Below are 105,908 nucleotides of genomic sequence, written 5' to 3' on the forward strand. Positions count from 1 at the left end.
CTTACGGCTTGTTTCCCTCTCTCCTTTTGTTCTTTCCCCTCTTCCCATATGTTCATTTCTTTTCTCTCTTAAATATCTAATATGTCACTTTAAAGAAAATCCTAGTTCTGGGGTCTGTTTCTGGGAAATTCAAACTAAGATGTTTCTATTTAGCAGTCAGGGGAAATTGAGAGGTAAATTATCCAAGCTCTAAATAAATAACTAAATAGATGAGAGATAAATAGGTAGGTAGGTAGATAGATAGATACATAGATAGAAAGAAAGAAAATAGATAAAATATAAATAAAGTGGTTGACACTAAGATCTAAACCTGGCTTTCTTCTGATTCTCCAGTCTGCACACCTGGCTATAATGTTCAATACTGCTTCATGAAACAAGGTCATCGATTAACATGTAAGTATGTCTGGAGAAGGGCCACTCTGGAAACAACATGGCTAGGCAGGGCCAGCTACACCGAGCCAGCCACCTCTATATCCCAATGCCGGGGTTCTTTAAAGTTAGTTCTCTGAGGGCAGACTGTGCTGTATTGAGCTTTGTTTTCCCCCTCCCAGTGGTCCTAGCCAACTTACCAGTCTCCAAGCATCAGGGACTGATACCCAGCTATGATAAACTTTGCACTACGCCGCAGTGAAAAGGGGAAAAAAAATGTCAGTATGGTAAATTTTGCATGGCACCAAATGTATTCAGTTTAAAGGAGTCTTCTTTATTCTGAGCGATTATGTCCTTTCTACATTTTTAATGTTTAAATATCCTTTTTTATATAAGATAATAATAGTAAAAGTAGATAGCAGTTGATTTTTCAAGAAATGGTCCAATGTGACAAAATTAAAGTTGGCAACCTTGTCATTACAGATTTTTGAAGGCAGGGTGGGATTCCGGGGCAGTTTGTTCATCTTAAAATTCAATAGTCTATAATTGAGTGTTCTGGGAAGAGAGGGTGGTATAGGACCAGCAGGTGTCAGACAACCTTCTTATTTGAGCAGAACCCATCCTTAATCATGACCACCAGTGTTACTCAGGATTGTTTTGACAGCAAGTGACAGAAACCCAGTGATTTTAGACAAAAGGGATTTTGCAAGAATCCCATTACTTCGAGAAGGTGCTGGTAGGCCCCACAGACAATGGAACTAAGTGCTCAGAAACCACTGTGACTCTCCATCTTCCCAAGTATACCAGTTATATGTTGCTATATAACAAACCATCCCAAACCTTAGAAGTTTGAACCAATGACAGTCATTTATTATGATCATGAATCTGCAGTTTGGACAGGGTTTGACGTGGATGGGAAGGCTCATTTCTGCCTCCTGCGGTATCGGCTGGAGGCCTCAGCTAAGGGGTGGGGGATCTGCTTCTAATAGAGTTCAGTCAGGCTGGCAAGTTAGTGCTGTCACCTGGGAGGGCACTAACCGGGGGCAAGGGCTCCAGACATCTCTCTATGTGGGTCTATCCATGTGGCTACTCGGAGCATGGGAGCTAGATGCCAAGGACAGGCCTCCGAGAGAGAGCCAGGAGGAAGCTGTGTTGCCTCTGTGAGCTGGCCTCAGAGTCCAATAGTATCTCCCTACCTTTCTCTAGCAGTGGTGGCAGTCACAGGGGCCCACTGGTCTCATAGGATGGGGTCAGTCATAGGCAGTAGCCAGGTTCTAGAAAAGCATGTGGGATGAGAAATATTTCTGTGGCCATTTTTTCTGTAAACACAATCTGCCATATTGTCTTCATTCCCTGGGGTGGGTTTCTGCCAGGTAGGGACAACATGGCCATTCATGATTCTCAGGCCCCAGTCTTTAGCCCCTCTTGCCTTTGGCCCAGTTTGAGGTGGATCTTTGTGGCAATTATGGTAGTAAGAGATTGAATAATGTAGTTTGGCTTATTCTGAGTCAGGGGCCCTACCACTCTACCAATCACTATGGCCCTAAGGGGCGAGCACGGGATTAGGGATAAGACAGAGCCTGAAGAGGGGACGAGTGCTATCATGAGCTGACAGATTTATAGCTGGGCGCCACAGACAAGAAGTCCTGACCCTAAGGTTTGCTCTCTTGGAGGACTTGCTATAAAACCTTGCTCTTCCAGAGTGAGAAGGCATGCGGCCAGGGCCCCCGATAAATGGGTTCCCTGGTTACAACCCTAAGAGAAGACTCGTAGGACTTTATAGACCCAATTCTGAGACTATAACTACAGCTTTGGGTGGAAGTTGTAAAGATTTATGTTTAAAGAAACAAACCCAGCCAGCTTAGCAATAAATGGGATTAATTTCTTTCTGGAAGTTTCTGCCCTGAGAAAGGATGAAGTTTCAAGCTATATAATCCTTGATGGCTGCAAGCAACCCACATATGTTTCTCAAAACAACTTCTTTGGTTGAACACTTCAGCTTTTGAATGCCAACTTTGGCCCTAAAAAACAAGAAGCCACTTAAGACCATCTGAATAGAATCTAGATATTTGGGGGCCAGATATTCAAGACCTTCTACAATCTGGCTCCGGTTAAAAAGGACCACCATTTCCACTACCACCTGAAGCTGTAAAGGTAGAATTTAAAATAACGTTTTAAATGCCTTTCAATCATTTTCTTTTTCACCTTTGGTAGTTTCCAAAGGGAGGTGACTTATGGGCCATTTTTATGTTCTTCTTCATGTTTTCCTGTATTTCAGGAAACCTAATAAGCACCATTTTGGGGAAATAAAATTCTTCCCTCAACAGAGGGATCCTCTCAAACCTGTCAAGCGCTGCTGGAACTCTTCAATGGGAAAGAACATCCTGTCGGGCAAGGCTGTCCATCTTCTGTCGCCAGACAGTTATGACCCTGACAAGGTTATTACATTAAGCCTGAACCTGCCTCTCTCTCACCCAGGAGTGCACTTCTGGGCTCTGGACCACGGCGCACAATCCTATTGTTTCCCCTAACTGCCTTCTGGATATTTTAAGATCCCCATCAAGTTCATCCCACACGATCCATCCTGGCTCTTTGTCACCAGTTAATCCTACCCAGGATTCACCATCCTGCTTTTCCTCAGGATGGGCCTAATTTTCAACATTCCCTCTGACAGTGGAATGCCTGTGTTTGGTTCAGTATGTCTTCATTCCTTCATCAAGTATGCACTGGGCACCTATTACCAGCCAGGCTCTGGGATCCAATTAAGGGCAAGGAGGACCCGATCCCTACCTCACCAAGCTTACAGTTTGTCTCAAAGAAGACAAGGGACTGTGAGAGTATCAGGGGCTGCTATTCTCAGGATCATGACTCCTTTTTCTCATAAAAGTTTTCTCCTAAAACTGTGTCATCTTATTTGGTTTCTTTTGCACATGGATGGGGACGACCCAGGAGCCTGGTGTCCCCATACCTGTGTGGGCTTATGTAGTTTACACTTACATACAGCTGCAGTTTCCATTTTATCTTGCGGGTTTCAGCTCAGCATTCTGATGTGTTGAAATCATTTAAATATGCATCGTGCCATTTTTAAATTTGCCCTTTCTCCCAGTTTGGGGTCATCGGCAAAGTTGCTGAGTGTGACTTTTAGATTTGTGTTTTTAAATCAAAAGTTGATTTTACAAAATGTGGACAAAGCGATAAACAGTACCCCATGAAATACCACATCAATTCAAAGACCCTTATATATACTTGAATGAATGATTATGTACTTTTCTCTGACATTTGATAAAATTTCCTTTTCTAAAGTCTCTTTGCTTTCTATTTTCCCAATCAACTGTTTTTTCTAGAGAGTCCGGCAGTTCAGTGTAGCTAGACTGGTTGTGGCATCTCAAACATAATTCATGACAGAACTGAATTACAAAGAACTATAATATCGGTACATCAACACTAGTATCGTTGTCTGGAGGATTGCCCAAATTATCACAGCTCCTCACTACCCCCTTCCCCTCTTACTCCCTTTAGAAAGGAAAATTGGGTCATTTGATATAAAGCCCAATTTAACTTCATTTGTAGTATCAAAAAGGGATAGCTTGAAAGAATAGCTAAGGTCAACAAAGGCATCTGCTAAAGAATTTTGTGGGTAATTTTAAAGGCACGGACTCGTCATGAGTTTCTATTTTTAAATGCTTATTGTTGAGAACATCAGGTATCAACAGGAAAGCAAATCCTACTGAGTGAGATCAGATAATTGAGACAATGGGTTGTCCACTCACTGGTCCCAAGCTTCTGACTGAGCCTGCCGAGAGTTCCGGGTCTCTTCTCAACCCTGGAGCAACTTCTGGTCCCATGGGCTTCACAGAGCCTCGATCAGAGGCAGATCCTGGATGATCTGTCATTCTCTGGTTTATGTGGGGAGCTCACATTAAGGGAAGACAGGGAAATAAAAACAGTCTCTGCTTGTGCCGCGCAGTTCGTGCCTCAGGGCTGGGCGCAGGCACGTGGGTGTGTGTATGAGTGTGCATGTGTGTGTGTGTGCGTGCGCGTGCGTGCGCACATTCCTGCAGGTGGACTCCTTGTTGGCATAGACCCATCTCTGCCCAGTGGTTTTGGAGCATGCAGTGTGCCGATCAGGTAAAATTCCGAAACCAAATATTGCTTCTCATCTTGCTGTTTACAGGGACTGACAGATTTCTTTTATTATTGAAATTACACTTTATGCCTTCCGAGAAGTTTATGGACTCTTCACATGTGGGAGTGGGTCCAGTTTGATCATCTTGGAAAGCAACAGTCTGGAAGTGCTTAGAGAAATTAGGTGTACAAATATGTACTGCTGGTCCAATATTCCCCACTCCTGGGTATAAGCCTCAGAGAAACTCATTCCCACTTCCACAAGGACACGTGAGAACATTCATTGCAGCACCCTATGTGTGAGAGAGGGTGATGGTGTCCATCACTAGGAGTGTGGAAAAGTAAGCTGTTGAAGAGAGGCAGACCATGGAATTCTTGCATCAGCTAGAATGAATGAATTGAAGACATACACAATAATATGGACAGATCTTGAGAATAAAAGGTTGAATGATTAAACTTTAAAAATAGAGGGAGATTTAAACTAGTGCTATTCCAAGTATGGCCCATGGCCCGGCAGCCTCAGCATCCTCAGGGAACCTGTTATGAATGTAGGCTCTCCAGCCCCACACAGATCTGCAGAATCATGGTCTGGGGTGGGGCCAGGAATCTTTGTCTTTCTTTTTTTTTTTTTAAAGATTTTATTTATTTATTCGAGAGAGAGAGAATGAGAGAGAGAGAGCATGAGAGGGAAGAGGGTCAGAGGGAGAAGCAGACTCCCCGCTGAACAGGGAGCCCAATGTGGACTCGATCCCGGGACTCCAGGATCATGACCTGAGCCAAAGGCAGTCGCTTAACCAACTGAACCCCCCAGGCCGCCCAGGAATCTTTGTCTTTCTCCAGGTAATTCTGATGAAGCCAAAGTCAGGTTACCATTTACATGCATTTCGAATGCATACACACATTACACAATTCTCTGGACTTTTTCTAAGGCAGGGTCATGACCAAGGAAATACTACAACATTGCACTATATGCTCATAGAGAGAATCAATAAAATAAAAATGAATACAAGAGGGGGGGGCATGCCTCAGAGAGAAGATGATAGTGAGTGATAAGCTAATACGAGTAACGTATATTTTGTAATTGAGGTTAAAAATATTGGATTCAGAAAAGCCCAGCAAACAACTGGAGAAAAGAGGGACATCAGACAACAGAGGGAACCTCTTTTGCCCCAAGTTTTGACTCTGCTGACTCCTGTGGCTAGCAGAGGGATACGCATTGAGTTGAGCTGTTTGGGTCTGTGTATGGACAGAAAATCAGTTCTTCCCACTCCCGTAAGCAAATATTTAAAAAGCGTCACTTTAAGGGGATGCCAAATTATGAGCCTGCCCAAATGTCCACTTATTTTATTCTGGCCCCTGAGTGGGTTACCTTGTTTTAAGACACCCATAAAGCAGGTAAGAGGCCAATGCACGTTCTCCAGGAACCATTTAGCCGGCAGATCACGTAGAACCTGGCCAGAAAACTGGGTCTCAGGAGCCCTTGGCCCACCACAGAGAAGCTGAAATGACCATAGAATGGCCAGGCTCTCCTGTTTTGTTTTGTTTGTTTTTTTCTCTTTTGTTTGAGAATCTTATTTTTGACTGTTGGGAAAAGTAGAGTGGTGGTTTCCTTGGCTGAGTCCTCAAGTATTAGGTAAGGAGGTGCCAAAGGATCAGAGGCACCTCAGAGGTGTGGTGGTGAATGGCCCTGGCACTACCCCGATGAGGGGCGCCAGGAGTTGATGGCAAGAGGTCTGCAGGCTGGGGAGTGCACACGGCTGGGAGTTCCCACTGGATTCTGAGAGCAAGAATCATATATGGATATCGAGGGACTCAGAATAACCAAAACAATCAAAAAGGAAGAACTATGCTAGAGGACTTACACTTCTCTATTTCTAAACATACTCTAAAGCTACAGTAATCAGGACAATGTTGGTATGAGCATAAGGATAGACATGGGTCAATGACATAGAATTGAGAGTCTAGGGGGTGCCTAGCTGGTTCAGTCGGTATGGCAATGCGATTTTTTGACCTCAGGGTCATAAGTTGAAGCCCATGGGTGTGGAGCCTACTCAAAAATTTTTTTAATTAAAAACAGAAGAAAGGAAGGAAAGAAAAGAAAGGAAAAGAAAAGAAAAGAGAAAAGAAAAAAGAATTGAGAGTCTGGAAAGAACCCATTTATCTGTGGTCAGTTTGTTTTTGACAAATGTGCCAACACCATTCAATGGGACAAGAAGTCTCTTTAATTAATTGTGCCCCTGTCTTTCTCCAGGTAATTCTGATGAAGCTAAAGTCAGGTTACCATTTATATGCATTTCAAATGCATCACACATTGCACAATTCTCTGGACTTTTTCTAAGGCAGGGTCGTGACCAAGGAAATACTACACTTGCACTATGTGCTCATAGAGAGAATCTATGGACATGCAAATAACCACATGCAAAAAAATGAAGTAGGCCCTTACCTCATGCCATATACAAAACTGAGCTCAAAATGGATTAAAAACCTAAATGTAAAAGCTAAAACTACAAAACTCTTGGAAGAACACATAGGTTTAAATCTTTCATGACTCTGGATTAGGCAATAGTTTGTTAGGTATGACACCAAAAGCACAAGCGAGAAGAGAGAAAGTAGGTAAATAGGGCCTTAGTCAAAATGTAAAATTTACGTGCTGCAAGGACGCAATCAAGGAAAATGAAAAGAAAAAAAGAAAATGAAAAGAAAATCCACTGGATAGCAGAAAATATTGGCAAACCATGTGTTTGACAAGGGACTTGTAACTAGACTATATAAGGAACTCTTACAACTCAGTTTAAAAACACAATCAACTTAAAAATGAGGTGAAGTAGGGGCTGCCTGGGTGGCTCAGCAGGTTAAACATCTGACTCTTGATTTCAGCTCAGACCATAATCAGGGTTGTGGGATCAAGCCCCGTATTGGGCTGGATCCATGCTGGGCATGGAGCCTGCTTAAGATTCTTTCTCTCCCTCTCCCTCTGGCCCCCATCTCTCTAAAAAATTAAAAAACGAGAACGAAGGATCTGAATACACATATCCCTAAGAAGACATACAAATGGCTAATAAGTACATGAAGAGATGTTTACCATCATTAGTCATCAGGAAAATGCAAATCAAAACCTTAATGAGATGCCACTCATATCCACTAGGGTGGCTATAATTTAAAAGACAGATAATAACAGGTGTAGGTAAGTATGTGGAAAGCTTGGAACATTTGTGCACTGTTGGTGGGATTGCAAAATAGCATAGCCACTGTGGAAAACAATATGGCAGTTCCTCAAAATGCTAAATATGAAGTCCATATGACCCAGCAATTCCAGTCCTTGGAGTATACCCAAGAGAACTGAAAACACATGTCCACACAAAAACCTGTACATGTATGTTCATAGCAGCATTTTTCATAATAGCTAAAAAGTGGAAATGACCCACATGTCCATGAACTGATGAATGTGGTATAGCCATGCCAAGGAATATTATTCAGCCATAAAAAGAAATGAGGTACTGATCCATGCTACATGAATGATCCTTAAAAAGATTATGCTGAGTGAAATAAGCCAGACACAACAGACCACATATTGTAGGATGTACGTATATGAGATGTTTAAACAGGCATTTCCATACAGACAGAAAGTAGATATAAGTGGCCTCCAGCAGTTGAGGGCAGGGGACAATGGGCAGTGACTGCCAATGGGGATAGAGTTTCCATATAGGGTGACCAACCTTCTCGGTTTGCCCGGGACTGGGAGATTTCCCAGGGGACGTGGGAGAACTTTTCGTATTAAAGCTGGGACAGTCCCAGGCAGACCAGGGTAAACTGGTCAGCCTATTCCATATCTGTAAATGTATGTGTCATATTCGGTTGTCTGAGTTGCTTTCTAGCTCACAGATTCTTTGAGATTTTATTTGTGAAAAACAAACAAACAAACACAACACATACTCAAAGACAAAAAACAAGAAAAGCCTGTTTTTCTTTCCCTGTATGGTAGACGATACTCCCTGGGCAAACTGTAGTCATACCTTAGTCATTCCCAGAGTATCACAGCCTGCAGCAGCGTCCCCTGGTTGTGGGAGAAGCCTGGGTACCATGTATCTAAAAAATACCCGTGCTCAGTCTCTGACCCCAAACTAATTAAATCAGAACATCTAGGGATGGGACGCAAGCCATGAGTATCTTTTTAAAGATTTTATTTATTTATTTATTTGAGAGAGAGTGAGAATGAGAGAGATCACAGAGAGAGGAAGAGGGAGAAGCAGACTCCCGACTGAGCGAGAGCCTGATGCGGGGCTCGATGCCAGGACCCAGGCTCCCCCATGAGTATTTTTTTTTTTTTTTTTGAAAGCTGCCCAGGTGATTCAAGTGTGCAGCCCCGTGTGAGAACCAATGGCAATGTGATCTGACAGCTGCCCAGCCCCCTTTCCCTTTACTTCCACCTGGCACCAGCCTCTCCCATGATTGGATCACCGGGGGCTGAGGAATATGAGCTGAGCCGATCAGAGTCGCTCTCAGGAATTTGAATGAGGACATTCTGGGGGAAGCTTGAGAAAGGCTGGAGAGGCCCTGGTAGGTCACAGGTGGAGGACTGGGGAGGGTTGAGGGAAGAGCAGGGGCCAAAGGAAATTGAGGAAGACGGAGGAAAAGACAGTGAGCCAGACAGGGACCCAACCAGATATGCAGAAGGTTTGCAGACCAGCTGTGCTAGTCCTGCCCTGCTTCCATGCCAGGGTTTTCCTAATTCTAGTCCATTGTGTTTTTATAACAGTAGGCTATATTGTGTTGTCTGTGGACAGCTACAACAAGATCTCCATCCCACAGTCTCTCCTCAATGTGACCTCACCACTCCCCCACTGGGAGATGGCTTGTGACTCCTCTCTCTCCTTGACCTTATGCTGGAGCCAACAGAATGCAGCGCAAGTGGGGCGCCTGGGTGACTCAGTCGGGTTAAGCAGCTGACTCTTCATTTCAACTCAGGTCATGATCTCCGGGTCCTGGGATGGAGCCCCATGTGGGTTTCCGGGCTCAGTGGGGAGTCTGCCTGAGGATCCTCTCTCTCCCTTTCCTGCTGCCCCCCCAAATAAATAAATAAATCTTAAAAAAAAAAAAAAAGAAAAGAAAAGAATCCAGTGCAAGTAACACTATGTGACTTTCAGGGCTAGGTCAGAAAAGCCATACAGCTTCCAACCTGTTCTCTTGGGATCTTGACTCAGGGAGGTCTGAGCTGCCATGTAAGAAATCTGACAACACTGAGACCCAATGTGACTAGGGCACGTGTGGGCTGTCCAGTCGACAGTCCCAGCTGAAACTAGCCATCCAATCATCCCCCACCAAGGCACCATATTGGATCCAGACAAAGCCATCCACTGGCTGAGTACCACTGAGTGACCTCAGTCAACGCCCCAAGAACTGCTCAGCCTGAGCCCTGCCTACATTGCTGACTCACAGAATCCATGAGATAAAAAAATGGTTGTTGCTTAATCAACAAAGTTTGGTGTACTTTGTCACACAGCAACAGTTCCTGGAACAAGTACCCTAAGAAAATCTGTATTCCTTGTTATCAAAAGAGCATGACAAACCCACCCATCTCTATCTCTCAGGGTCTGGACCCATTCCTAACTCACCTTAATTTAGTTCTCACCAGGCCCCCAGCCCCCAGCCACCGACCTCCCGCTACCAACAGATGAACTTGAATTGTGGATAGGAATTGCTGATGATTTTCAGTCAGAATCATTCCTAAAAACCCACAGCACAATTATAAACCCACGGCACTATTAAAAGTAATATGAGAAAATAGAAGCAATGTGTTTTTTTTTAAAGAGCGAGAAAGCACATGGAAGGGGGTTGGCAAAGGGAGAGGGAGACAGAGAATCCCAAGCACAGAGCCGGACACAGGGCTCAATCTCACAACCCTGAGATCATGACCTGAGCTGAAACTGAGTCAGACCAACTGAGTCACCCAGGTGCCCCGCGATGTATTTTTTAAATTGTGGTAAAATACACACAACATGAAACTTACCATTTTAACCATTTTTAAGCGTACATTTCAGTGCTATTACGTGCATTCCTGTTGTTGTACAATCACCACCATCATCCGTCTCCAGAACTTTTTCATCCTATAACCCTGAAACCCCACATCCATTAAACAACTCTCCATTTCTCCCCCTCAGCCCCTGGCAACCACCATTCTCCTTTTTGTCTCTGACTTTGACTACTCTAGGTACCTCATGTAAGTGAAAACATACAGCATTTGCTCTTTTATGTGTGGCTTATTTCACACAGCACAATGTCTTCAAGGTTCATCCATGTTATGGATGTGTCATAATTTCCTTACTTTTTAAGGCTGAATAGTATTCCGTTGTATGTATATAGCACGTTTTGTTTATCCATTCATCCATTGATGGACACGTGGGTTGCTTCCATCTTTTGGCTGTTGTGAATCATGCTGCTATGTTGTGAATCATGCTATGAGGAACAAGGAGAGAGAATCCCAAGCAGACTCCGCACTGAGTGCAGAATTCCACATGGGGCATGATCTCACGACCCTGAGATCATGACCTGAGCTGAAACCAAGAATTCGATGCTTAACCGACTGAGGCACCCAGGCACCCCCTGCTTTCAATTGTTTAGGAAATGGAATTGTTGGATCCTGTGGTAATTCTGTTTTTACCAAGGAATCACTGTATTTTTTTCAAAAGCAGTTGCACCATTTTACATTCTCAGTAGCCATGCACAAACCCTCCAATTTCTGCATATCATCACGAACATGTGTTGTCCTTCCTTCCTTCCTTTCTTTTCTTTCTTTTTTCTTTTCTTCTTTCTTTCTTTCTTTCTTTCTTTCTTTTTTCTTTTTTTTCTTTTCTTTCTTTCTTTCTTTTCTTTCTTTCTTCTTTTTTTTCTTTTTCTTTCTTTCTTTCTTTCTTTCTTTCTTTTTCTTTCTTTTCTTTCTTTCTTTCTTTTTCTTTCAGCCATCCTAATGGATAGAAGGTGGTATTATGATTTTGATTGCATTTCCCTAATGATCAGTGATGTTGAGCATCTTTTCATGGGCTTATTGACCATTTGTATATTTTCTTTGGAGAAATGTCTATTCAAGTCCTTTGGCCACTTTTTGATCAGGTTGATTTTTTTTTTGTTATTGAGTTGTAGGAGGTCTTTATAAATTCTGAATATTAGCCCTTATCAGATACATGGTTTGTAAATATTTTCTCTGATTCTGTGGGTTGTCTATGAGCAATATTAAAAGAGTTGGGGAAGACCCTCTAAGCATGATACCAAAACAGAAGGTATAAAGGAAGTAATTAATGGATTTGACTACACAAAAATATAAGTGTTGGCTACGATAAAAATACCATAAACCAAATCAAAAGTCAAATGACGCAGGAAATTTTTTGGCAATATCCAGCAATGGATTTTTAATATACTGCAAGTGAAACCCAACCAGCAAAAAATGAACTTCAATAAAGTTAAATAAGGCAAAAGACAGAAATATACGAAAGAACACATGATTTTTTCTGCACATCGTTTATACACTTATTGCCTCCATTAAGTCCCTTGGTTAAGGGACAATAAATACTTTTGACCTGTCTAATTTCAACCTGCCCACAAATAAATGAACATGCCTGAGCATTTCCTGTAAGTTGTTGACTGTTTAATGCAAACAACTTTATCCCTGACTTTTGCAATGCTGCTATCTGAAGACTGGCCACAAGTTTTGCAGAAATGATAGCCCTGTAAGAAAATTGCTGGGTTTTGGTCATGAACATACCAACCATGAATTCAATCCTAATGGTAATTTTGTGGTGTTTGGCTTTAATGACCCGTTGTGTTTTTTATTTGATGAGCAAGTCCTTCTGAGTGTCTCATATTTTTTGCAAGTAAACTTCCTTCCTTTTCTAAATGCCATTATCTCTGAGTCTTGACTTCACTGGTAATCAATGAAATGCAAATTAAAATATCAAGATACCGTTCTCACTTATTAAATGGACAAAGTTGTCTTTTTTCAAGATATTGCTGAATGCCAGCTAGATGGGCCCACCTGCAGACTGCATGACAAATATATTTATTGAGAGCTTTTAAAATACACCCTTGAAACCCTGTAATTCTAGTACTAGCAATTCAACCAATGGATATAATTAAGTTGTATATCCTAAAATTAAAAAACAAACACTAAAATGCCATCAACTTACAAATAGTTAAACACATTTTCTAAGAATACTTAATGGCCTGGGAAAATGCTCTTGATTTAATGTAAAATGAGAAAAGTGGGGTCATATAGGGTGATGGAAATTTTGATAATAAAACCGTATATATGGCATTAAAATTTTTGAGGAAAAAAGGAAACATTTTAGTTACCACCCCTTCCCCTTCTTTAATGGAAAAGAAGAAATTATTCTATTTTCCCGCCATTTAATAACAGGACACTAAAACTTATTAAGTTCAATTAATTTGGAATTATATGTAATGTTCTGCATTAAGGTCAGTTAAGGTGGGTGGGACTGGATGTGGTAGTTAGAAATGAAGGAAAGAAGCAGGAGGGAGAAAGAGAGAGAGCATCATGTAGGGGAGGCAGGGAGAGAGAAAGACCTAGAAATTTAGGGAGAATGAACAAACGAAATCATGGGACACTGTTTCATGTTCTCTCTGTATCTCTGTATCTCTGTCTCTATCTCTGTCTCTCTCTCTCTCACACACACACAGACCACACTGTTCAGGCTGTTGTTTGAAAAGGCTCTAGGTTCTATAACAGAAACCAACTTCTTTAAGTCAGCCCCCTGAACTGACAAGAACACAGACTCTTCTGCAGATACAAGCACCAAAGTGAAAAAAAAAAGAGTGTTCACTTCAAATCCTTGTCAGTAGAACGCACACAGGCTGGAGTGTGCAAAGGACATCAGAGACTTCTCAGAAGTTGTGGTAGGTTGTTATGAAGGAAAAACAAATCTTGTTGCAAATTGCTTAACACCCTTCTGTGGAAATCACCAGTAAATATCATGCACGTGCTCCCACCTCCAGGAAGCAGGAACATCAGGTTCAGGTTACTGAATTATTTACTCGCATTCTAATTTAAAAGAATGAAACCAGTTTTTTTGTTTTTCTTTTTAAATGAGAAGGGCAGGATGGGGGAGTAGGTAGGAACTGGCAGAAAGAAAAGCACAGGCTGCTATTTATAAAGGATGCACACACATGCGCGCACGTGCACACACACACACACACACACGGGTGCAGACCCGTAATGTAATCAGAGAGGCAGTGTACCAGCAAATGAAGCAAAAGTCTTAGCAAAGATCAAAACATGAATAATTGCCGTCGGCAGGCCCCAGGTCTCACACCACTGGCAGCTTTTGCTGGCTTCTGTGGATCCAGACTGGCCCCGTGGAGAGAGCTTTGAAATGCTGGGTCAGACAAGGTCTGTCCTCTAGGAGACTGAGACGCACACCTTCAATGGCCCAGGTTCGAGAACTCTCTACTGGATTAAAAACCAAACCATGAGAGACAATGGACTCTGAGAAACAAACTGAGGGTTCTAGAGGGGAGGGGGGTGGGGGGATGGGTTAGCCTGGTGATGGGTATAAAGAGGGCATGTTCTGCACGGAGCACTGGGTGTTTATACGCAAACAATGAATTAGGGAACACTACATCAAAAATAAAATAAAATAAAATAGAACCTCCAAGGAGTTTGCTGCAATAATAGGGCAATGTTCTGGAGTTGGAATTAGGAAAAGTATCACAAACACAGGAGAGGCAACACTTGGTGTCTGGAAAATAAAGCAGGGTTCCTTGGCCCGGTATGAGAGAATGGATGAAGTGAACGGCTTAGCAGTTCAGCTACCCGTGTAGAGAACCCGAGAAGCTATTTGACACCTGTAGGCGCCCTGCTTGGTGTGGATTTCAGGAACCTCAGGGCCTTTGATTCCTGCAGTCACTCCTTTCAGTAAGTGAAGCTGGCGTAGTGCTGAGGTGGCTGAAAAGAGTGCAGACAGAAAATTCAGAGGACCTTGCACATGTGTCTGGGACTTGGATAATGGCAGGATGTACAGGACAAACATACCTTCCTTCCCCTCCCTCCTGTTTCCTTTAACTGGGAAAAGTGGCCTCGGCCACAGGGCTGGGACATTGCTATGACGTTAGGTGACCGAGGTAGGACAGAATTATAAATGGCCGGGAGGTGTAGACAAACCCCCAGCGAGGCGGTGAAACCTTTCATGGAAGTGCAAGGTGGAGGCTGTATCTCTCACTCTGCCGGTGAGAGGCACACCGTGGCTATCGCCATGAGACCCCCTGACATGGCAGGGACAGAGACACACATTAGGCAGCAGTGCGTGGGGGCAAATCCCCAGGGAGAGGAGCGGGGGAGGTGGGGGGGTCTGCTTGTTGCCTGTGGCTGCCGAGCTTCCTTAGCAAAGATAAAATCAGGACTGTGGGTTTATTTAAAAGAGAAATCCGGGTGTCTACCCAAGATGTTTGTTCTTCCTGGATTTCATCTGTTGGCAGGAGCAAGGGAGGCGCCATTACTGGGTAAACGCTGCTTAAAGAGTCGCCGTTCCTTGCAGAGCAAGTTTGTAACTGGATACTGAAAACGAACCAAGAAATACTAGCGCATCCTTGGCAGCATGCCCTTCACAGGGGCTTCAGCTGTGTTTTCTTCGAAACACAGACCATCTTTGTCAACAGAGCTCTGCACACCCACTCAGAGAGGGAGGTCAGAGGACAGAAGGTGGAGCTGGCTGTCACACCCCAATTCCTTAGAAGAGGGACATGGGGACCCTTCCCGGAGAGCCATCCGGTCAGTTTTGCTCAACAGAATTGCCCAGGTGCCTGGGTGGCTCAGGCTAAGCGTCTGTCTTCAGCTCAGGTCATGAACCCAGGGTCCTGGGCTAGAGCCCCTCATCAGGCTCCCTGCTCGGTGGGGAGTCAGCTTCTCCCTCTGCCTCTGTCCCTCCCCACTGTTCATGCTTTCTCTTGCTCTCTCTCAAATAAATAAATAAAATCTTTAAAAAAAAATAAACAGAATTGCCATCTTGATGGCTTAAAGCACATAGCATGAATATTCCTAAATTCAAGTGATCTGCATAAAAAAGTTGGGATTACTCCTAAAAGGTATGTGTAGTCAGGGCTTCTCAGGCCTGGCTGCTCAGTGGAATCATCCCGGGAGTCGGGATCCACTCTACACCAGTGAAATCTGAACCTCTGAAAAGTGTGCAGGTCCCTGGCATTGGTCTAAAAGCCTCCTAGGTGGTTTCAACATGGACGCAGGGGAAGACATGGTGGTATAGAGCAGCTCTTCTCAAACTTGAGTGGGCAAATGAGTCACCTGGGGAATCTCCTTAAACTTCAGTTTCATTCAGGCAGGTCTGGGAAGGGCTGGATTCCTACTAAGCTTCAAGCGAGCAATGCTGTCATCCAGGGTCCACACTTAGGATAACTAGGGTCTCTAGAACTTCTCTCGATGGGGACTGGACCAAGGATTCTCACCAGTAAAACGCAATTCAGAGTCAGTGATAATTTTTTTCATCGTTTTGGTCAAAAAAAACCCTTTTCCTTTAAGGAGGGCACATGATGTGATGAGCACTGGGTGTTACACACAACTAATGAATCATTGAACATTATATCAGAAGCTAATGATGCACTGTATGTTGGCTAATCGAATTTAAATAATAAAAAACCCAAAAAACCACTTTTCTTGTAATGTGTGGGAGGAGGATGGGGGTAAGCAATCAGATCAGATATGCAGAAATCAGAAGAACAACTTTCATATTCACTTACATTTTTCAGTAGACATTACTTCAACTGATGAATCAGTAAACAAACGTGTTTTGGAATATTATTTGGCCATAAAAAGGAATGAAGTTCTGATACATTCTACAACACGGATCTTGAAAATATTATGCTAACTGAAAGAAGCCGGTTATAAAAGGCCACGTATTATATATATTCTATTTCTAGGAAATGTCCAGAATTGACATTTTTCCAGAGACAGAAAGTAGATTAGTGGTGGCTTAGGGCTGAAGAGATGGGAAAATAAGGGCACAGGGTTCTTTCTGAGGTCACGAAAATGTTCCAAAACTGGCTACTGAAAAAGCATTGAATTATACAATTTAGATGCGTGAATTGTATGATATGTGAACTATCCCTCAGTCAAGTTCTTAAGTAATTACTGAGATAAGATATTTGCAGTTCATATAAGCAATGAAACATATAAAGACTATGTGATATTCTTTATATATTATATATACAATATCATTATATTCTTGATATACTATCTTAATGTTATATAGTTATATATTATGTATAGAATATATAACATATAAAGATTACATAAAAACTTGTAGGAGCAGGGGCGCCTGGGTGGCTCAGTCGTTAAGCGTCTGCCTTCAGCTCAGGTCCTGATCCCAGGGTCCTGGGATCGAGCCCCGCATCGGGCTCCCTGTTCCACGGGAAGCCTGCTTCTCCCTCTCCCACTCCCCCTGCTTGTGTTCCCTCTCTCGCTGTGTCTCTCTCTGTCAAAGAAATAAAATCTTAAAAAAAAACAAACTTGTAGGAGCAAGTCTATTAAAAAAAAAAAAAGGCAAACAACCCAACAGGAAAATAGAGGATATGTACAGATCATTCACAAAAGAGGAAACCGGAAGGGCTAATATACACACGGAAAGAGGCTCCATCTCTTCGGAAATCAGGGAAACACACATTAAAATATTAACCAGATACCATTTCAGACCCATCAGATTGGCAAAGAAACTACAAACATTAGTATGACAACGCTGATGCTAAATGCGGAGCTGTGAGCATTCTCGTGGATTGCCGGCCAGAGAATAGATTGGTTCAAAATATTTGGAAACCAATTTAACCACATTTCAGCAAATTTGAAGTGTGTAAACCCCATGACTTACGAGCATATGCATTTGAGAAGGTCACACCGATGTGTAGGAGGCATGCATAGGAACATTTTCTCATTATTTTCTGTATTAGGAAAAAACTCCAAATGACCCACCTGCCATTGTTAGGGAAATGGATAACTCTAGTGGGGTTTTATTCATATAACAGAAAATTAGACTGCAGTTAAAAATAAGTGAATTTGAGCTATTTTGTGTAATAAAAATATTTAAAATATGATTCATATTATCTCCCAGAAATGAGACTAAAGAGAGCCAAGGTCCAGGAGAAAGTCAATTTTACAAGTGAGTATATCGCTTGGACCTGGCACACTTCTGCCGCATTGCATTGGTAAAGCAAGTCACAAGGCCAAGCGCGGATTCAAGCGAAGGGGGAATAGACGCCATCTGTAAAGCCTCGTGGCTAAGGGCAGGGATTCAGGGAGGCGTGCAGGACTGGGGCCATGATGGCAGTCTATATGTCACCATGATCTTGTGCTATGCTGTCAACATTATTGTCAGACAGAAACCAACGGGAACGGAGTGCCCCCTAGACATCAGCTCTGGGCTGGATACCGCGTGCACATGAAGTATCCACAGAACCTTCTGGCTCAGGGAGATATTGATTGCCTAATTGAAAAGACAGAAAACATACACAAAAAGATCAGTAACATTCCACCTAAGGAGGGAGTTGACCTATGCATTGAGGGAAGAGTAGGACTCAGGGGCCAGTGGAGTAGGGGATGCTCTGGGAAGGAGAGGAGGCTGGAGGAAATGTTGGTGGTAGCCCTGCCTCTTGCCCTTTGTAAAGCAGATTAAATGCCACATGCCCTGAAATGAAATAAGTTATGAGAAAGTGCCTGGCACATAGTAGCTTCTGAATAAATGTTAACAGAGTCTAGAAATTTAGCTCCAGCCCTGATCTCCCTCCATGGTGTACTCACTCTCTCAGCTCCTACCATACGATCTGTTTGTCCCTTACTCACTCGGCCCTCTGCCCTCACAGGGCCTTGGCACATGCTGTTCCCTTTACTTAGAACACTTCTCCCTCCCCTCTTCAATTCTACTGCATCCTGACCTATGGTTTAAGGGTCACCTCCTCAGGAAAGCCTTCCCTGACTTCCCAGGGTCAGCCAATGCCCTACCAACAAGCTCTCTTACGGCAGGCATTATGTGCCCTCAATAAGGGTGTGTTGATTGTACTGCCCTCAAGTGAATCCTCTGGGCATTGGCAACAATTCATTTTAAATGGACTCCCAACGGCTTTCACACTTTATTTGGCTGCAGAATCAAATGCGAATAGGACCCAAGGCGTGCATGAAAAGGTGCTCCATGTGCCTAATCATTGGGGAAATGCAGATCAAAACCAGAATGAGATAGCACCTCTCACGTCCTAGTGCGGCTATTATAAAAGAGAAAAGAAGTGTTGGCAAGGTTGCGAAGGAAAGGGAACCCTTGTGCCCTGTTGCTGCGAAGGTAGAGCTGCTATGGGAGACAGCATGGAGGGTCCTCAAAAAATTAAAAATAGAACTGCTGTAGGATCCAGCAATCCCACTTGGTATATACTGAAGGAAATGTAATCTGTATCCTGAAGAGACACCTGCACCCCCATGTTCATTGCAGCATTATCCACAATAGCGAAGATAGGAAACAAGCTAAATGTCTATTAGTAGATGAATGGATAAGAAGATGTGATATATATACACACACACACAACTGAATATTACTCAGCCATGAAAAGAAGGAAATCTTGCCATTTGCAACAACATGGTTGAACCTGGAGGACATTACGCTGAGTGAAATCAGCCAAACAGAAAGGCAAATACTACATGATCTCACTTGTACGCGGAACCTGGAAAAGTCCCAATTCATAGAAGCAGACCGTAGCGTGGTGGTTGTCAGGGACTGGGGGCAGGGGGAAATGGAGATATGTTGGTCAAAGGGTACAAACGTTCAGTAATAAGATGATTAAGTTCTGGGGACTGTAGTTAACAATACTGTATTGTATGGCTGAAATTTGCTATGAGAGTAGATTTTACGTTTTTTCATCACCACTACTGCAGTAAAAAGGTAACTATATGAAGTAATGAATAAGTTAACTAGCTTGATTGTGGTAATCATTTCACAATGTATATGTAAATAAAATCATCACGTTTGCACCCTAAATATATACAGTCATTGTCAATTATACCACAATAAAGCTAGAAAGAAAACAAGAATGGGTCCCTGAATGAGTAAATCCTGAGGAACAGGGTATGAGATTTATAAATTCCTTAAAGAAATGAAATGTGAACTTCTGTCCAGGCCTTCCCCTGGACACTTTAGTTTTATCTTATTTAAAATAGCTGCTGGGGCACCTGGGTGGCTCAGTTGGTTAAGTGTCTGCCTACGGCTGGGGTCATGATCCCAAGGTCCTGCGATCCAGCCCCGTGTTGGGCTCCCTGCTCAGTGGGGAGCCTGCTTCTCCCTCTCCCACTCCCCCTGCTTGTGCTCATTCTCTCTCTCTCTCTCTCTGTCAAATAAATAAATAAATAAAATATTTTTTAAAAATTTAAAAAAATAAAATAGCTGCTTCTGGGCGCTGGATTTCCCCTTCCCTCCATACCTCACAGATACCTCCTCCTTCAGTCCACTCTGACTTTGTAAGAGCCTCACCCAGACAACACCTCTGCTCCTCATTCCCTTTTGATCTGTAGTCCAGAGTGTTCTCTCGCCCCCAGACATCTCCCTCCAGAAGGCCCTAAGCAATTCAAAACAAATATGGATTTGTCTTTTTCTCCCCAGATTCTTTCCCTCTTGAAGTTCCTCAATGGGTTCAGGGAACTGTGAAAAGCAAAATACATATTTTCTGACTTCTCAAAAAACCTGAAAACTGAAGCCCAGGAAGGTGAAGTAACTTGCCCAAAGTCACACAAGTGCAGAAATTGAATTCCCAGCTGACTCCAAAGTCTTGAAACTAGATGTAGACTCATTTTATGGGGCCTGCGGCTCTCACAACTTGGGGGCAGGAGGTGATCTCTCTTTAAGAAAAAGAACACAAATTTAAGAAAACCAAGGTACAGGGCCATAGAAGGGACTTGCACAAGGAAGGGTCCTTGAAGCTTGAATTTCACTAGCTTCCTGAAGAAATGGTCTCTAACTGAAAATTATACCATCTCCAGAGAAAACGGACAGGCAAACCAGAGGGAAGCTCAGGAGGCAGAGATTTTTTCTTTCATTATATACCACCCTCCTTGCAGAAACTTCTTTAAAGGATGGAAGATCCGTTCTTTAGAAGTGTTTCCCCCAGTATGTTCCTGGGGTCTTTCCTGAAAACAAAAAGCAGGAAGCAGATATTTTTGCTTTTGTAGGAATGTCAGTGTCAGAACACGAGGGAGAAGAAGACAGGGGTTATGAAAAGACAGATACAAGTGCGTGTCCAACATCGTGGAAGGGAAAGAGATCCAGAAGCAAAAATAAAAAAAAAAATACAATTGCACGGACGTGTGAGTGGATACAGGCTAGGGTGTAAGTAAAACAGCCGTGCATCAAAATTTGTGGTCGGTTTTGGGTTAAAAAGTCAAGATTAAACATAGGCACTGGACACTGCCTAACACAGACTCAGCTGAGTTCATAGGAAATGCATGGCCTTCTAAACACTTGACCAAAAATCACAGGAACCAGGAGGATGCCATTTTTTTGCATGCTGCCAATAGCCTAGGGCAAAGGCCTTCTCAAAGAGTGACCTCTAGTGGACAGGAGTGTCATAGTTCACTGGAACCCAGAATTTTCTCAAAGGAGCATCTTAACTACCCTTTCAGCTGTTTTGTTTTGTTTTATTTTGTTTTTTACAAGAGCCTTCTGGGGTTTGGCTTAAACAGTGAATGTGTGGTGTTTAAAAATTTTATTAATGTTTCTTGTTTCAACCTTCCTTGTAAATGGCTAACTGAATGACCCATTCTGTGCCTATATAAACCCTTGGCATCACCAGCTATTACAACTAACTACAACTGTTAGTTAAGACGGCTCCTTGAACAGAATTGTTGTTTGGAACAAGAAAATTTTACTTTTTCCTGTGAAACAGGGAGGAGAGACTCTAAGTTCTTGATGAATACAAAATTGCACATTTTTTTGGATGTATTGGTTCACTTCAGGTCTTTATTGTAAAGGAATCCCTAATAGAGGTTATAGTAGTAATTAGGAAAGAAAGCGAGGTCAGAGGCATGAATTGAAGTCATCCTTTTGAAGGTTAATTTGGCAGCGTCTGTTAAAATATCAAACACACGTACCTCTGAGCCAACAGTTCCGCTTCCAGGACGTTACCCTTTAGATTTACTCATATAAGTGAGCAGAGAACCATGTGAAAGGCTATTTGCTGCAGCAATTATTGTAATAAGAGAAATGGAGAAAACAACTTAAATATTCATCTGTAATAAATTATGGAATAGTCATAAATAAAACATGATGCAGATATTTAAAGGATATGGGAGATTCATATTCTTCAATATTAAGACTATAAAAGAAAGATTTTTTTAAGATTATTTATTTATTTGACAGAGATAGAGAGAGACAGCGAGAGAGGGAGCACAGCAGGGGGAGTGGGGGAGGCAGAAGCAGGCTTCCCTGCGGAGCAGGGAGCCCAGTGCAGGGCTCGATCCCAGGACCCTGGGATCATGACCTGAGCCGAAGGCAGATGCTTAACGACTGAGCCACTCAGGCGCCCCTATAAAAGAAAGTTTTAGGGGCGTCTGGCTGGCTCAGTGGGCAGAGCCTGTGTCTCCTGATCTCAGAGTTGTAGTTCGAGCCCCATATTAGGTGAAGAGATTACTTAAAAATAAAGTCTTTAAAAAAAAAAGAAAAAATTTTAGAACAGTATTTTAAAATCTTATACATGCGTGAACATAGGACACGTTTGCAAATTGGCAGAAAGAGTTGTTTGATTTTGCTTAACTCCGAACAGCCATTCTTCCAAGGAGGCAGTGTAGCCCATGAGTTAGGAACACAAACTCTTAAGTCAGAGTTCAAATCCTGCCTTTATCAATGATGACCTCTGTGATTTTGCCAGGTTCTTTGGCCTCTTTGTATCTCAGTGTCCTCCTCCGTATCAGGGGACGATAAATCTTGAGGTTTAAATAAATTCATATATACAAATATAGGTTCACTCTTGTGAATCTATAATTATTTCAAAAGAGAAAGTTTTTTAAAATGCAGTTTAAAACAAGCAACCTGTAAGAAAGACTGTCAAGGGGCGCCTGGGTGGCTCAGTCGGTTCAGCATCTGCCTTCAGCTCAGGTCATGATCCCAGGGTCCCGGGATCGAGCCCCTTGTGGGGCTCCCTGCTCAGTGGGGAGTCTGCTTCTCCCTCTCCCTCCGCCCCGCTCCCCCACTCCTGCTCTCTCTTGCTGTCTCTCTCAAATAAATAAAATCTTTTTTTTTTCTTCCTGGATATTCCTACTTTATTTTTGGCTACATCATCACAGAGAAAGGCAGTGGGTGGTTCTGCATGCACTGGAGGGCATGTGTGTATTCTAGGCAGGGAGGTGGTTACATCAAATAAATAAAATCTTAAAAAGATTGTCAAGACAGAATGTTATGTGAAAAAAAGCAAGATGCAGAACAATGTCTCTAGTAAGTGCTATTTTGTGTAGAAAAATGGAAAAGGGAATAGTGAGATTTTATTTTTGTACCTATTACGATACAGTGTGGACCACGGGTGGGGGGATATTCTCCACATAGTCATGTAGGGATCCAGTATCAAAGAGGCTGTACTCTGTTCAACAGATGGCTTCCAAGTCATCCTGGAAATTGAAATCCAATCAGCATACCCAAGAACAAAGAATCAAACAAATGGCATTTTTTCTTTCCTATGCCATTGGCCAGAACTCAATCACCTAACTGTTGGGTTGCTGAGAAATGTAATTTAACTGTGTATCTCACAAAAAATTAATTTGGTGAACATGTAATTGTCTCTGTCACAAGCAGCTATTAATATGATCATGTGGATTTTCTCCTTTAATGTTAGTAAGATTTCCTGCTTTTCACTGACCTTTACAAGTAATCCTGTGAGCTAGACTGCATGATAGCATTCCCACTTGCCCCATTACTGTACCTCCCATCCAAAGCAAAGGGGGAGCAGCAGTGGGAGAGGGAGAAGCAGACTCCCCACTGAGCAGGGAGCCTGATGTGGGACTCAATCCCAGGACCCTGGGATCATGACCTGAGCTGAAGGCAGACACTTAACTGACTGAGCCACCCAGGCGTCCCTGGAGTAATTAATTTGAAATCCACAAGGTAACAGGGCTTGCTTCAGTAACTTAAGTCACTTATTTTTTAAAAAGATTTATTTATTTATTTATTTGAGAGAGAGGGAGCATGAGCTGGGGAAGGGGCAGAGAGAGGGAGACAAGCAGACTCTCCAGGAGCTCAAGATCATGACCTGAGCCAAAATCAAGAGTCAGCCACTCAACAGGCTGAGCCACCCAGGCACCCAAGGGTGCATTTATCTTTTCAGATTAGTGTTTTCATTTTGGGGTAAATACCCAGTAGGGGAATTACTGGAATATATGGTAACTCTAATTTTAGTATTTTGAGCAAACTCCATAGCCCTTAAAAGCCATTCAGTGACTATACCAATTTACGTTCCCACCAACAGTGCATGAGGATTCCCTTTTTCTCAGCACCCTGGCCAACCCTTGTTATTCTGTAATTATTTTCTAGTTTTTAAAGGGCATGTTCAGTGGGACCTTGTTTATGGGAGGACTGTGCAGCTTGGATCCAGAGTGGATTTCTGCAGTGATTTTGTGTTTGCTTCTGCCTCTTCTTTACTGGCATTACTAGCCTATGTTCCCTTTTTTTTTTTTTCCCCACTTTTTGCTTGTGATCTGGATATCAAAATTCAAACCCAAAACCTGTTTGTGGTGTTGGACTCATGATTACAAGTTTTCAGCAGAGACCTTTATCTCCACCTGGAACCCCTTCCTTGGTTGTGCCTATCCATGGGTTTTCTTAGCCCATTTCTTCCCGACAGTGTAGCCCTTGGAAGGCTCTAGTTCTAGTGTTAAGCTTTACAACCCAAACCCTCAGACAATGGAGAGTACTTCCACTCCCTCTCTTGGAAGCAATAGAGCCACCCCATGGCTTTACTGCTCTGGCTGTCAGTCCCTAATTATTTCAGCCTCTGGGATTTCCCTCACATTCTTGTGAGATCAGCCCCACATATAAAAGGGACTCTGGTTTTATCTTCCTAGCTTTTCTAGGTATTTGAGGTGGTGGTGGTGTGGATTTCAAACTCATTACTCCAGGGGCGCCTGGGTGGCTCAGTCAGTTAAGCGTCTGCCTTCGGCTCAGGTCATGATCCCAGGGTCCTGGGGGATGGAGCCCTGCATCAGGCTCCCTGCTCAGTGGGGAGTCTGCTCCTCCCCCTCCCACCTGCTGCTCCCCCTGCTTGTGCTCTCTCTCAGTCTCTCTCCGGCAAATAAATAAAACCTTTAAAAATTAATTAATTAAAATTTATTACTGCACTGTGTGGCTGGAAGTGGAAGGCCTCCATCCTACAATTATGATTATGTAAAAATATCACCAAGCCATGGGAAGGAACGCAAATGGAAATAGATGTGTCTGAGGAGTGGGATTAGAGAGGAAACTCTTCTTTTAAAAATTACCTTTCTATTATTGTTAATGCAACACAATTCAGGGAAAAAAGAGCTGACCTCGATAAATAAAACTCTTAACTAAGCTGATTATTGAAAAAAGGCCAGTAGCGAAGGTTTGGGGCATTAAATGTTTATTAAACCAAGCTTTTAAATTATATCCACCTATAGTCTGTAAACAGATACAGTATACATGTTAAGTAAAAGGCTCTTAGATTATAAGTGGTGGAAAAATGAAAGATCCCTTCGTACACGGGCACCTCATCACTCCGTGGGCCGATGCCATGGGGCCAGGTTTTAGTTAAGAGTTAAATGAAAAACCAGAAGGAGTTTAGCTCGACTCCACCCGCTAGGATGGATTTCAAGACAGGTATTTGTTCCACATTATAGTAGGCTAGATTATAGCAAGGCAACAGTGAAGTTTTTACATTCACATATTGGCTGAACTAGTACAAATTAAGCTTTTCCTCTAGATGTCTCCCTCCCTATTACCATAATTAGTAAGGAATGAGAATTAAACGATGGACCACAGGTGGTTACAAAAATAGATAACTTGTAGAGTAATAAACATCTACAGTCAGCAGACACAAACTTACAAAATTTGCCTTTTTCCATTAATGTGCAGGATATCAGAAGTTCTGTTCAAGAGGTACAGTTAGTGGACTTCAGATTGGCAAGAGAACACTCATAAAGAAAAAACAAGTACAAAACCCAGAGTAGGAAGCTGAATGCAGATGAGAATATACATAAAACAAAATCCTAATTCCTCACATCTAATTATCCTACTTAATAGACACCACAATTAGCTTACAGCCCTTTATTATCTTAAAAAGTAACACTTTGTTATCTATATACAAATTTTTAAAAAGATTAATCATGAGACAAGCAAAAATTGATTAACTTAACAGTGGCACGAAAAATCAATGAAACTTGTAGATTTTGTGTGCTTTCATAGACTTCTGTGTACGAGGATTTAAAATGCACCCCCTCCAGAATGTTTTGGATTGAGTTTTTAAAAATCCCCCCCCCAAATCTATTCTACAATCGTTTCAGATATAGAAGGAAAAAAAGTCCCAAACTGGAAAATTAAAAAACAAACAAAAGTCAAAAATCTCACAAAGTGACTGAAAATCCATGAATATATAAGTGACATTCAGACCTTCCTTTAACACTTACCAAGTGCTATAATGCTATCCTGAAACCAATCTCATTTAAGAAGATACAGTAATCCCCATTCTAATTCTAGAATTAAAAGCACTTATTCGACATACTGTGCGTTTCAGCGAGGTTGACATCTACTTGGTTGTACTTGACAGTGTCACCTTAAAGCTTCATCGAAGATTCATTGCAGGCCTGAACTGTAAAAGTTCAGAGCTAACAATACCACAGGTAGGTAGTTATTCATCCTAACTCCGGCAGGGAGTAAAGGGTATACTTGAGCTGTCCTCAGGTCACCGTAGCCTAGAACAGTGATCCCTTGAAAATTCGGCAAGATCCTCTGCCAAAAAAATCTTCATAGTCTAAGCTGTTTGGAACTTGCTGGGTTAGGTAAGTTCTACTGACATACTAACATACATTCTTTGCCTTCAAGAGAGGTGCGCAGAGGCAGCTTCTCCCAAACGCACTTGACCTTGCCAGAGAACTCCCCAAACAACCATGGGATCCCAGGACACTCCTGTCCTATGAAACATGGTTTGAGAAATGCCAATCTGAGTAGAATTTCTAAAGTAGTGGTTCTCAAATTGTAGTGAGCATCAGAAACACATGGAAGGCATATTAAAGTATAGAGATACCTTACCCCACTTCAGAGGTCTGGGGTGGGACCTGGAAGCCTGCATTTCTGAGAGACTCTAAGTGGAGCTGCTGGAGTGAGGACTGCACTCTGAGTGGCATCCACCTAGACAGGACCCACACAAATCTCAGCTGCAGGAAGCCCTGTTAGAGTTTCAGGAAAGGCTGTGCATGGCATCTGTCACAACCAACTATCACTGGATCAGCCCAGTGATGCCTGAGGTCTGGGCACTTGGTGGGGTGGAGGAAGACTGGACTTGACTCCCAGCTCTGCCCCTATTCGCCAGGTGACCAGGCACTGTGACTGCAACTCAAAAGAGGAGTAATAGGAGTCCCATCTCAGTGGATCTGTGAGACTTAGAGGAAATGTTTGCACAAAAGGACTACCCAACAAGAAGCATCATACAAGTGTCATTAATCAGTAGAACATGTCAGTCACAGCAGGAAAATCCCAGATGCATTTTCTGTCTTCCACCACTGCTGAACATTTATGAAAGCACACTCTGGCAGCTAATGAAGAGAAAAGAGGCTAAAAATGCAGAAAACTGCAAAGAGGAAGATACATAAGTGGATCACCTAATTAAAAATCTCTAATTGTTAAAAAAAAGATCAACCCACAATCAAAGTAGTTAATTATGCTGGCTTTGAGATAGAGTTTAAGTTACAGTATGTTGATCTTTGAACACACTCACTCGTCCGTTCTACCATGTTAATGCTGGTTCAGTTTTAACATCAAGAGAATGAGGGGGGAAAAAAAAAATCCCTTCACTCAAATGCATATAGATTCGATGTAAAAAATTTAGCTGAGATCATTCCCATCTTCTAAGCTACCACCGTGGGAAAATTTCAAAGTAATTTTTAAAAAGGACCTTTAATTTTGGTTCATAGAAACATCCACAGCATGAGAAATGAACAGACTCACACATTCACACATGTGTCTATTTGTTGCCCACCACATCTTAGCCAGTGAATTGTGTCTCGCAATTCAGAAATGAACTGGTAAAAATGCATCCGCACCCATGACAGGATTATGGTCAAGCGAACATAGTGTTGCCCAGTCCCAGTTTCCATTTGAACGAAAAAGACTGATCAGAAAGGCAGCACGTTCCCCGACATGCTGCACCATCCACTTTATACGTGCTCTGGGTGGCTCTGGAGACAAGACAACATCTCTTGAACGGGTTTGCCTTCATAGCAGATCTGATACACTGCCGTAAACAACGGGAACCTGGTTGGGAGGAAATGTGGAAAAAGACAAGTTGAGCCATCTGGTTTACCTCACAGAACAAATGAGTCTTCCTCTCCTGCCTAACAGATTGCAGATGGGTGTGCTACTTTGGACAACAACAAAGGGACTGCCTTCTATATTCCTCTATTATTTGGTGGGCAGAGAGCCACTGCACTGTGGCTGTAAGATGCTGGTATGACCTAGACCATCCTCTGCCTACTTGTTTGTGGTGCATGGTCTACCAACAAGTCCCGTGGTAATCCTTGCAGGGCCGTCTGTGGTTATTTACATGAAGAGCTGTAGCTCAGGCTCTTGGGCAAGTCTGGAATGAGTCCAAGTTTCTGTCAATAATTTAAAAGACTGGAGAATAAATTTTAAATTGCAAGGAGGTATTGCTCTCTCTCCTCCAAAAGGGATCATCCAAGGATAAAGATGAGGCGGCCCACACATCACCATAAATAGTTTGGGTCTGGAACATTCCTGCAAGAATCAACGTGGGCACCCACAATTAGCAAAGCAGATCTCAAGTGGGAAGCTGGGCTTATTTTGCCTTTTTTTCCAAGATGTGAACACAGATATAAGTGAAAGTTTGAAATGGCTGAGGGTACAAAGGTGTGAGCTAATAATCCACCGTGAGAAAGGACAGCATTATCCCAGGGTCCAGCTGGCTCAGCAAGTATTTTAAATAGTAGGTATTACTAAGGAAATAACAGTTAATTTCAACTGGGCTTCTGAAAACACACACACACACACACACACACACACACACACACACACAGCCCAAAGTAAGCTTGATAGGATCAATAAAGTCTTAAAGGCCATTTTAAAAATTATCTAGTTGGAATCCTATAATGACAACTTAATTTAAGAATGGCAAACAGCCCTGATAGGTCATATGTCTTATCACAGTGGGTTTTTTAAGGTACAGAATGTTTTATTTTTTTGGAGTCAGGGAGGCAGTCAAATCTGACCCTGCAATCTATCCACTCTGGGCGTTTCATAACCGCTCTGTAAAATGGGCCAGGACCTGTTGTGTTAAGGCCTATTGTATGAAGTGACTTACATGTAACCTGCAGAGTGTAACATTTGGCACATGGTGGGTGTGCAGTGACAGTTTATACACACCGCCACAAGATGGCCACTAGGTCCTAGCAAGCTCTTGTAGGACAAGGCCCCAGATGTTTTATTCACCTCTGCATCTTTGGGGCCTGGCATAGTGCATAGATGAGGGAAGGTGCTCAGCGAATATTTGTTGAAATTGAACTACTGGGAATGGGAGTTAGAGCCTGCAGATTTTAGCCCCTTCGTCTTTCCACGGCTTAGATGTCCTGATCCCATGATAAGAACTTGTGTGTCCCCAAAGCAGGGTGGCAGGTGATGAACGGCCACCCAAAGCCATTCCCAAATCCCTTCACTCTTTACCAACGTTGCAAATAGCCTAATGCTCAGTTTCCCAGCCTTACTTTCTCCTAGAATTAGCCAAGGAAGCAAATTCTAGAGAACAAGACACGACAATTCTGCTGAGGGCTTCTGGGGAAGACACTCTCTCCTTGAGAGGCACTGGAGGAAAACTCTGCTCCCCCAGATTGCACCTGCTCCATGTCAGTAAGTGCAGCTGTGTATGTGATGCATGGAGCTGCTGCAGCCATCTTGAGGTTTTGAGGGAAGACCAACAGGATCACTGAGATTCTAAGCTAGAAGCACTGTGCCAACAGTAATAATGTCCACCTCCAGAATCCCTGTTCCATGAGGAAAATAACCCTATTGTTTGAGGCATTTTAAACTGGGCATTGCTCTTGCAGCCAGAAGCGCTCCCGACTTTCACAATCAGCACTTCCAAATTGTGTAGATGGGATGCTAACAAGAGATTTGGAGTATGGGTGGGGAGGGGGAGGGAATTGTTTATGGACAATTAACTTGTTTAATCCTCACAACCACCCTATGAGGTGGGTAATAACATTATCCCCATTCCATAGATAAGGAAACTGAGGCACAGTTTCTGACTCTGGAGCCAAGATTCAACCACTAGGCTAGACTGCCCATCTAAATTTTATTTTATATAACATAAGATGCTATAAGTCCAATTAGATCAGTTTGGGGAGCTCTCTAAATGAGGTTAGAGATGAAAGGAGGACAAAAGACAATTATTTCATTGAAAAATACTGGCATAAGCCAAATCAATCAGCCATCCCACTAATGGACACTGAGGACTTAAGATGTGTCAATCTTCAACCATGCGCAGGATGTGGAGTATTATCAATAAGGCCCTATTGGTGCCAATGTGGCACGATCTTCAAATCATCCTCAAGTGAAGAAAAGCAGGGCAGAACGTGGAGCGCAGCATCCATTCTGTAAATGGAAGGATATACTAAAAACTCAGAAAGCTTCCTGTGTTGAAGGTGGGGATCACTTTTCACTGGGTGCCTTTTTCTAGGATTCGAATTTTTTTTTTTTTTAAACCAGGAGCATGTTGGCCACCCCCTCAAAAAATCTAGAAGAATGAAAGTAAAACTGTGTGTTTATGTAAGACGTCCACAGCACATGAGCAGCGGGACTGTCTAAACCTGGGGTCAGCAAGCCACAGCCTGAGAAGCAAACCTGACCTGGGGTCTGTTTTGTACTATCTGCAAGCTAAGGACGATTCTTACATGTTTCAAGGGCCATAAAAGGAAAAAATATATATACACAACAGAGAGCTATATGTGGGCTGCAAAGACTAAATATTTATTATGTGGTTCTTTACAGAAAAAGTTTGCCAATCGCTGGTGTAAATAGCATGTTCAAAGCGGGGAAAGTTGTTTGCATCTGGAGGAGGTGGATGAAGGCTGCTCTGAGGACAGACCCGGGCCGCCTCAAGGGTGGTCGGGGCTGACACACACATCAAGGAGGGCTGTCCAGGCAGGCCAAACAGCAGGAGGACAGAGGCGCACAGAAGTCTCTGAGAAAGGGGTCTCGGGGCAAAGGGAGGTCTGCTTCAACTGAAGACGGGGTTGTACGGCGTCACAGGACATGGTGTTAGAAAGTTCCGTGGGTACAGAACTGAGTGGCGCTGCCCCAAATGCCAACCTAAGGACTCATTCTGGATGAGCAGGAGGCTTGCGAATTAGAATACTCGAGGTAGAAGGCACCATGGCAATCATCAGGCGCACCAGTTTGATTTGGTGGGTAGAGAAAACTGGGGCACAGATAAAAATATGACCTGCCCAAGACCACGCGGCTAGTAAGCCACCAGGTGGCTGGAAATGCTGCCCTCCCACTCACCGCTCTTTCTAGAACCATAGAGAAGAGAAGGGGGGAAGAAGGAAAGAGAGGAAGACCCGAGTAGAGTAGCGATGGCTGGGATGACAAAGGGAAAAAAAATCAAGGGAGAATGGAAGCGTGGTATCCCCTCCAACCTGGCAGTGGCCTCATTAAGCACAGGCGCAGCCTGTTCCGTTTCTAATCAGGAGAAGGAAAACAGGACATGATGGAGGAGGGGGAATCTGCTCAGAGCCAAGTTTCACCTGCTTGATTACACTTGCTTTTTTAAAAAAAGGGCGCAGGTACTGATCCCAGAACGCCAGTTCCAATCCGTAGCCTCCCCAAGTTCCACGATGAACACAGACTCATCCATTCATAGGATCCTGTCAAATACGCCCCATGGTAGCGGACAGATGGCACTTTAAAACCGTGATTAGGAGATCATCAGCATCCACAAACACAAGTATTTTCTTAAGACTTTAAAAAACTCCTGATAATGGTCCTTAAAGTAGCCCCACCACACACAAACACATCGCTGTTTGCCCTTAAGTATGTAAGGAAAACCATGCCCACTGGAGGTGTTTTCCTTTTAGCCACGATTTAAAGGTAATTCTCCTCTGGAGGCCTGTTTATGACTTCCATCTCTGCCTGGCTGGTTCTGAAAGCCATTTCAGAAAACTAAAATGCAAATTAAAGAAGGAAGACTAATGTCCTGTCCTCCCTCCTTTTCAACTTTCCATAGGGAACTCTATGGCTGATCAGTGTGTACTGGTCCAGAGAGGAGGAGAGCTGGGTGTAGGGGAGGTAAAGGTGGGTGGTCGGGACCAGCAGACATCTGGATTGAGCCGAAGAGGAGGAAGGAGACACACCAGAGCACCATCAAACACGTCTATAACCATCACCGGCTCAGGGAGAAGTGTGTGCTCCGGACTGGCCACACCTGGCAGTGTCCCCACAGCTGCCCGGCCCCCTCCTCTTCCAGGCAAGCAAACCTCCCCCCTCCCTCCCGAAGAGTGAAGGATACACAGAATATGCTGTGTACGCAGTTATTAGATGGTGTCATTGGCCTCATGGTTATAGAAGAAGGCTCAGCAAATGAGCGAAATGGCCACCGGGCAACTGCAGAGAGGTTGGCAGCTTTGTGGTGCTATGGGGTTTATTCCCTCGATCAGGTGGCAAATCAGGCTGTCCCAAGCCCACCTTTAGCAGCTGACCATCCCGGAAGGGCAGTGGAGGCTAGAGGCACCTGTCCATCCACAGGACACACAGACTGTAAAGTTGCTCAGCAAACCTTAAAGCAGGTCATTGCTAGTGGTAGAATTCCGGGGTAACTTGTACCTTCTTCCTTTCCAAACTCTCTGACCTTTTATTAACAAGACTGTATCTTTTTATAACAAATAACAAGGTAATCTTTTTTTTAATTCAAAACTTATGACATGTAGCTCTTACCAGACACCCTACAGGATAAACCAGGACCTCAAACTTCATGTTTTGTAACATGCTTTAGAGAATTGAGTTCTTGGGGCCCCTGGGAGGCTCAGTTGGTTAAGCATCCGACTCTTGGTTTCGGCTCAGGTCATGATCTCAGGGTCGTGGGACTGAGCCCTGTGTCAGGCTCTGCACTGGGCATGGAGCCCGCTTAAGATTCTCTCTCTCTCTCTGCCCTGCCTGCCTACTCCCCCCCACACACCTCCCTGCTTGCTCTTTCTCTCTCTCTCAAAAAAAAAAAAAAAAAAGGAGAATTGAGTTCTTCCCCCTGAAGCTGAGCTTGGTTTTGTGTCAACACTCATTTTCAGGGCAGGAAGAGGTTTCCTGCCACAAATGTTCACATCACATGAGGGCGGAACTATTTCAGTGGAGTTCTGCACACAGCTCTGCCCATGTGCACTGACTGGGCTGGTGGTCATGAGGGAAGCAGGGGGTGGCCCTCTGGTCGCAGGGACAGTGTGGGGGACTTACTTGTCGACCAGCCCCTTCTGTTTCAGGATCCGGTACACTTCAGCGGAGGTCTGAGGTCCTTGGAGCTTCTGTCCATTCAGCATCTCCTTCTCCAATTCTTCGATGGTCTTAAAAACAAGGATGAAAACACTATTGTAAAGACTAGAGAGTGGGGACGCCTGGCTGGTGCAGGGAGTTAAGTGTCTGACTCTTGGTTTCGGCTCAGGTCGTGGGAATCTCAGGCTCATGAGATGGAGCCCCAGGTTGGGCTCCGTGCTGAGAGCAGAGTCTGCTTGACCTTCTCTCTCCCTCTGCTCCTCCCCCTCCTGTACTGGGCGCGAGTGCGCGCGCGAGCGCATGTGCTCTCTCTCAAATCAATCTTTGGGAAAAGAAAAGACCAGAGAATCACTTATTTGGAGAGGAGAGTGGCGGAGGGGGGCTGCCATCCTCAGCTGTAAACCACGGAAAGAGAGACCTACAGGCTAAAGCGCTTGGGCATGGATACTCCTAAGCGAAAATAGACGGGTGTCAGTGGGATACGCCCAGCAAGTGCTCGCCCCAGTCCAGGGCAGTCAATGAGGACGGGCGGGCGGGGGCGCGGGCGGCGCGCGGGGCTGGGGTGGGGGCCGTTAGGACAGGCCAGGGGCTACCTTCCCGGTTCTGGCAAACGCTTCGGCCACCCTACGGTTCCGGCCTCCGTAGCAGGTGGTGATGAGGTCTGCCACGCCGCAGCTCTCCAGGAAGGTGGCCGTGGACACCTGGCCCTTGCAGAAGATCTTGGCGAAGGCGATCATTTCCATGAGCCCCAGGCGGATGACAGCAGCTTTGGTGTTGTCCCCGCTGTGGAGGCCGTCGCAGAACCCGGCTCCCACCGCTACAATGTTCTGTGAAGGAGACAAGGAAGCCCAGGGATGCCCGTCACATGCCCGCCGCAGACAAGGCTGCTGGAAGGCTGGGGGCGGGGGGGGGGGGGGGTGGAGCGGGTAAGGCCCCTGGCCCACGCTTAGAGCGCTCCACTGGCCCCCGCACCGCTCCAGCTTCTGCTCTTGCACCCTGACCGCCGGAGGTAAAAGAAGGCGCCAGGCTTCTACGCTCCCGTTTAGAGGAACCCAAGAGCCCAGGTCCCGGGTCAGAAGGAAGCCGCCGTTGGGGAGCATCAGCCAGAGAATTAGAGTGGCTGACTCTGGTCAGATACTGTTTGGACAAACTGCCTCTTTTTTTTTTTTTTTTTTTTTTTATCAAATGCCTGATTGAATGAAACATTCACGTGGAAAGGTATGCAGGTCATAAGTATACGGCTTAGTGATATTCTCACAAACTGAACACACCCTGGGAACCAGCACCCTGACGGAAAAACAGAACATAACCAGCGCCCCAGAAAGCCACCCTCACACCCCCTCCTAGTCACCACCCCCACACAAAGGTAACCACTCTTCTAACAACATAGATTTGCTTCACCTGTCTTTAAATTTTATATGAATAGAATCGAATGCAATCATTGGGGTGTCTGTCTCAATTCGACATCATGTTTGTGAGTTTTAGCTGTATTTTTACATATGGCACATTTATTTTCATTGCTGCATTGCATTCTTTATTTTATTTGGAGGGACACCTGGGTGGCTCAGTCAGTGAAGCATCTGCCTTCAGCTCGGGTCATGATCCCAGGGTCCTGGGATCGAGCCCCCGCATTGGGCTCCCTGCTCAGTGGGGAGCCTGCTTCTCCCTCTTGTGTGCCGCTCCCCCTGCTTGTGTGTTCTCGCTCTCTCTCTCTGACAAATAGATAAAAATCTTTTTAAAAATAAATAAATAAATGAATAAATGAATAAAGGGAATTAACTTACATGTAGTATTAGTTTCAGAGAGGTAGAGTTCAGGGATTCATCAGTTGCATAGAACACCCGGTGCTCCTTGCATTCTACTGTGTGAATACAGTACCATGTTTTTTTCCAGCCATTCTCTTGCCAAACTGGGTAGTTCCCAGTTTGGGGCCACTACAAATGGTGCTGCTGTGGCCAGGATGGGTGGCCCTGGGTGACCACACACAGGCATTTCTGTTGGGTGTGTGCCTGGGAGTGGCGTTGCTGGGTATGTCTGCAAATGTGCTGTTCAAGTTTCAGCCTTTTGTTTCACTTAATTACCCCATACAAGCATTCATGCCCCCCCCCCCCCCCCCCCCATGGCCCTTTGCTATACCCAAAGCAGATAAGACCGAGAGCTGCCTCTTCAGAAGCTGATAATCTGGTTCCGGGATCAGCACACTAAGGGCCAACTGCCTGTTTTTGTAAATGTCCTGGAGGCCAGGGCCCCCTGCTTGTTTGCGCACCATCTGTGGTTACCTTGGTGCTGTTAACAGCAGATCTGAGTACTTGCCACATAGACCCTATAGGCCACAAAGCCCACAGCGTTTCCTATGTGGCCCTTACAGAAAAAGTTTGCCAACCGCTGGCCTAATAGGAAAATAAAAGGGTGCCCATAATTATAACCTGGGCAGAAAAATGATATCCCGCAAGAGGGACTGAGAATCTGATTTTCATTTCAACCAGTGTGTACTAAGCATGCCCTGTGTGGGAAGCTCTACACAGGGCCCAGAGGGTGGTGCCGGGGCACATGGGGGCTGAGGGTGCCCCCAGGGAGGAGCTACCAAGACAGAACGAGACACAGAGCTTATCCCTGAAGAGTTGACAATACAGTTGGCCTAATAGACCACAAAGCGCATCAAGGACGAGAGCGAGCGGAGGGGTGACAGGGGCCACAAGCTTCATTTCAGAGCAGGGAAGCCTGCACCAAGGAGGGGGCGTCTGAGCTAGGCCTCAAATCCCGTGGAAAACCAAACAACTATATATGACAAGTAATATCTGCATGTGCCCACTCATTTGGGACTTCGGGCAAGTCCCTGGGCTCCTAGCCCCGCCCACGTGACCGCCTCCTGCACCGAGAATGCTTGATGCCAGGGAAAATGCAGGTATTTTGCCTTTGTCTAACTCCACTAGCATTTTTCCATACTACCCGGTGGCTACTGATGAATTTGTGCCTGGAGAGACCTTAAAATATGAAGCTAATTGGTAACGAATAGGAGATGAAATAAGCACATCTTTTCCTCCAAAAAAAAAAAAAGAAAAAGTGTTTTTTTATTAATGAAAGAATTCTCTCTCAAAACATCAGGCCTATAGAATTTGACGGACGAGGTTAAAAACAGAACAAACCGGGGAGGAAAAATGTCTTCTCTGGTTGATAGGCAGTTTCTAATAAAATACATCAAACGCAGCACTGATGTGGCCAGGCTCACCCTGAGAAACAGAGCTGGCCATTTAAACACAGCCATCGCTCACCGGGAGACCGAAGACACAAAGCCATTGCAGATGAAAAAGAAAAAAAAAAAAACCCAAAAACCACTGAGCCCAGCTGAAGCTTTTGTCTACTTCCAATACACCAATAAAACAGCACCCTCTCTTCCAAGCTTCAAGGGCGGAATGAAGAGGCCTAGAAGAGGGGATGGGAGTGAAGGGGCCCCGAAATCTTATTCTCTTCCTCGGGAATAATCCCAGGGCTTACTCTGGTTGCTGGCTATTCTTCTTGTGGCTACTGACACGGAAAGGGAAGAGTAAAACAATTCTCTAAAAAATGATCAGAAAGCTGGCATGAGCACGTGCAGATTTTAGACGAATTCGCTCTCTTTCTGTGCTCTAGAGGGTCTCCCAGTGAGGTTATGGGCTGTTCTAACAGACCAACAAAGTAGCTTCCAGGTGGATCACTCTCCCCCTTACAAAGGCCGGACTCCATGTAGAGCCCGCTGCCCACAGTTGCATGTAGAGCTGACGGGGAAATCGGGTCTTCTGCATTCATGGCCTGAGCAGAGAGCCTGTGTTTTCCTACGGTATTAACTTCTGTATGTACCTGCAGAAGCCTCCCAACTCCTTCCTACCCACGCAGGCAATGGAAGCTCTGGGTTTGATCAGCCCTCGACAGCACCCATCCTTCCCCAGGCACCTGCTGCGCATGCTCACCGACGCAGGAAGCGGGCAACTCCTGGCTTGGCACACTCTTAGGCTCTGGCAGCCTCGTGTGAAGAGGAGAGGGGAGAGGCGGTGGGGAAGGAGCCCCGAGATGCTGAGGGGTGAAACAACCCCCTAAGCTTTTAGGTGGGGCACCATGCAACGATGAACCGGGGATGGTACGAACACCCAAGGGCTGAGTCCAAACAGACCCAAACACCCCTCCTGGCAGAGCAGCCGGACGAAGGAAGCCGGGGGAGGCACGGGAAGCACATGCACTGATAGCTGGATGGCCTCCCACCTGTGGTTCTCTCTCTGCCTCATTGCTCTGCGACCTTGGGACAATGACTCCACCTCTCTGAGCATTCTGGGCCTCAGGGGTAAAATTCAGGGCTTGGATAAAATCTTCCAAGGCCCTTCTGGTGGTGACATTCTTCCAGGAAAGCTGGTGCAGCTGTGGCCAGCCCCAAGGCTGCAGATAAGTGGGGGCAGTCCTGTGGCAACAAAGAGACACCTGGGGCATGCAGGGGGACTGAGCACAGAGGCCATGAGGCCAACTGTTGGGTGAGCCTGCTGAACGATTGTATTGAAGTTACCATGGCAACATGCCAAGGCCTAGGATCCAAACAGTGACTGTTGAAATGGCTATCTGCCGCCGCCTGGACCGTCTCCAGTGGCCCCTTCACTGCAACGTGACCCATTCTGGAGGTTACTTGACGAACCAACCTCAGTACATGTCTACAGACTGACTGAGAGATACAATGACTTCCTTCCAACAAGGGGCTCCTAGACACAGAGGAGGAGAGAGGGATTATTTATGAAGGGCCTACAGTGCGCCCACTGCACACACGGTCTCCTCTGAATTCTCGTGACAACCCTGGCATGCGTGTCCCTTGCCTCCTGGCTGGCTCACGGAGGTTCAGCGGCTTACCGAGAACACCTCTCGCTGGTGAGGGATGCCGTCCGTCCCAGGGCCTGGCTTCCCAGGCCCACTCTGTTCCCTGCGCCTTGCCTCTTCCCTGGTATGGCAAATTTGGCCTGGCCATCCTCCCCCCTCCCCCCCCCCGCCCCCTGCCTTGGGTCGGAGACCTTCCTGAACCCTCTGCAATCAGATGTCAAAGGGGAGGGCCTCTCTGGCCTGCATGTGTGCTTGGGAGGTAAAAAGGGTAGGCTTAGGAGAACAGATTTTGGGGGGAAATAATGAAAATAACAGCTAACCTTCTTGAACTGCTCTAAGTGCTTCCAGTACTATTAACTGGTTTAATCTTCACAACACTCCTACAAGGCGGACCCCATGATTATGCTCAGGGAGAGGTGAGGAAACTCCCACACACACGGGTGGGTAGCTGGCCCAAGGTCACATGGTGGGTACCTGCAGGACCAGGTTGCCTGGGCCCAGAGTTCTCTCCAGGGGGGTAGATCACACTGTGCCGCTCTAGGTCAATGAATCAAAGGCACAGAGGGGCCACCTCAGATCTGAGCTGACCTCACCCAACCCAAAGGACTTGGAGGTGAAGGAGTGAGCTCTCAGTCACTGGAAGCATCCAAGCCGGAGCTGTGTGGATGAGCCCTGAGCTCCAGAGCAATGCTTCTGACCTTTCGTGTCACTGCTCTCAGAGAAAAGACTCATGAGGGTGCCCATGGCCTGGGACTGCAGCCACTCTCTTGGCCCTTCTGTGACCCCTTCACCACAGGGCACACAGGGCACACAGATGAGGACTACCTCAGTTTCCCCTAGATGGCTGACGGGGCCGGGGGGGGGGGGGGAGGTAGAGAGGAGCAAGAGCCACTGCAGGGTAAACTCCTCCCTTCCAAGGGGACCCTGGGCACCGATCCAGTTTAATTGCCTTATGATGGATCTTGAAACTCTCATTCTCTCCCTCTACCACTTATCACTGTCAAAAGAAAAATAAACACACTGAGCCAGTCAGGTCATGTTTGAATAGCATCCAAGCAGATGTCCTCCGAGATCGCTCAGCTGTGAAAGTTACCATTATCCACTGTGCATTTAAATCTGCTTTAAACTATTCTGGAGCTAAAAATACCATGATTTTCAGAAGACAGACGGGCTTAAGCCCTTCCCCATTTCCGGGGTTATGGCAATACTCAGAGGCAATCATTCGCCCTGAAGCGCGTCTTTGCAATTCTGAACCGGGGCGGGTTGGATGGGACTCCATTCCTTCCACTCCTAGCCTCCCCAAGGGAAGAATGCAAAAGTTGAGAAGCTGCCCGGCCCAGACTACCTGCGGGTTATGCAAACACTCTCACCACCCAGGACACAGGGCTCCAGTTGAAACCCAGGCGGCAGTCACTGTTTCCTGTAGGGGCAGCACTCCTCTGCCTGAGGCCAGCTCCTAGGGCTCTGGGCCTAAGGGAAAACTCTTGATTGCAGAGTGTAGGCTGACCCTGGACAAGGCACCGTGTTACCGCTTGCAGGTCATGCTCTGCAGAAGGCAGCCCCGCTGAGGTTCAAGGAGGGCTGAGGGTCAAGCCTACAGTGAGCCCACCAGGCAGGGCACCCTAGAGCAGTGATGTCCAGTAGAAGCTTCTGCAATGATGTAAATGTTTTCTGTCTGCTCATGCAACAGAGGAGTCGCTAGCCACTGAGACTCCCTGAAGACTCATGTAGCTACGGAGTCTTTGAAATGGGGCTACTGTGACTCAGAAATGGAACTCTTCATTTTTTTTTTTAAGTTTTAATTAATTCAAACATAAATGCAAAGAAACACATATGGCTAGTTGGATCCCGGAAGCGGCCCTGGCTAGACACTAGGCCTGAGGCTATGCTTCACAGCGTGGCTTATCTCAGGAAAAGCCCTGGGAAGAAACTTATATGCCCAGACATCAGGGGTGCTTAACCTCACTACAGAACAGCCCTGCAAGGGAATGTCATGTGGCTGTGACACAGGGTCTGGGGTTATGCCCCAATCTACTTTCCCCTTCCAGAGTCGTAAGAGTCCCTGACTTTCACGCAAGTATATGGCTGACCAAGAGGGGGAAAAAAAAAACATTTCCCAATGTCTCTTGCAGCTAGGTATAGTCACACAATTAAGTACTGCCCATTGAGATGAAGCCAAATTATTACATTGTGGCTCCCCAGAACCTGCCTTAAAGGACAGCTGTCACGTGCCCTTTATCCTTTCTTTTTTCCCACCCTAATGCCTGGGAGGAAGACGTGACCGTTGGAACTCTGGTCACCATTTTAGAACAGTAGGACAAGGGCCTACCCTTGTGAGCAGGAAGGAGCCTGGGTCCCTGAGAATTCTGTAGAATGGAGCTATCACATGGATTCAGGATTTTTTACATAAGAAAGAAATTAACTTCTACTGTGTTCAGCCACTATCATCTTGGGTCTCTGTTAATGAAACCTAATCCTGATAAAGCATCTGTTAAAAATGGTAAGTTGAACTTTACAGTTACGATTTTTGTGCTTTTCTGTAAGGTGTGCCACTTAAAATTTACATTAAAACAAACAAAAATACACCCTCAGTGAAAGAAGCCACATGTAGAACAGTAGATACTGTACAACTCCATTATGAAAGTTCTAGAAAATGCAAACTGTAGTGTACAAAGGCAGATCAGTGGCTGCCTGGCTGGGGTAGGGACTGAAAAGGGACACAAAGAATCGCTTGGGGATGATGGAAATGTTCTGTATTATGGTGGTGATTTTCAGGGTATATGCACACAACTGTTAAAACCCACTGTATTGGGCGCCTGGGTGGCTCAGATGGTTAAGCGTCTGCCTTCAGCTCAGGTCATCATCCCAGGGTCCTGGGATCGAGTCCCACATCCGGCTCCTTGCTCAGCAGGGAGTCTGCTTCTCCCTCTCCCTCTGCCTCTCCCTCTGCTTGTTCTCTCTCTCTCTCACAAATGAATAAATAAAATCTTTAAAAAAAAAACAACCCACTGTATTAGGTACTTTACATAGATACAGTTTAATGTACATGAATTAGGCTTAAATAAAGTGGATATTTAAAAAAGATATTCCCTTACTGGAGATTAATACAGGTCAGGGGTAAAGGACATTCTGAAGGCAGCAAAATGCACTGTTACAAAATGATTTTGCATAAAACCTTTACAGTTTCTTTTTGGTTTTATCCTTGTAGTGAGCTGTTACCTTTTCTTTTTTTGGTAACTCAAGTGCCCTCATGTTTTTGAGCATCAAAAAAGAGTGTACATTTCTTTGATTGCTAGAATGGAGATTACTGAAGACTATTAATTTAATGTGAAAGAGTAAAACATGTCAAACTATTTGAACAGTACGATCCAGTTTTTGTTTTTAAAAGGGGCCACATATATATGTGCACTCACTAAAAAGACTGGAAGGGTATAGAAAAAACATCAACAGTGGTGATCTGAGGATGTAGGGATTATCGGTCATTTTCACTTTCTTTACATCCTTCTGCTGTGTGAAGCATAATGAATGTGCACTACTTTTATAATCAGAAAAAACAACAAACTATTAGTTATGTAATAAAAGAAACGATGTCCAATTGTCCTTGCCTTGGCAGCCTCTGACAAGGGAGGGCTTCATTTTATTCAACTGGACACAAACCAAAAAAGTCAGGCTGTACATAGTAACCAAAGAACACAAGACTAAGATTCTTGGAACCTGCATTCACACTCCAACTGTGTCCGTATTTGCTACATTTGAGCGATTTAATCTCTCTGGATCTCTGTCTCCTTATCTCTATGACCAAACGGTTAGACTCAGTTACAGCCAAAAATGCCCATTTCTCAGTTTCCAAAAATCCCAGCTCTGATGCAAGCCAACAGGAATGACGGTAACTGACACTGTTTCAAAGGATAGCCAGAGGAAGGAAGATAAATGGTCCTCCACCCCCATCTGTCTCTGCCCCCCACGAACCATGCTCTGTCCCGGTAGCAGGCACAGATCCATTACAGGTTTCCTGCCAACAAAAATGAAAAGCCAGTCTAAGTTCAGACACAAAACCAGCATGAGGTCCCATTAGCTGAATCTTTTCCAGAACCCTCCATCTAGAATCTTTCTTCTCCCCCAAGCCCTCTGTTCTGGGCAGGATCTCACAGCTTCTCCATCCACCACCAAAAATATCCAGTCACTTAAAAACTGTTTTGGAGCAACACAGGCTGGTGCTGAGCAATTAGGCGTTCATGATGCCCCTGCTGTCAAGTGGTCATTAGTTTAATGAAGGACTATTAAAAGCACATAAAAATCTCAACCCAAAAAACACACAAGGCAGCCAAAGCCCGTGCCTTAACTGTGTAAGAGGGCCTGCCCGTAACGTGAAGAATGCCCCCCCACACTCAAAAATGGGGTCGTGTGCTGCCCCTGGGGGAGCCCGAGCTTTTCACTGGCTTTCCTTCTTAAAATCCTCATTTACAGGGACACGTGACCACACAAACACATGCGATATGAATTCTACAAAGTGGTTTTAAACTCTGATGAGAAAAAAGGACGTATGTACAATCGAGACAAAGAACGGGAAGGCATTCTTTGGATTCTCGTCTTTGCAGCATACTTTCTATCTGCAATTTTTACCTGACAAAGCCTAAGCCCAAGCCCGATTGCCTGACTTCCTTCCTGAGGTGCTCAAATTCCTGAAAAGCGGCTTTTGCTACAAAAGAAAAGACTCAAAAGTGCCTCAAAGGGGGGCATTCATTCACATCGAGGCTTTTTTTTTTTTTTTTTAAGAAGGCAGCTGATTCCAGTTGGGGGCGGGGGGAAGGATCAGAGAGTGTAGCCCAGCTTCCCACTGGCTGTTTCCCAGCATCAGGCTAGAGAGCCCCCCTCCCCCCCACCAAGAAGACTTCCACAGGCAGAGTGGAACAGGTCAGGAGCCCATGTGGAAACTTCCCTCTACCCTCCCAAGCCACCGGCTAACAGAAGCTGCTTCTTTCACTGACCATTTCCCTTTACGGATAAAGATAAAACTATTCCTAGAAAAGCCTTTGTCAGCAGCAGACTGTTTTCCCTTTAAAAAGAACAACCAGCCAAGCCATCAAACCAAAGGAGTAGCATAATTCAGAGGGAGTAAGTCCCTTCCCCACTCAAGACAATGTGTAAGAGAAATATATGAATTCATAGTGGGGGAGAAAAAAAGAATGCTTTGGTCCCCTGTGAAACTCTACAATCAAGGTACCCTCCATGCTTTTTAAATATCAATGCTGCCAATTTCCCAAACAACAAAACACCACATGTCCCAACCCCGCCGCCCCCAATTTACAAATGAAAGCAAAGCGGCCTGGAAGAGGAAGTCCAACCACCCAGCACAGGCTGAGGCAAAGCAGGAAGTGATACACAAGGCTCTCAATTCAGTATTCTTCTCTCAAGTACAAGCACAGAACACAGAGCCCACTCTTCAGGATTGGATTTGATAATTCGGACAGTGACCCGGGCATGATTAGCTCCTCTCCTTGAGCAGAAGTAACAAGGCCGACTTTACCTTAAGAGCACCACAAAGTTCGACAGTGTCTGCGTCGTCAACCACAGTAATTCGAAAATTTGGAGTCTGCAGAAGCTCTTTGAAGAGAAGGCCGTTCTCCATTATTTTGGTGCCTATTGACAGGTTAGAAAGAATTAATAAGAATGCTTAATCTTAACTTCCACATCTAACAGTTTCGAATGTTTTTCTTATTGGAATAAGTAATGTATATTCACCACAGAAAGTGCAGAAAATTCAGGAGTAGAAATAGAAAATAAAAGTATTCCATAATTCTCCCACAGACGATCATTAGCAATTTGGCACGCATCTTTAACCTACTGAAATATGAATATACATAGTTCCTCTCAGAATTGGCAACATAACATTTCATAATCTGCTTTCCCCCATTTTGTGGCATGAATAATTTTCAATGACATATTTGCTACATCATTTTAAATAGCTGCTTTGTGTTTTACTGTGTATATGTGCTCTTTTTTATCTAAGTATCTTTCTATGTTTAATCCCTAAAACTGTTGCAACTTTCTGCTACCATAAACACTTACGAAGGCAACTTCCAGGTTTTCATTTGTAACAGATTCCCGTTCAAAACCACCCACCCTGTCCTTTCCACTGGAAAAGAGTGCATTCCCTTCCACTCATGTTAGGCTTGACCATGTGACGTGCTTGGACTCAAAGCAAATGGGGCATATTTCCCTACCCCTTAACTTTGGGCTCAGTCATGTGATTTGCTTTGGTCAACAGGACATGAGCAGACATGACCCAGGGGATACTTCCAGCCCACTTGTGCAGAAGTAGGGCTGGTTTCCTTGTACCTCTGCCTTCAGTGAGAGAACATTCCCTGGCTAGCCCACTGGGCCCTTAAGGAAGAGCCACCCAGCCCAGCAGCTCCAGCCCAGAGCAGCCCACCCACAGGGGACCCACAGATGTTAGCTGTGCTTACTTTGTATGCCACTGAGATTCTGTGATCGATACTTAGCACCACTATGGCGATACAGAACTGATACAAACATCAACAACTTTTTTCATTGACTGACCAGGCGAAGATGGAAATGCATTCAAAGAATACTGGTTTTTGCTACTGCTACATCCTGTCCCCTGAGACAGGCCCTGGAATGGGATGGAGCCTCTGTAGTTTTTACTTTCCCTTCTTTTGTTTTGTCTAGGGACTTGGGATGAAAACTAAGACAAACACAAACGAAACTTTCCGCATAATGCCTGGTGTGAAATCTGCTCTGATCAGTGAGGGTGTGGGGTGGGGCTCGGCTCTGGGAGGCCCTGAAAACCAGATGATAAACCTTCCCAGCCACGTCCTGGCTCCCATGCCAATGTCGGCACACAATGATGGCAGAAAGCTTCGCTCAGGACTACAGTACTGGGGCTTTGCCCGCCTCTAGGTTCCCAAGCGTGTTCCCACACGTGTCTCTGCACCTTACAGTCACCTGGGGATCTTTAATGATACCAATGCCCGGCCACATCCCTGGCCGATTAAATCAGTCTCCGTGGTGGAGCAGGCCTCAGTTAACTTTTGAAGCTCCCCAGATGACTCCCGCAGACAAGTCTGCAAACCTCTGATTTCACCTACTTCAGGTTCAGCTTCCTCATGAGTAAAATACTATGGCCCCCTCAGGATTATTGTGGGGTTAAATAAGAAGCAGATGTGAAAACAGCCTATTAGTGCACACAGAGGTCCTATAGAGTAACGATGGGGACGGCCGACACACACTTAGGACTGTATTTGCCCATTTACAGACAGGAGGCCCAGAGAGGTTTACCAGCTTGCCCAGGGTCACACGGCAGAAGGCGGAGCCCAATTCTAACCCAGGTACTATGGCTCCAAGGCCCACGCTCTGACTCTATGCTATGCTTCCTTGCGGGGGGGGGGGGGGGGGTTGGCGAGATAAATCAGCAAAACCCAAATAAACATCACAGAGCTGTATTCTTCCAGTGAAGAAAAAAAGATGACTGTCAACAATTATGATTACACGCATAAGTTATACAATGTCAAAATAATCCAGGGGAGAGTGGAAGATGGATGATGGATACATGGGGCTCATGACACTGTTCTGCCTCTCCTTTTAAGACACTGTCCATAATAAAATGTTTAAAATCTCTACACCCAACACTTAGAAACACATTTTCTATTCTACAAGCATTGCTGTTATCTATTATTTAGTTGAGTTCTCCAAATATTAGAACTGTGTCCCGTTTGAGCAAACTCTCCTCTTCCCTTTTCAAACAGTCCACCAGACCATGTGGGTGATTCTGTGCAACACTATTTCATCACCTGGGTTGAGTAAACTAGCCCCCAGCCTCCACATGACATCATCACTGTCTTTCTCCTGTGTCCCTCACCATGGGCCACTGCTCAGTGCTCCAACACAAAGGACGATCATGAGCACCACAGACAAGCCCCTCACTCAGGTCACTAATCCAGCTGTCTAGAGCTCGAAGCGAGATGCTGCTGTGAGCAATCTGACAGACAAAACAGGCAGGGAGAAGGGCACTCTCCACGGCCACTGATACAGGTGGGGTCTGTCGGGTCCTCTGCGGCTGCAAATTATACAGTGTCCCTCAGAGAGGTGGGCTTGATTTACTGCGATCTCACTTTTTCTCAGGTGTACTTTTAAAAAAATTATTATTTTAAGTCACAGCTAGGAAAGCACTAACTGTATTATTACCAATCATAAGTAGTGATGAGGGAAGCAGGGACCCAGACCATCTGGTCCAGAACGAGTAATGTCCAACAGCCATGGGGAAGGGCGGCCCCAAACTCAATATGAACCAAAGACAGGGACACCTCCCTTCTGTTTCATGCCAAGTTTTAGAGATAATCAACCTATGTAATAGGACACCTTCAAACCCTCTTTATTTGTGTGTGTGCTTGGAAGCTCCCAAGGAGCTTATGTACCCTCGACATCTAGCAGATGCGGGATACATAATAGGCTTTGAAAAATATTTGTGAGGTGACAGGGGACAAAGTCTCCAGTTCTTGAAGTCAGTCCCGAGAATGAAGGGAACTCTCACCGCAAGGGGGCACCACAGTTCACCATGTCAGTATCTTTACAAGCTACTGAAAAACAAGGCTGTTTTTTCTTCTTCCTCCACAGAAGATTCCAGGGGGCTAAAACTCCTGAATCTACCTTAATTAAGAATGAGTTGGTTGCTAATGTCATCAAGAAAGGAGATCTGGATTAACCACAGTAAAATTATCAAATGCAGGAAACTTAATGTTGGAAAATTATCTAATATACAACTCACATTCCAATCTCGCCTATTAGTGCAGTGCTGTCTTTCATGGCAACCTTCCCTCCCCCAAGCCAGGATCCTACTGCATTTGGCAGGCACGTCTCTCTCGAATCTTCTTTAATCCAGGACACTCTTTAATCTTTCGTTGTCTTTCATGACATGGACATTTTTGAAGAGTGCAAGCCAGTTGTTTTGTAACATGTCTTTTACTTTGGGCTTGTCTGTTATTTCCTCATGGTTAAGTTCAGGTTATTTAAGACAACTTAGAAAATATCACCTTTGGGTTTTATCTCCTTTTCAATGTTTTACTTAATTTAATTCAGGTCACTGTTGCCAACCGCAATCCAATCCACAGAGAAGGCAGTGGACACATTGGATAACAGAAGCCAGAGGGCAAGAGACATAACTTCTGTGCATTTGTCTGTCTTTACAAAAGAGCCTAATGTGCCCAACTAGAAGCTTTCCTACAATGAACATGGCTTAGAGGTACATAAAAATTCTAGCCAAAACTCTATAGGTAGACACTGGTTTCAATCAAGGATTGGAGATGGTATCTCAGCCTTACAGAATGATTAGGGCAACCAGCCATTTCCAACCAACTGATTGCTAAAACTGATTGCCAATTTAATAAAAGTAATTATATAATTTCACAGGCTACATTAAAATCACAGGTGGATAAAAGAATTAACTGTGAAAGAATAAAACCTATATATAGGCTAGTATATGACAATTTTTTTTCCTGGAAGGATACTTAGAAACTGCTAACAGGGATTCCCTTCGGGAAGAGGGAGGGAAATTACAATTTTTTTTTTTTTTTTTTTTTTTTTTTTTAAGGATGCTATTGCTATTATGGAGGAACACCATGTTTTCAGTCTGGAGAATGGATGTGGAAATTTTTGATATGTTTTTCCTTTTTCATGTAACAATTTCTGTGACAAGAACAGATTACATTTTCCCTTATTTCTTACTGCTCAAAATGCTGGCATAGAAAATAAGTTATATAAGAAATTTAATGCTTCTTGTGATAAATGTGAGACGCTGGCCATTTGGTAATTGAGCCTGGAGGATGTTTGCACAACAGACCTATCCTTGGCTATTTCATACTGTATTTGATTAAAATTGACTAATCTCATGATTTTATATAAATGGCTCAAATCTGCTAAACAATTTGATGAATAAACGAGATCCACCAGCAAAGTTCACAATTTCTTCCTAAGGCAGTGTTAGGTAGAGAGCAGATTCAAGACTATTTCCCTCTGCCTGTGTGATCTTGTATAAGTAACTCATTCATCTGTAAAGCAGAGGATGGTCTGGATGACACGAGGTTCCTTCCTGCTCTACTGGCCTGTGATTTTCTGGAAACCCCATGGATCTCTATGTGAACAGAACCAGGCCCCTTTCCATGCAGAAGAGCTCAAGAGGTGGGCACAGAAATTGGTAAGCCCTTGTACCTTCACAGGAATGATCCCAAGTCACCGGTGAGTTAGGAACCAACTAAAAAAGGACACCATTATATGGCGTCTTTAGATGAGCTTGAAGTCAGACAATCCTGATCCAAATCTTGATTCCACCAATGACTAGCTGTATAATCTTGGGTAAGTCACTATAACTCCCTGAATCTCGATTTTCTTAGTAGATACCTTAAGATTTGCTGTGGATTTTTGTTTTTAACTTTTTAAAAAGTTTTTATTTTAATTCTAGTTAACATAGTTGTATATTTAGTTTTAGGTGTATGATATAGTGATTCAACACTTCCATACATCACCTGGTGCTCATCACAAGTGCCCTCCTTAATCTCTATCATCCATTTACCCATTTCCCCCACTACTGCTCCTCTGGTAACTATCAGTTTGTTCTCTATAATTAAGGGTCTGATTCTTGATTTGTCTCTCTTATTTTTTCCCTTTGCTTGTTTTTTGTTTGTTTCATAAATTCCACATGAGGGAAATCATATGGCATTTATCTTCTGCTAACTGACTTATTTTACTTAGCATAATACTTTCTAGCTCCATCCATCCATGTTGTTGCAAATGGCAAGAGTTCATTCTTTATGGCTGAGTAATATTCCACTGTGGGGTGTGTGTGTGTGTGTGTGTGTGTGTGTGTGCCACATCTTTGTCCATTCATCAATCTGTGGACACTTGAGCTGGTTCCATAACTTGCCTATTATAAATAATGCTGCTATAAACATAGGGGTGCATGTATACCTTTGAATTAATGTTCTTATATTTTTAGGGTAAATACCCAGGAGTGATTGTTGGATTGTAGAGTAGTTCTATTTTTAACTTTTTTTTTTTTTAAGATTTTATTTATTTTGGGGGAGGGGGTAGAGCGGGAAAGAATCTCAAGCAGATCCCGCCAGCTCAGCGTGGAGCTAGATGCAGGGCTCAATCTCACGACCCTGAGATCATAACCTGAGCCAAAACACAAAGTCAGACGTTTAACCAACTGAGCCACCCAGGCTCCCCATATTTTGAACTTTTTGAGGAACCTCCATACTGTTTTCCACAGTGGTTGCACCAGTTTGCATTCCCACTAATGGTGCAAGATGGTTCCCCTTTCTCCACATCCTTGCCAACACTGTTGTTTCTTGTGTTGTTGATTTTAGCCATTCTGACAGGTGTGAGGTGATATCCCATTGTAGTTTTGATTTCCCTGATGATAAGTGATATTGAGCATCTTTTCATGTGTCTGTTGGCCATCTGGATGTCTTCTTTGAAGAAGTATCTGTTCAAGTCTTCTGCTCATTTTTTCAATTGGATTATTTGGTTTTTGGGTGTTGAGTGCTGTTAAGTTCTTTATATATTTTGGATACTAACCCTTTACCTGATCTGTCATTTGTAAATATCTTCTCCCATTCTGTAGGTTGCCTTTTTGCTTAGTTGATTGTTTCCTTCACTGTGTAGAAGCTTTTTATTTTGATGCAGTCCCAATAGTTTATTTTTCCTTTTGTTTCCCTTGCCTCAGGAGACATATCCAGAGAAAAGTTGCTATGGCCGATGTCAAAGAAGTTACTGCCTCTGCTCTCTTCTAGGATTTTTATGGTTTCAGGTCTCACATTTAGAGGTCTTTAATTCATTTGAATTGATTTTTGTGTATGATGTAAGAAAGTGGTCCACTTTCATTCTTTTGCATGTTGCTCTCAAGTTTTCCCAAAACTGTTTGTTGAAGAGACTATCTTTTTCCCATTGGATATTCTTTCCTGCTTTGTCAAAGATTAATTGGCCATGTAATTGTGGGTTTATTTCGGGGTTTTCTATTCTGTTCCATTGATCTTTGTCTATTTTTGTACTAATACCATACTGATTTGATTATTACTGCTTTGTAATATAACTTGAAGTCCAGGATTGTGATTCCTCCAGTTTTGCTTTACTTTTTCAAGATTATTTTGGCTATTCGGGGTCTTTTGTGGTTCCATATGAATTTTAAGATTGTTTATTCTAGTTCTGTGAAAAATGTTGTTGGTATCTTGATAGGGATTCCACTGAATATGTAGATTGCTTTGAGTAGTATAGACATCTTAACAATATTTGCCCTTCCAATCTATGAGCATGGAATGTTTTCCATTTCTTTATGTCATCTTCAATTCCTTTCATCAGTGTCATATAGTTTTCAGAATACAGGTTTTTCACCTCTGGTTAGGTTTGTTCCTAGGTATCTTATTATTTGTAGTGCAATTATAAATGGGATTGCTTTCTTAATTTCTCTTTCTACTGCTTCATTATTGGTGTACAGAAATACAACAGATTTCTGTACACTGATTTTGTATCCTGCAATTTTACTGAAGTCATTTATCAGTTCTACCAGTTTTTTGGTGGTCTTTCAGGTTTTCTATATACAGTAGCATGTCATCTGCAAATCATCAAAGTTTGATTTGGATTCCTATTATTTCTTTTTCTTGTCTGCTTGCTGTGGCTAGGACTTCCAGTACTATGTTGCATAAAAGTGGTAAAAGTGAACACTCTTGTCTTGTTCCTCATCTTAGAGGAAAAGCTCTCAATTTTTCCCCATTGAGGATGATGTTAGCTGTGGGTTTTTCATATATGGCCTTTATTATGTTGAGGCATGTTCCCTCTAAACCTGCTGTGTGAGGGTTTTTATCATGAATAGATGCTGTGCTTTGTTGAATGCTTTTTTTGGCATCTATTGAAATGATCATATGGTTCTTATCCTTTGTCTTATTAATATGATTACACTGATTGATTTGCAAATAATGAACCAACTCTGCAACCCAATAAATCTCAACTTGATTGTGGTGAATAATTTGTTTAATGTACTGTTGAATTTGGTTTGCTAGTATTTTGTTGAGAATTTTTGCATCCATGTTCATCAGGGATATTGGCCTGTAGTTCTCTTTTTTAGTGGTATCTTTGTTTGGTTTTGGTATCAGGGTAATACTGGCCTCACAGAATGAACCTGGAAGTTTTCCTTCCTCTTCTATTTTTTTTTTTGAATAGGTTAAGAAGAATATGCATCAACTCTTCTTTAAATGTTTGGTAGAATTCACCTGTGAAGCCATCTGGTCCTAGACATTTATTTGTTGTGAGTTTTTTTTACTTGTTTCAATTTCTTTGCTGGTTATTGGTCTGTCCCAAGTTTTCTCCTTATTCCTGTTTCAGTTTTGATAGTTTGTTTCTAGGAATTTATCCATTTCTTCCAGGTTGTTGGCATATAGTTTTTCATAATATTCTCTTCTAATTGTTTGTTATTTCTGTGTTGTTGTGGTTGTTATTTCTCCTCTCTCATTTGTGATTTTATTTGTGTCATTTCTTTTTTTCTTTATAAGTCTGGCTAGAGGTTTATCAATTTCATTTTTTTTTTTTTCAAAGAGCCAGCTTCTGGTTTCATTGATCTGTTCTATTTTTTTCTTTTTCTTTTTTTTTAGTTTCTACATCATTTATTTTTGCTGTAATCTTTATTATTTCCTTCCTTCTGCTGGTTTTAGGTTTTGTTGGTTGTTCTTTTTCTAGATCATTTAGGTCTAAGTTTATATTGTTTATTTGAGATTTTTCTTGCTTCTTGAGCTGGGCCTGTATTGCTATTTACTTCCCTCTTAGGACCGCTTTTGCTGAATCCCAAAGGTTTTGGACTATTTTGTTTTCATTTTCATTTGTATCATCTTTTTATTTCTTCGATTTCCTGGTGGACCCATTCATTATTTAGTAGCATGTTATTTAACCTCCATGTATTTGTGGTCTTTCCATATTTTTTCTTGTGGTTGAGTTCTAGTTTCATAGTGTTGTGGTCAGAAAAGGTACATAGTATGACTTAAAATCCTCTTCTATTTGTTGAGGCCTGCTTTGTGGGCTAATATGTGATCTATTCTAGAGAATGCTCCATGTGTACTTGAAAGGAATGTGTATTTTGATGTCTTAGGATGGGATGTTCTGAATATATCTGTTAAATTCATCTGTTCCAGTGTGTCATTCAACGCCATTGTTTCCTTGTTGATTTTGTTTAGATGAACTGTCCACTGATGTAAGTGGGGGTGTTAAAGTCCCCTACTATTACTGTATTATTATTATTTCCTTTGATTGTTATTAACTGTTTTTATGTATTTGGGTGCTCCTATGTTGGGTGCATAATTACAATTGCTATATCTTCTTGTTGGATTGTCCCTTTTAAGATTGTAGTGTCCTTCTTTGTCTCTTGTTACAATCTTTGTTTTTTAAAGTCTATTTTGTCTGATATAAGTATTGCTACTCCAGCTTTCTTTTGACATCCATTTGCAGGATACATGATTCTCCACCCCCTCACTTTCAATCTGCAGGTGTCTTTAAGTCTAAAATGAGTCTTTTGTAGGCAGCATATAGATGGGTCTTTTTGTTTTTAATCCATTCTGATACCTTATGACTTTTGATTGGAGCATTTAGTCCATTTACATTCAAAGTAATAACAGATATGTATTTATTGCTATTTTATTACTTGTTTTGTGGTTGTTTCTGAAGATTTTCTCTGATCCTTTACTGTCTTTCTCTCTTTCATGTTTTGCTGATTTTCCTCAGTGATATGTCTGGATTTCTTTCTCTTTATTCTTTGCATATTTATTAGTGGTTTTTGATATATGGTTACCAGCAGGTTTGTATATAGCCTCTTCTGCATATAGCAGTCTATATTATGTTGATAGTTGTTTAAATTTGAACATATTCTTTTCTCCTCTTCTCCCTATGTTTTAGGTATATGTTACTATATTTTATATCCTTTTTTTTCTTGAGTTCTTTGATTTTTTACAGAAATATTCATTTTTCCTGCTTTTGTGTTTCCTCCCTTTATACTGTCACTTTCGGTCTCTCTTTTCCACTCAAAGGGTCCCCTTTAATATTTCTTGCAAGGCTGGTTTAGTGGTCACAAACTCCTTTAGTTTTAGTTTTGTTTGTCTGGGAAACTGTTTATCTCTCCTTCTAGTCTGAGTGGCAGCCTTGCTGGCTAGAGTATTCTTGGCTGCAGATTTTTCCCATTCAGCACTTTGAATATATCATGCCACTCCCTTCTGGCCTGCCAAATTTCTGTTGAAAATTTTCTGTTAGCCTTATGGGTTTTCCCTTGTAAGTTACTGACTTCTTTTATCTTGCCGCTTTTAAGATTTTTTTATAACTTTCTTTTGCAAATTTAATCACAATATGTTTTGGTGTGGATTTGCTTTTGTTGATTTTTTTAAAAAGATTATTTGTTTGAGAGAGAGAGAGGACAGTGAGCGAGCAGGGGGAGGGGCAGAGGGAGAAGGAGAGAGAGAATCTCAAGCAGACTCTGCACTGAGTGCAGAGCCAGATGCACGGCTCGATCTCATGACACTGAGGTCATAGCCTGAGCCAAAACCAAGAGTCAGACACTTAACTGACTGCCCCCCAGGCACCTCTGCTTTTGTTGATTTTGATGGGGGTTCTCAGTGCCTTCTGGATTTGGATATCTGTTTCCTTCCCCCAGATTAGGGAAATTTTTAGCCATTATTTCTTCAAATAAAATTTCTGCCCCCTTTTCTCTCTCTTCTTCTTCTGAGACTCCTATAATACGAATGTTACTATATTTAATGGAGTCGCTGAGTTCTCTAAGTCTATTCTCCTTTTGCATAATTCTTTTCTCTCTCTTTTGTTCAGCTCGAATACTTTCCATTTCCAGGTCACTAATTCGTTCCTCTGTTTCTTCCATCCTGCTGCTGCTCATTCCATCAGGCATGTTTCCCATTTCATTTATTGAGCCCTTTATCTCTGCTATGTTATTCCTTATCACTGCATTAAGCATTTCATTCATGTCTTCCACTTTTCTCAAGTTCAGTGAGGATCCTTATGATCACTGCTTTAAATTCTCTATCAGGCAATTTACTTGTACTATTTTGCTTAGATCTCTGGCCGTGGCCTTGTCCTCTTCTTTCATTTCATTTTTCCGTCTCCTCAGTTTGTCTGCCTCTCTCTGTCTGTGTGTGTGAAGAAAGTCAGCTGTGTCTTCTCTCTTGCATGCAGTGACTTTATGCAGAGGAGTCCCTGCAGTGCGTATCTCCTGTTCACCAGAACCTGGCACTCCAGGAGAGCATCCTGTGTGTGTTGCTCATGTCCTGCTGTCATGTCTGAGTCACTTTTCCTTTCAGTGCAGTTGTCGGCACTGATTCTCTGCCTTTGTGGGCTGCGCTTGCTCTCTCTGGTGTTAGTGGGACCCAGTCAGGCCAGCTCTGAGGGGACATACCCACTGGGGAACTTGGGAGTGGGATGGTGGTGTTAGCAAAATTTGTGTTGCGTCTCTAGTCCTATGCCGGATCCCCCGAAGTGCCACTGTGGCTGGGAGCTGCCCACAGGGGTGGCTGGGGGCGTGAGGCTGGGCAAAGCATGTGATGATGGTTGGGTGTAGTTGGGCCCAGTGTGTAATGGTGGCTGGGGGCACATGGCATGATGTGTGATGGTAGCTGGGGGCATGCAGCTGAGCATGATGTGGTGGCTGGGGGCTACACGAGGAGACAGCTGTGCACCCGGTGGCTGGGCAGGGCACACACTTTAATTTGCACTGAGCCCTGGGGCAGAGGCTCCAAGTATCTGTGCAGCCCTGCCTTTCACCTGTGGCTCTGTGTTTATGCTGGGGGTGGAAGCAAAAAATGGCACCTGTCAGAGCCCTCATTTTCAGAGAAGTCCCCCAACATGCTCCAAAATCAGTATGATCAGATCTGTCTCCTGTTTGCCCCCAGCATTGTGTAAACTGCTATTTTTACATTGCCTCTCTGCTCAGGCTGCTGTCTCTTTAAGGGTAGCAACCCAGCTATCACTCACCCTCCAGGCTCGCCCAGTGCTGAGTCAGCTGACCTCCAAAGTTCCAGATTCAATTCTCACTTGTTTTTACAAACTCATGGAATTCAGCCCCTCTGGTTCTTAAAGCCAGATGTTATGGGGATTAGTGTTTCCATGTGAGCTCCCTGATATGACGGCTCATTTTCTCTGCCCTCTTCACGCACACAGCTCCTTCCCTCCTGTGGGCAGCCTCCCTCCACCTTTCTGACCTTCCTAATCTGTCAGATGCAGCTTCTTCTATTTCGCTGTGAAGTTTGTTCTGCCCATCTTTGGATCCCTCTCAAGTTTATTGACTTGGATGTGGATGGTATCTGGTTGTACATGTGGGACGGGATGAGCTCAGGGTCCTCCTGCTCCACCATCTTCCCAAGCTCGAGAAATCACAATCTTAATTCTAATTTCACACTTTCTCATACTGTTTGAATTTTCTTCCCTGTGTCTCTATATATCATTTTTATAAATATCAACCTGGGTTGACTACAGTCCATTTTGTTTTCTTCATTATATTATTTGTGATACCTCTGTTCTCCACAGATAGTATTTCTCAAAACAAAACAAAAAAAGTTTTAAGTGCCCAGATATATGGGATTGTTGCTGGAATACTATCCAGCTATGAAGATTAATGTTGACAGACTTTGAAAGTTGTTACATATTAAGTAAATAAAGCAATTATAAAACAGTACGTAACTTATATAAACGTAAATAGTTTGCACACACACAAAAAAATGGAAATGAAATGTAAGAAATGGTTTTCTTCTGATCATCCCTATTTTCCACAGTATCTATGCAATTAAAAGTGAAAGAGAAATAAGCAAAAGAAGTAAAAATGTCCTAACTTGCAGGCGTGTATGAAAGGAGCTACCTTTTCCCACGCATTCTATCTTCCTGAAAAGAGCCTGACTTCTCTTAGAGCTTCCTTTTACAAAGCTGCAAGGAGAAATCATGCACATTGTTGCTATGTTTGACAAGGGAAGTAAGTTCTGGAGTGGTAAATAAACTCAAACTTTTGCAAAGCATGTGCAAATATAGCAATATTACTTTTCTATCAGTATTTCAATACGGTACATGAGCACATGAGAATTTTTAAAAGCAGCAGAAATCTTCACAATACCAATGTTGTGTAAGAAAGAGTAGAAAGAGCTTTCTAATTTAGGAAACAAGATGGACAAGTTCATGCCTGAGTTCTAAATTGGCTATGTGACCTTGGGGCAGGTAACTTATTCATTGAGTTTTGGATTATTCACCTGAAAACAGGGGTCATTCCCACCAATTTTTATCATTCCAATTTTTAGTATATGTGCTGCCAAAGCAAGCACGTTCCTACCAATTTTTAGATAGCACTGGAATCCAGTGAGGATCCAGATACTGCCATTTGTGAGTAAAAAGAAAAAAAAAATCTGGGTTTTCTAAGGCCAGGGCAGCCCCTCCACGGATGTCATCGCCTGCTTCTCAGTATAAGCCACTTTGCATTTTTTGTGTTTAACCTTGATAATTCATTATCAGCTCATGGGAGGTCCAAACGGTCTCCTTGCCTTTACTTTGATTTTGGAGGCTGTTGAAACGCTTTAGTCCCACAGGATGACCTCCTTACATTAAATCCCCACCCCACTGAATATCTACCTGAGGAAGGGTCCACTACAGAAGATACCAGAAATGGCAAATGTACTTTTAAAACACTGAATGTCTGGGCTCCCAAGGCTCCCCACCCAGCCAACCTCACCGATGGTGGTCTCACAAAACTTCTCTGCAGCCACTTCACTGGCAATGTTGGCTCCCATGAGCACGCTGACGTCAATGCCCATCTTCTCCCGGATGATGTCGGAAATGAGCTTCAACCCCTCAGGACCCTCATCTATGCCCTGTAAGGATGTCAACAGTTAGGGGAAATCAAACCGCCAAGTGAAAGAGGCATGCCACAGTCGCTTTGTTACTTGAAAAAGAGCTCTTACAAGAGTAACATACATACCATGTCTTCACTGTTGAAAGCGTTAACAATAAAACGGAAGAGACTGAAGTCCACCCAGAACATGACCTATACCACTGAAGCCCCGTATGTCCCTCCCCAAGTCCATCCTCCTTCTCACTACTGGTCCGCACCCCAACCAGGGTGAACCACTATCCTGTAGGCTGTACGCACCGCTCCCTTCTGTTCTTGACCATTTTGCCACATAAAGCTATTCCTAAACAAGATGTTATGCCATTATGCCTGCTTTTGAAAGCCTGTCAGTGAAATTGTACCATTCACTCATGAGGTACTGTTTGGTGCTACCCTATCATTTTATTTTTTATTATGTTATGATAATCCCCATACATTACATCATTAGTTTTTGATGTAGTGTTCCATGATTCATTGTTTGCGTATAACACCCAGTGCTCCATTCAGTACGTGCCCTCTTTAATACCCATCACCAGGCTAACCCATCCCCCACCCCCCTCCCCTCTAGAACCCTCAGTTTGTTTTTCAGAGTCCATCGTCTCTCATGGTTCGTCTCCCCTTCTGATTTCCCCCCCTTATTCTTCCCCTCCTATCTTTTTTTTTTAACATATAATGTATTATTTGTTTCAGAAGTACAGATCTGTGATTCAACAGTCTTGCACACTTCACAGCGCTCACCATAGCACATACCCTCCCCAATGTCTATCACCCAGCCACCCCATCCCTCCCACCCCCCTCCATACCCTATCATTTTAGAGACTCACCCATGTGGCTGCATGAATGTTCTGGTGTGTTTCTATTTACCACTGTGTTGTATTCAAAAATGAAAGGCTACTATTCATTTATCCATTGTACTTATAACTGACAAGTAAGTTGTTCAAGTTTGCTTTCATAAACATTCATCTATGAACCACTCGAGAGAACAAAGTCTCTCGAAGGGGTTCTTAACCTTTTTTATGATGTGGTCCTCACACAGGGCAGTCTGGTGAAGTTTTATGGACTCATTCTCAGAATTTCATACGCATAAAGCAAAATGCATGAGATTACCCAGGAAGCTGATTACATTGAAACAGTTATCAAAATGTTTTAAAAAAAACCACACAAATTTATGACAAAGTAAAATACGTGCTGTTTTATTAATGCAATTAAAAAAAGATGATTTGACAGGTTTAACAATTACCATAATTTCAAGGTCGTGATCAGCATAAATGATAACCTTCAGATAACTTGGAGCCGTTACAAAGTGGCATGAAAATACCTGGTATTTCTATTGATAACAGGGCCACAGGTCCTGCTATCCCTACTGTTATGGCAAGTCTGGCCTGTGGCTGGCATTCATACATGAGAGCAATGCTCATTTCAGTTAGAAGTTAAAATGAATAAAAATGTAATTTTTCTCCCCACATTTAGGTCCAGAAACGTCCTGAATTCTGTCTAGGGACCTGTGGGGGTGGTTTGTGGACTTCTGGTTAAAAACTCCCTTTAGGGAGTATACCCAGGAGTGGAAACTAACAAGGATGCAATTCCCAGCAACACAAACCACCGGTGATTTCCAGAACGCAGGCTGAGACCCATGTCCTGGACGGTTCTTTCTGACAGCAAGGCTCATCAGGAGGAGCCCATCCTCACATCACGGCCACTGCTCAAAGCCGCTGTGATAGAACGCAGCCCTTGCCTGAAGTGGGGCTCAGCTGAGCTCCTGAGCTCCTGTGATGTGTGTTACTGTGATTACCTTCCAGCCATCTTTAAAAAAAAACAGAAAACAAAAAAACTGCCATAACCTCCCTTTCCGCTCCTATTTCTAACAGATGGAAGTGAGAGGAAATAAATCTCCCCCATAACTGACGTCCAGCGCAGTGATGCTTTTTCTGCCTGGGGTCACCGGCCAGTTACCTTGATGAGGGTGATTCCCAGCGCTTCCTTGGGCACTCTCCCGGTGATCTCATCGCAGATTCTGTTAATGAACTGGTGGGGAATGACAAACACCAGCAGGTCTGCATCCTGCACGGCCTCGCTGAGGTTTGGGACAGCAACCTGCAATGACAGGAGGAGGAAACACTTACGCCTACACCAAAATATGCCTCTCCCCATGATTTCATTCACTGACCATTTATCAGACGCCTACTGTGTGCAGAGTGCTGTGCAGACAGACAGGAAAGGCAAATGTGCTGTGGGCTCGGCCTTCCCCTTCAGGGCACATCCAAAGCTAGCAGAATCCTGCCTCTGTTGCTTACTAGCTGGACAAGTGACTTAGCTTCTCTATGCCTCAGTTTCCCTACCTGAAAAAAGGAGTCCTAATACTGTGCAGGTTGTTCTCTGCTGCTCTCCCAATCTCTCAATCCATTTTCTGCCCTTCTTTGCCTTGCTGTGTTCCCCAAGGAGCTGCTTTCTGTGGACCATTTTCCCTGGGGCCCTTGCTCTCTGCCTTCCAGTTGGACTCAGCCAAAGTGGGATGCTATTAGGAGACCCAAGGTGGGAGGAGAGACAGGTCAGGTATGTGTCAGCCTCCTGGGGCCATTCTGGCCCAGGCTCACAGGGATGCTGGCTTGGCTTCATTCTACAGTTCTACCTCCTGACAGGCAGTCTCTTTTCTATGTCTCAAAGCTCTAGTCAGGCTGGTTTGGTGACACTAGTCTGTCCCCTTGCCCTTTCAGGCATGGTTATGATTTCCTGCCGTTGCTAAACTCTGGGTACTCCAGGAAGCCCTTTTGGTTCTCTCTACTCTGCCCACACCTCTGTAAATAGTCCCATGCTGAACTCTCCTGGGTAAAGCACTTGAAGAGCACTTTCGTGAAGAGAAAGTAATATAGATCACGTTTCACACCTGGTATGCACTCAGTACATGTCAGCTCTTATGGTGATTTCTTTCCTTCAGATCAATATGAAGATGGGTTTTAGAATTTAACATGGGCAGGGGCGCCTGGGTGGCTCAGTCATTAAGTGTCTGTCTTTAGCTCAGGTCATGATGCCAGGGTCCTGGGATCAAGCCCCGCTTCGGGTTCCCTGCTCAGTGGGGAGTCTGCTTCTCCCTCTCCCTCTCCCCCTGCTTGTGTTCCCTCACTCACTGTGTCTCTGTCAACTAAATAAACAAAATCTTAAAAAAAAAAAAAAAGAATTTAACATGGGCAGAGAAACACAAACACACACACACACACACACACACACACACACACACACACACACTCTCTCTCTCTCTCTCTCTCTCTCTCAGAGGAAGAGGTGAGGGCAACTAGTGAGGACATGGGGGCACGTGGTCTCTCGCAGACTGCTTACTGTTGCTCAGTGTCCATTCTCCCCTTCCTCCTCAGCATGAGAAGCCCCCGGTTTGGTGCTAGTCTCATAAATGCCCAGAAGGAAGGCTATGTTCCTCAGCCTCCCTCGCAGCTAGGTGCCCCATGTGATTCAGTTCTGACCGGTGGGGCGTCCACAGAAGTGCTATGTGTGACTTCTGGGAAATACCCTTGGAGGCCTCTCCTCCTCCTTTTGCCAGAGGGAATGTGAAGAGATGGCTGGAGTTCAGACAGTCCTCTTGGACTATGAGGAAGAAACCAAATGCTGAGATGGCGGAACAGTGGGATAAAGAGAGTCCCTGACACCGTTAACGCATCATTAATACCATAAGTGTCTTTTACAGGAGAGAAGAAAATAGGTCACTGCTGTGATAGGTTTTCCGTCATATATACCTGAACCGAACTCTAACTGAGATAGCTCCCTTTAAGCATTTGCGGTTCCCAAAATGAAGGGACTAGAGGAAGATTCTTCTCTGAGGAAGGGCTACTATATGCCACAGGAACATCATTCGGGACGGCTAAGCCTCCTGCGAAAGCTAGTTTGGGCACTGTGGTGGCAACTGCCAATTCCTCACCAAAATTCCTTCTCACCTTTTTCCATAAGCACAGAGTGGAAGCCAGTCACTAGTCGCCTCGCTAGGGACCACATTTCCCGGCAGCCCCTTCAGTTACACAGGCCGTGGACCAAGTTCTCATCAACAGAGTGTGAGAGGGAGCAGTGCATACCACTTATGGACCAGAACCCCTAAAACAGCAGGCTGCTTCCTCCACACTTTCTTTCCCCACTTTCTGTTGTTGAAACCCAAGGCAACCCAGACCTAAGAGATGGCACAGGACATGAGGAAGAAAGATGGGACCAAGCATAACAGTGTGAAGCAAAGCCGCTAGACCACTATGATGTGAGAGGGAAATAAATCCTTTTGTTCTCTGAGTCATATGATTATTATGCCTCTTCTTTTATCTTAGCCTATTCTCTTAACTAATACATGTGCTAAGAGTTACTCCTTCCCTCAAAGAATCCCCCAAGGAAATCTATCTGGAATTATTTCATCCCCTTATCCCTTTGGTTGGTATGGAAGACTTCTGTGGTTTCCCACCCAGCCTGGATTCTCCTTCTTTCTGGCCAAAGTGCCCCTAAATTTCCTTCCAAAAGCTACTGCGTCCCCATTTTAACTATGCCATTTAGGTGCAGTTGGCCGCCCCCCTGCTCCACAGATGGGTCTTTTTGTCCAAGCCAGTGGGCACATAAAACAATGAGAGCCAAGAAGATGTTTGCTGGGGCTTCTTTGTGACAGTTGCTTCCTCACGCTTCTCCAGTAGCAATTGGGTCTTTCCTTGAACAGTGTGGGATGATGGTGTGAGGTCTGGAACAGCTGCAACCATTTTACAAATGTGAGGGGGAGAACCCAGTCCTGCCAAGGGCTCCCTCGTGAATGAAGCCAACTTTGTGGAAGGCAGAGCAGAGAAACTGAGGAAAACACAGGGCCTTGTGAACCTCATTTAAGCCATTGGTTCAGGCTATGCCTGAAACCAGCCCTACCTGGATTTTTTGTCCTATGAAACAAATCATCCCCTATCTTAGCGTAAGTTGGTTTGAATGGCAGCACAGTCATTCCCCATACAGCAGATCATAACCCAAACTTTACTGGCACTTCTCCTCTTATTCACACTCCCCAGAGCAGGGGAGAAGCTGTTTTCCTCTTCAGAGGGGCTTGTCTGGATTAGTAATCCAGGCTGAATAGCCACAGGTGGCAAGGATGCATCACCCAAAATCTACCTGCCTATTAGTTCCCTCAAATTTGCAGATTCTACCTCCTCCAAAAGAGCAATTTCTTATTCTATTCCATTAGCCTCCTGATGCCAATCCCCAGCTGCTCTGTCCTTTACTGGCAAAGCTTTCTGCTCTTATGTATTTGCCTGTGGTCCCACCCAATCCCCTCCCAGCCTTTGTAAAAACTCTGACCTCTTACTCAACCATGGGTAACTTACTAGCATTACTTAGGAGGGGATTTCTGCTCTGTACACTCTCATGCGGAGCCTGACAGCCTGAATTTTAGATAATATCTTTTTTCTTCTCTAGACTTCGTTTCTCCTCTTCCCCATCCATCCCACACACACGTACGTGCACACACACACATGCACGCATGCATGCACACACACGTGCACCCGCATTTCTGCCCCTTTCAAGGCATTTCCAACATGGTGAAATGGAAAAGACACCAGAACCAAAGAGAAACTATGGAAAAAATGTACGTTTGAGTCCCATATCTGCAAATCATCCGCTGTGTGACCTTGGATAAGTGACATATCCTCACTGACCTCACTCACCCCATGTACAAAGGGGTATAAAAATCACTTTGCCTACCTAGCCACTTCACAGGGCACTTCCAGATTAAGTAGTATAAATGAGAGTGCTTCAAAATGATACGAAACAAATGAAAGAGATTACGCATCAGAAAAATCTACCTGCTTCCTACAAATTCTTACCTTTTAAGGAGTCTGCCCATCCCTGTGTCCCATTTTAAAAAACATGCAAGGAAGCTGCCAACTGGTCTGGATTTCTTCCTGTCCCTTCCATTTCCTTCTTCAGTAAATTAAAGAAGAGCCTGTAATTGGTCGGGAACATGATGGCTCTCCAGGACAATATGACTGGGGGCTCACTGTACATACAGATGTCCTTCCACCCTCCTTGGTGGAGCGCTTAGGGTTTAACCCACAGAAGCAATGTGTAACATGAGCTGCATTTCGATGGCGTGCATGGCCCATTCACAGAACATTATTCCTCTTACACGGGACCAAACGAGCTCTCCTCAACTAACCCAGTAACCGGAATACCCTATTTCAGAATAAAACCTTTAGCTAAGTCTTTGCCTATCTTTTACCCTGAACAAAATCAAGATACTGCTTTAGAAATGCTGACCTATTTCACATGCTTCCTGTCAAAATCCTTCTGAGGGTGTCCACCATGAAAGAACCTGAAATACATTGGGAAAGACAAGTCAGAACAAAAGGGCTTGCCTTTCATAGGCAAGGAGGATAAATAGTCAAGTCAGAACCAAGGCACCATGGTTGGCCCACTTGATATTCAGACTTCCAGGAATCTGGGGCTCTTGGTCCACGTTTTTATATATATATACACACACATATAAATTCATTTATTAAAACAAAGCTGATAAATGTATGTGGAGAAGCCTAAAGGTTCTTTTGCATCCCCCTGGCTTAGTTATCACTGTACAGTATATGGACACGTTGGCCTAGCTCTAGCACCAGTTAGCTAACTGGACACCCAAAGGCAACTCACCTACATTCTCAAGGGAATGAGCATTTAGATTAAACACAACAGCATATGAGGAACACACAAAGCAAAGTAGAGGTTCAAAAATATTATGGTGCCCTCCTGTTCTTCTAATCTCAATTTCGGCCAAAAGCATAGGTGAATTTACGTCCTTGCTCTATATTCAGAAAAATGATCCTCAGATACAGACAGACAACCTTATCTGACGAGTCTTATGTAAATATGCCACCAGTGAGGCTGCTTCGAGAGAAACACAGATATCTGTTAACCGCCTGGACTCCTCAAGATTACACCAGTAATATAGACTGATGAGGTAGACCAGTGGTGCCCAAAGTGTGGTTCCTGAAGCAACCGCAACACCATCACCTGGGAACTTGTTAAAAATGCAAATGTATGGGCCTCATCTGAGACCCAGTGAATCAGAAACCCTCGGGTGGACCCGGCAATCCCTGTTAAAAGCTCTCCAAGCGATTCTGAGGAGCATTTAAATTCAAGAAGCAGCAGTGACAAAGACTCCTCTAACAAAAACCAGAAAGCTAAACCCAGGGAGGCTTCTACTGACCTGATATTCTAATTTTGAGAAGGCTTGCAGCCAAAATTAATAGTTATTATCGCAACTCTATTACCCAAAAGTAAGGGGCCTTTTTTTTTTTTAACTGTCTCGGCCTAACCTTGCATCACATAGGATGCCACTTAAAGCACTGAAACAAAACTCTTCACCCTGCTTTGTTCTTCCTCACCACATCCACTGGCCCTGGCACTCCTTCAGACCCCAAAAAATCCAGTCACTATTCTAGGTGCGGAGGAAACATCAGCCAATGCAGGCCTATGCAAGAAACAACCAAAGAGTTAGTAAGGAAAGAAAATATATAAATTTGATTTCAAACTTAGAAGCTTTCATGCTTCAAAGGATAGCATCAATTAAGTGAAAACTTGGAAGAAAAGGAGAAAATACTTCTGAACTATATATCAGAAAATGGACTTGTATCTAATTTATATTAAGAATGCTAGGGGCACCTGGCTGGCTCAGTAGGAATAGCATGTGACTCTTGATCTCGGGGTCGTGAGTTCGAGCCCTACATCGGGTGTAGAGATTACTTAAAAATAAAATCTTTAAAAAAAGAAAAAAAGAATTCTCACTACTCATTAATAAAAAGACAACCCAATTTTTTAAATGGACAAAGATTGTGAATACACATTTCTCCGAGGGAGATATACAAGTGTCCAATGAGCACATGGAAAGACGCTCACCATTGTTAGACTTTAGACAAGTGAAAATCAAAATCACAATAAAATATCACCTTATACCCACCAGGATGGGTAGGATCAAAAAAGTAGATAATGACGAAGGTGTTTGTAAGGATGTGGAGCATCTGGAACCCCCACACACGGCTGGTGGGAGTGTACAACGGTGCAGTGACTTTGGAAAACAGCCCGGCAGTTCCTCAAAGAGTTCAATGTTACCATATGATCCAGCAAATGCACTCCTAGGTACCCACTCAAAAGAACTGAAAACACGTTCACACAAAACACAGTATACAAGTGTTCATCGCCATATTATGCACAAGAGCTGAAAAGTGCAAACCACCCAAATGTCCATCAACAGACAAGTGGATAAATAACAATACGGTACATCCATAAAATAGAACCTTACTCAGCCATAAAAAGGAATGGAGTACTGACACATGCTACAACACAGATAAACCTTGAAACACGATGCTAAATCAAAGAAGCCAGTCACAGAAAACTATATATTGTATGGTGCCATTTATATGAAATGTGTGGAACAGGCAAGTCTATAGAGACAGAAAGATTAGCAGTTGCTTAGGGCTGGGGCAGGGGACAGGAGGAAATAGGAAGTGACTCCTACATGGTGTGGGGTTTCTTTTTGGGGTGATGAAAATATTTTAAAATCGATGGTGGTAATGTTTGCACAACTCTGAATATACTCAAAACCACTGACTTGTACACTTGAATGGGTGAATTGTGTGATCTGTGAATCGGACCTCAGTCAAGTTGTTCTAAAAAAGAGTTAGTAAAGGCTTAGAAAGCAAGATGAGAAGCAATGACAACGGTATTTCACAGAAGATGCTGTGATCGTACATCCTGGCGCCATGCTGAGGCTGGTTACACCTGCAGCGAGAAGGCAAAGGAGCTCTCTACCTGGCTGAGACCCTAGACAGACAGCTATAAAACAGACCAATGATTTACATCCAACAGTGGCAAGAAATGGGAAGCGTTCTTTCCACTCAGGTTTCAGAGAAAACTGCAAACCCAGATCGTCCCAGCTTTTAGCCAACAGGTGATGACATGGTGATATCACTGTTACAAGAGGTTGGGGGTGGGGGGTCACCTGACAGATGGGCATGAAGGAGGTCAGTGGGAAACAGCGTGGGGGCCCCGAGCAAGACTCTCAGTCTCACATCAGCACACCAAGTGACAGACATCACAAATCGCAATCCTATGTGGATGGAAATGCAACATGCCTCTCATGACGATTAAGGGTCTTATCTAACACTAGTTGATTTTTTAAAGGACCAAATGAGATAGCTGAAAAACTGAAATAAAAATATAAAACTAAAAAAAAAAACAAATCCCCAGCTCTTAAAAAAAATACTTCACAGGAAACTAAATATATATATGGATCACCTCATCTACTCCTCAAAACACGCCTAAGGGTAATAAAGCACTAGGAAAAGCTGTCCCTCTGACCATGCTCACTCAGTGAGCACCAAGCCCTGACTCCCAGGGAGTCCCTCCACCACTACACTTCACCATCGGCTTTATTATGCAACATTTTCTGAGTGCAGTTCAAAATTATACAAAATATACAGAAAAAAAAACACCAGTGTACCTTCCACCAGCTTAAGAAATAAAACTTTTCTAGCACCCCAGGTATCCTCCGCCAAGCACGGGTAAGCATGTGGAACAACGTGAACCCTCAGACGTGCTGGGGAAGTATAGACTGGTACAGGCGCTCTGGAAACGAGTGGTGTGACATGGTGACATTACGGCTGTGCGTTCCCAGTGACCCTGCTATTCTGCCCCCTGGGAACACAGTCCATGACAACAAACAGCTGGAAACCACGCAAAGGTCCATTCCAGAGAATGGATACGTTCACTTTCATGAACCTACAAGGCTTCAGACATCAACAGGGTCCTGGGAGTGGACAGTTCCTCCTTTCTCTCCTCCCTCTGTCCACACCCGGGGACATGGGGCAGGTGGTGGAATCAGTGTGGGCACTGGGCTCTGAGTGGCAATGGCTGTTGGCTCTTCTGTCAATTCTTTCCCTGCCTCCTTCCCTCCTGGCTCCCCTGCTCCCGGCACAAGCTTCAGCTTCATAGAACCAGCTGGCAGGTTCCCCTCTCCCGCCCCCCTCCCCCATGCCTTGGGTACTGCGCCAGGAACCACGGAAGACCAAAAAACCAGAAAGTCAGGTTCACACACTCGAGGCAAGTGGGGCTGAACACATAGGTACATAAGGGACTGGCACAAAGCAGAGTGGAAGGAACATATTTAACAAAGCATTGAGTTCAAGAAGAATGAGAAGTGAAACGCACAAATTTCCTACTCCAAGCAGGGGTCAGAGATGACTTCAGAAGCCTCCCACTGCAGTGGGAATAGCCGCTCCCTTTGTTCTTCCCCTCGGATATTTGGACAGCTTAACTTCTAAGCTCAGAACCATAGGGATCCTTTCTCTCCCCACCAACAATGCCAAGAATGACTGCAGAAATGCTGCCTGACCCCCAGTACAGTGACACAGAGGGGAAAGTGATCATTTGTCCAGAAGACAATGGATTCAACAGGATGAGTCCACCAGGAATCAAATTCAAACCCCAGCCTCTAGCTATGGGACCCGGGGCAAGTTCATTGACTTCTCTGGGCCTTGGTATCCTTCCCTACAAAATCAGAATCATCCTCGTAATAGGAAAACTAGTAGTATCAACCTAAGAGGGTTATTGAGAGCATTACACGAGACAAGATATATGAGCTACTTAGCACAGTGCTTGACACTAATGAACACCATAACCAAAAGCCAAACAGCAATCTCCAGCGAGCAAGGTCTTTGCAAATCCGGACTTCCTGCATTTATCAGTTTACAAATCCGTCTCCCCTGCTGGACTCCTTGAAGGAAGCAACATCATTTTACCCCTCTTCCTGTCTCCAGCAACCAACACTGTGCTTTGCATGCACTGTACATGCTCATAAAGGCCTATGAGTGAATATATGCAGAGATGAATATTTCATGAACAAAGAAGATGAGTTTGTCCGGTTAACCAGGGAACCAGACCACAATGGTCCGGTCTTCAAACAGACTATTACAGAAAGCCACCAAGGGGTGAATCTGGCAACAGAAGTTCAAATTCCACTCACACAAGCAGCACGGTACACTCTTTTTATTCTCCTTGCTCATTTCTCCCCCCCCACCCGCCACCTCCCGCAAGTCACTGGAATGAGGCCAAGCAATTACCTGTATTTTTCCCTCTCAGACCTAATAAGCTTAAATTTTAAACTGTCAGTCTTACAATCTTCTATTTTCTCCAGTCTCCTTCTGTAATTTAGGCCTTGACCCCGATTTTAATTACAGACCAGTACATTAGCTGTCCTCGTGTGTAGAAACGGAGTATCAGGACTGGGGGTCACAAGCAGCCGAAGGCAAGGCTGTGAGTTCCAGCTTTGATGGGACCAGCACCTTGAATGCCAAGAAAGTAGCCTGTTGTGGGCTGAATTGTGTGCTGTGCCCCCACCCCAAATTCACAAGTTGATATCCCTTTTTTTTTTTAAAGATTTTATTTATTTATCTGACAGACAGAGACGCAACGAGAGAGGGAACACAAGCAGGGGGAGTGGCAGAGGGAGAAGCAGGCTTCCCGCTGAGCAGGGAGCCCGATGTGGGGCTCGATCCCAGGACCCTGGGATCATGACCTGAGCCGAATGCAGACGCTTAACCGACTGAGCCACCCAGGCGTCCCATAAGTTGATATCCTAACCCTAGTACCTTGGAATAAGACTGTATTTGGAAACAGGGTCTTTACAGAGGTAATTACATTAAAATGAGGAAATTAGGGTGGGCCCTAATTCAACATGACTCATATCCTTATGAGAGATCAGGGCACCTGCATGGCTCAGTCAGTTAAGCATCTGCATTCAGCTCAGGTCATGATTTCGGGGTCCTAGGATCAAGCCCGCATGCGGCTCCCTGCTCAGCGGGGAGCCTGCTTCTCCCTCTCCCTCTGCCCCTCCCCTCCAGCTCCTACGTGCGCGCTCTCTCTCAAAAGAATAAATCTACAGCAAAAAAAAAAAAAAAAAAAAAAAAGACGACGACTAGATTAGGACACGGACACACAGAACGAAGACGGTATGAAGACACAGGAAGACGACCATCTACAAGTCAAAGAGAGAGCCTCAGAAACCAAACTTGCCAACACCCTTATCTGGGACTTGAAGCTTCCAGAACTGTGAGAAAATAAATCTGTTGTCTAAGCCATCTGTTCTATTGTACTTTGTTATGGCAGCCCTAGCAAACTAATACAAAGCCCATCTTCAGAATGGAGAACCAGGAAAACCAAAACTGACCAAACAAATTAGTTGGTAGTAGAAAGGGACAAATGAGGAGGGAGGTAGCTTTTCCATTTCCCCAAGCCCCAAGTGCTAACTCAGACAAGCGTTACTTTCAGAATTAACCGAAAGTACTTTCTGTCCCAAAGTCTTACCACATTTTCTGGCAGCTTGTGTCCAGGGAGATATTTTACATTTTCATGGTCATTATTTATGATGTCTGTCAGTTTTCTCCCATTAACCGTTTCTTCAAAGACCCACATCTTAACTGTGGAAGCAAACTTCTTAAGTTTCTTGACATTATTTCCAATTATTTTTGCAACAGCTGAACCCCTACGAAACAGTGGAGAAGAAAAAAAAATTAAACTCATTGGGGCAGAAGAGAAAAAGCATTTGATTGTAATTCAGATGAAATACGTGCTGATTCAAGCACTGGGCTTTTAACTTCAGATGGGAAGTCCCATTAGCCACAAGCTCTTTGAAGCTTAGTTGTTTTCACCTGGAAAGAACACCAGCACCCACCCCCCCGCATCTCTGTGATCAGGAAATCCCCAGAATTTGGTACAAGGTCAAAAACACCACCCCTTGAAACTAGTAAGCATCAACCTATCTTGGAAGAGAGTATCACAGGCAGAAAAGAAACCCACCTAAGAGATGACACAAAACATAAAAATACTTGGTGGGTACTCTAAGCCTCGGAGGCAACGAGGCTATATTTCAAATCCATCACAGAGATTAAAATGTAGCTACCATAGAATAAACTGTGTTCTGGTGAACTGCAACAGAGTTGCAGTCATAATGGGAAGACAAGAACCTGAGCGAATTCCAGGAAAGGAGCAGAGCGAGGGCAGGCACCGCGGCTTGGCGGCCTGGGTATTTGGTGCCCCCCGCAGACGTTCACCCAGCTGGCCTCTAGCCCCCCACAAGCTCCCTTTTTCTTCTGCATCTCTGTTCACCAAACACATTCTGGTAACTAATCAGTGTCCCAGAGGATTTGCTACAGGGGAAGAGAAGGCATTCCAACTAGTTAAACGCCCGTCCCCCGGACAAGGGCTGTAGGCCTGCGGCCGGCAGCCACCAGAGCAGAGGTGTTCCTGGTCAGCCCCAGCACCTGTGCCCGTCTCACACATGCGCAGAGTGCACAGTGGGCCATGGCCCGCTGATTGGACCTGGGTGACTCTGAATGGAGAAAGTTTGTTTCGGGGCGCCTGGGTGGCTCAGTCGTTAGGCATCTGCCTTCAGCTCAGGTCATGATCACAGGCTCCTGATGACCTCACATGTAATGTAATGTAGTTTCTCCCCCTTATTTTTGTCATGTCATGTTCAGCACCAATGAATCGCAAAGGATACACAGCATGGTCTGGTGGGCTTAATGTTTAACACTTCCAATATTCATTTAAATTTTCTGAACTAAAAAAAATAATAAAATAAACTAAGTAAATTTTCTGAACTAACTCATTGCAGCAGATGCTACAGGTTTGCCTTTGGTTGCAGATGCTTGGCTTCCCCGAGAGGGGCTTGTAAAGGGAGAAGCAAATATGTTCTGGTAAGATCACCAGGAGGGATCTGGTGGTTCTGGCTTATTTTCCCACTTGATTTACTAGATTGGGATTCCTTAGTGCCTAGTAGTCCCCCCTCACTTTGCTCACTTCCCCAGAATCACACTTGCTCTCTGTGACCTTGTGTGAGTTACTCAATGCCAAGGAACACTGTGAGCCTGAGCTGTTACTTCCCCGGGAGTCCATGAGCAGCTGTTTCTCAGATTACAATTAAGGTGATAGGGATCGTGGGGAGAATCTTGGCCTCTCCTCTTTTTTTTTTTAAGATTTTATTTATTTATTTGAGAGAAAGAGCACAAGCTGGGGGCGGGGGAGAGGATGGGGGGACGAGCAGAAGGAGAGAGAGCAGCAGACTCCTAGCCAAGCAGGGAGCCCGACATGGGGCTCGATCCCAGGACCCTGAGATCATGACCTGAGCAGAAGGCAGACACTTAACCTACCGAGCCACCCAGGTGCCCCTCTTGGCTTCTCTTCTACAAAGTGTCAGGAGGAGAACTGGATGAATAGGTGTTTAGCTAACAAACTGTGTTGTCAGCATAGAGTAAGAATTTCACAGGTAACTCCACAGAGCTTTGATATGTGCAACAGTTTATGCTATTCTTACTTGTGAGAAAGGTTAGCGTCGAAGTTCTGCATCGTTGTTTGGAGCAGCTGTTCTCAATACTGCCTGCACGTCAGTCCCTGCGGAGCTTTAGAAACTACCCATGCCTGACCTTACTCTGGAGGCACAGATTTCATTGGTCTGGGGGGTGGCCTGGGACTCAGGATTTTTAAAGTTCCCAAGTAATCTAATTTACAGCCAAAGTTGAGAACCACTAGCTTAGTTTATCCATTTATAAGGTGATAAGGGAAGGTGATCGGGATTGAGGGAAGAAGGACGGAATTTAATTTTTTTTAAAGATTTTATTTATTCATGAGAGAGAGAGAGAGAGAAGCAGAGGGAGAAGCAGGCTCCCCGCTGAGCAGGGAGCCCAAGGGACCTGGGGCTTGCTCCTAAGACCCTGGGATCACAGCCTGAGACAAAGGCAGATGCTTAACCAACTGAGCCACTCAGGCACCCCGAGAAGCATGGAATTTAATTCAAGGACAAATCTAGCAAGGACAACAAAAAGATTCTAGGGCCTACAGGGCTTGTCTTGCTCTTTCTAAGTAACTTACACAGAAATCTGTTTTCATTTTGGGGGATGAGGACTTAAAACACTATGTTTTATTGTTTTAAACTCTTTGACAATCTCGTAAAATCTTCACGTCGAACCAAACATTTTGGTTATTTGGTACAATCTCCATGTTGAACAAAACATTTTCTTTGCTACCCACCTTTTTTCTGGGTTGTTCATAAAAGCTCTAAAAGTATAATCCACCTCAACATAATAAAGGCCGTAAATGACAAGTTCACAGCTGACATGACACTAGGTGTTCGGGAAGGGGGGGTCAGGCAGAAACTTTTTATTTTAGGAAATAAATGTTTATTTTCTTGTTTTTATTTATTATTAATTTTTTTATTTTTATTTTTGTCCAAGATTTTTATTACCTTGGTTTGTAGTGGTTTCACGGGTATATTCGTATCTCCAAACCCACCAAGTTATATACATTAAATACGTTCAGTGGTTTTTGTTACGTCAGTTATGCTTCAAAAAGGTGTTGTTTTGTTTTGTTTTCAAAGTATATAATCCACACCCCAAACTCCTTTTTGGCTCTGAAATGGTACTTGCTGTGCTCACTACACGTTTGTGACTACTTCTGACCAACATGAAGGAACAGGATCAGACAGCGCAAACCAAGTGTTCTGGTGGAGCCCGAGTGTTCTGAAGGGACTGGAGGCTATTGTAAGTGAGATACCCTGTTCTTAAAAAAAAAAAAAAAGAAAGAAAGAAAGAAAAAAAAGTGCCTGGCCTGCTGAGAGCAAGTCCAAAAAACACTCCCAGATATTAGAATTGGGCTTAGTATGAAAGTCCTGGCTACCGTCCACGCAGGCAGTTTCTAAGTGGCCTGGTCGGGGTTGGGGCTGGGGGTCCCCGGCCACACTGCTGGAGCTCTCCACGTTTCAGGGGTTTTTCCTGCCATGGCACAAGCAGACCCAGGCATGGCTCTTTCACTGTCAGGGTCAAGGGCGTGGGCAGCCGTTTACACACCGGCCCAACTCATTCATCTACTAAATGACAGGTGGGGCAGTGATCTTTAAGGTCCCTTCCAGGTCTCAGATCCAGTCCATTGTTTTCCAAAGTGAGGAATGGGTGCCAGGGGCACCCCCAATGGCCAAGGGCTACCCACACACACAGCACCAAAGGACACTGATGCACTCACGTGCTCTCAACACCCATGGCCTTCTGAGAGAGTGCAGAATGTCTCATTTGAGCGCTACTGTGTTGTTACCATCTCTCCAGCATGTGCAAAATTTCCCTTCTTCATGAAGTCTCTAAGTGTCTCAGACACCGGGCCTGGGCAGGTTGCAGGATCTGGCAAGAATTCTATTAGCACTGTTTGCTTTCCATTCTCCTGGTTGTTGTTACCTCCAACATAGGATATTGACAGTAGCGATAGGAAGTTTTCTTTTAACACAAAGTCTAATAAGCAAATAATAACACAAGTATGAAGCAGAGCCAAAATCTGTAAGGGCGGATCCTGCAAGATGGAGGTTTAATCCTGTCCAAACTTTTGACCTTGCAGATTGACACTGAGGATCAGAGTCACTCTGACCTTGTGTCACACAACCAGGTAGTGGCCGAACTGGGCGAGGGACTCAGGGCTGTTCATGGCCAGTCCTGAGTCTTCACATAGATGTATAAAATCACATTTCCCATGAAATCATGAAGACTGACTTCGCAACGTCTACACGGATATGCAAATTAAGTTCAGCATGGACATGGATGGGAAGTCATGTTCCAGTGCCAGCTATGTACTGGGACTAGATTTAAGATCGCCTTTAATCTTGACGGCGGCCCCAAGAGAGGTGCTCATTATCCCCTCTAACTTTACAGATGAAGAAGTTGCGGCTCAGAGAGTGTCACCCAAAAGTCACGCTACTCACCTAGACCCAGCAGTTCTGACCCAGATCTGTTTCCGAAGCCCACTCTTCCTGCTCTTTTATATCTGCCCTCACACAGAGTAGAATCATTTGTTGAAAACGCATGCTGAACACCTATCAAGCATAGACACTGCTGGGCACGGGGCATACAGGGAATAAAGCACACAAGTCCGCACCCTCACGGAGCCTGGAGATTGGGAAATGGGGACTGAGGGTGCTCCAGCAAGCTCACAAAGAAAAGCAACTATGCCGTGGTGACCGAAGTGGCTAAGCAGGTGACACAGTGACACTGAGGTCAGGGAGAGCCGGGAGGAAGGGCAACTAGGGCTGGACTCTGAACTCCAAAGGCTGAGAGGCCCTCACCTGGGGGAGGGGGTGGGGAGACTTCAAGGCCCTGGAGCAAAGGTGCAGGAACAGGTGGGGCCGGGGGATTAACCTCTGCTTTTACCTGGAGCCAACACTTGAGGGGCAGGAGGGGAGCAGGAAGGAGGAGGGCATGGGAGGCGGGAGGGGAGAGGTCAGGGAAGGAAAGGGAGTGACGGGGAGGACAAAGGGAGGACAGGAGGGAGGTGGGTGGAGGAAGGGAGCAAGAGGGTGGGGCTGCACAGGACGGAAGGGAAAGTGAAGAGGGGAGGGGTGGGGGCCGGGCCAGAAAGGGGTAGGCCTGCCGGCTGTCAGGCCCTGGTTTTTGTTGCTGTTTTTATCGAAATATAACTGACATAAAACATTGTGTAAGTTTAAGACGCACAACTTGTTGATTTGATACATTTATATACTGCACTATGATTACCACCATAGCACTGCTTTCAATATCTTACCCACATTATCTGTTTCATGCCTCCACAACCCTTTGAGGCAGGGTTTATTATTATTATCATTATCATTATTTACATATATTATATAACATATATTACATATAGTATCCATCTATTATCCCCATTTTTTTTTTTAAGAGGGAGAGAAAGAGAGAGGAGAGGGGGCAAAGAGAGAGGGAGAGAAAGAATCTTAAAGCAGACTCCATGCCCAGCATGGAGCCCAATGCAGGGCTCAAGCTCACAGCCCTGAGCTGCAATTAAGAGTCAAACATTTAATCAACTCACGCAGGTACGTCTATTATACCCATTTTTTACGTGAAGAAACTGCAGCCCAGAGAGCACATAGGTGGTTAGTGGAAGACCAGAGAGTCACACCCTAGGCCCTGTCTTCAACTCTCTGCTCTCCCTCCCTGGGTCCCAGCTGGGTGGACACCCACCTGCTGGAAGTCCTAACCTCCAGCATGGCATACCTCAACCCCAGCTCCCCTGGCATTCACTCTCTTGCCTTCTTGCCCTTTCCTCTCTAAAAAGGTGTAGTATTTTCATCAGGCTGGGGATGAGCTGCATCAGCCAAGGAATGGCCACCTAGCAAGCCAGCAGCAAACTCGAAAGAATTCTGGTGGCCCATGTTCCTCCTCCACAGAATGCAAAATCTTTCTGGGCCAGAAAGGACCCTACAATACCTCCTTCCTTTTACGGAGGAAACTAAGGCCCAGTGAGGGGAATTAGCAAGGATTCGGCCAGATTTTCCACATCTCATGCCCCAGTCTCTTCCAGAGCTGATCAGACTATGGAACCAAGGGAAGAGGGTGGTCAGTTTTGTTTTAAATAACATCTACTTTTTTTACTCATAAAACCCAATACATGAACGATGAGAAGGCAATTATGAATAATCTCACCACCCAGGGAGAACCACTGTTAACATTTTGTATAATTCTTTGCATTAAAGGGTCTTTAAAATACAAATACCAGAGTATTAGATGCAAATGTGAGAAATGAAGTATTTTAAATACAGATCCACTCGGTGAATGTTTATTTGATCTCTGCATCGGGAAGCTTCCTCAGCTTAAAATCAAAGGAAGACACCACAGAGGGAAAAAAGATAAATGTGCACAACTTCACGAGAGCGGGAGAAGATGAAAAAAAGCCTTTCTATCTATCAAAATTCAAAGGGCAGAAGAAAAAGCTTACAATTGAATGTTACATTTAACAAAAAACAGGATGCAAAATTGTACATGCCCTATGACATGCAATTAACAAGATATACCACCTCGCACCCATTAGGATTGGTTACTACAGGGGAAAAAAAAACAAAAATCCAAACAAACAAAACCGGAAAATAATGAGTGTTAGTGAGGGTGTGCAGAAATCGGACCTCTTGGGCACTGCTGGAGGGCCCGTAACGTGGTGCAGCTGTCATGGGAAGCAATACAGTGGTTGGTCAAAAAAAAACTAAAAATAGAATTACCGTATGATCTGACGATTCCACTTCAGGGTATCGACCCCGAAGAACGGAAAGCAGGGACTCAGCTGTGTGTACACCCACAGTCATAGCAGCATGACAGAGGCCCCCCCCATCTGCCCTGTTTGCCGTGCTTTCACTTACCACCACCACCCCTCCCCCCGCCAAATGCCAGGTCCCAATCCCTGTGCCATTCACCTCACTTCACCTCATGTCGGCAGCTCATCAGCTCATCTCACATCATCACAAGAAAGGGGAGTACAGAACAATTAGGTATTTTGAGAGTGATGAAACCACATTCACGTAACTTTTAATATAGTATATTGTTGTAACTGTCCTATTAGTTATTGTTGTTGATCTCTTACTGTGCTATAGATCAAACTTTATCATAGGTACGTATGCACAGGAAAAAAATACAGTCTTTATAAGGTTCGGTACGATCCACAGTTCCAGGCATCCCCTGGGGGGTTTTGGAACGTATCCCTCGCGGGCAAGGGGGGACCGCTGTATTCACAACAGCCAAAAGGTGGGAGAAACCCAACTGTCCACTGAAGGATGAATGAATAAACAAAATGTACTATATAAACACAATTAAATATTATTCAGCCTTAAAAGGGAAGGATATTCTGACACATGCTACGTCACAGATGAACCTTGAGGACATTATGCTAAGTGAGTCAGCTGCAAGAAAGATAAATACTGCATGATTCCACTTATATGAGGTACTTATATGTGCTCTCTCTTGCTATTGTTGGAATCCAGCCACCAAATGGAGAAGTCCAAACTAGCTGCTGACAAATGAGAGATAGACAGTCCGGTCACTCCTCTCGGCCTGGCAGAACCTGCCCACTGCCAGACACACAAAGGATGTCATCTAGGACCAAGAGTCCCAGCCAGCCCATCACCGGACCTCAGCCTTATGAGTGAGCCTAGGCTAGACCAGCAGAAGACCCTCCCAGCTTAGTTCAGATTGTTGATCCCCAGAATCGTGGGCTAATAAATGACTACTGTTTGAGGCCATTAAGTTTTGGGGGATATGGTTAGGGAGCAACAGAAAACTGATTCAGTTCTCAGCTCCCAAATGTGGAAGGGACTGAGCCCCAGAGGAGAATGAGGCAAAATGCCACTGTATAACCTTAAGAGAACCGAGAAGACTTTGGGCAGGCTGAGCTTAGTTTGTGACATCACCAAGCATGGAGGTGAGGGATGAAGGGAAGAGAGACAAGGGAGACCTGGCTGGTGTGGACCCCCAAAACAACTTCCCACCAGCAACCACTGAGAGACCTAGAGACACTACCTGGCTTGCTGCAGAGAAGACGAGCAGACATGAGACTTCTCTATCCAATGGGATGTCTTAGAAGAGAGTGGGTTCACCCAGACAGTGCTCGAAGATTAAGGAGCGGAAGTTAGAATGACAGATTTTTCACTCAGATATAAAGTTTTTCTAACAATTACTCTGCTAGATTAATTTTAGGAAGATCAGCTGCCTTAAAAATAGTAAACTATGATCATCTGGCATGTGTACAAGAGGAGGGATGCCTGTTCCAGAGGGGAACAGGAACTATTTTCAAGACCACATTTCAATTTGGTCTTCCTTCCTTCCTTCCTCCCTCCTTCCTTCCTTTCCTTTTCTTTCTTTCCTTCTTTTCCTTTCTTTCTTTCTCTCTCTCCCTCTTCCTTTTTTTTTTAAAGATTTTAAAGTAATCTCTACACCCAACATAGGGCTCAAACTCACAACCCCAAGATCAAGAGTCGCATGCTCCACCGACTGAGACAGCCAGGCACCCCTCAATTTGATTTTTCTTAAGTGGAATATTGTTATACTAGACTTTTGTTGGGAGGGTAAGATATAAGATATTTAATATTCCTGTGACGATGAGATTTGTCCTCAGGTAAAGTATGCTTCTCACTGAAAGTGACAAGAATATATAGAAACAGGGCCCTTAGATGTAGAAGGATCTGGGCTCAAACTCCACCTTATTAACCACCGACCTCGTAATGTTTTCTCTCCATCTCTGTTTTGTCATCTAAAATTGGGAGAATAGTACTGCTTGGGCTTGTTATGAGGTTTAAATGAAGTAACATACATATCTGACACTCGGAATTGGAAATCCACCTCCCAGGGAGGGAGAAAGAGAATGATAATGACAGTGGTGAAAGGCTCAGGGAGAACTGCGAGCTCCTGACTCACCCCTACAAAAGCAGCCATGGTTTATATACAGATCTTCCTCAGCTTACAATGCGGTTATGTCCCAACAGACCCATCGTTAAGTTTCAAATATCCTAAAATGTATTTAGTACCCCTCACCTCCCGAACACCATAGCTTAGCCTAGCTGAACTGCAACATGCCCAGAACACTTACATTAGCCTACGGTTGGGCAAAATGAATGGACACAAAGCCTATTTCGCAGTGACGTGTTGACTAGCTCGGGTAATTGATTGAATACTGCTGTCCGTGTACCACTCGTTCACCCTCGTGATCGGTGGCTGACCGGGTGCTGCAGCGGGTGCCCGGCATCATGATGGAGGATCCACTGCATAGCCCCAGCCTGGGAGAAGATCCAGATTCACGATTCAGAATATGGTTTCTACTGAATACACATCACTTTCGCACCATCATAAAGTTGGAAAAGTGTAGCGGAACCATCGTTAAGTTGGGGACCTTCTGTACTGAACAGGGGACAGAAGTGATGGAAATAGTTAAGCATCAGGGCTTTTTCTGGGTTTTAGTTGTACAAACTCTCACTCTGGCTCACAAGGGAACTCTGGATCTTTTCCCAGTTCAGCTCCCACCCATCCTATCATTCAACTATCCCTCTGGCTCCCAAAGCAGAGGTATGTCAGTGGCACCTATGGACAGGGAAGGGATTACTTCTGCCCTCAGGGGAGCTCATTTACATCAGCTCAGACTGCTTCCATGTGGGCATGTAGCAAGAATCACCACAGAAACTGAGTAGCACAGACAAAAGGGTGACAGAGCTGGGCTAAGAGCTGCAATGCTGCACTCAGATGGTTCCAGCAGACCAAAAAAAGATAAGTCACCCACATCCAGCTCTGGTCATCAGTGCAAAGTAGGCCAAAGCTCCCCCTGCCCTTCAGTCCAGCTGTGGGGTGATGGTGAAAACAGAGCAAGATACAAACTACTCCCCCAACTCTGCCAGCTGCATATCAGTTACACTCTTTGTCTTTCACCTTCTGTCTCTTCTCTGCCTCTGCTTCTTGGTCAGACTCCAACTGGATCCATTTGGTGACCTGATAGTGCTGGTTAAGGTTGATCAAATAAACGCAATAGCAGTAGCTGATGTCTACTGAGTGCTGGTCACTTTGTACTCTCCCCGGCTCATGTCATTTCATCCTAACCAAAATCCTAGACAGCAGGTACCAATATCACAATCAGTGATTCTTGAAGAAGCAGTTTGCTCAAGGCCTTATGATTGCCAAATAGGGGACCAGGATTGAAACCCAAGGAGTGGGAATCCCCAGCCCCTCCTGCATTTCCCTGCCTCCACAAGGGTTTGGGGGATTGGACATATGCTCTGTACTACCGCAGAGGTTTGGCTGTAACTACAGCCCTGAGGTTTCAGTGCTAGAATGAGATCTTGCCCTGTGTCTGGGTCATTTTCCTTAAGTTCTGGTAAGGAAACTTTGTTTCATCTTTGGAAGAACTTACGAAGATTTACATTTGTTTTTTCTTCGTTTGTTTTTTTCTTTTTGTTGTTTTCTGAATTCCCAGGGCCATAAAAAGCCAGGCAGGTCAGGAAACACCTCCCTGCACCCCAGGTGGTGGGCAGCTTCTTGGGGCTCAACTGGATGCACGAGAGCCCTCTCTGGCCTCCTCTCTGACCTGTCTATAGGAAAGGAGGTGCCAAAGGACATGACAAGGGTGTGTTACACAACCCCTTGACATTACCCCCATGTCATTCCGGGCTGAAGTACTGGCCAAGTCAGCTAGATTCATTATCTGTATTGCAATTAATGATCATTTACATGGGGGGGGGCACTCAAATGTGAGCACTATAGCCACCTTTTAGCTATGGGTTTAGATGTGACAACACCTTTATTTACACAGCCACGCTCAGCTACTTCAAAGTCCCAAGTTTAAACACTGCTTTAAGCAACTTCACATTCTTGAATTAAGAACCAAATCTGCAAGGGCAGGTCCATCTCTAGATAATATTTCAAAATTAGCAGAAGGCCAAAGTCCGGTAACGAAAAATCTGTCCCACCCTCAGGGCAGATGAGTCAGCAAGCGTAGCCTCAGTGGTCATTCTGACGCAGGTGGTCTTCAGATCACACTTTAAGCAACACTATTTTAAAATGTAACGTCTAACTAACCTTGTGAGATATTTCATTCCACTTTCCATTTCTTCTGAATTTATCTTCCAATTTATCTCAGCCCGGAAGGTAAATTCCTTATAGGCAGGGATTCTGTACCATTGTGCCTGAGTCACTGGAAATGCCTGCTGACCAGAGCTGAATACCCCCCAGGCCCTAGGAAGCCTCTCCATGCTGTTTTCAGTTCCCAAATTTCTGAAATCTCTCTGGGGAGGTCATGATCCTCTCTCTAGGACTGGAGTGCAAGCAACAATGTTCCTGTCTGCTCCCATAATTAATGGAGCTGGGCACCCAGCCCAAACTATGAGGATGGCACATTCTCAATTGCTGCGCTCTAAGGTCACTAGCCAAGTTCTACTCCATTTCCTTGGGCTGGAGTGGGCCAAGAAAAGAGTCAAGTACATCAGAGTGAAGCCGTGGGAAGGCAGCCAAATCCCACTGGAAGGGGGCAGGAGTTTACTTCACTACTTCCACTCCAGGCCCAAATCCAGCATGGCACGCCATGCTCCTTCTGCACCTTGCAAATTAGGAAAAGGCTCTGTCATCTGTGGTTCTGTGTCCTCTTGCAGAAGAGGAAACTAATGTTAAAAGAACACATGCTAAAGGAGAACTTTTCCAGTCCCACGGCCAACAGGTCACTGTAATCTCTTTCAAAGTCACCTTGGGATCAAAACTGGCAAAGCCAACCTGGAAGTCCAAATGGAGCTTTGCAGAGGATAGGTACCAACTCCACTAAGTGTGTAGAAGATTCTGTTGCTGGCCAAAAAAAAAGAAGTTTACAGTAAAGTACATAATATCCTAGTATTTGCAGGGCAGAGAGGGAAAGGAATATACGTAAGCATTTGCTGGCATCTGATGGAATATCCTTCAGAAAGGCCAGAAGAAACTGATTAATTACTGGTTTTCTTCCAGGAGATATCCTGGGGGGCAAGTGTGAGTGTCAGATATTTCATTGGTTTTTTGTACCTTCTGGTTTTTGAATGTGAATGTTATTACCTTATCAAATATAATTACATTTTTTAAATTAGTTTTCAAACATTCATTTAATTTTTATTTAGCATATGCCAAGCACTAGGGTAGATGGCTGTTCTCAAGAACTGGATAGGGAGGAGTGGAAACAGATAATGAAATAAATCATTACCCTGCCTGATGGGGGCAGGGGTATGGCACAGGGAGAGGCCAGTGGCCTCACTGGGATGGAAAAGTGGAGAACCAGATAAGATTTCCTCCAGGAACTTTCTGGGCCAAGTCAAAGAGTAAGACAAAGACAAGTAATGAGACCACTCCTAATGCTGTAGCTCTCCTAGAAGCCTGAACTGTGATGAGTGTCGCGCCACAGAGAAACACAAGCACTGAAAGGACCCAACTCTTAACTATTCTATACCAGTCCCTCTGATGTGCGACAAAAAGGGCACAACAATGGAAAAATGACTGCAAATATCAGAGGCTATTATTATATTTTGCTTCCTCCCACCCACCTGGCCTCACTTTCCTCTACATTCACCCAACACACCAGAGTAGCAAAGTTTGATAAAGGGAACTAAAAGAGTTGACGTTTACAAAGTGCTCAGAAGAGAGCCTGTCACAAAGTGCTTGTATAAATGTTAAAAGTCAAATAAAGCCTAGCGGAGATGCGAAGCTTCGCAAATAACCCTCCAGAGAATTCCCAACGCCCCTGGACGACTCCGGGAGCCGGGCCTGTTGGAACTTGTATTTTCTTATCTGCATAACCTTCCTAAGATACTGGACGTATCAGAAGCGGTGGGCGAGACCCGCACTTGGAAAGGCAGAGCCGGTCCCGTCCACCACCTGGGTGGCAAGAGCCCTTTAGCCCCTCTCTGCTTCAGTTTCCTCAATACTACGGCCAAAATGCTCGAGTCTACACCGATTCCTCGACCCAGGCGATCCACCCAGGAGACTGGAGAACGGTCTTAGAATGGTGCGCAAAACACCCGGGCGTGGCGAGCAGGTGGCCTCCGTGCGCCCGCCGCGCGGTGACGAGAGCGCAGACAGGTGCCCGCGGACGCGCAGTACCCTCTCGCCGTGCTGCCCTCCGCGGGCACGCGGGCCCAGGGCCTCCCGGGCCAGTGTCTCGGCGCGGCCTCCCCGGGTGCGCGGTGCCCAGCCCGGCCGCGAGGCCGCCCGCCCCGCCTCCCTGCGCGCGGTGCCCGGTGCCCACGCTGCGGCGGGGACGCGCGGCCCTAGCCCGCCCGGGAGAGGGGCTTCCTGGAGGCGGAGCCCGCGCGGCCGGCCCGCCGCCGCTCACCAGTTCCCCGAGCCCACGATGCACACTTTCAGGGGCGCCGCTGCCATGGCCAGGATGCAACGCAGCAGCCCGACCCGTGCCTCCCCAGCCGGCCGCCTGCCTGCCTCCGCTCGCACGGCTTTGCCCACAGCGGCTCGCGGGGGCCCCGCCCCTCCCGCCTCTCCGCCAATGGCCGCGACCACCGCCGCCCGGGCGCCCCGGGCCGCAGCTGACAGCCTGGGAGGACCCGCCCCGCCACTCCCGAGAACCACTGCGCACGCCTGAGCCTGGCTGGCCTCCGGGCCCGGCTCCGGCGCCGACCCGCCCCTACCCGAGGCATGCCGGGACTTGTAGTCCGCGCCCCCCGCCACCCCCGCCGCTGCGCGCCCCTGGACTGCGGCTGCAGCCGCACCACGTGCAACCGCGGGTGGTTGCGCAGCTGCTCTCTCGCAGCGCCCGGGGCTGCCCTGCTGTCCCCGCAGAACAGGCCTACCCCGGCTCGTCGTGGTGCCCACCACCAATCGCGCCCTTCTCCGCACGCGGGAAGAGCTGCCACACCAGAGTTTGGAACCGAGAGAGGATCCCGGGTTGACTCTAGAGTCGACTCGACTGGGGCCGAAGTTCAAAGTATCCACACCTGCCTTTTCAGCCTCTGCCTCGTTTGTGGAAACAGGAACAGTCTGGCACCCCTTGAACTTCTTAATGAATTTCTGAGGCCTTCTGGACGTAGCTGGACGGCACCTGAGCTTCAGGATGGACACTTTCTAGTTAGTGCCTCCTCATTGTCTTTGCCCAGGGTGCCTAGAGAGCTTGTGGTTCGGACACTAGAGACTATGCTTCTCCTTCCTGACAAATAGAACATTATTTATTCATTCTGAGTGTCACTTTCCAGCAGGCACCGTGCTAGACACTGTGGGAGGAGGACAAAGTGGCTTACGACACGCTCTCAAACTCTGCTGCATATAAGAGTCTTTGGAGCTTTTTAAAAAATCCCCAGGCCCCGGCAGCACCCTGGATCATCAGAATCTCCCGAGACACAAACATCAGAATTTTTTAAAGTTCAAAAGATGATTGCCAAAGGCAGTAAAGATGAGCACCAAAAAGCTAAAACACCAGTGGTGACTGACCGGAGAAACAAATGCTCTAATCCCTGGAGAAATACTATTAGTCTGATGTTCAGAGGATTAACAACTATTTTTGTTTTCATCTTTGCATTGTGGGAAAGATTTTTCAATATTACTTATGCTAATGCTTAAAGGAGTGGGTGAGACGGATTTTCTCCATTCCTTCACTGATGGTTTGCTCTCACTTCTTTGCACTAATGAAAGACATCTAGGCAGGGATGATGATGGACTTTTCAAGCTTTATTAGTTTTTTTCTTGCTAGAAATTTTTAAAAAAATTTTTTTAAAAATTTTATTTATTTATTTGTCTATTTATTTGAAAGAGAGAGAAAGCATGAGAATGGGGTGAGGGGTAGAGGGAGAAGCAGACTCCCCGTTGAGCCAGGAGCCCAATGCGGGGCTCGATCCCAGGACCCTAGGATCATGACCTGAGCTGAAGGCAGACGCTTAACGACTGAGCCACCCAGGCACCAAGAAAATTGTTTTTCTTAGAAAATGAAGTTGTCAAATTAAATAATGAATTTATTATTTTGGGGGAGTATCCAGGCATTGCAAAGATTTATACCAAGTGATCCAGTTTTTGCCTTTGCCTGAAAATTTTATACCTCATCTGGAAATTCCTGTTCACCAGTGTGGCAAGGACACCTGCATGATAATGAGCTGCTGGCTATTCTGTGGACATACCCTACAAAGCATTATCACACAGTGTTTTTTGATCACCCGATATGCACAACACATTGTGCCAGAACATAGTAAGTTATCAATTATTTTATAGGTTGGTTACAGAGATTAAGACAAAAACTAAGTAGGTGAAACCCATGAACATAATGTTGAGAGAATAAAGCAAGGCAGAAGAGATGGCATGCTTTATGATTCTATGTCTGTTACTACAGAAACAAGCAAAATTAAATATACCAGTAGGGATACACACACGTGTAGTAAAACTGTAAAGGAAAACAAGGGAAAGATAAACAAATTTCAGGATTGTGGTTATGGTGGAGGGGAGTGTTGGTTATTCTTTGTAACGTTTGCATATATTATAAACATGTTTTACTATGTATGTAATGAAAATCATGGGAGCAAGGAGAAGTGACAGTACGGAAGAGTGAGGAAAGCCGATTTTGAGGGAGCTGGTCTTCTGACCCGCTTCTGGTCATCTAAGATGGCAATGTTGACACTGTTGGCCTTCCGTGTGTCACCTTCCCCGAGAGGGGGGAGCAGCCTGGAGGACAAGTTAGCCAGTCTCACTGTGCCAGGGCTGACCCTTCGAGGACCTGGAGAAGCCATAGGGTGTATGTGACTTGGTGCCTGGGCACAGTGTCTCTGATGACATGACTACACGTGTATCGTGGTAAAAACTGGCTGCGCAGCTAGAAGAAGCCAGGCAGCACTTTGGAGACTCAGCTCAGAAAACTCCTTAGCTAGGTCACTGAGTTCATGAAGTATACTTTCTATTTTCTGCATTACAGGAGGCAATGGCAACAGAGATGCCAAACTTCTCTATGTAACTAGACTCTCCGTTCCTCTAGCTCCCGATAACATTTTTCCCAGCCCCGTTAAGCCCTCCCCACCAACCTCCTACCCACCCCCCCCCCCACCACCCTGGAGGCCTTTCTGACTTCCGCCAGCTGCCAGGTCCCAAAGCCAAAGCGAATACTGCACGCTATGTGGCAGGAACCTCCCACTTACAGGGAGCAGAATCTGTTCTGGTTATCACTTGTTGCATAGGAAACCACCCCCGAACTTAGATCATAAAACAACCACATTCAATTATTTAGCCCCAGAATCTGCTGCTTAGGCCAGGCTCAGAGAGGAAGGATCTCCCCAGCATGGGGATGGACGTTCAAACAGGGCTGGAAGATTCACTTCCAAGATGGCTCATTCATGGGGCTGGCTAGTTGGTGATGATTGCTGGCTGGGAGCTCAGCCTCAGCTGTGGGCTGCAGTCCTGCAGGCCTGAATCTTCTCCATGTGGGCCTCTCCACAAGCAGCTTTCCCATGGCAAAGTGTCTGGGTTCCACCAGCAAGCATCCCGAGAGAAACAAAATAGAAGTCACTGGTTTCTTAAGACCTGAACCCCCCAAATTATCACAGCATCACTTCTGTCATGATCTTTTGGTCAAGAAATCACAGAGCCCAAATTCTAGGGGAAGGGATATATAATGAATTCTTACAATTAAAGGAAGCCAGATTAAAAAATGTTATTAAGGGGTGCCTGGGTAGCTCAGTCCTTAAGCGTCTGCCTTTGGCTCCAGTCATGATCCCAGGGTCCTGGGATCGAGCCCCGCATCGGGCTCCCTGCTCTGTGGGAAGTCTGCTTCTCCCTCTCCCACTCCCCCTGCTTGTGTTCCCTCTCTTGCTGTGTATCTCTCTGTCAAATAAATAAATAAAATCTTTAAAAAATGTTATTAAAATCATAAGAGAAAATATCATTTACAGTATTGTATGTATATTTATTGAAAAAAATCCATGTCTAAGTGGAACTGCTCTGTTCAAACCCATGAATTTTTTTCAGTACAGTAAAGTACTATAAATGTATTTTTCTCTTCCTTATGACTTTTTTTTAAAGATTTTATTTATTTGACAGAGAGAGACACAGCGAGAGAGGGAACACAAGCAAGGGGAGTGGGAGAGGGAGAAGCAGGCTCGCCGCGGAGCAGGGAGCCCAATGCGGGGCTTGACCCAAGGATCCTGGGATCATGACCTGAACCGAAGGCAGAGTCTTAACGACTGAGTCACCCAGGCGCCCCCCTTATGACTTTCTTAATAACATTTTCCTTTTCTTTGTTCTAAGAATACACTATATAATACATTTAATACAAAATATGTGTTAATTGACTGTTTATGTTATCAGTAAGCCTTCCAGTCAACCGTAGGCTATTAGTAGTTCAGTTTGGGGGGAGTCAAAAGTTATATAAGGATTTTCAATTATGGGGGGTGGTCAGTACCCATAACACCTGCCTTGTTCAAGGATCAACTGTATATTTTCACATTACAAGTGAGGAAATTGAGGTACAGACTCAAAAAAGACTTTCTAAACTTCCCATGGGGATTCAGGGCCAGGCTTTTCAGATTCCATATCTTATACTCATCCAATTATGCGTTCATTCAACACATATTTCCTGAGCACCTGCTATGTGCCAGTCACTGTGCTGGGTCCCAGGGATTAAATATTAGACAAGAAAGGTAGGGTCCCCTCCCTCTTTATTTTTTTAAAAGATTTTATTTATTTGCGAGAGACAGAGTGAGCATTAGCAAGGAGGAGGGGCAGAAGGAGATTATGACCCTGAGATCATGACCTAAGCTGAAGGCCGACTCTTAACCAACTGAGCCACCTAGGCGCCCTTGGGTCCCTCCCCTCTTAGATACTTAAACTTAAAAGCAGATAGAGGCCAAGTAACAGATAATTACCCAATGGTATGGTAAATGCTACTGGTTTACTCTGGCAGCCCAGAAAAAAGAAAAAACAACAACAACAACAACAAAAACAAACAAACAAAAAAAACACACACACACACAAAAACCTGTCCCAGATTCAGTTTCTGGGAAGGCTTCCCAGGTAAAGTAAGATCTCTATTAAAGCCTGAAGGGAAAGGTGGTGTCAGCAAGGTGAGGAGACAGGAGTGGACAAGTGAGCTCTTCTAGGCAGAGGGAACAGCATGGCAAAGATTCAGAGACTGGAGAGAGAGTGACATCTGCAGAACCTAAAAGGAATTCAGTATGGACGGGGGAAGAATGAATCACCAGCCTGTGTCATAGGAAGAGTGCTCCAGATGAATTCAGTCACAGGAGGAGGGCGAGGAGGCAGAGACCAAGGAAGAGCCGGCTGCAGTATTCTATATGAGAAGCCATGGTAGGTTAGACAAGGATGGAGACCAGTGTGGTGGTGACGGCCATGGTGGGGAAGTGGGCCAAACCGAGACATACCTAGGAAACAGAAAAATTTGAGACTTACTACTTTATTGAGTGGAGAGAGGAAGGTGTCTAGGATGACTCTAGCTTTCAGACTTGGGCGAATGAATGAATATAATTTGCTGAAACAGGGAAAGAGGAATAGATCTGGAAAGGATGATGAGCTCTGGGCAAGTTAAGCTTAAGGAGGGGTGCCTGGCTGGCTCAGTCATTGCAGCGTGCAACTCTTAATCTCGGGGTTGTGAGTTCAAGCCCCACGTTGGGTGCAGAGATTAGTTAAAAATAAAATCTTTAAAACAAAAAATTTTGAGGAATCCATTTGGTATTCAAGTTCAGATTTCAGGGAAGCATTTGGATATGTTGGTCTGAGATAGATGGGTTTACAATTCATCAGTACATATATGGGCAGTCTAGGGGTCAGTGCCTAGAACAATGCCAGGCACAGAGTGGACACTCAGTAAATGTTTGTTGAATAAAAGTGATTGAGATCACTCAGATGGGTCAAGTAACAAAGGAAGACAAACCCGGACAGGACTCTGAAATGTACTTAATAGTCAAGAGTAGGTCCAAAGAAGGGGAGCCTGAGAAGATAAGAAAGGAGCAGTAAGAAGGTAAAACATGGTATTGCAGTTGCCAAAGGAAGATAGCATTTCGAGAAGGGAAGATGATCTTGGGGGTGGAGGGGTTGAGAGTGGTCAAGTAAGATAAAGCTGGAGAAAGGAGGCTGTTGGCAGAGCCCTTGAGTATGGTTGTGCAGGTAGTGCACTGCATAATGTTAGTGGGAACAATGTACTGTGGACATTGCAGATGGAAGCAAGTGCCTTGAAGGAGGGGTACCTTTTTCCAGGTCACACAAAGGTATTTTGTGGGCTAACCACCACCCTGGTCATCGGTGACCCTGGTGAGAATAGTTTAACTTCAGTTTTTGCACAAAGTATGAACCCAGCTTGCAGTGGGTGGAAGTATAAGTGGAAGGCAAAGAAGTGGAGCTTCATAATATGTAGACAATGTTTTCTAGAAGTTTGGCTAACAACAAGATAAGGGATAGGGACACATGGGAAGAGAAAGGCAAAACTAAAGAGAAATGGGAAGAATACATAAGGTTTGGGGGTTCTGTTGTTGTTTGTTTTGTTTTATGTGTCAAGGCTAGAACAGTGTATGTGGAAGAGGCTAGAACATGTTGAATACTCCTCTGAAGGAGCCAGTAGAGAAGGAGAGATTGAAAATATAGGACAGAGAATGAGAGGAAGAATAAGAAAGTAAGAAAGGAACTAGCTTTAAGTTAGATGAGACTCTCTGAGGAGGGGACCCTGAATGAATCAAAGGAGCCAGTCATGGGAAGATGGATAGAAAAGCATTGCAGAAAGAAGGAATAGCCAGTGCAAAGGCCCTGAGGCACTAAACAGCCTGTGTTTTGGGGGAACAGAAAACTATATAACACAGTGAACAAATGTGAGAGGAGAGAATTTCAGTCACGAGAATGCAGTCAGGCCAGGTTAAATTGTCCACAGTTTAAAAAAAAAAAAGGATTTTCCACTAACCAAATCTGGGTCAACACAAGCATCAAAAAATAAATAATAATAATAATAATAACAGTAATAGACTTAAACACTTTGAATAAAATAAAATAAAAATTCATGAGTCTAGGATAATTTAAAGAAATAAGCAAACAAATAAATAAGGCAGAAAGAAAAGCTCTTGCTTACAATAGAATGCCAACTGATATATATAGAAGAAATGACAGTGCTACACAATCATCAGTGAATGCTAAAAATAGGAGTGAAAGTTTGATGACAGACAGGATATTAGACTCAAAGTCTCCACACAAATTACGTACGAAGGATAAAAGAATGACCTTATGGTAGGGATGCCTGGGTGGCTCAATCAGTTAAGCGTCTGCCTTCAGCTCAGGTCATGATCTCACGGTCCTGGGATCGAGCCCCGCATCGGGCTCCTTGCTCAGCGGGGAGCCTGCTTCTCCCTCTGCCTGTTGCTTCCCCTGCTTGTGCGCTCTCTCTCTCTGACAAATAAATAAAATCTTTTTATTTATATTTTTTAAAGATTTTATTTATTTATTTGACAGAAAGAGACACAGCGAGAGAGGAAACACAAGCAGGGGGAGTGGGAGAGGGAGAAGCAGGCTTCCCGCTGAGCAGGGAGCCCGATGCGGGGCTCAATCCCAGAACCCTGGGACCATGACCTGAGCCGAAGGCAGACGCTTAATGACTGAGCCACCCAGGCGCACCCCCAAATAAATAAAATCTTTTAAAAAAAAGAATAACTTTATGGTAGAGAAAATTAGCTGACAATAGCTTAACCCAGTGACCAGAGTCAACATCACCAGTGCTGGGTCAAACCGACACACATGTCTTCTTTAGCTAGAATGAGAAAGCATTCATCTAAGATGGGCTTGTTGAAAAAAAATATTTAGAAATAGTTCCCAGACTTTAGAATTTCATGGATTAAAAAATTTTTACTTGTTTTGAAGTCTGACAGAGAATTACCAATTTTTAAATTTTTCCAAATAAGCACGTAAACTGTTGCCGTGTTCTAGTCCCACTTCATTTCATATTTGTTTTAACTACCTTATTCCTATCATTTTAACTTAATCAGTATATTTTTTGAAAAATTAATGAATTCACATGGTTCAAAATCCGGCAGAATTGGAAGAGTATATAGTGAAATTCTCTCCCTGCCTTTTCCAGCAGTGCCCCACCTCCCTCCCTTGAGAAAACCCTTATAACCAGTGACTTGCATATATTTCCAAGAATCTTCCACAAATAGACAAACATATTTTTCTTTCCCACTTTTTAATATTTTATACATTGTCCTGTTACTTACTTTTCTACTTAACATTAGCTCATATTAACAACATCTGTCAAATTCAAACAATTGGGTGTATGTAAGGAAAACCTAAAATGAAAAATGGAAAGAATAAATTTAGCTTTTTAGAAAACTCTCTGAAGTCTGCTCTTCTCATTACTTTGCGGCACTGAAAACTTTTGCACAAGTATTGATTAAATTCATTCCTCCAATTCCAGGGCAGATTTCTGCTTGGGCCACCCCAGAGAAACATTTTATCTGCTCTGTCCTCCCTGTGGGTATGTCACCATTTTGCTTCCTAATTAACACGATGTACAATCCCCAGTGGTGACATTTGTTCTTGGTACAGCTGGCTTCAAATGGAATTGCCCATCTTCAATATTACTACTGAAAGTCTAATGAGGAATTACAGATTTTTGGCTGAAAGAAACAATGCCTCATTCTGGAAACTTATATGGGCTTTTATCTCACTTACCTGGGGAATAGAGACATAATGGATGAAAGGCAGATTTGGCTGCTTGCAAGAACCAGATAGAGCCCCAGACACTGAGCAGTAGTAGCAGGTGTCAATTGTAATCTGTTCATATCAAGGTTTATTTAATTATCCAAGGGATCTGGGCACTAGGTTTTGTCTACCAACTGCATCTTTTCTCGAGTCCCTTAGATTGGGAGAGTGTAAGGATCTGTTGCTTCTTTTAAAAATCACACTGCTCTAACCTACCCTTAGTTTAGGAGCCAGTTCTTAGGCAAGCACTGAGTATTATTACTGATTATATCTGGGGTACCAGCTAGCTTGGATCACTTGGAGAACTTGGGAGTTTTAAAGATGAAATTACTAGACTTAGTATTATGCCCTACCAGAGAAATGCAGAGATATTTATTCCGTTTCTACTTGGTTGAGAATCAAATATCAACCTTCCCTTGTTTCTAGATTTGAGTCTTGTTCGTTTGCTTATTCAACAGATATTTCCTGAACTACTCCCATGTGCCAGAGCTGAGGATACAATGTCAAATAAAAGAAACAAAGTTTAAAGTCCAGAAGGGAGGTCAGATAAAGAAACAAGTATCTTCTATGGAGTCCAGCCCATTGGTCTGATAAGAGACAGGGAACTCTGGGAACAGATGGGAAGGAACCATGCCAGCCTGAGCCCAGGGTGCCAGGTAAAACTTCCTGGAAGAAGGATGATTGAGTACAAATTAAATAGGGGAGTGCTTGAGGCAGACAAAACAGCATACATAGAGGCTGGGAAGCAAAAGAGAAACGGTCATTGGTTCCTTTGAGGATCAAAATTCAGTAAACAGAGGACAGACCAACAGGTAAAGACAGATGAGGCCAGCAAGTGGACGGGGGCCAGATAATGGAGGGTTCTGTTACAGGGGTTTGGATTTTATTTTGGAGGCAATGGGAGAATATTGAAGTGTTTAGGTTAAGTGATGTGGTTGTATTTGTCTTCTAAATGATCACTCTGGGGGCTTGGGTGGCTCAGTCGGTTAAGCATCCAGTTCTTGATTTTGGCTCAGGCCATGATCTCAGGGTCCTAAGACTGAGTCGTGTGTCTGGCTCTGCACTCAGCAGGGGGTCTGCTTGAGATTTTTTCTCTCCCTCTGTCCCTCGCCCCCCCCACCCCTGCTCTCTCTCTAAAATAAATAAATAAATCTTTAAAATAAAATAAAATAAAATATCACTCTGTAGCAAAGAGAATGTCCTTGAAGGTGCAAAACTGGAAAACAAGAACAGTGAGCCCACAAGCTATTAGTTGCAGGCAGCAAAGATGGAGAAAAGTGGTCCAGGTAAAGATAGGACCTACAGACCTGGCATTTGAAGAAATGCAGGGTCAGGGAGAGGGAAGAGTTAAGGGGACTTCCAGATTTCTGACTCAGACAACTGGGTAGGTGGTGGTGGACAGGAAGTGTTCAGAGGAAGAGGTTGCCTTTCTTGGCAAAAGCAAAAATACCTCTGGTTTTTCTGGACTATGAAATCAGATATCAATCTTTGTGTTACATTTTATGCCAAATAGTATTCAAGATAGGTTGGAGTTTTCCATAAGCAACCCGCAAGTATTAAAGATGTGATTCAGTTTGTAAAGATCGGCACTTTGGAACAATTTTTAAATTTCCACTCATGTATCACTTTCCAATGCAAGACTGAGGTGGATAAAACTTAGCCCTCATAATACCACTTCATAAGATGCTTAACATGGTCTCTCTGCATGGTTTTTTCTCTTATTTTTAAAAAATCAAAGTAATACATAGTCATAGTTTTAAAATGGTATGGTATTAAATGGTGCTAAGTGGAAAGCGATCATCTTCCTCCCCAGGTTCTACTCCCTAGAAATTTCACCCATTTACTTCCATATTTCTAAATAATGTACTTATACTACTATTTCTTGTTTAATTAAAGTGTTTGAATAAGGGGTGCCTGGGTGGCTCAGTCGGTTAAATGTCTACCTTCGACTCAGGTCATGATCCCAGGGTCATGATCCCAGGGTCATGAGCCCCGCATCAGGCTCCTGCTCAGTGGGGAGCCTGCTTCTTCCTCTCCCTCTGCCCCCCCTGCTCCTCCTCTCTCTCTCACTCTCTATCTCAAATAAATAAATAAAATCTTTTTTGTTTTTTTATTTTTTATTGTTATGTTAATCACCATACATTACATCATTAGTTTTTGATGTAGTGTTCCATGATTCATTGTCTGCGTATAACACCCAGTGCTCCACGCAGAACGTGCCCTCTTTAATATCCATCACCAGGCTAACCCATCCCCCACCCCCCTCCCGTCTAGAACCCTCGGTTTGTTTTTCAGAGTCCATCATCTAATAAATAAAATCTTAAAAAAAAGTGTTTGAATAAGTAGTGCATTCATACGGTTTGAGAATAAAACACAAAAAGATACATAGTAAAGAGCACCTCTCCTGCCCCTTTCTCCCATCCTTCTAGTTCCTACTTAACTCTGCTTTTCCTCAGGTGACCACCGTCATTAGTTCTCTGGGCATACTGATATACAAGAAAAGAACAAGATATATTTACTTTCTCTGCTTTTTTTTCATACAAAAAGTGGTACAGTATCTTGTATCAGTCATGATAAAGTAGGACATGTTGCAGTAATAAACAATCCAGATGTCCAAGAGGCTTCTTTCTCATTCATGTTCCACGGCCATCGTAGGTTATTTCACCTTGTCCTCACCCGGAGCTGCAAACCAACAGAGACTCTCATCTGGAGCATCATGCTTAGGATGTCAAGGGGGGGAAGATGACAAATTGCTCACTGGCCCCTAAAGCCTTCCTCCCAGAGGTGACACATATCATTTCTGCTCCCGTTCATTGACCAAAGCATGTCATGTGGACCTGGCAGTTTAAAGGGGTCAGGGAAGTGCACACTTACCACCACCCAGGAGTCAGACACACTGGTGAACAGCCCGAGTGATTTCCTCTTACACGTACCGTTCTGCATGCTACCTTTTTCAGCTAAGAAATATTTCATGAATCATGCCGCTTAAGTAAACAGAGCATCTTTACTTTTTTTTTCTTAAGCAGATGGACATTTGCATTATTTCCAATATTTCCCTTACAAAAAAATGCCACCGTGAATATTCAGATGTTATTTTGCACACATGTAAATGTATCTCTAGGATAAATTCCCATAAGTGGCATCGCTGGTTCAAAGAGTGTACACCTTTGGGGGAGCCTGGGTGGCTCAGACGGTTAAACATCTGACTCTTGATTTCAGCTCAGGTCGTGATTCCCATGTTGAGCCCTGCTTCGGACTCTCCCTCTCCCTCCCCTCCCCCACTTTGCGCTCATTTTTTTTTCTCAACCTCTCAAATAAATAAATAAAATCTTAAAGAGTATACACCTTTGTAATTTTGATAGGCATGGCCAAATTGTCTTCCAGAGAGGACGGGCCAGTTTACAGTCTTCCCGGCAATGTATGCCAGTGCCTACCTCCCCACAACCTTGCCAAGGATGTGCATTACCGCACTTTTGGGATGTCACCAGTCTGATAGGTGAAAATATTCTCATTTATTTTTATATTGCATTTCTCCTTTTATTAATAAGGTTTTCTGCTACCTCTTGATTTTTATAATTCAGATGTCTCATAATAATAAATGAGGATTTACTTCATTAATACTATCCCCGCACCCCCCAGCCATGCATGGCTTCCTCCCCTACCTCTTCTCTGTTCCATAGTTACATCATGGTTTGGGGTCCATTTGGTAATCAGTTTGCCTTATTATGACATGTCAACATAATTAGCTATAGCTTCAAGAAGCATATTATAATCAGATTTCTTCTCATGTACTCTCCCCCCCACCCCCCACCCCCTGCCACCCCTGGACTTAATAATTGCTTTGTTTTTGTTGTTTTTAACTCACATATTTTTTCCTACTAATTCTTAAAAAGTTTTTCTCATTTGCTTCATTGGATCAAGTATGTTCCTATCGTTAGTTTTTCCCAAGTATCAAACATAATAGATAATTTATTGATTCCTTTTTCTCCTGGAGATTCCTTTCCCAAAGCCATGTGTCTTTTATACCATCCTGCCCGTTCTTGGATTCCATGTCCTCCTTTTTCTTGGATTACTTCTTATTTAAGTAGAACACATCATTCAGTAACTCCCAGAAAATTCTGTTTTTCTCTCTTTAATGCCTTTGTTCTAACCTCACTTTTGATATTGAACTAATGTGACTTCTTTTTAGATTTTTAAAAAGAATTTTAAGGAATTTCTACACCCAACATGGGGCTCAAACTCACAACCCTGAGATCAAGAGCAGCATGCTCCACTGACTGAACCAGCCAGGCACCCCTAGTGTGACGTTCTTGAGTAAAGATCATTTTCCTTCCAAATTATGGAGTCATTCCTCTATTGGGTATTAGTATCCAGTGATGTTGTGAACTATGATTCAGTTCTGAATCTGGTGAAGGGGCTTCTGTTAGTCCTCCAGTACCCACTCTCCCTTTTTCCTTTAGTTCATTCGTGTCTAACTTTCAGCCTGGGGATTACACTTCCTAGCCTTCCTCGTAGTGCTTTCTGGACAGGGGACCAGGTTCTGGCCAGTGGAGTGTGAGTTGAAACTGTTTTCTATTTCAGGTTGTGACTTAGGAAGCATCAGCCCACTTTCACTTTTCCCTCTTCCCTGTGGTGGGGTGTAGACATGATGGAGTGAGGTGGGTGTAGACATGATAGAGGGAGGTAAACAAACTTTAACCTGAACTCAGAATTGGAAGCTGGATGTTGGGAATTCCTGAGCTGGCCCTCCAGCCCTCAACTCTCCCTCTGAGCTCCAACGTGAGTTAGCGATTCATTTCTACTTTGAGTATGCCACTCCATTTTTTATCTCTCTGTGTTAAACTGCCTTAGATTCTCCAATACGTTGTTCCTTTCTATATGACCTGTTTTTCTCCCACCACCTTGAAAGTTTTGGGATTCCCTTTTTATCCCCAGTGTCCTGAAATTTCCTGATTATAACCCTGTCATGGGCCTTTCTAAATTCACTGGTGCAGTTTCAATCAGAATTATTGTGTTTCTCAGTTCTATGACATTTTTTGTCTCATTTCTTCAAGCAGTAGTTCTTTCCCATCTTATCTGTAGTTTCTTTCCGAAGCTTCTCTCACGTAGCACTTGTCATGCCTCATTTCTGTTGGCCTGCTCCACCCCCACTCTCTGGATTTTTATCTTCAACTCTTCTTGGTGTTTTGTTTTGTTTCTGTGCTGTTTTCAACTTCTAAGAATTCTTTCTCATTATTCTTAACTCTTTGAAGGTATTAAGTGTAGGGTGTTTTCCTTCAATTTTTTGTTGCTGTTTTTACTTTATGTCACTTGTGTTGTCTCTCATGTTGGAGGCTTTTTCAAAAGTTTGGTGATGTGTGCTGTGGTTCATATGTAAGAGTGAGACAGCTCTAGGAGAACTGGCAGGGCTTGACAGCAGAGGGTGACTATGTGGCAAACAGGTTTTTTGGGGAGGGGGAGGCACTCCCAAATGTCAGTTTCCTGTTAACTTTTCTTCGGAGCATATTAATTTTTCAAGAGGAAATTTCTATAGTTTCCTGGTGGGGGTGGTGGGGCAGGTGGCGGGGGGACATATACCTTACCCTCAAAGTTGGGGAAAGGAGGGAAATCATACCTACACTCCAAACTAGCTTTCGTTTGTAAAGGTATTATTCATCCACTTTAGTGAGTTAAGGATTATAGCATATGCATGTTCTAACAAATGTGTGTTTGTTTATTCATTTAACTAATATTTATAAAGAGTCCTCCACTCTGTGTGTGTGTGTGTGTGTGTGTGTGTGTGTGTGTGTAAGATAGAGAGAGAGAGATTGGGGGGAGAAAAAGAAAGAGATACTGGGAAGACAAAATTGAGAAAAACCACATTACTGCTTTGGCTTGCAGTAGATGTGATCACAACATATGTCCAGGTAATGACTACTGTAATGAGGATGGCACAGGGGCACCGCTAGGCAGGGAGTTCATCTTTATTTCATGGGGAAGGGGAAGGAGTCGGGTGGGGATGGACTCTATTCCTTTCTGCTCATTTCACAGATAGAGTTTCCCTTCCTGCTTGCCCCCGCCCCCACACAGATTTACCAATGATATATTATAGACCAATATGCTTTGATAAAACCTTTGACATGCCAGTATGCTGAGAAAACAGGAGACTATCAATCATTCGTATCTTGGTATTAATTACTTTACCCAGGTAATCGCTTACACTGAACTAAGCTATGGAATATCAAATGGTAAGAAACAAAGATCTCTAGATGATAATCGAAGGGAAAGCTGAATGTATCTGCTTACCCAGAAAGAGTCATGTCATCTAGGTCTGAGTTCAGTGGGTCTCAGAGCAAAAATCGAAAGGGCTGGATCGAGTTGCCTCTGAGTGGCTCAGTCAGTTAAGCCTTGGACTCTTGATCTCAGCACAGGTCTTGATCTCAGGGTCTTGAGTTCAAGCCCCACGTTGGGGTCCACGCTGGGTGTGGAGCCTACTTAAAAAAATAGAAAGGCTAGATAGAGAGCAGAAAAGGAGCAAGCAACAATCAAGGCAGTCTTCTGAGCTCAAGTCTGTGGGTGGTGCACAAGGAGGATAGTAAAGTCCTATCTAAGGAAAATGAAGGGTCACCGAGGCTGGGAAGCTTGGATTCAAACAGGTTCAGGAGGGCTTCTGTATGACTGTAGAGGGTCCAGAACAGAATTCAGCAGGCAGGATTGTTTGAAGATGATTGAAACTCAGCAGGGTCTTGTTGTTGGTTTGTTTTGTTTTTAAACAGGGACCAAGTGTTTATAGAAGTGTGGAGTGGTCAAGGTAATTTTACAGGCAGGTGGAGGTTTTCCAGATGAGACATCCCCGAGTTAGATAGAGCATTAAGGGGCTCTGGAATAAAGTAGGCGGCCTCTGACAGCATGAGAGGGAGGTAGGAAAGGGAAGCATGTCTGTTTGGAAGAGGAACTTAATAAACCTTTGCTGCTTTATCTAGATTTTTAGGGACCCCCCCCACACCCACTTCTAAAAATCATCATTGGGTGGTCTTGGCTCCCCTCCATGGAGTAAAGAGTAAGTTAAAAAGTTGAGGGGCGCCTGGGTGGCTCAGTCAGTTAAGCGTCTGCCTTCGACTCAGGTCATGATCTCAGGGTCCTGGGGTCGAGCCCCATGTAGGGCTCCCTGCTCAGCAGAGAGCCTGCTTCTCCCTCTGCCTCTGCCCCTTCTGCCTGCTTGTGCATGTGCGCTCTCTCTTTCAAATAAATAAATAAATAAAATCTTTAAAAAAAAGTTGATTACCATTTAGATGAATCAAAAGGAACTCACCCAGGCCTTTTGGACAGGCTTATCCATTCAGACACCCTCTTTCTCTCTATATGGTCTCTTTCCGTTGGCTTTCTCCACATTGGGTCTTTGTTCCATCTTCCTTTTCCACATTCTCTCTCCCTACTTATTCCCAGGTTTTAATTCCCCCATGCCACCCAGGATCCACTTCTGTGGACATTTCCTGAGCTGTATCTTTCCTCTATTACTATAGGGCCCAGATCCTTCACCTCTATCACCTTTGAACTTCAGGAAATTGTACAAAATGTGGAACAGAGCAGTGATGAATATCTTCATATATAAAGATCTCTGATAACTTAGTAGAGAAAACTGAATATCCTAGCAGAAACATGAGCACAGGGTATGAAAAGACACACAGAAACACAAATGACCAATAAACATGAAGAAATGTTTAGGATCAGAGGTAGTTCAAACATTACAAGAAGTTCGATTTCTTGAGTATTTGGCAGAGATGTTAAATGTATATAGTACGCTAATACCCAACATTCATGAAGATGGGGGAAGGGGCCCTGTCATACTCTACAGATAGGAATATAGAAGCGGCAAAATTTCCTAAGTCAATAAATTGACTTTATTCCACTTCTATCGAAACATCTTAAAGGTGGGCAAAGAGAGATAATAGTATATTACACATATGTTTAATTATGTACATAAATAATAAATTAATAACAGTATGTAGTATTTAAAAACTAGTAACAACCAAAGTGTCCAGCAATAGCTGGACATAACAAAATTATGTAGTTTTATACTGTATAACCATTAAAATGATGTTATGGAAAATAACCAAGCTATAGTAAGTGAAAAAGTTTACAAAATTATATATATATATATATATATATATATATATATATACATAGGTATATATTGCCAAATGACAAGACTAAAACAATTTAGTAATGAGTTTAATGTCCTTTATTCAGGTGAAAACAATTCACAGATTGGGGGGGTACAGCATCTCACAGTAGAGCTCTGTTCCTGAGGGATCCGGGCCAAGAGCAAGTTTTCTAGAACATTAGAAGAGGCAACGTGGAAATAGGGCATGATAGGCTAGGAGACTGAGGATTTCCTCGTAAGGCTAGCAGGTCCTACTTTCCAGGAGAAGGTAAGCTAGCTAAAGCTGAGTCAGAGGATTGTGATTGGTATATATTGGGTTTCTTTGATAGGTGTTTCCATAAGTGCAGGCTGATTTAGGTTTACATTTGTGATATGGGCCAGGCCACTGGGGTGGCCTCCATTTTGTGGGTCACAATATGCAAATTGACTTTATCAGTTTACACACATACACACATACCTGCGTGTTAATGGAAAAATAACTAAAAGATTGAATACCAAATTATTCAAAATATTAACAGTGGCTATATTTAGGTGATAGTGACTTTTACAATTTATTGATCTCATTTAACTTTTCTATAATGAATATGCATTCTGTCCATAGCAAATGAACAACAATAAAATATTTTCAAGCCAACTAGAATTCAAATTTCCCTCAGTTCAGGGGCGCCTGGGTGGCTCAGTCAGGTAAGTGTCTGCGTTCGACTCAGGTCATGATCCCAGGGTCCTGGGATCGAGTCCCACATCGGGCTCCCTGCTCAGCGGGAAGCCTGCTTCTCCCTCTCCCGCTCCCCCTGTTTGCGCTCTCTCTCTCTGACAAATAAATAAATAAAAATCTTTAAAATTTTAAAAAATTTCCCTCAGTTCATCTTGGGTGAAGAGTGAGGCAATTATAAGTGGAAGGAACTTTAAATGTTGCCCATAACACAAAGGAAGGAAAAAATATCTTTTTTCTGGTTTCGTAAGATATAGAATCTCTATTCCCAAAAGGCAAAAGATACAGAATCACTCCCTGAAAGATGGTGAGAATTCCTGATCCTGTTTGAAGGACAAGGAGATTTCTGAGCCCCTGCCATTTTATGGTCAGCTGCCTTCAGATAGAGCTGATAAGGACACAGGGCTGATCATTTCTTGGTCAGTTGATTTCTGGAAGAGAGTTTGGGTGAATTTCGAGACGCAGGACTAGAATTTGCATGGGGAGGTGACAAGGAGAGAGCTGGGCAGAGATAGAACAGGTCCCAGCAGAAGGGAAGAGGTAGGGGTCTTAGCGCAGGAGGTCTTAGAGCAGAGCCTGGATGACTGTCAGGGCAATTGCGTGAAGGTTCCAGCTCTCGCAGATCAAATGCCCTGAGGCTATTTTTGTAATACCTAGATTCTATGTTTCTATTTATCAGTGCAGCCTCCCAAAGAGCATCAACACAACCAGTTGAAAAGAGAATGCTGAGGGGCACCTGGCTGGCTCAGTCCCAGGAGCATGCGACTATTGATCTCAGGGTCCTGCACCTTGGGTATAGAGATTACTTAATTAAATAAATAATAAACTAAAAAGAAAAAAATATATATATAACACTGAATTCATTGCCGACCGTGGTTAAGGGAGAACAAATACCGGCACAGAGCTTTGGCAGTGGCTGGAAGGAGGAAGGCAAGGTTGAAATTGATTTAGGATTGGGAATTTGGCTTATGGTGGGTCTTTCACTGCAGGCGCCATGATTAGGATTGGGTGAGGATCAGGACACAACCATCCAGAATTGGCGAGGATCTTGAGGTGAGGGATTCAAAGAATCTTAAGGTGCAAAGTGTCTGTTGATGGTTTCCACCAAACAGTTGATGGGTCTCTCAGGAAGTTCCTGTCCTGGGTACAATCTAGCCATCTGTCTGAGCAGAGTCTTCTGGAATAATAAAGTAATGCTAAACAGGGCGGTGGGATGCTCAAGTTAAATTAATGCAGACTGTAGAGTATATGGGGGGCAGGCAGTTTCAGTCCTCAGCTCCCAAGTTCAGTGTGGGGAAATGATTTCCACTCTCAGACTTAATGTTGAGAGTAAGAGAAGAGTGCTCATTTTTATACATTTTCACTCACCTTGCTTTCCCAAGTTGGTCTTTACTGGGAAGAGTATACGTGGATGATAGTGGAAGTTCACCTGTCCTTTAGATTTCTTATCTTAGGTGACCTTTTCTTATACAAATCAGCCCTGTGTCTCTTTTAATTCTTACCGTTTACTGCATGCTGTGTGATTGGCCAGTCCCAAGCGCTTTACGTAAACCATTCAATCAACAAATTTTCATTTAAATATGTACCATGAGTCAGGCTCTGTGCTAAGCATTTTACACTCATTCATTCAACAACCTTTCAGTGGATACCTATTTGGTCAAGCAGAGTGCCAGGTGCCCGATAAACCATCGTGAACAGGAGACAGCTCCTATTCTCAGGTAGTTTATACCCCATGAATCTAATAATCTGCAAAGCAATTCTAAGGGATATGCTGTGCTAACACTCTTTATGGAGGCGGGGGACAGGGATGCAGAGGGCTCAAGTGACTTGACCCCATCTTCCTGGTAGCATATGGTGAGCGTGCAGGCACCCTGGTCAGTCTGACTCTGAAGACCCTGCCCTGAGCTTCTGGCATTTGTCTGTTTGCCCTGGGCCTGGTCACTCTGTTGGGTTGTGCTTAGGCCCCAAGTTCCTGAGCTGTGGAGCTGAGAACCCAAACTTTTGACCCAGTGCCTTTCCTGGTCTTCAACACGTGGCTCTAAAACCCTTGCTCCCTGGTCAGCCTCCCACCCACTGCAGGATTAAATGGGGAACTGGGCCCTCTTGCCTGGTGCTAAAAATAGTCAGCAGCCGCCTCTTCCCTCAAGAAGTAGATAATTGTCACTCCTCACTTCCTCCAGGGGGAATGCAGGGTCCTGTTCTTTTGCTCTTGAAACATGCCCAAGTTGATTCGGAGAAGCAGACTTGGAAGTAGAAATGATTCAGGACCACAGTTCAGGTTTTACTACATCCCGCTGCAAGGTTTTTGAAAGATTGCTATTGTGCTCATCAAGACCAGGGAATACCTAAGTATTTTTAGTACCTAAACTGCTGTCAATTGAGGTTATCCAAGATACATGACTAACATCAGGCAGTATATTCAGGTGAAAAATACTGGAAAAAAGAAGCCTTTTCATTTGAAAGGATTGATTATCTCGCATACTTCCGGAACAGCTTGTAGAAATATAGTGGATGGCCTTTATTTTTAAATTTCGAATATTTGTAAAACATGTTGAAGGATAAAAACAGGGGATTAAGGATTTGAGAGTTGACAAATGCTTCGGTCCTGTCCTGTCTGGAAGTCTATAATACATCCGCACGTCTTTTGTGGAAGTAGGTATGTAAGTGATGATGCCAGCCTGTTGGCAATATTAGTACTAAGTCCAGGTTTGTGCAGGAAGCCCACACCCCGACCTTTGTTCTCCCCTTTGAGCAATGTATCCTTGGGCAGCTTTCCAGATCTGCACTCAGAGCTTTTGTCTGGCCCAGCGTGAAAGAACTTGTGAGAGCCTAGACTCTTTCTATTGTATAAACAGCAGGAATCGTGATTGAAAACACAACTGAAATCCCATAGGGAAAATTAGTCCCAGATGAAAACATAGCTGAGATTAGAGAGCCTTATTAAGAGGGAAACTCTTTACCCAAGGTAAGGATTGCTAAATGCTTAGTAGAGATCATGAACACGAAAGGGTTTAATTCTTCCGAGTGTTCTTTCATTTTGTCTTTGGAGAAAAGCGTTGTTATTGGAACAACGGTATTCACGAAGGTTCTGAGCTATTAGTAAGCACAGTCTACATTAAACCCTTCATCCCACAAATGGGAAAACTGACAGCCAGGAAGGCTAAGTGCTTCCAGTAAGGCCACACTGCAAATTCGTGTCAGGGCAGAGTCCAGAATCCAGGCCTCCCCACTAGGCGGGTGTTCTTTGCACACAGCTCATTTGGTCTTTGTTTGCCTTTCGTCCCTCCATGTTTGTGATGTTGGGTGTCAGGAGCACCCTGGATTCCTGTCCCGGTTTCCCTTAGATTATAAATTTCCTCCAGGCTCAGTCCTGCTCACTTCGCTTTTTCTTGTTCCAGCTGTATTCTTGCTCTTCCCTCTGCCATTCCAAACTGGGGTCCAGCCAGGCGTGGGTGAGGCACACAATTTTGATTCTCCTTCTCTTCTACTTTTTCTTCTCTCCTCCGACCAGAAATCATTTATCTTTTTTCTCAACAAACAAAACAAAACAAAACAAAACTCCCTACCTACCCTCTCTGTAAGTTGGCTCAGTAACTCTCTACGATGCTAAACCCAGCAACGTGTATGAGTCCTGCACTCTCCTTTGGTACAGAGGGGCAAAATTTGGCAATTGAAGGGAGAATGATTCATTAAAAGGGCTTTAGGCTGTAAAGGGCCTCAAGGTTTTCCCCCAAGGACTTTGCCGTGAGCAGAGCCCCAAAAACACCTGCTTATGATGAAGAAGTAACTTTAGTTTTACTGTGGATAGTTTAAAAAGCATTTGTTCATCCTGTCACCCATTTTTTATTTCACTTATGTAACATATTCATTGCGCTCCTACTATGTGCTTGGCCTGTGTCTGCATGCTGGAAATATGGTGGTTCAAGGGCAGACATCGTCCTTGCACCTACAATCCTTATGGTTCATCTGGAAAACAGATATTAAATAAATTACAATAAGGTGTGGTGAGTGACTGTTCAGAGAGAGGACGTATGGGAGCTCAGGGGACAGAGCAGGAGGACCTAACTCAGTGTAGGCCTCCACAAAGCCCTTCTGGAAGGAGTGCCTGAAGGATGTGCGGGATCTGGTGAGATGGAAAGAGGAGGTGGTGGGGGAGCTCTTAGCGGGAGACTAAGTGAGGCTCATTTGAGGAACTGAGAGGGTCTGTGTGTCTGAAGGACAGATTAGGAGCAGGAGAATGCCCGCTCCCAGGTGAAGGGAAGAGGTGAGCATGCTCTAACCAAGGATGGCCTTGTGCTCCATGGCAAAAAGTTTTGGGCTTTGTCCCAAGGGCAGGGGGAAACCACTGCAGTGTTTTTTAAGCTGGGGAGAGACCCAGTCAAATTTGCCTTTTTGACCATTAATTCTGGCTGCAATTGGAGAGATTGATGGGGGACAATTGGAGATAGGAAGTGGGGCTATCTATCATTACTCCAGGAGAATAATGATGCCCTTGGCTGGGGTAGAGGCAGAAAGCCCTGGGTAGATTTGAGTTAGGCATAAATGGTAAACCCAAAAACATGTTTTTGGTGTGTGATGAGTGCGCATGCTGGGTAGGAAAGGGGGACGGATTGGGAATGATGGTGTCTGGCTCAGGCGTCTGCTGGGTTGTAAGAAAAAGATGGTGAGCTTGTTGGAATCACATTGGATTAACCTATATCCGTGCAAGAGGGGGAACAGGGAGGCGCTAACTAGTTCAGAGAAGACCAGATCTTGCCTGCATTTACTTATTTGGGGAATTTGGACAGCGTTTACTTATTTATTTAGTTTTTTTTTTTTAATTCAATCACCGATGGTTACATTTTATACATGATAATATCTAGTTGTCTTCTTAGTTTTTAAATTATTTTAGGACATACATATTTGGATATTATCCCCTATTAGCACATATAAAGCTCTCATTCTTTTTTGTATGTTTTACTGGTATAGAAGGCACATATAGAAAAGCATATATAATGTAGTATATATACAGCCCACTGAACTCACAAAGATAATTATACATCTGTGTAACCACCGCCCAGATCATAGAACGCTACCAGATCCTCCCAAAACTCCCTCATGCACCTTCCAGTCACTACCCACTGTCCTGGCTGCTAGAACCCTAGATTAATTTGTCCTGTTTTTAAAATTTATATGCATGGAATCATACAGTATGTAATCTTTTGTGTTGAATCATCCTTTTAAATGACTATGTGTTATTCCATTATATGAATGTATCGTAATTTATTTAACCAGTCCCCTCCAGTGGGTATTTAGGTTGTATCCATCATTTGTTATCACAGACAATGCAGCAATAAAGTCTTCATAAATAACCTCAAAATAGTACCAGTGTATCAGGGATGTCTTCTAGCTGCAAGTAACATAAGAACCAACTAAAAGCTGCCTGAACAGTAAGGACATTTAGTATCTCACTTGGAAGTCTAGAAGTAGCGGTTCCGGCCCCGATTAAGGCAATGGCCCAAAGCTCTTATTGAGATTCTTCGTCCCCTCTTTCTCCTCTGCAGTCCCTGGGGTGCTGGCTTTATCCTCTGGGCTGGCTCGCCTCATGGCCCCAAGGTCACTGCCTTTTGTATTCCTCAGCTTGTGAAATTTCTGTTCCTATATATTTTGCCCATTTTTCTATCAGGTGTTGGTTGTTTTCATAAAATTTAATTCTTTAAACTGTTTCATTATTGACTTTTTTTTATCTTTTCGGCATTCATAGGCTCTCCCAAGTCATTTCCTTGTCATAATGTCACATCTGTTACACTTTAAACTCACTCTCTGTTTTAATCAGACCAGTGCTCATTTTAATGATTCACATACATTTTAATGTCCTTAATTTACTGGGAGTCTTAGTTTTCCCTCACTGCAGAGATGTCTCTCTTTGCTGTCTTCCTTTAACGTCCTGAGCTCTGAGTTCTTGTACATTTTTTAAGGTGTCAAGCAAGGAGTATCTGCCTGAGCAGAGATCATGCTACCCCAAGAGGAAACTATATGTCTAGTGTATAATGTTATAACCAAATAGCCCAAAAAG

At 44.1% G+C, this 105,908-nt stretch overlaps 1 protein-coding gene across 1 annotated transcript; it reads right to left on the reverse strand.

The window, feature by feature from the left end:
• Positions 1-25,099: 25,099 nt before the first annotated feature.
• GPD1L (glycerol-3-phosphate dehydrogenase 1 like) lies at positions 25,100-82,877 on the reverse strand. Its single transcript, XM_027585781.2, has 8 exons — positions 82,657-82,877; positions 69,349-69,526; positions 58,942-59,082; positions 56,833-56,971; positions 43,597-43,709; positions 33,830-34,063; positions 33,201-33,307; positions 25,100-28,001 (listed from the first exon to the last, which is right to left on the reverse strand). The coding sequence occupies exons 1-8, from the start codon at positions 82,701-82,703 to the stop codon at positions 27,905-27,907; spliced, it is 1,056 nt and encodes a 351-aa protein (XP_027441582.1). The 5' UTR covers positions 82,704-82,877; the 3' UTR covers positions 25,100-27,904.
• Between the last annotated feature and the right edge of the window lie 23,031 nt (positions 82,878-105,908).

This window comes from Zalophus californianus, chromosome 1 (genome assembly GCF_009762305.2).
Source record: "Zalophus californianus isolate mZalCal1 chromosome 1, mZalCal1.pri.v2, whole genome shotgun sequence".
Classification (NCBI taxonomy): domain Eukaryota; kingdom Metazoa; phylum Chordata; class Mammalia; order Carnivora; family Otariidae; genus Zalophus; species Zalophus californianus.

Bases quoted from the DNA above. Each gene is read 5' to 3' on its own strand.
- GPD1L (XM_027585781.2), bottom strand. From the start codon at position 82,703: ATGGCAGCGGCGCCCCTGAAAGTGTGCATCGTGGGCTCGGGGAACTG. The intron at 43,710-56,832 runs GTGAGGTTGGCT...ACCTGTCAATAG, and splicing joins GTTTTGTGAGACCACCATCG to GCACCAAAATAATGGAGAAC. The intron at 34,064-43,596 runs GTAAAGTCGGCC...TCTCCTTCACAG, and splicing joins AACTTTGTGGTGCTCTTAAG to AACATTGTAGCGGTGGGAGC.